The 144,179-nt window shown below is 31.9% G+C and overlaps 1 protein-coding gene and 1 long non-coding RNA gene across 4 annotated transcripts; one reads left to right on the plus strand and one right to left on the minus strand.

The window, feature by feature from the left end:
• Positions 1–5,600: 5,600 nt before the first annotated feature.
• Positions 5,601–16,751, plus strand: LOC143046599 (uncharacterized). Its single transcript, XR_012969175.1, has 3 exons — positions 5,601–5,898; positions 8,905–9,008; positions 15,904–16,751. It is a non-coding gene; the product is annotated as an uncharacterized LOC143046599 (long non-coding RNA).
• Positions 16,752–19,470: 2,719 nt separating this feature from the next.
• On the minus strand, positions 19,471–92,287 carry LOC143044290 (QRFP-like peptide receptor). 3 transcript variants are annotated; one of them, XM_076216230.1, is made up of 3 exons: positions 91,781–92,287; positions 26,868–27,089; positions 19,471–20,918 (listed from the first exon to the last, which is right to left on the minus strand). In XM_076216230.1, exons 1-3 carry the CDS (start codon positions 92,273–92,275, stop codon positions 20,535–20,537), a joined length of 1,101 nt encoding a protein of 366 aa, XP_076072345.1. In that variant the 5' UTR covers positions 92,276–92,287; the 3' UTR covers positions 19,471–20,534. The 3 variants fall into 3 exon arrangements, with proteins under 3 accessions (XP_076072345.1, XP_076072343.1, XP_076072344.1); XM_076216228.1 differs by lacking the exon at positions 91,781–92,287 and adding an exon at positions 81,344–83,265; XM_076216229.1 differs by lacking the exon at positions 91,781–92,287 and adding an exon at positions 39,775–41,432.
• Positions 92,288–144,179: the final 51,892 nt, after the last annotated feature.

A 144,179-nucleotide genomic window follows, 5' to 3' on the forward strand; every position in this document is an offset into this window, starting at 1 on the left:
TTTAGCATAACCCATACATGCCTTAGATGGTTGCTTCTTACTCTTGTTGCCAAATTCTAACTATAAAAAGAAACGTATATATAGTTACTGAAGATTAAATGAATTTATATGATCAACTTGAAATACTGTGAGCACTGATCAAAAGCCAACCCATACAACCACCCCGACACCCCAATCACAAATAAAAAGAAGACATGCACACACAATGGAACACATTGACATAACACATGTAGGCAGCCAATATTGTAGTGGTGGTGTGACGCATATACTACACGGAAGTTCTTCAAAACGAAATGATCAATTCCTCTGACGTTACGCGCGATGTTCGTACATGTAAGCGTAACACAACGTCGCAAAATCGACGTTGCTTTTTAACTACTTATTGAAAATTGATGTATTTTAGATTTTTAAAAAATTAAGAAAAATAACATTTTAAAAAATCATAAAATTCTACCATTATAAGACCACTGATAAGCAAACAATTGACGTTAATTTGAGTTGAATTCGTTTTTACGTCAAAAAATGGCGATGCGACAACCTTGTAAGCCTTTGAAAAATTGCTCATAAATTACCATATATAATTTATCAGGATATTTGTCTTTAAATTCATAAAATTAAGCAAATTAACATTGATGTAGTAAATACAAATACTAAACTTTTTCCATTTTAGATAAATGTTTTTGGATTCTCAAATCTAGAATCCCAATTTTTTTCACGGTGGGACAGATTTGCCCTTGTAGTATGGAACGCTTTTTTCCCTATGACGTCATCATAATGTCATAAAAAATGCATAAAAGACTGAAGGAACCTTTCGGTTGAATAATGGAAAAAAAAGTTTTTCAAAATATTAAATAGTTTAGACGAAAATCATAGTTTAGTGGTTACAATAAATGAAATATGTTACGCGGGACAGCCAAAAAATAGCCGTTTTTTTAAGATGAAGCTTGTCGCCTGCAGCATAAAAACATAGTTTCAACAATTATTTATTTCGTTTTTATTTAAAAAAAAAACATTATTTTTTAAAATACGTACAATAGCAATGAATATGATATCACACAATTATATATTTTGGACTTGCATCTTGCCAACTACACCGATTTTCTAATGAGGTACGAACATCGCGCGTAACGTCTCTACATTCAGGTCTTTGCGCGCCACAGAGAGTTAAATCGTTAACAAGCATACCACTGCCACTACCAAGCCGAACATTTGAAAGTCCCTGCCATGTACTGGTTACCGAAATTACACAAAAAAAAACCTTTAAATTCCGTTTCATTTCCGCATCGAGTAAGTGTTCTACTACTTATATATCAGTGTTTCTAACTGCCTCCATTACTACTATCAAAGAACTAGTTATTATCTTTTGTAATAAAGCTTATGAAAATAATGATGTTAATTGTTTTTGGAGTGTTAAAAACTCTTTAGAGGTTTTATATAAAATACATGCTTTTGATGGTCCTTATAATTCTGTTGACAGTTATGATTTTTCTACTCTGTACACTACACTTCCACACAATCTTATAAAGAAAAAGTTTTTGTATTTGATAAAATGGTCGTTCGAAAAATCTCATTGTAATTTCATTTGCTGTAACTCGTTTAAAGCTTTTTCTGTAACGAAAAAAGGAAATTATGATAGTTACACTTACTGGAAATGTGAGGATATGATTGAAGCTGATAATATTTATGTACTTTTCGGTGATAAAGTGTATCATCAGGTAGAAGGTATATTCCTATGGGCACTAACTGCCCCTTTAATAGCAGATTTATTTCTATAAATGCTATAAATCTCAGTTTATGACCAAACTCAGTAATGACCCGTCATTGTTATATTTGGTTGATACATTCAAAAATACCTACCGTTACCAGGATATTTTTTCGTTGAATAATTCTGAGTTCTTTAAATATACTTCCGAAATTTACCCCAAAGAACTTACTTTAACTAAATCTAACACAAACAGCAGCAGTTGTCCTTTTCTAGATTTAGACCTTTCAATGTCTTACGAGTAAATACATGTGTACATACAAAAGAGACGATTTTTCATTTCCTATCATTAATTTTCCTTTTTTAAACGGCGATGTGCCTTTGGCTCCATCATACGGTGTTTATATATCCCAACTCGTTCGGTATGCCCTTGTGTTCTGATGTCATAGATTTTTACGAACGTAATCAATGCATCACTGGGAAATTATTGTGTCAGGGATTTCGATACCATTAATTACTTAAAACTTTTACTAAATTCTTTCATAGATACAAAAATTTTATTAGTAAATTTGACTGTACCTGTATAAAACTTATTAAAAATGGTATTTCACATTCTAAATTTGACGGTAATATTGTACTTAAAGCGAGGAAATCACTATGTGATCCGTGTAAACTCATCGAACCTTTAAACAAACTTATAAGTAAGGGTTATCGTACCAATATTGTAATTAGATCTCTGAATATAGTTTACATTGACACTAATATCGATTTTGTCATTAGCAAATTAAAACTAAATTGTATCTTCTTTTGAGGCAGGATGTAGATAGACACACACGCGTCTAAAGAAGTCGCTCTTCACTACCCTACTACCTGCCGATACATTTATTTTTGGCATTGAACAAGTCATGTCTTCTCTGACTGTTCATGACGTTACATTGTAAAATACTAAATCCCTGGGATGTGTTTTAGTTGATTTTAGTCTCTGGTGCATGATTTTTTATTACTAATTCTTTTGGGCTAACTAGCTGTCAGTAACTGCGAGTACTCTCAAATCGTATTTTCTTGTTAATTCGACCTGTTGATACTGTTTATAATGTTTTTTTTTATTATTTTATATTAATATGGATCTATATACCAGCTTTGATTATTTGGAATATCTACTAATTTTCACTTCTTTGTACTACATTTGTACGAACATCAAGATTATTCTCCTTTTATCTGTACGGGGAAGTTTAGCTAGCTCTAATTTGTATAGTTTTATTGTTGATATTCACCCCATTTGTATCTAGTGTTAAATTATGTATTTATATGACAGCACTTTTTTGGTATTCCTAATTATTGAAAGAATTTTATACACATACGTAGTATACTTAAAAAGATTTAGTTATTTTTCATTTACCTGTAGAATCTGATGTACATTAGTTGTCGTTTGTTTATGTAATTTATACGCGTTTCTCGTTTTATATAGATTAGACCGTTGGTTTTCCCGTTTAAATGGTTTTACACTTGTAATTTTGGGACCCTTTATAGCTTTTTGTTCGGTGTGACATAAGGCTCTGTGGTGAAGGCTGTACATTGACCTATAATGGTTTACTTTTATAAATTGTTATTTGGATGGAGAGTTGTCTCATTGACGCTCACACCACATCTTCCTATATCTATATAAGTCGGCACTATGAAGCACAGGCACTCGTCTAAGAAAAAAAATCCGATATACCTTTATATAACATGTTATATAAAGGTATATAGGAATTTCTTAATTACATGTTATATAAAGGTATATAGGATTTTTTTTCTGAGACGAGTGCCTGTGCTATGAAGGCTTCCTCAAATTTAAATATGGTTGCGGTTCCCATTTTAACTAATAAAATTCTATAACCGTCCAAATAACTCTGCAATGTGATATCAGAAAGGAGTAGGTCCGGTAAGGGCCAATTTTTGCCTCAAATTTCAGGTTCATCGAACGAAATATTTTTGACCCTCTTTAAACACTTTAGTGTCTATTTCAATTGATTTAATTCGTTTATGTGAAACTTTTTAACTGATTAAGTCATTAAAAACGCTCCGATTCAAGCTTGAATATGAAAAATCTATCAAATATGCAAAAAAAATAGTTACTTTTCAGAAGGCTTTTGTCAAAAATGAAAGTGGCCGCATCCGTATTCATATTAAAGTATGTCGATATACATAAATAATTCAACAAAGTTTCACGAAATTGGGAAAGTATTTTTGAGTATTAGTCCGAAAAGTTTAAACTACAAAATCCCCTATTCATTTATCAATAAAATCCCATAACTTGGAAACAAAAATCAAAAATGTACATATAGCAACCGAAAGGTAGCTAACGTCATTAGATATTTAAAACAATTCACCAAAGTTTCATGAAAATTGTTAAAAGCATTTACGATGTGTTGACGACAGACGGACGGACAAAGATTTGCCATAATACATATGTAAATGGGAGTGCAAAGGACGAGTTGGAGTTAGTTCTTACCGACTTAAGTTCTTTTTTTCTAGTGATTGTTGATTTAATATCATAATATTTAATACCGTATTTTCGAATAATAATAATTGACTCAAAACTTTGAAATAAATTCAAAATTTTGTTTTATAACGAATTTTGAATGAAAGTAATTAAAATACCGAAATTGACCGTTATAGAAAATTAACTCCGTATCTTGAAAGATTTTAATTAATTAAAATTTAATCTGTAATTTAGATTTCAAAAATGTGTATACGAGATATGCGTGTATTGTTGAAAACAAATGCTAACTTGGAAAATTTTCTTGATTCTTTTGTGGTAAGTCTGACTGTGTTAATATTATAACCTTCGAAATAATTTGAAATTAATAGCTTAACAAGTTCAACATGTTTGTAAGGAATAGTTTGCGCTAAAAAATTTGAAACAGTATATATAACGGTCATGTCAGGTTAGATTACTTTATGGGAGGTCAGAGTATTCACTTGATAAGAGCTGTAACAGATAAACCAAAATTTATGATCTCTGTTTTAGCAATACACCAATGTCACAGACTGTAGTGTTTATGCACAGTACATGGTTGCACTTTTCACCTCTACAAACTTTAATTGAAAACCAATTTTTGTTCAGATTAAACAAATGTTGCTTTCGAATAAACAATTGTTACAGGGATCATCATAAATAGTTCTTACATCGAAACTGAAAACTGACATTCTAATTTGTCTTTCTAGAATAAGAAACCCTAAGGAATATAAAATATATTCCAAAATACTAGACTAAAGTAGTAAAAATGTTATACAAGTTTACAATTTCATCCATTTAGAAAAAAAAGAATGATTCTGATTGTGGCTTAAGGATAATGCATCATTTCCTTATAGACTTGTAATATTGTATTCAAATATCTATCATGAAATAAGTTGTTAAAAATTTCGTTTAAAAAAAAACCCGCCTTTTGGAAAAAAAAGTTCTGATTTTCACAAGCATGTCAGATTTAGCAAGTATAACTGTTCAATCATTCTTGTAAATACTTTCGGTAATTGTAATTTTGAGCTATATTCTAAAACAATTATTTTCAGATATTATCACATTCATCTGACCAAATGACAATTGACATGTATGAAACAAGGGCACATTAATTAGCAGTTCGGGTTATTTATGATTAAAGGTGTATACACTCCCCTCAAAGTTCAGAAAATTGTAGTTTAATGAGAAAACGTGACAGTAATAATCAATGATTGTTTGTTGATTGCTTAATGTTTAGTGGCAAATATTTCATGCAACAACACATGTACATGTTTGTGTAAACACTGAATGTATCCATACCTATTTATTCCTTGTCTTTGTCTTTTCTTCTTCATTTTCCTTTAAATGTATTCAAGTGATGACCTTCTTTTGCAACACGAAGTTTTAAACAGAAGACAAAAACAATACATGAATATCTGAGTAGCATTTATCATGCTGTACGTTGAAAGTGGCATCAGTGACAAAATAAATGTGTGGGCGTCAAATTCAGCAGAAAAAGTTACGACTCTGACAAACATAAGTAGTACATTTTAAATATTGTGTTGACCTACAAATATCAACATCTGTTATCATGTAATTGAACGACACGGATACGTAGGATGTATTTATTGAAGAAAATCAACATTTTCAAGATTCAGATAGAGAAAAATCTGTAGATAGTTTATAAAGATGGTATAGCCTTGGAAAATTGGAGGTAAATATTTTACTTTTTTATCATATAGAAGAAGAAAAAAAAAGAAATGATTCCGTGTCATGCTTGTGCAGTTTATCTAACAAATCATATAAAATTGAGAAAGGAAATGGAGAATGTGTCAAAGCGACAACAACCCGACCATAGAGCAGACAACAGCCGAAGGCCACCAGTAGGTCTTCAATGTAGCGAGAATTCCCGCACCCGTATAGGTGTCCTTCAGCTGGCCCCTAAACAAATATATATACTAGTACAGTGATAATGGACGTCATACTAAACTCCGAATTATACACACGAAACTAAAAACTAAAGGCCAGAGTCTCCTGACTTGGGACAGGCGCAAAATTGCGGCGAGGACATGTTTATGAGATCTCAACCCTCCCCCTATACCTCTAGCCAATGTAGAAAAGTAAACGCATAACAATACGCACATTAAAATTCAGTTCAAGAGAAGTCCGAGTCCGATGTCAAAAGATGTAACAAAAGAAAATAAATAAAATGACAATAATATACATGTATACAATAGACCTTTATTATACTGGAGTGCATTCAGGTACTAATCCAGCTTTGATTCCTAATAAATTATCATGTATTATTATGGTGCATGTAACATTTTGAAATTTAATCACATTTCTGAATTTACTTCTTTATCAAGTCTATTTTCAATCTACACGTACGCATATTAATAAAACATAATACAGTCTATGATTTAAGCCCAAGAATTTGCATCAAAATGATGTTGAATAAAAAGGGAACTTATTTCCTGTACCACTTAGAAAACACCATATTTTCAAATTAAACTGTCACATCAATCATGTCAATTATAATATTATGTTATTTCACAGACATCAAATGGTTTCTCTCTAAATTTATAGGTGACAATTTTCATGATTGTTGCAAGAAGGGATAAAAATGAAATACACAATACCAATCAAGAAAAGTATATTTTTTTCTCATTAAATATGAGATTTCGATTTTTTTACAATTTTTTTTCTTCAATAAATTTTAAGATTAAAATAATTGAAAAACCATATATAAAAATAATTAGTTTTCAAATAAATCTTGAAAGTCATGATACATCAAAGAATATTTCCATTTTTTTTTAATTAAAAAAGGGGAGGGTCAACCCCAAATGTGTCTGTGCATTTTCTTAAAACTTTAAAAGTTTTACAATTTTGTGTTTAAAATACTGTTAGTTAAGTAATATTATCGGTCCCATATCAGTATGAAATGACAGATTTATAGCACTACTTTAACATTTTATAATTGAGAGAAGATGGATCTAGGACTGAATATGAAATATCGATTACATGTAACATGTTCGTTCCGTCAATACTTTTGTTATCTACTGCGCCAAAGGCGAGACCGACTATAAAATGTTTGAAGGTTTGAAAATGCGTTACCATCCTCGCAGATATGAGTTATTTCTTCCATAACGCTATTAATTCTTTTAAGTCCCCTACCGACGAAGTCGACTGGGGCTTTAGGTTTGCACTCCGTCCGTCTGTCCATCCGTCAGTCCGGAAAATCAGTTTTTCACACTTTTTTTGTCATGCTTGAAGATATTTATTTGATCTTTGGTGTATTGTTTTAGCATGATAAGTTACAGATAAAGTTCGAGCTTTGTTTCAGTCTGGTGTCCTTCGACTTTGGAAATTCACTTAAATAATCAGTTTTCTGTACTTTTTTCTCATTCTTGAAGAAATTGATTTGATAATTGGTACTTTGTTATCCTGACAAGTTACTACAGAGTTCAAATTTGAATTTTGTTCCGGTCTGATGAATTTGTGCAGAGTTATGGTCCTTGGACTTAGAAAATTCACTCAAATAATCAGTTTTCGGCACTTTTTTACGTCATGCTTGAAGATATTAATTTGAAAATTAATTTATAGTTTCTCCATGACAGGTTACAGATCAAATTCGAATTCTGTTCCGGTCTGATAATATTGTGCAGAGTTATGGTCCTTGGACTTAGAAAATTCACTTAAAAATCAGTTTGCAACATTTTTGTCGTTATTTTTGTAGATATTGACTTGATATTTGTTATATAGTTTACACCATGACAAGTTATTATAGATTAAGTCAGAATTTTGTTCCAATACAATGAATTTCTAACCGGTAGGGGACTGTGTATTGCCATGCAATACTAACAGAATGCTTGTTTAATTCTTCATACATGTAACTTATAATTTTTATTTGTTGATTGTTTATCTTTAATTTCAAACCATAAGTAAATAACCTTTTTCTCTGCTGAAAGATCACCTACATGTTAATCTGCACCTTATTGAACAAATTGCTATTCTCATCCATGTGATTAGTAAACTGACACTTTTTATTATATTAGCCAAATTAAAAAAAAAAGCTTACAAAATTTACATTGATAACGCAAATCAATCATATTAGTCATAGTTACGCATACAACGACTGCATTATGAGTATTAAAATATGTATTTCACGTTTGTAATTAAGAGTGTCTTTTTTTTGGGGGGGGGGGGTAATTTTTTTAAACATATTTATGCCCCCGCCGTAGCTATTACCACTTTGCAAATGGAAAAATTGATGACTTTTTCGTTTCCATTCTCTAACTTAATTTAACTTCAACCAATTGTAATGAATGTATACACAATGCTAATTACCACAAAATACAGATCAAGTTTGAATTTTGGGGGTGTCACTTTTACTGTTCTAGACTTAATATGCTCCTTTACAAATGGAAAAAAAATGCTGAATTTGTCGTTTCCGTTCTCTAAATTAAGTAGCTTCGAGAGTAGCCGCAACCAATTGTTATGAAATTATACACAATGCTTATTACCAAAAGATACAGATCAAGTTTGAGTGTTTGGGATGTTACTTATTCTGTCCCTTTATAACTTTATATGATATGCAATTGGGGCATCATCTGTTTTCCATGGACTCATTCTCCATTTTCTTTCAATACTGTTTTATTTTAGTTGTCATTTATCAGGTTAGATTTGTTAATCTCTAAACAAGCATCTTTGAACACTACAGATTTTTGGAGAAAATGAAAGACGCAAAACTATCTTCCTATAGAGGAGTTTAGAGCAATGCTGTTTTCCAGGACAACATTTCAATAGCTTTGAAGACAATTAAGGGTAAATAAATTATTTTGATATAACGAATTAAGAGTGCGTATGGTGGGTTTTTACTGCTGACACACCTAGGATTTCTGTTTTTCAGAAATACTGACCCAAAAATAAGTTTCCCCATGTAGCATTTAATAGAAGGGATAACATTGAAAAAAATAGAAGTTGAACTTGAATATTTTGTCTGTCTAAAAACAGTTATGTGTATGGTTTCTGTATATAGACAAATGCCTGATAGGTTGATTGATTGTTGGTTGTTTTACGCCGCATTAACACAAAAAGGCTATATCTAGCGGCGACAAATGCCTGATAGGTGAGCCTGTATTACACAGTAATAATTTAGAGTAAAAGTGACAGTAAAAGTTAATAATTCATTGCCAAGAATTAGTCCGGTTTAAGGGAGGTAATCCAATCTTGTCAATAAATTTATTGCAAGGACTGATAACTCTAGCATACATTGTTATCAATCCATCCCAGCGTGTGTGGTTAATATCGAGGTCTGGCAATTAGCACCTTGTACATTTTGTCTCATATCTTAAATTCATGTTATAAACATACACAATAAATTTTCTGATTTTATCATGGAAGTTGATAATATATCAAGAACCGACTCAGTTAACATTTCAAGTTGGATATCATTTTCCAAAATTGTTCGGAAAACCCGTTCTTAGGAACGTATCTATAACAAGCTGCTATCCCTTTGACACATCATTTGTTTCCATTCTCTATTTTGTTTCAGTTTTGATACGTTAACTGGCTGTTACAATTAACAACGTGTCTTTTGTTTTAAATTTTATTTTATTTCTTTTTTAAATTAGATTTTTATTATCATTTTTTTTTCGAGGAATGATGGGGATTTGTTTTACATGTATGTGTGTTTGTTATACCACTTTACATTTTGCTCGTTAAATTTGTAGGTCAGTTTTTGTCCTTTTTTCTTTTCATAATTTGAATCTTTGATATAAAATTTTTCCAGTTAAATAATTATAGCTCTCCATTCTTTTGGTCATTCAATAATCGTCTACGCGAGCAACATTCATCAAAGTAGTCACGACACAAGCATAACATAAATGTGTTTTGAGTTATGATAAAAGATGATGTTGGGTTGTGGGATACAAGGGAATTTGGAACAATGCATTGTACGTTTTCATAGATCGTGACATATAAAGAAGTCTGGTGTTGGTCATGAGAATAGCACTGATTCTTCGTTGATTGATATAAAATGATAAATCATATTTTATATTCTTATTTTTTTATGGCGTAGTCTGTTGGGTCTGTCTTTCAAAAAAGAGGCTACAGACACATGCAAGAAACACTCATGAAGCACAAGTCGAAAAAAAACTTAAAAACACTGACAACGCCATGCATGGCAAATAAGGCGTGAATAAGTTAACATATGGAATCAAATTAAAATTAAATTTAGAAATTGTTTTCATCGAGAAAAAAGGGGGTCTTTGCCAAAAGCACCAATATGAGCATTGTTATCTGAAATTTTCTATTCAAAAATACTGGCATAATAAACAACTCTTAATGACACAAACTCGCTATGTTTCGACACCAAGCAGTCATAATTATGCATAGTAGAGAACAGAATAAACCAAACCAAACTCAGACCATTAATCATTGAACAAATATGAAATCAGTGAGGTGCTTAGAAAAACAGTATCAATATTGTATCGATCGACTACCAGTTGTTTATCTCCTTATCATACATTTACTCCGGGGGAGGTTATCAAACATCTTGCTTTACAATATTACAAGCAGGCAATGAAACTACCGTATACTGTGAACAGATCATGGAAGTATTATATTGACATTTTACTTCCATGTTCAGATAAAGGGTATTTTAAACTGGTCAACCATTTCATTTAAAGCACCACCAAAAGTGATCTCTTGAGGAGTAATGCTGTATATTTTTCTCTTTCAAGAAATCATTTGTAATTAAAACTTAAAACTGTCATGGGTGGATACCCGATATCCTTTAGTTTTCTATCATGACAACATTTATGGAAATATTTGTTTTAAACTCTCATATCTTTGAAGGAACGTTATATATTGTATAACCGGTACAAATGGCGCTACGTTATTATAACAATTTACAGTACTATTTAGCCATCATGTCAAACATTTTTTTTGAAAAATATAAATTGTCATTCATGTTTAATGTGATTATTTTCCTTGTTTCGTACACTGAATCTCTTGACCATATATAAATATAAGATGATGTATGATTGTCAATGATATAACCTTATACCAGAGTTGACCACCTACTCTTGTTTAGTATGTCCTCATGTACCTGCAGTTCTCTTTTACATCTTTTTAATTAAACAATCTTAACTTTATTGGTTTTATATGTGTGATCTTATCATAGAAATTATACTATTGTCTAATTTTGAATAAGACAAATCAAGGATTTGTAAAGTAAGCTGTTGATACTAATGAAATGTTCATGTAAAGAAATTTAAACACAATTGACTACTGTTTTTTTAATTTGAATATTATAGTGCACGATTAATTTTAAACTAATATTTTTTAACAATTTTAAATCATTTGACTTTTAAAATCGACCTTTTCATTTTATTTATACATGTGTATATAATAATAGTTTAAGTTGTAACGCAGATAACGTTTATAGTAAAATTTATAAAAAATATACCAATTAAATTAAACATTTAGAAATTACTAATCTTAAATACGACAACTCTATTTTGTGATGATGATATATACAGCGCCGCATGACATCTTAGTTCTCGTGTGTATCATTTTACACTTATCGCTACGCTCTTCATTCAATATTGGTAAAAATTTCATTTTTGCATTAAAGATGGTATCAAGAGTAATATTTTTTTAAATGTCGAAACTTATATCAAAAGATTCTGCAATCTTTCTACTTTCAAATGATAACAAGGTCAAATAAATGTACTTTGATTTAGTATTTTAAAATATTTTTTAAAGATGTGCCCTTATTGGTTATCAATTACATTTTACCATGTAAGTATTTATAACAATGACTGTTACTAAGAAAGAAAAATCCGAAAAAATAAATAAAATTATTGCCTGTTTGCTAAAATATTGAAGAACATAATGCAAACAAGGTCAAACCATTTTTTTTACAAGAAAATATTTAAATCGTAACTTGAAATATATTTCCCGTTGACTTCTATATACCGAATTCATAGATAAAACCTATGGCCAGTGACGCATGCGCATTACGGACCGGACTGATTCTTGACAATGTTCTCAGTCAGTAAAATGTAGAATTTTGTTTAATCAAACGAAGCCTAGTCCCAGTAATTAGACAAAGCAAGAGGATTGCTTGATCAATTGTTGTTTGCTTTACGTCCAGTGGCAAATATTTAGGCATGTTCAGGTGAAACAAATAAGAATTAATATATGAACAGTTTGGTACTCTAAAAGGGTTCGTCCTGGTATAAAGATCGGAATATCTCACAGGAAATAAGGATATATTTCAAAGGGATAGACCCCTGAACATTGCTGAACAGAGATGATGCAATAGTTATTGAACTGATCATTCCCACCGGACGTTGGTGCGTATTTATACACTGTCCCGCACGGCAAAACGGGTTCCCAACTTTAGAAAGGCTTTAACTGTCGGAACGGGAGAATTTCCAAGGGGTGTTTTGCTCTTAAATTTCACTCTGACAAAAGTATATTTGATAACACGGACAACTTTTTGAAACTCCATCACGGCAAAGATCTATCATTTAAAATTAATTCACAAATTTCGAACGTTTGTCCATATTACAAGGACTTCAAGAAAGTTCAGGACTAACTATTATCTTTACCGTTTGGTTATTATGTTATAGTTATTGACTTTAAGCAATAGTTAGTTCATTAATTTAGTAATCATATCATTTCTTATTCTGATTACGTTTAATTTGCTCAATATATATATCTGATCTGATATCAAAAAAAAAACCGGCAATAAGTACAAACAAATAAAAGGGGGAGAGCAATGTGTTTTAAGCCAAGAAAAGTATCCAGCATTTTTAAATACGAAAGGCATGTATGATTGATAAGATTAGTTTCTTGTAGTTTTAATACATTGTAATACAGAGTTATTTCTACTTTTCATTTCTGGACAGTAAAGCATTTTGTAAAACTCCAGATGTCATTGTTGTATAAACACTAGATTGTTGACATGTTGAGATGGGAGTGAGTGACCTTAAACCTATTAACCAAATTCCAGTGTACTGTCGGCTGTTGGGATATTATATTACATTACAAATAAATTGTTATTTTTGTGTTAGGCTGGGAAATTTTATAACATGCAGACTTATTTAACACTTCAAGGAAAATCACATCCTTACAGTATCACAGCTGATACACAATCTGTCAGTCTTTTGACCAACTGACCTCTAACAGAAAGTTTAATTACTTTTTCTCTACACAAAACTAATAGGCATTACTAATGTAATTACCCTACAAACCAAGGCATCGTTACTTGTCTATTAAAAGTACATCTGACAGTTCAACTTTAACTGCAGAAAACAAGCATTAGCCTTTCAAAAAGGGCTACTCGACTCTTAGCTGATGAAAATGGAAAGTGCTCTAGCTTTGTAGATTTATTCATTTACTAGAATAGCCATGTGCATCAATCAACAAATTTTACCACACACGTGAGGTCACACGTTATGAAGTAGTATATATCGTTTAACGTTGTTGTTTACGAAACTCCAGAAGATTCGACTATTTATAGATAAAAGTTACATGTGTACCAATACCATGAATATGCGTGATTAATGACCTGGCAAAATATAATTGCTAAAATAGAGAGGACAAATCCGATACTCTATGGGATTGAAGGACATTTACTAGGTTTGGATTGTCCTAACCAATCAATAAACTTTGATTATTCACGTCTCGTAATATCTTCCAATCAGGTAGCAAGAAAAATTGCACTGACTGTCTATCGTTCAATTCTTAATATCGACTCTAGGAGTCTAAACTAGCCATTTGTCAAATAGAGGATATATGAATAAAACATGTCATAGACAGTCTGCAGGGGCGGATCCAGGATTTTCGGTTAGGGGGGGCGCAAACTTAAATTTCCGCCGAGCAGATTGAGGCGAGTTTTTTTTTAAGGTATTATTATCGAAAATTATTGAAATATTCTTCTAGAGAGGGTGCAATGTAGATATCTTGCCAAGCGTGGCGAGAAATAAATATTTTGTGGTAAAATTAGCGAGAAATTTAAGTTTCAAGCTAAACCCGCATAAATCCACCCCTGACAATTTGTAATCACTCTAATTAACAAGAAATCTGCGAGCTTCTATTATTGACTCAATAATAGCTCACCGACCAATATAAGATTTTGAAAACAAGAATTTCTACTTTTGCCAGCGATTTTTAATTGTCTTTTCTTAATTTTTTTTTCTTTTATTTCCGGAGGTCGTGTCAAACTTTTTATATACATTTCTACCGCAAACCTGTAAAATCAGAATGAGGTCCTTGCGAAGATATGTTTATTTTCGTGGGATCCTATGTAATACGGTAGTACGGGTTGGGGGCCTTCACCGTTTATGCATGCTTCGACAAACTTTACAGGTTGAAAGTGAGAAACATATATTGATATCATACAGAGATGTTAAACAATGATACAAATTAATAAACGAACCTTTCGCTTGAACCAGTATTCCTATCTTTCATTAAGAAAGAATTTAAACAGGACTGTTTTCTTGGCCCTGCCATAATGAAATAACCAACCCAATCGCGGGTAGGGCACTTACTTCGTGGGAAAGTGAGGTAGGGTTGTTTTTGAACTTATCAAAGCAATTGTTTATAAAATCCGCAACTACCATGTCACATTGTTTTACTTGAACTGCTAAAAGCCTATGATATTTTTTCACCAAACGCAGTACCGCGATGAAGTATAATATATTTATAGAACTTATAAATAAACCGTAGGTCAGTTTATTAGTAATCACGTTGATTCTGTTAAACTTACTGTTTTATATACTTCTTTGAATGTTAAAACAGATGCAATGCGACGAGATTAATATTCGTCGTCTGTTCAGATACTTTATTGAGCTGAGGACAACCCATGCTTTGCAAATTTTAGGGGGGCGCATGCCCGCCACGCCCCCGCCTAAATCCGCCCCTGGTCTGGCAATATAATAATAGCATGTTGCGTAAAAGTATTCGTTCAGAATTTCCTCATGCAAGTATTTTATACTTGAATATACATGTAAATATATGCCGGTACTTTCTTTTTCTGAAAGAATTTATTAAAACATCAAAAGATATCGGTAAATATACATTTCACAGAACTAGCAAAATAAACTACGAGAGAGATGTCTCATTGGAAATCATACCACTTTTTCTTTTTTCTTTTTATGGGTTCGTATAATGCTATAGGGAAAACGGCAAAAACAAGCATTGGTGTCGTTTCCGTACAATAACTTGTGTTTAAGTGTAAAGATCTCTTTAAAATTGCACTACAAGGTTCCATACTACAACAGGAAGGCTGGGATTGAGTTTGGGTGTAATTGCTCAAAAAAAGGGGGGGAATAATTTTTTTCAAATTTTTTGAAGGAGTTCATATTTTTTTCTTCTTTTGAAATTTTACAAATTTGACCACATTTATTTTGTGTCAGAAACCTATATTTTGTCAAAAATGTTATCACAATCCAAATTCAGATCGTATCAAGCGTGAATATTGTTTCCAAATTTGCCCTTACTGTTCAAGGTCCGACCTCTGCGGTCGTATCAGGCTGTGCTCAGGGAAGCATTTTATTCAATTCAGTATTTAACATTTAAATTTAATATGCTAAATATAATAAATCAGCAATGAGTATGTCGCTATTTTATCGATATCTCTTGTTGGCCATTATTTTTTTTATGTTTTAAAGTAAGATATCATATGTTTATTTATTTGTTTCAGACGTAATGTATGTTCAGAAGAAAAGAAGGATTGATGGCTGTTTAACGTCCAGCAACGAATAAAATACACATTCAGGACGAGAACATGATAATGTGACATGAATATAATCACTGTTTTGTACTGGACCTACACACTGAGCGCTAGTTCACTAGATACACTGAGGGCTAGTTCACAAGATACTAGTCTACATGAAGACCCGTGCACATTCTCCAACTACTAAACACTGTGTGTTAAGCGGTAACACACCAAATTCACGTTTTCAAGTCTTGTAGTTTGACTCTGACGGATATTGAGCCAAAAACCTCCTGAACTCGAGCCGAATATGGGACAACTGAGGCTATTATGTGAAAAAGAAGTGTAGCATAGAATATTGTTTGGAATACCATTAAAATATATTATCAAACACTTTTGTACAGATATGTACTTGTAGGCATTACAAAGCAGTAACTGACACATTTAGGCCTAATGTTACATGCACCATTTATTGTCATGCATTCTATGTTTAAACTGATTGACTGATTGGAACAATGTGTGAAAGGAAGTGCATACGGAGATAAAGTATGATTGCCAATGAGACAACTACTAGTATCTAACATAGTCTGTATGAATCGGGTGTAATCATTTACACGTTAGGTAAATGTACAGCCTTCAATAATGAACAAAATCCATACCGCATAGTCAGTCAGCTTTACAAGGCCACGACATAAAAAAAAATTGTGAATCAATACAAACGAAAACAAAAACACCAACTGTTTGATTTATAACAAAACGGCATTGTGACTGAAGGAAGAATGTTGTTACTAATTAAAGATAATAGAAAACGTTTATTTTACGATATTTTCCGTTTTGACTTGATATTCAAGCAAACTGATATTTTCTTTGTTCTTGCTCTTATCGGAAAGTATGCTCTAATTTGATCTTTTCTTTAAATATTTTTTTTTACAAGATCTTCATTATACGCTTACAAAACTATATATCGTTTGAATCGGCAACACGATCATATAATACAGACAAGATTATATGTTGTAATTTCATTTTGGGGACTTTGCCCCAAATTGAAAATTATGGAGATAGCTTGCTTCCTCATTGAACGCTGTTTTTCAAAAATATGTTATTTTATCATTTTGGGGCTTTTGCCCCAAAATATACAAGCCTGCCAATATCAAATCTATATCGTTTGAATCAGCAACATAATCATATAATACAGACATATTAAATTATATGTTGTAATTTCATTTTGGGGACTTTGCCCCAAACTGAAAATGATGGAGATAGCTTGCTTCCTCATTGAATGCTGTTATTCTATCATTTTGGGGCTTGTGCCCCAAAATATACAAGCTTGCCAATATCGAATCTATACACATTTCATAGAAATAAAGTGGGAAAAAGAGAATAAAATAGATTTTCTCTTTTTCAAATAGAAATCGTTAATATGACCTGTATGATGACATGTGATCTGGGAGAATTGTCTACGCCTTTTCATAAATATCTTGTTTCACCCTATACCAACCCCAACAGTTGGCCAGTCGATAAGACAAAAGAGTTCTCCTAGTTGGGATAACCACAGTGTATACATATTTTTATGTAATTGATTGCCTTTTCATCCGTCAGAAGAATTATAGCTCGTGTGTTTTACAGGAAATAACATCACTTCGTCCATTTTATTTATTTCTTATACTGTCATGTTCAGCTGAGAAAAATGGGTTTATTGCATGATTCGAAGTCTTTGATAAACATGACCTATTTAAAGACTAGAAATAAACATGACTTACTTAAAGACTAGAAATATAAAGTAAGAAAAAATAAATATGTGTACATAATATATAAAGAAATATTTTCTAGTATCAAGATTTCCATTCTTTAATCACTAGAAGTTGTTTTATGCTATTTGGGCACTACATTCTTAGTAGTCAGTAATGTTTGGAGCTGGCATGATTTTTTAAACATTCAAAACATATAAAATTACTAAATTCTAGGTCACTTCTGGTCAATAAGCTTTTAATATTTAGCTTTAAAATGTATGTTTGAGCGTTCCTGATGAAGGAATGCACTTCACTACTATTTCATTTTTTATCTATTAACAAGTTGTTACACATGGAATGGCTTAATTAGTACCTTTTGATTGATGCCTGGTCATAGATAGAATGTTACTCTAAACATGCAAAATGCAAAAATAAATTCAGCAGATTGTGCAGCTGTCTCCGTTTACCGCAGCATCAGCATATATAGTATATATCTATCTCTCACTTAATACGATATTCCTGAGCTTGTATTGCCTATAATGTGGTCCATGGTAGATGATTGCTGCTATACAGGGAAGTATTTGAACAAAGAGTTCCAACGTGGTGAAGTTTGAAATCGTCCGTTCGAAAATTTTGGAGGAATCGACATTTACGATTGACTGTTTTGCAGAAGACAAAAGACATTTTCTTATTGTTATAACCATCAATACATGCGTTGTTTAGATATTGCTATAAAGAAATGAAATGTTGCTTTATAGAAATGAAATGTTCACAATTGGGAAGCTAAACTCATCTATTTTGTTGTAAAGTTCTGTTCACAGCCGACCTCTAGATGTAAGTCAAGATATTAGGCAAATCTAATGTTACCGTATTTGGTGTATATTTTTTTCGTTTAAGTTCGATGGGATATATGCGTTTAAACTTTATATAGAATTACCTTTTTCCTGTTATAAGTTCTCTTGGTGATGTCTTCGAGATGGTTATTGTTTGGTCTGTAAAATGTGTTTTTAAATAGATGCATGTGTTGCTTCAATCGGGATGTTTGCTGTATTCGTTGATATAAAAAAAAATGTTTGTGTTTTCGTCTAAATTCATATATGTGTAAGGTACATGTACAAATGTACAATGTATCAAAACGATGTTTAAGAAAGAAAACGGCTGATGCTGAGACAATAGACATCCACCATTTAATTTAATAGGGATACAAAACAATATTGCCTTCTTTCAGATTATGAGTTATAATATGATTTAAACTAATTTTAAAAGTTATGCGGCGGGTTCCGCCAGTGAAGCAGACATCGCGGTTCCTTTAGATCGCCGGACCACGTTCCCTGGATTGAAAAGATGATTTTGTTTTCTAGATATCCAGGGTTTCTAAACTGTTGGATTTCTTCAAATTTTCCTTGTTTTGCTGTTCTACTAATTGTTGTACATTTGTAGGTTCATGACATTGACGCAATGGTATCGTACAATAAACACATCTTGATACCAGGACTAAGTCTCTACTCTAGACCCATGTTTCGTCTAAAATGTCTCATCAGTGACTCTAGATTCTAGATTTAAAGGTTAAAAAAAGTACGAAATTGAAGTGCAATTAAGGCCCAAAATTCCAAAAGGTTTTACTGAATATAGCTGAGGTTATCTATGTGCTATGTAATAGACCTGAGTGTACCATTAAACTTCATACTGTCTTTCATAAAATTTATGCCCGACGTCTTATTACAAAAAGTATATTGTGATATTTTTTGGGCGTTGTCATTTACGTCGACAGGGAATACTAGATAGTATAGAATCTTCTGCCATCTTTGATCGTAATTTAGCAGAAACAGTTTTTTCTTTTTTATTAGAATAAGCATAGTTGTTAAGCTCGGTAATCTCTAGCTTTCATGTTTTTTTGACACATTTGTAATATATGAACTGTCAAGTTATAAACAAATCCATCAGTTTTGTTTAGAAAACATGTACCGCCATATAAAGTAAGTCTGCCTTGATAGAATAATATACAATTTTGTAAAATAATACAGAGTTCAAACGAAAAAATTACCAGTAACTGTTTGTACAACTCACATATTGCAATTCAACCAGCATAACAAGCTTTCAAATAAAAATTATAATCACAATAAAGTCACAATCAAGCATACTTTGTTATTTAGTAGCCAGGTGTATACGGAGCCGTGTTTGGAAAAAAGATACTAGCATTTTAGTTCATTGAGGGTAACATGCACTGGTAGTCACCGTTTATCTTTTTCCAAAGTTTCATAATATTTTCAGGCATTATTTATATAAATGGGAATAAACGATTATAGTCCAACAAGACCAATCCATCTCGTCATTGACTGGACAGATGAAAATGAATAATTCTACGAGACTACTCTTGCTTTTGACTTTTTTGTTTGATATTGGGAATCCTCTAGTTTTACCATTGTTCTCAATTTAATGACATAATTATATAATAGTTTAAAAGTCATCTTTGAAATTTCATGAAATCCTTGGGTTTTTTTTATATATAGTTTTTGAAAGAAAAAGGTGCCAATGTTAAAAGTTAAATGTGTGAAACTTCTACAGAGAACCATTTCCCGCCAAATTTTAAATCGATATTACTCAAAATCAAAGACACAGACCGGTAATTATTCTTTTCTACTTTTTCTAATATCAATTTATGGCAGTCTTTTTAAAAGCTTGTTATTTTGAAACAGTGGAGAGAAAATTCTTTATGGATATCTTAATATATACATTCAAGATTATAAACATCTTATAATTGGCAACCATAGATAACAAAATCGTTTTTATTTTCATAATATTAAATAGTAAATCTGTTGTGGTTTTTTTTTACTGTGCATGACTTTGTATAATTAATTAAATTGAAATATTTCTAGTACATTGAAGATTTTATAACATATCTTTACAACTTGATTGTCTTACAATACGTGTTTCAGTATTTCGTGATTTCTGATCACAACAAATTTGTATTCCATGTGTAATTTCTTTTTCTAAAATTTCCTCTAATTGCAATAATTGTCTTTCATTCTCTTCTTGTTTTTCACGAGAATCTTCTCTAATTGTTCCATTTTGAAACGACCCAAAGTTTCGTCGGTTATGATCAAATAAAATTTGGCGCCGTGACCCGCCGAAACTTCCCATGCTTCGGCGTAACGTACTCTGTCGCCGAAAAATAAAACTGTCCTTAGTAGATGAGCTATTTGTACGGCGTATCATTGTCTTCAAACAAGTGCAACATGGAAACCAGATGTAAAACAATGTAAATAAATCAGCCTGAAATAAACAAAACAAATGAATTATTGCAAGTCAAAGACTAACACGTATGGTAAATATTCAATGCATATATTTGATGATTTCAATAATCGTCTTTAAACTCTAAATGAAGTGTTTTCTGTTATACATGTAACCCATGGTACCAGTTCATCACATAAACTGTAGCATACTGTATGTCAGGCACGCATTCGTTATCATGTATTGTTTGTGTGCTTTTTCAAAGGCTAAAGTTAATGTTTTTTAACACTGACATTGAGTTTATTTTGAAACCAATTTCTCAATCTTGTGATTGAATCGATCAAACATCAGGCTTGGAACATAAATAACACATTTAAAAACACCTGTTAGTAGTTGATAGAACCATGTTTTGCACTAAAGTATCCAACGCCTCGATCAAGGAAACTGCATGTACATATAAAAAAAAGAGATATTAAACATCTTGCTATCTCTATTTTGTGCTCTATTTCGTGGTATTTGCCAAAAACTAGTATAATCATGCACTTTTATTCTTTATTTGTTCGCTTTTGATATGATGTTTTTTTGGTGTTTATTTTGCGAAAAATACTACTCAAGAGAAGATACAATTTCCTTTAGTTGCTTCTCAAGACTGACACATATCGTTTGATATAAATGTTGTTTGTTTCCTGGCCGAGTCAAATCAACAATGTTATATGTAGGTTTCGATATCTCTATAAGCAAGTACAGGCCTCCAAAGACCCGGCCAAAAATGTATAAGATAATGCACATTAAATGTCCTGCTCAGCGTGGCGATCTATTCAGTAAATAACAAGATTTATACCCCCATGGAGACAGCTGCATAATCTACAGACCATTTCTTTAAGGTGTTTGCATCCGAAATGTGCTTTGCATTTGCCTTTTGAAGTTAAGTGCCAGTCTGCCTAAGAATCAGGCAGTGGTGAAAACATGACAAAAAAAACCCACCCAATTTGACATTGATTTCAGTTCATAATATGTAGTTATGCACAAAAATAACATTCATTTTCGTTTTCTGTTCTGGTAATAGAAGATACAATTTGGTTGAAATGCACTAGAAATTATCGAATAAGGGGAGATAACTCTGTAATTTGCTATCATTCTAATTCTAACGAGTTATTTGATATTACCAGACACACACAAACGAAAGACTAATAATTTTTAACTCAGGATGATGGTTAGTATTAAATAACATGATTAGATAAGTGGGTTTTTTCTGATCATATTTTGATTTTTACCTAAATTGCCTGCTTCTTACAAAGACTAGCACTTAAACAATCATTCATCATCATATATTGGTGTTGTCTTTGGACAATTATTAGGAATAAATATTTCCGCTCAATCTATTGTATCCCAACTAGTAAGCAATTCCTTGTTATTACATAATGTCTTGCACACGTGTTCCGATATTGCAGAGTATCATGTGTTCTCCTATTGTGGAGCACTTTTTACATACTAACCAAGGGGTTCAAGAATGAAAGCACATGCAGATGGAGCTGTTTCGTACACTTAAACGGTAATTTGATGACAGTCATGTTAATGAAAGTTGCGTTGTCCAATGTGACAATGTTGTAATATTCGATGATGGAATTTCTAAGTCCAGTGAAAATATGCCATGTTATTAAGGACGAGAACAATTTAACAATTCATAAAATAAGAAGATCTGCAATGAATAAGCTTTCGGCGGGAAATTTATGATAGGGTTACAATTGTTAACCTGCAACAGGCCATCAACAACTAATTGCAAGTATGCTTTGATTATCGTAAAGACAGCCGGGGACCCTACAAACACGAGGTATAAAAGAAAAGTCACATTTGCGATTCCAGTGATAGTTGTATATCATGTAATAAAATAAATAAATTGTTTTTTCTTCTGTCATCTTTAATCTATTGACCAATGGACACGTAGATAATTTTGAGTCCGTAGTCAAAGCTAAAAGATATTTACAGAGTCCGTATAGTCACTGCTAAAGGATATTTACAGAGTCCGTATAGTCAATGCTAAAGGATATTTACAGAGTCCGTAGTCAATGCTAAAGAATGTTTACAGAGTCCGTATAGCCAATGCTAAAGGATATTTACAGGGTCCGTAGTCAATGCTAACGGATATTTACAGAGTCCGTAGCCAATGCTAAAGGATATTTACAGGGTCCGTAGCAAATGCTAAAGGATATTTACAGAGTCCGTATAGTCAATGCTAACGGATATTTACAGAGTCCGTAGTCAATGCTAAAGAAGATTTACAGGGTCCGTAGTCAATGCTAAAGGATATTTACAGAGTCTGTAGTCAATGCTAAAGGATATTTACAGAGTCCGTATAGTCAATGATAAAGGATATTTACAGAGTCCGTAGTCAATGCTAAAGGATATTTACAGAGTCCGTAGTCAATGCTAAAGGATATTTACAGAGTCCGTAGTCAATGCTAAAGGATATTTACAGAGTCCGTAGTCAATGATGAAGGATATTTACAGAGTCCGTAGTCAAGGCTAAAGGATATTTACAGAGTCCGTAGTCAATGCTTAAGGATATTTACAGGGTCCGTAGCCAATGCTAAAGGATATTTACAGGGTCCGTAATCAATGCTAAAGGATATTTACAGGGTCCGTAGTCAATGCTAAAGGATATTTACAGGGTCCGTAGTCAATGCTAAAGGATATATACAGAGTCCGTAGTCAATGCTAAAGGATATTTACAGAGTCCGTAGTCAATGCTAAAGGATATTTACAGAGTCCGTAGCCAATGCTAAAGGATATAAACAGAGTCCGTAGTCAATGCTAAAGGATATTTACAGCGTCCGTAGTCAATGCTAAAGGATATTTTCAGAGTCCGTAGCCAATGCTTAAGGATATTTACAGAGTTCGTAGCCAATACTAAAGGATATTTACAGGGTCCGTAGCAAATGCTAAAGGATATTTACAGAGTCCGTAGTCAATGCTAAAGGATATTTACAGAGTCCATAGTCAATGCTAAAGGATATTTTCAGAGTCCGTAGTGAATGCTAAAGGATATTTACAGAGTCTGTAGTCAATGCTGAAGGATATTTACAGAGTCTGTAGTCAATGCTTAAGGATATTTACAGGGTCCGTAGTCAATGCTAAAGGATATTTACAGAGTCCGTAGTCAATGCTAATGGATATTTACAGAGTCCGTAGTCAATGATCAAGGATATTTACAGAGTTCGTAGCCAATACTAAAGGATATTTACAGGGTCCGTAGCAAATGCTAAAGGATATTTACAGAGTCCGTAGTCAATGTTAAAGGATATTTACAGAGTCCGTAGTCAATGCTAAAGGATATTTACAGAGTCCGTAGTCAATGCTAAAGGATATTTACAGAGCCCGTAGCCAATGCTAAAGGATATAAACAGAGTCCGTAGTCAATGCTAAAGGATATTTACAGCGTCCGTAGTCAATGCTAAAGGATATTTTCAGAGTCCGTAGCCAATGCTTAAGGATATTTACAGAGTTCGTAGCCAATACTAAAGGATATTTACAGGGTCCGTAGCAAATGCTAAAGGATATTTACAGAGTCTGTAGTCAATGCTAAAGGATATTTACAGAGTCCGTAGTCAATGCTAAAGGATATTTACAGAGTCCGTAGTCAATGATAATGGATATTTACAGAATCCGTAGTCAATGCTCAAGGATATTTACAGAGTCCGTAGTCAATGTTAAAGGATATTTACAGAGTCCATAGCCAATGCTAAAGGGTATTTACGGAGTCCGTAGTCAATGCTAAAGGATATTTACAGAGTCCGTATAGCCAATGCTAACGGATATTTACAGAGTCCGTAGTCAATGTTAAAGGATATTTAAAGAGTCCGTAGTCAATGCTAAAGGATATTTACAGAGTCCGTAGTCAATGCTCAAGGATATTTACAGAGTCCGTAGTCAATGCTCAAGGATATTTACAGGGTCCGTAATCAATGCTAAAGGATATTTACAGAGTCCGTAGTCAATGCTAAAGGATATTTACAGAGTCCGTAGTCAATGCTCAAGGATATTTACAGAGTCCGTAGTCAATGCTCAAGGATATTTACAGGGTCCGTAGTCAATGCTAAAGGATATTTACAGAGTCCGTAGTCAATGCTAAAGGATATTTACAGAGTCCGTAGTCAATGCTCAAGGATATTTACAGAGTCCGTAGTCAATGCTAAGGGATATTTACAGGGTCCGTAGTCAATGCTAAAGGATATTTACAGAGTCCGTAGTCAATGCTAAAGGATATTTATGGAGTCCGTATAGTCAATGCTAAAGGATATTTACAGAGTCCGTATAGTCAATGCTAAGGGATATTTACAGAGTCCGTAGTCAATGTTAAAGGATATTTAAAGAGTCCGTAGTCAATGCTAAAGGATATTTACAGAGTCCGTAGTCAATGCTCAAGGATATTTACAGAGTCCGTAGTCAATGCTCAAGGATATTTACAGGGTCCGTAGTCAATGCTAAAGGATATTTACAGAGTCCGTAGTCAATGCTAAAGGATATTTACAGAGTCCGTATAGCCAATGCTAAGGGATATTTACAGAGTCTGTAGTCAATGCTAAGGGATATTTACAGAGTCCGTAGTCAATGCTAAAGGATATTTACAGAGTCCGTAGTCAATGCTAAAGGATATTTACAGAGTCCGTATAGCCAATGCTAAGGGATATTTACAGAGTCTGTAGTCAATGCTAAGGGATATTTACAGAGTCCGTAGTCAATGCTAAAGGATATTTACAGAGTCCGTAGTCAATGCTAAAGGATATTTACAGAGTCCGTATAGCCAATGCTAAGGGATATTTACAGAGTCTGTAGCCAATGCTAAAGGATATTTACAGAGTCTGTAGTCAATGTTAAGGGATATTTACAGAGAGCAATTAAAGCATTATGATGAAATACTTGTATGTTTAACGTTTCAGTGACATTTAAACTGACAGTAAAAATCAATTGTGTAAGATATAATCACTTATGTAACTCGTCTGTCTAATGAAGAACTGATAGAAATGACTGTTTAATGTCAAATTATACTATCTGCAATATCTTGTGTAATCATTCTGCAGTTAAATGAAAATCTCTGAAGGATCTAGATTTTACAATCTATAATTAGTTACATGCATGCTTGTGATATTGAACTAGCTATACTTAAATTGTAACAAGAGCTGAATAGAATTGTGATGAAGTACCTACGGAGCAATTTTGTTTTCTAGTGTGTCCTGCATAATGATGATCACGAAGACGCTTGATGAACTTAAAAGAGCAGTGATACAACCGGTCCCCTCTGTCTGTTAAATAACGTCAGTAAGGCGTGCATAATGGACAAACTTTTTTGGTGAAAGGCATAACTCAAAGTGGTCTACTCCGATAAGTTCGGACGCAAGACATGTATAGTGTTGTTTCCATTTTTGTGTATAGTCAGTTGACACGCTTATTTTTGTCATTTGATGTGCACAAAAACTAATTGGTAAAGTCATGTTTTTTTATTAGTATTCGCTACCTTCAGGAGAAATGAAAAAAGAGCACTGCAAAATCCTGTTAAGATTTTATTTTCCTAAAACATAAAACATATTTGAAATTTATTTATCTAGGGCATGCTATGCCTCGAAACTTTTCCAGATGCACAGGTTTGTCTGCACTCAGAGTAAATTTTGAGGTGAAAATACGGTCTTTTTAGCCAAAGGGTCCACATGAACCTTAATATTCTATAATTGTATATCAATCGTTGCAGGTGCGTTCGATTGAGGCGTTCGATTTCTGTCGCAGATCAGTGACTCGGGTCACACACATATAACCTTATAGCAAACACAAATAATCGTTATTTCAGTATAATTTACATTCAATTTTAGTCATATACGATTTTCAGTGAAATGAGCCTCCGGTGGTCTTATCGGGAATTAGCATTACCAAATTGAATGGGAATTGTTTCTACATTTGTTCTACATTTACAAGTTGCTAAATGAGAATTACTATACCTACCCTAAAATTATCATTTGTAAAACTATAAATTATTGGATTTGCAAAACTGTTAGACATCGCTAACCAATGTACCCCGAGGTAGATGCCTAACAAAAGTTTTTCGTCTGCCTCTGTGTCATAATCTAGAACTTCCGGGTGAAAATCTATAACTAATGTGAAGACGTGTAATGGAAGCCAACAAAGTCCAAATATAGTAACAACTATAACTAGCATCTTCACGACCTGAAAATACAGAAAAAGAAAAATTTATATCCTTAATTATAAAAATAAAATTAGGAGACTTTTAGGAATACAAATTACTGTCGATTGAGATGATGAATAGCATCTGGTGTCTGCGACTTCCCAATATATAAGGGTGTGGATGGTGTTTATAGAATAGAGAATAATGGGCAAAAACTGCAAAACAAAGGGTAAAAACATTATGAATTGAAAAAAATAGCCCCAAAAAGTAAAGATTAGAATTAGTGGGGTGTTAATATATAAAGAATATACAATAACTGGCATAATTTATAAACGTTATAAAGAATGAGAAAGATCTAAAAATGGAAGAAAACGAAACGAAGAAACACCCATCCTGACCCTTATATTACATGCCATTTTAAATGTGTTCCCAATAGAGAAATACGTTTGTTTTACATGTGATAGTGTTTTGTTTCAAGTCAATTTTAACAATTTAGTGACAATCAATCATTGTAATACAGACGAATTAAAAATGTATCACCCACGACTACTAGTTGCACAACTTACATAACAATTATCAATTTGACAAGTAATACAGTAAAAGAAGCATGATCGGACCATGAGGATAGGACAAATGCACAAGTGCTGTGGGAATGGACCCACTTTTTCTCTTTTTTACGCCCTTAATTTAAAACATGAAATATGGAAACAATTCAAACAAGAAAACTGACTTATAACAAATACAATCGACAAAAAAATCAAGCATGGCTATGACAGATATATACCAGCTGAATTTCAGGTCTAATATGCGAAAGGCACATTTAGAATATTGCGGTATTAGAAATGTTTGTTGGCGCTCAACTGACAGAAAGGTATACATGTATGAATAGCCTTGAGCCTGTTAATCAATGGTTGTTATTTGATGGTGTGTTCTTCGATTCTCTTTTTTATGTAGATCAGACTGTTGGGTTTCCTGTTTGAATTGTTTTACATTAGTCATGTTAGGGCCCTTTATAAATGCTTAATTGTTCGGTGTTAGTCAAGGCTCTGTGTTGAAGGCCGTACTTTGACCTTTTTATACACTGTGACTTGAATGAAGAGTTGACTCATTGGCACTCTTACCACATCTTCTTATCTATATTAAATGAAATGAAAATAGATTAACGTCTTACTGATGTTGTCATTAATTGGTAATTCATCAAGTTATTATTAATTTGACCATGATCTCCATGTTATTAATAATCCTCCATGTTCTATCATTGGAATATTTATAATTCATGCTGTTTGACGTATCTTTTTACGTTTTGCAAGAAACAATTCCATTTCTTATAACTAACGCTTATTGTTTGCTTTTAATTAGTATCAAAGAGAAGAGGAGAAAGATCCTCATAAATAGCACGACAAATAAAATACATATGTTCCGCGCAGACGTTGTCAACTAATACTATGCAAACGACAACGGTGGAAGCTTTTTTCTAAGATATGGGTCTCGACAGTTTGTAAAAACTACGTCATATATAAAGCGTTGTCGTTATACACTCTTTCGTAGACTGTCACGATTAACAGATGTGTGTGCATTAAATAAATAATTATAACAGATTTATAGTAAACAGACGTATAGTGGAGTGACAAATCAGAAAGGTCGCTTATTTAAAGAGTTTAATGGACCGAAATACCTCACTGCTGAAATTTCACATGAAGATAGAGTAAACACCATACTTTCATTTTAGCCCTGTCGTAGAGTTTTCCCACGGTGCATTTTTTTTTTTTTTTATAAAATCACGTTAAAGTGTGACTTTCGGATTTTTTTCTTTTTCATTTTCAAACACAGGAAAGCTTATAATAAATTTCCAAATAAAGATATCATCAAAAAATTGGTATCAGATGAAAGAGTAATGTATCAGCTTTTATTTGACATCAAACTTTGATATCATGAGAACATATAAATTGAATGAATTGGACGATTTTTAAATGTATGCAACATTTTTTTCAATCTTACATTTCTTAACAACTAATACTTAAGAAGTTTTTGATATATACAAGTTTGATAGAACATACAAATCAACTTTTACAAGTCTTTTTATAATACTCATCACATACAACATGTAACAGAAGTATTACTAAATTTTTCACCTTAATAAGTCATGTCACGCTCCCTTTTCCTATTTTCCCCTGTCATATGAAATGCTGTGTTTTTCCACTGAATTATTTAAGTTATATTTACATGTATATATATATATATAAATATAGATTTGTATCAATAGCTGTGTCTGTGTGTTTGAATAAGTACAGATGCTAAGGTTTAATAACTTTTGAGGTGCTTTTATTCTTGTTTTTTGGAAAAGACTAATTTTAAACCACATTGGAACACATCCGAAAAAATTCCGGAAAATTATTGGTAGTGCTAATTTTATTAAATAAGAACGAGTAAAGTAGCTTAAGTCGTGTTGTTAAGCCTTTACATATACAAGAAGAAAATATTTTGATGCATTTGACTTAGGGGAAAAACGTGCGTGTACATGTTATATAGAATCAACTTTCGTTACAACACGCTCAATGGCATTACCATGACTGATAAAAATATCTATTCTGCAGACAAAAGTCATACAATAAGCTAAGCAATTAAGGCATGTCGAGTCATTTGAGCGTTCCGATATTGTTTTGTATGACGCAAATTAAAAGGCAGGCCATCCAGTGGTTGAGTTTACTCTTCATAAATAACTTCAAGGACAAGCCGCTTCAACATCCAGCATGCATTGTTAACTACTTGATGAAATTAAAAATAATTCGCTTCTGATGCTTCAAATTAGTCGGGGCCCATGATGATGTTGCTTTTCAAAAACTAATTGAAAGTCTACATGATGATCTGTTTGCGAAAGATAGACAAAACCGTATTCGCTGTCGTATAGTTTGCCAGTTACATTTGTTAACAAATCTTTCATGTTGCGAAAAAAAAAATGTGAAAACTGTTTACAATGATCGTTCAAAATTTCAAATTATTTCTATCTTTACAATGTATTCCAACATGTCCAAACTCTCTGATACATATTTTGCCTTGTTAGTTGATGACAATTATTGTCACATGGATAATAATTACAATGCACTCTCATGGGATACTGAACGGAAATGTATACTGCAGCTGAGTGTACATGTGTGATATCCCTTTATGAAAAAACAGTACACCCCTGATCAGATAGATGGTATTGGTATTGTCCAAAGTCTTAATGTAAAAAGGTACAACAGTTATTGAGATTTGGCCAATGACTGCTTTAAAACCATATAATCTAAAAAAAAATATGTGGCATGATTGCCAATAAGACAAAATTTCTACAAGAGACCAAAAATTACACATACATTTACTACTATATGTCACCATACGGCCTTCAACAATAAGCAAAGCCCTCAAGGCATAGTCAGAAATAAAAGGCCCCGAATTGACAAATGTAAAACAATTCAAACGAGTAAAACAACGACCAAATAAATGTACAAAATAATAAACGAACAATAAAAATGTAACACGGCAACAAAGACAATCACTCAGTGAATAACAGTCTCCTAACTTTGGACATGCACATAATTACATAATGTGGCGAGGTTAAACATGTCAGCGGGCGCCCAACCCTCCTTTATCATGGGACAGTGATGTATATAAAAAGAAGATGTGGTATGATTGCCAATGGGACAACCCTTCACAAGAAACCAAACGACACAGAAATTAAAAACTATTGGTTACCGTACGACCTTCAACAATGAGCAAATCGCATACAGCATAATCAGCTGTATAAGGCGTCAAAAGGACAACAAGGTTTATTTCAAATGGTTGTAGATCTAAATTGTTCGTCCAAGTCATTGAATGCAGATCAATTAGAGATTGTAAGAAATTTCTTGGTGCACCTGAAAAAAAACATGGGTTGATAAGATTTGTAGGTACTAGTAACTATTCACTTCCACACTACAATGATTTTGATTTGCAATAACATGACATGATCTTTACAAAATCTATATACTGAGTGTGAAGCAATTTTGTGCAGGATCTGTTAGCGACTGAAAAGGCAGATATAAGGATTATTATGGTGCCTCTGTTTGCCAATGAACAGATATTGAAAAGTTATTCCAGAGGTTGCATCAAATTAAAATTTAGAGTGTTATGTTTTATTTCTAATAAGGTCTTATATCCTCAGATGTCAAACATGTAGATGAATTGTGATTTAAGACGAGGCGTTTCTTCAACCAAAGCCACAACACAGTGTTTACGTATTCACGACTTTGTTAAGTAAGTGGACGCTTGATGTCTGGCACACCAACAGCAGCTCGCGCTTTTACAGATGCGACACGTCTTCTCTAATCGAAATTTGCAAAAGAGGACAAGGGGTCGGAAAAAACATGCATGTATCAAGATTTGTCATTCTAGCTGGTTCTTATATTGACACATCTGTTGCAGTGAAAACCGATTCTCCACGGATCAAAATGATCCAAGAAGCAATGGTCAATCGGTACATGGTGATTTGAATAAATACATCTACTTTTTCCCAGTATTCTGTTACCTTTTCAAATTTGATGTGCATATTGGTGTCTAGTGTAAGTGTATTATAATAATACATAAGGCGTAGTACAATGTATCTCTGTGAATCGTGTTTGTGTGTAGTCCACATATATATCGGGCTTTCAAGTCTGCTGTATATACATTCCATTGTTTATAGATGTAAGAAGATGTGGTATGAGGTCCAATGAGACAACACTCCATCCAGGTCATAATTTGTAAAAGTTAACCATTATAGGCCAAAGTACGGTCTTCAACACGGAGCCTTGCGCACACCTAACAGTAAGTTATAAAGGGCCCCCAAAATGACTAGTGTAAAACCATTCAAACAGGAAAACCATTACAACGGTCTTATCTATATAAAAAAAAACTAGAAACGAAAATCTTTTATGAACCACACCAACAAACGACAACCATGTCTGTCGTTGTTCAATAAAAAAAAGGGGGGACACATCTTCTCAATGTGCTTTTGCTCTAGTACTGATTTATCAATTAACATTAAAAAAAACTTCGTGTACTTTAGTGTCACGAAGACTATTTTTTTATAGTTCTATACCGAGAAATGTCTAAAATTTGTGATTTTTCAAAATCCCCCCTTTTGACCTTTGACCGCAGTTTTCAAAAATATGCACCAGTTTGGCACTCTACGACATGCCTTAATCATAGGATATTATATTTATCTATAAAATAAGACCAAAATTAGCCTAGGTATTTTCAAATTTACCTTATTTGTCATCGTACTAATACTAATAAGGAGGCAACCATTTTACTTGAAATCCTAATATTTATTGAATCATAATATCTATTAAGGGGGAAACTTAAACCGTAACCCCCTCCCCTGGAAGTCAAATGATCGTCCTCATAAATGGTACCTACAAACAATGTATTATAAAATGGAATCATTTATAATGATATGTAAAGTAAAAGTGAACAGATTTTGTTTTATTGGTGTAGGTTTCTGTGTGAAGAATGGTATGCTAATAAACAAAATTATTATCTATTTTTTTAGGTTCGAGACTCCGATTCCAACTTTTATCTTTTCGATTGAGCAACGTAACCTTCACTTTGTTTATTATGCTAAATTTTATAATTCGTTCATTGTAGAAAGATAACAATAGGAAATAATTACACAAAGTACTATTTGACTTTAAATTAAAGAATATCTAAAAAAAAGATTACAAAAATGTTAATGTATCAAGTATTGCATCTTGATATTCTTATTAACAGACACCTGCATCTAAAGTAAGCAATATGAGAATAATGAAAGCCAATACACAAACCAATTATCATGTCTAATAATCGGTCAATCAAAGGTTATAATGATGACGTTTACATTACAAGAGATTCACATCCAGGAAGCTCTCATCTTATCCAAATGGACCTATATTTACATTAGTTTCAGCATTTTCTTTGTTTCAACATCATTAAGATAAGATCCATATTTGATTAGGACCTGGTCAAGGAGACAACGAAATTAAGATTAGCATGAAAATAGCTCAGGCAGCATCGTCATCAAACTTAGTAATCTAGATTCTGTCGTTCTATTGATATGTAGTTGAACTCTTTTTTGTGTTCATAAATAGCAAATGACAAGTGTCCAATATATATAGATATACGAAGATGTGGTGTGAGTGCCAATGTATGGCAAGCCGTTCTCGTCAAAACTATGTTTAAACCATTTTTCGAAAAAATTACACACTGAGAATTACAACAAAGCACACTGAGATTTAAAAACTTCAAAACACACACTGAGAATTAAAAATTACACACTGAGAATTAAAAATTACACACTGAGATTTCAAGCATAAAGACGCACTGAGATTACAAAAATGAAAAACACACACTGAGAATTGAAAATTACACACTGAGAATTGGAAATTACACACTGATATTTCAAAAAGACACACTGGGAATAAATAAACTGAAAATACACACTGAGAATTTGAAATTACACACTGAGAATTTAAAATTACACACTGAGATTTGTGCGCACTTTTTATGCGCACATATCTAATTAGCATACTTAATCTGAATCTATTACAAGCTTAAAACAACTAGGGGACAGAACTCGTTAGTCTTTCGATTTGGTTCCAAATTATTTATAAAAAAACTTTAGAAATACAAGAACAAGAGAAATACCCACTTAAATTACTCTTATTACAAAATATAACCAAATGGTGAAAAACTTTATTAAAATTATAAGAAAACATTGGAACAATCAAAAACAAAGAATGCAGTGAAATTTTTACTCAAGTGTCTATTATAGCATATAAACGCAACAAAAATTTTAAAAGATTACCTTGCGAAATCAGGGTAATAGTTGGAAGACTTTTGAAAGGGGACCCATGCTTAAACGGTTTTAAGTAAAAAAAAAAATCCCGATACACTGGTAGTAATAATCTGAATTATAGGCAACAAACTTATGAATATGAGCGATGTTTTATTAGTCTTGAAATTTATTACGAAGGTTGGTTGAAGGAATCGCATTTCATTATAATGACAAGAGTTCCTGAGATCAAGATATTAATCTGTTGAAATATTCATCTCATAAATATTCATTTGTAATTTGCATATTAATCTCAGTGTGTATTTTTGAAATCTCAGTGTGTAATTAACAATTCTCAGTGTGTGTTTTTCAATTTATTTCATCTCAGTGTGTCTTTTTAAAATCTCAGTGTGTAAATTTGAATTCTCAGTGTGTGTTTTTTTATTTTTTTTAAATCTCAGTGTGTAATTTCGATTTCTCAGTGTGTTATTTTAGGTTTTTAAATCTCAGTGTATATTTTATTCGAAAAAAAGGGTTTAAACATAGTTTTGACGAGAACGGCTTGCCATACCAATGCATGCAATGAGACAACTCACCATCCAAATAACAATTTCAAAAAAAGTAAACCATTATAGGTCAATGTACGGCCTTCAACGCGGAGCTTTGGCTCACACCGAACAACAAGCTATAAAGGGCCTCAAAATTACTAGAATGAGTGTAACACCATTCAAACGGGAAAAACAACGGTCTAATCTATATAAAATTTAAAAAAAACGACAAACGACAAACACGTATAAATTACATAAACAAACGACAACTACTGTACATCAGATTCCTGACTTAGGACAGGTGCAAACATTTGCAGCGGGATTAAACGTTTTAATGGATCCAAACCTTCTCCCTTTTTCTGAAACAATAGCATAACATCACAACATAGAAAAACACACGGTAAAAAATATCAATTGGCATTGCATTATACTTTTGATAGATGTTTCTTGCATTTTTAATGTGTTATCCAACCAGTATACATCAAAAGTTCAATGTAGAATAAAAAATCATAACACTTCAAATAGAATAACCTCTTATATCAAAACTTTCGATTTACTCTTTGACTACTGCTTTATATTCTGCTGGTCGAGCAGTTTACAAAACAATGTGCCAGGAATCCATTAGTCGTCTGACAATTACATACTATGAAGTGATTTATCATTACGTCTGTCTCTAGCAGATTACATATAAATCCTACCTTTTTGTATATTAACAACATTTCTATAGTGTTAGTACACGATTTTAATTTGCTTTAATTGATAATTAACACCGCAGAACACACATTAAAATAACAAAATTGCATAACAGGTATAAGAGATTCTGAACTAAACTGTAACTAATCAAATTAAAATATACTTGTAATGTTAATCAAAATTATAGCGTGCATTTATATTGTTACAGTGTTTGAAGAGCGAGGTGAATACTCCATTTCTAAATAATCTGCATAACCGAGATAAGTATCGGATGACATTATGCGAATTCTTATTACTTCGAACAATGCGACTGGGCGATATTTGCATTCAATTTGATAAGAACTCGCATACAAACCTTGCAATACGTTCTGATTTATACTGTATACCATACGAACACAGACCACACATAGGCATACAACAGCATGGGAGCAGTACCATTGTCGCAATAAAAAAGTTGATTAAATAAACAACCCTATGGTCATATGAAAAAGACTAAAACTGCCAACAAAACACTGCAATTAATTCAAGAAAGTTGGAACATGAATCCCACCACCTGCCGGTGGTTAAATCAAGTGACCCGGTAAGGAAAACAGTTTCTTCTCCACTAGAGTTACCAATCGTGTTGCTCATTTGTAAGTCATACACCTATTATGGTCGACAAACGCATGATGGCGTCGATTCAAAATATCAATAACCATACGGCAAATAAATCATCAAAAACCTATTTGGCACTAAATATATGACTGAAGGAATCGCACATCCTAGTATTAGAATGTGACAAAAGAGTGCAGATATTTCTTGTTGCTGAAATAAATTGTTTAAAATCAAATGATTCTACAGCTTCTGATTGATACTCGTCTTTAAATAGTTATTAAATCAAATTGTAAAAATAAGCGTTGCTACAATAATAACCAAAGTGTTTTTCTAATTATTTAGAAAATCTTCGGTAACAGTACCAACATAATCATATGGTTGCTCTTCGCTTTTGTTAACATAATTTTGCTAATATGGACAACCTACAATGGCATTTTCTAATTTTGCAAATCAACGAATTAAAATGACTTTTGTAGAACATTATCGCTGGTTAACTTTAATGAAATACATTATATTTCCTATAACGTGCGTTTTTTTGGTTTGTTTTATGTTTAGGTTTCCCTTTATACTTTGCGTTATCTACAAGAACGTATAAAATAAGCTATGATTACACGCTTTTCTACTTTCTCTGCTCGAAAAATAATTAATCCGTACAACAAATATAGTTGACCTATGACTTATAGTTTAAGAAAAACAAACAAAAACACAACAAATTAACACTGAGTAATGAACCATGAAAATGAGGCCAAGTCAAATAAAACCTGCGAGACTGACATCTACATCATAATATATTTCCATACGACAAATATAGTTGACCTATTGCATATATTATTAGAAAAAAGACCAAAAACTTAACTTTGACCAGTGAACCATAAAAATTAGGTCAAAGTCAGTTGGTTATGTAAACCTTACAGTACTTCCATACACAGAATTTACTAAACCTATATATTACTTTTAGTATCTGAGATATGACTTAGTCGACCACCAAAACTTAACCTTGTTTATTACCGATACATGAAATGAGGTCGAGGTCAAGTGAAAAATGTCTAACAGGCATGTGGACCTTGCAAGGTACGCACATACTAAATATATAGTTGCCTTATTAGTCATAATAAGAGAGAAATTAACGTGACACAAATCTTAAATTTTTTCTTTAAGTTGTACTGAACTATTATATATACAATTTAGATCAAGGACAATGGACAAGTGACAGACGAAAACTTTGTAAAATAAGGCATCTATAGTATACAAAGTATGAAGCATCCAGGTCTTCCACCTTCTAAAACATAAAGATTGTAAGAAGTTAGGTATATACAAAGTATGAAGCATCCAGGTCTTCCACCTTCTAAAACATAAAGATTGTAAGAAGTTAGGTATCACCATTCCTATGTAGAGCTTTCTGCAACAAAAATCGCAGGCTCAATAAAAATGAAATACATGTAGACTGAAGATTGCCAAAGGTGCTTTTTCTCCGTTCTTAGTATAAACAATATTTTAGAATCAACGTACACAATACATGTATGCGAAAACAAGTAGTTAACAGGTCACTTATACCAATTCCTCTTTCTTCTTTTAAGCTCCTTTTCTGAAATCTATATACTATACCTATCATTTCAAAACGGAATTTTTCGGTATCTTCAATATAGTCTAAGTATACACAAGGGGTTAAGCGGTTCAGTACAACAGACTAATTTATAATTAAATGCCTACTTTTAGAGAAATGAAAACACAGATGTTCTCGAGAAGTCAATTATCAATAAGAAAGTGGTAATCTTCTTATTATAAATATTAATTACTATTGTTAAGTATCAATCCCATGTTTTATGACAATTTCTGTCATTTGTTTTCATGACATCTAACTGTATACTAGTACTTCTTTTTAAGAGGGCGTTTTGCTGGTGGTGATAATCCTGCTGTCAATATTAGTGAGAGTTGTCTGAAAATTTAAATATTGACATCAAGCGTTTTCAAAAGAGAGCCTTTTCTGGCCAGCAGGTGCAAGCTGATGCCTTGACAAAAACTAGATTAACTGTTCTCTTCAAAGGAGATAGTTACACTATCATTCCAATTCCGTACATTGATATTGGCTTTGTCAATGAGAAAATTGCTTCGCTGAGCACAGCCTGATACAACCATAGAGGTTAAACCCTGAACAGCTGGGGTAGATTTGGATTCAATATTTAAGCTTGATACTGTCTGAATTTGGATTGTGATTCCTTTGTAGTATGGAACCTATTAGTACAATTTCAAAGAGATCCATACACTTAAACACAAGTAATTGTCTGGAAACTAAAAAAAAGCTCTGTTGGCCCTTTTTGGGACCCTATTGCAGCATGAATTGGACAATTTCCCCAAACTCAATCCCAGTTTTCCTGTTGTGATATTGAACCTTGTGGTACCATATCAGAAAGATCTTTACACATTCACATAAAATATTAACCAGAAACTACTGTACAAAATCGCTGTTTTTGGACCCTTCTTGGCCCCTAATTCCTAAACGGTTGGCAACATTACCCCTTAAATGAATCCAAACATTCTATTTGTGGCTTTAAACATTGTTGTATATTTTCAGATCAATTGAAATTCTTATAAAAAGTAAGTATCCTGAAAGTAGTAAAATGAAATTGAAGTATTTTATGCATGCTATAAATAATGCACCTTCTTTTGCCTTTGATTATAATTTTTTATTATTTAATTAATTTCAATCGTGTATTTTTATTTTGCTTTATTATTATTTTTTAAATTTTGTACAGGTTAAAACCATTTTTATGGAATATTTTGTACATGCTATAATATGTACAGGGTACTTTTGTACATGTTATAATTTGTATTTTGGCATTGTACAAATTATAACATGTACAATATTTTTGTACGTGTTATAACTTGTACAAAATTGCAACTTGTACACGACATATATATAATGCAAATGTGGAATGGTAGCCAAGGAAAAGCAACTACTTCATTATTATAGGAATGCTGCCTTTGTCATTGTCCAAAATGACTATATGAGGAATAATATAAATGAAGTTTAGTTGTTACCGGGATTCAAGCAATATTTCATACAAACATATTTCTTAAGTTTGTGCTGTCTGTCACGTAGATACTAGGGAATGATGCACCAAAGCTCTGCAGGTTACTGACACGTGTAAGCACGTGCTCATCAATGAATGTTATTTTATTTGTTACATTATATAAATTCAATTTTGTAAGACTAGAAATGCTCCCAAATTCACATGGTAACTTTTATATTGACTAACACATGACATTGTTTCATCTCTTATTTTACACAGATCAATACTGAATGATTATAAATCAGACGAAAATACGCAAAATAATTATAACTTAATTTTATCTATTTGATGTAATTAATCTAACATCAATTTGTGGTTAAGATTTTTCATCTCTTAATAATCATGATTCATATAATGGTTTAAAATACAACAAACAAAATATGTATCAAATAGATCTGCTTTTAAGAGGGTGGTAAAGGGTTATTTTCGTCAACGTGTTTTGCCATTTTTATTTCAGGTGCAGACGTGAAAAAAGGTTCGTTATTCACCGAGTTTCGTGAAATCGGTGAAAAGATCAACCTGCAAGAAATGTTTAATTGTTCGTTCACAGTGAAATGCAAATTTGATTTCGCGTTCTCCGTGCAGATAGCCCCTTTTATGCCCTCTTTTAAGACTGCAGTGACAGAACAATTAAAAATAGAAGCAAGAAATATAAGAACTGGAGATGTTCTATAAGTATTTTAAGAAATAATCTATCTTCCTTTTGAAATATTATTATTAATATACATTTTCAGAGACCCCATTGGAAACAAGCTATACTATGTAATCATTTGTTGGATATTCCAGGCTTTTTCTAAGCACTGTTTTAAATACTATTATAAAAGTATATATCTACATACATATAATATACATTGATTTAATTGTCTTGTCTTGTCTTGTCGTGTCTTGTCTTGTGGATTTTGTTTATGTGCTTAAATCTGCCTGAATAAAACTTTACTATGATATTCATATACAACACCAATGTGTTCATGTTGGATTCAAATTTACAAAGAAAGCTCTTAATCAAAGAACATACCTTTATTTTTGAACGCCATTGTAGAAAGTCGCGAAAATGATCCCTGTTTCCGGGTGACGTTCGTTTCCATAGTAAAAAGGAAACAATTGAATAAGTGATCGACAAAATTAGCAATGGAATGATATAAGTCAACACAAGAACAAAAATAGTATAGATTCTCCTTGAGTTAGTATTTGGCCAAATCTCATTGCAAACGAGAACACCGGATTCAAAATGCATCGCACGTGCTACAAATAACTGAACAGAAGCTAGAAGTATAGAGCACGTCCATATAGCAACAATCACATATTTGTATCTCTGTATTGTAAATCGATGTTTTAGAGGATATGCAACAACTAAAAATCGGTCCATTCCTATGGCAACATTTGTAAAAACACTAGCCGCCACGGATAACATTTGAACAAACAAAACAATCGGACAAAACGGTTCAGAAAATATCCAGGTACGAAAAATTGCATCCGCAAATGTAAATGGCATACAAAACAATGCCATCAAAAGGTCAGCAATAGCAAGGTTAATAAGAAAAGGTCGCAAATCTGTCCTTGACCTTTTACCCTTCCTGAAAACGATCACAACTATAATGTTACCAACAATTGAAAGGAATGTTGTTAATGAATATAAGATAATTAATCCAATTAATGGCTGATTGTCTACCCTTGATGAAGAAATTATGACTTCATTTGTTGAATTTCGACTAAGGTTGACATCCACAGCCATGCTTATAAATACTTTCGGAACTTTATTATTATCTGTTAACACCTGCTAAAAATACTTTCGGAACTTTATTATTATTATCTGTTAACACTTGCTAAAACTACTTTCGGAACTTTATTATTATCTGTTAACACTTGCAACAAATACTTTCGGAACTTTATAATTATATAGTACTAAATCCTGCTTAAAGCTACTTTCGGAACTTGTAATACCAACTGTTAAAACATATACTTTCGGAACTTTAGACTTTATCACAGCTCTTTGTATATTGTTGTTGTAACTAATTCTCTAATATGACAGTCTGTTATCGACCAATTTTTAGTATTGTATCTTGTCATGAATGACTGACTGAACGAGCCACAAATCTATGTTAAAGTCGCACGAACCGCTTCAAGATTCTATTCAATATTGATCATTCGTCATATAGTTTGGAAACAAAACGACATCTATTTCTGTAAGGCAAAAGAACAGCATCAACATTGTTGAAACATTGCCGACAAGTATAATTCCATGTTTCTAGACAATAATATTTTCTGTTTGAATCTGATGTTGTATAATATATTTCATACTGAATCAGTGTGATTCCATCTCAATTAAATATCACAGAATCTTTTTGAAAAATTAATAACGCAGATATTTTGCACTGAATGCATTTGAACCGTGTTTAAATTAGTAATCACATTTATCTCCAGTGGTTTGCTATGTACTACATGGTTCAATTTGCAGAATTGATTTATATACGAGTACTTTGATAAACTGCCCCCTCAACTTATCGAGTTCTTTATTTACACGATGTGAAATAGAGCCAATTTTAAATATCAATTAGTTGATAATCCTCTCAATCTGGTCAGCATTATTTTTCTCGTTTTATGTAAGTTGAGACAATTACACTATCATATGTATAATTCATATATAAGTTTTAACTTTTCATCTTGCAAACATCATTATCAACGCTTCAATCATTGAATATTCTACTTAAAAGAACCAGCGATTCTCTAATCAAAACGAATGCAGAAATGACATAAAGCTCGCTTCTGCATACACTTAACAGAAATCACAATTTTATGAAAGCCATACAGCATAACGTAGGTAAATAAGAGAAATCAATGAAAACGCATGTATCTACAGACCGAAGAAAGAGACGCTATCGTTACTATTGTGGCTCCTATGGAGCAAGGCATTTTACAGACATAAGAACGATACGCTATCGTTACAATTGTGGCTCCTATGGAGCAAGGTATTTACAGACAGAAGAAAGAGACAATATAGTTACGATTGTGGCTCCTATATGAACCAAGGAGAACGCAATTACAACAACTGAGATGAACATGAAAGCATAACTCTCAAGCAGCATAAATGAATTGCTGAATTTGATTTTATACTTCTTTGTGTTAGCTTGGCACCATTTCAAATCGATCATTGTCTTAAATGAACCTGTTCAAATCATGAAGTTGATTGTTACAATTTTCTTGTATGGACTTCCCCTTTTCAAATTTTGAATGGAGTTTCGTATTTTTTTAATTTTTGTTTGTTCTTAATCGTGTTTGAGTTCGTTTTCGTATTGGAAATCCTTATGATTTTTATCGCAATTGATTGTTGGTGTCTTTATCTTTTATTGCGGGAGATCATGTTTTTTTTATTGATGAGTACAGCTTATACATGCAGGTACTCATATATACTTATATTTAAGGTCACTTTTTGAATATTTTGTATAGCACACGTATATGTAAACGAAGTATGAATTTAGGGGGTTAGGAGTGTTTTTTAATTTCTACATTGTATGTTCTTTACATTTTGATGATTCATTAAAACAATGGAAATTGGGAATGTGTCAAAGACCAAAACCTGACCAAAGAGAAAACAACAACCGAAGTCCACTCGGCTACCGTGGTCCTCCACAACATGTATTAAACTGAACAACACGAATCCCAATAAAACCAGAAGTGATCTCGGATGCTTAACGTACCAGTACATAACAATTGACAGAAAACAATAGTAACTGTTCAGGTTGAATTTACCCTAAGGAAATGTTTTGATATCACATTTCAGATAAAAGTACATGTATAGAAACATGATTCGAATGTCTAATGAACATTCGTATGAATTTTGATTATACAACGTGATGTGATATATGTATATAGGTATTATTATACATTTTTTGTATATCATATAAATATGAGAACATCCGCAATGACAGTATTGTTTTCAATTTATATCCGATAAGAGGTAATTAACGTCAAATCAAAAAAGCAAGATCAGGTTCATCAACAATAGGTGGAAAGTATTTACGTAAAACGTACGCCTTGACGGCCAAAAACGCCATTGATCGTTCAACACGAAAGAATTGAGGGGGAATTCGTCTTATTCGTTAAGCAAAACTCCGATTCATCAGAGTACGGATAAAAAAAATGTCATTGCAGAACTTATTTTCAAATATACATTTGCTTTTATATTGTCACTTGGATATCGAACTTATTGTGTAACAATAATAGATAATCGATATATACATGTACCTTTCAAACCATAGCTCATATGTTTTTGTTTGCAGAAATATTTCCTGGAAAAATATGAAAGCAGTTTTATTCAACTTCTGATAAACGTTATTCTAATTTGTTTTTGACTGCAGTAGTTATAGTCATAAATATGTGCCGTCATCTGTTTGCTTTCATTTGAAAACTATTCATCAATATATCTTTTAGAGTGCATACGTTCATAAATTTTCTTTTATCGCAAATACATTTCTGATTATTAAAACTGCAATTACTGTTTAATTGACAGCAATAACCACAGACACTCATAAAGTTATGATAAACACTCTAATAACAAAATTAAGCGGCGCAATTAATCTATGATATAAAGAAAATATGCTTTTTAATTTTTTTTTCTGTCTTATAGATATTTTTCGATAAAAGAAAAAATCGACTTGCTTTGAAAAGAACGGCATTTTAATTATTTTTTTTTAAAACCATATGAAGGCTAAAGCAAAAATAAAATTGTTTCAAATAGGCACAACTCAATTTGACAAACACATTTAATAGTACTGTATGCATTCCTTATAATAACAGTTTGGGATATATGTTTACAGTAAACACAATTGATATTAAAAATAAATATACAATATACAACGGCTATTGATTTGGAACGTTTTGAATACCTTATTTATTGTGTCGGACATTGAGCTGTTTAAAATGACGACATTTTGGGAGACCAATCTAGCAAAACAAGTGGCATGTAAACAGCAACTGAATCACAAAATTTACACTAAAGGCCAAACATATGAAATCAAAACAATAAGTTGCAAATGATCCTTGCGAACTGTCCGTCAATGATTGGTCTAACTGTTCATCAATGTAAGATGTGTATTGTCCGCCAATGACTGGTCTGACTTTTCATCAATGTAAGATGTGTACTATCCGCCAATGGTTGGTCTGACTTTTCATCAATGTAAGTTGTGTATTATCCGCCAATGACTGGTCTGACTTTTCATCAATGTAAGATGTGTACTATCCGCCAATGGTTGGTCTGACTTTTCATCAATGTAAGTTGTGTATTATCCGCCAATGATTGGTCTGACTTTTCATCAATGTAAGATGTGTACTGTCCACCAATGATTTGTCTGACTTTTCATCAATGTAAGATGTGTATTGTCCGCCAATGACTGGTCTGACTTTTCATCAATGTAAGATGTGTAAGTGTCCACCAATGGTTGGTCTGACTTTTCATCAATGTAAGATGTGTACTGTCCGCCAATGGTTGGTCTGACTTTTCATCAATGTAAGTTGTGTATTATCCGCCAATGGTTGGTCTGACTTTTCATCAATGTAAGATGTGTACTGTCCGCCAATGATTGGTCTGACTTTTCATCAATGTAAGATGTGTACTATCCGCCAATGGTTGGTCTGACTTTTCATCAATGTAAGATGTGTACTGTTCGCCAATGACTGGTCTGACTTTTCATCAATGTAAGATGTGTACTGTCCGCCAATGATTGGTCTGACTTTTCATCAATGTAAGATGCGAACTGTCCACCAATGGTTGGTCTGACTTTTCATCAATGTAAGATGTGTACTGTCCGCCAATGGTTGGTCTGACTTTTCATCAATGTAAGATGTGTATTATCCGCCAATGGTTGGTCTAACTGTTCATCAATGTAAGATGTGTACTGTCCGCCAATGACTGGTCTGACTTTTCATCAATGTAAGATGTGTACTATCCGCCAATGGTTGGTCTGACTTTTCATCAATGTAAGATGTGTACTGTCCACCAATGATTTGTCTGACTTTTCATCAATGTAAGATGTGTACTGTCCGCCAATGATTGGTCTGACTTTTCATCAATGTAAGATGTGTACTGTCCGCCAATGGTTGGTCTGACTTTTCATCAATGTAAGATGTGTACTGTCCGCCAATGACTGGTCTGACTTTTCATCAATGTAAGATGTGTACTGTCCGCCAATGACTGGTCTGACTTTTCATCAATGTAAGTTGTGTATTATCCGCCAATGGTTGGTCTGACTTTTCATCAATGTAAGATGTGTACTGTCCGCCAATGATTGGTCTGACTTTTCATCAATGTAAGTTGTGTACTGTCCGCCAATGATTGGTCTGACTTTTCATCAATGTAAGATGTGTACTGTCCGTCAATGATTGGTCTGACTTTTCATCAATGTAAGATGTGTACTGTCCGCCAATGGTTGGTCTGACTTTTCATCAATGTAAGATGTGTACTGTCCGTCAATGATTGGTCTGACTTTTCATCAATGTAAGATGTGTACTGTCCGCCAATGGTTGGTCTGACTTTTCATCAATGTAAGATGTGTACTGTCCGCCAATGACTGGTCTGACTTTTCATCAATGTAAGATGTGTACTGTCCGCCAATGACTGGTCTGACTTTTCATCAATGTAAGATGTGTACTGTCCGTCAATGACTGACTTTTCATCAATGTAAGTTGTGTACTGTCCGCCAATGATTGGTCTGACTTTTCATCAATGTAAGTTGTGTACTGTCCGCCAATGATTGGTCTGACTTTTCATCAATGTAAGTTGTGTATTATCCGCCAATGGTTGGTCTGACTTTTCATCAATGTAAGATGTGTACTGTCCGCCAATGGTTGGTCTGACTTTTCATCAATGTAAGATGTGTACTGTCCGCCAATGGTTGGTCTGACTTTTCATCAATGTAAGTTGTGTATTATCCGCCAATGGTTGGTCTGACTTTTCATCAATGTAAGATGTGTACTGTCCGCCAATGATTGGTCTGACTTTTCATCAATGTAAGATGTGTACTGTCCGCCAATGGTTGGTCTGACTTTTCATCAATGTAAGATGTGTACTGTCCGCCAATAATTGGTCTGACTTTTCATCAATGTAAGTTGTGTATTATCCGGCAATGATTGGTCTGACTTTTCATCAATGTAAGTTGTGTATTATCCGCCAATGATTGGTCTGACTTTTCATCAATGTAAGATGTGTACTGACGTTACGCACGTTATTGCGTCAATACTGTGTATTCAACAATATAAACAGCTTTTCTATAAAATCAGAACAGTTAAGATATATAAAACTTATATCCATAGACTAGACAGGTAAATACTATTTCGAAAAAAAGTGCAAATTGTTTTTTCATACTTTACTGTAGTCTAAAATAAGGACAACATATTGACAAAACGTCAAAAATATGCGTGTCAGACGTAACAGACTATACGCATAATAACTTTTGCAGGGGTGTTTGTGTTCTTCCAAACAGTGTTATATCCACGAAAATTCGAATGAATGATATGCTTTATATATAAAGTATTACAATATTACTGAATATGCGTTCCTGTAACGATCAACGCTATTTTTTGGTAAAAACAAATAGTGGTCATTATGGTCAGATTTTGGAAAATTTTAAGTTATCAAAATTTATAGGTTTTAAAATATAAGATTATATGATATTTCGTTTGTGTAAATTATGCTCACAAAAGTACATACATAGACCATATCAGAATCGATTTTTTGCAGCACTCACACTTCATATAAAAATGCAACGGCTTCTGGCAAAAGTTATGCAAGATGTTCAATGTCGGATTTTGCCGCTTTTTACAAATAAATTGGCATTTGCGACGCTATTCATTGAAAAATTAGATAAGTTGCATGCTACATAGTGCTTTTCCGTAATTGTGCTTTAACTTTGCAAAACAGCAACATCGTTTTCACTTATTTGCGTAGTAAAAACGACTTCGTTTTCAAAGAAACGAAACGTCTTTCAAGTTTGTCCACTGGACGATTTTCATACGTTTTCAACGTTGTCTATTCGGGGTACGCTATTTATGGTGGATCATCTGTATATTTCCTCAGACAGAATTTTCTTGATGGTCAGATACTATCAATAAGACCACAAAGTATTAAAAATAATCCGATGACTGGGGTTGCTCGTTTAGATGAGGTTCTTAAGTTGAGAAAAGTTAGTATCCTGAGAGGATAAAGAATCCTCTTTTTCAAATTTTCAAATTTGGGAAGCGTAAAACTTTTATTTCTCTGCAATCAGATTCATATGTATAGAACTTGAAAGTAAAAATGAAATTGGGCATAAAGCGTGCCATTGGCTATATACACTTCTGCACATCATACAAAGCTTGTAAATATATGAGATGAATTATAATTAACCTTTTATTTCGGACAATCGTTTCATTTCTTAATCTAATTGTACCGCTATCAGTAAATTGGATTTTATAAGCAAGACCCGTTTAACTTGTAATTCCCGACAAACTTTTTATAGTTAAGTAAAATATATATCTTCCTCCTTTTCGGATCTAAATGGGGAAACATTGCATTTTATTACGTTTTATTTCAATTGGTCTCTGGTAGAGAGTTGTCTCATTGGCACTCATCATACCGTATATATCTTCTCATTTGATATAGATTTATGCATTACTCAAAATACGATATATTTTGTTGTTTGTTGCTTACGTTACTTTCAGTGGGAAATATTTCATGCATATTCAATACAACTAATCATTAAGAAGTATCCATATCGATATGCAAAACAAAAATTACAAGCGAAATAAAAAAAACTTATCCCAAATAATCATTAATCGCCGTAAAACGTAAAAATTTGACGTTACCATTTGAGACGCAATATCGTGCTTAACGTCACTGTCCGCCAATGATTTGTCTGACTTTTCATCAATGTAGATGTGTACTCGGACAGGATATAATATGCTTATTAAATACATGTAGACTGAGTTTTATTATTGATTTCTGGTTTAAAATTATGTATTTGTACTGAAACTTTTAAATTAAAAGTTTACAACTAACAACCAGATGATTTCTGTATCTCTTATCAACTTGGTACGTCTACCCTAAGATAAGATCGTTTCTAATATTAGTAATAAAACTTTAAATTATTTTGCATATCAAATTTAAACGTTTTCATCCAAGTACTTAATAAATTTGAAAGAAACTTAAATTAAAGCTTGACACGTGTCTATGTACATTGATACCAAATCACGTTTATGCATTAAGCCTCCATATTTTCATGATAACAGGTAAATAAATCGACTATAATTGACAATGAATTTCATGTAGTTTTCGTATTTAGCATGCACTGAACATAATAAACATCGGCTACGAGTACTGCAGGTGTAACTGGTACCATAGATCCAACTCTGCTGTCCATCATCGGCTACGAGTACTGAAGGTGTAACTGGTACCATAGATCCAACTCTGCTGTCCATCATCGGCTACGAGTACTGAAGGTGTAACTGGTACCATAGATCCAACTCTGCTGTCCATCATCGGCTACGAGTACTGAAGGTGTAACTGGTACCATAGATCCAACTCTGCTGTCCATCATCGGCTACGAGTACTGAAGGTGTAACTGGTACCATAGATCCAACTCTGCTGTCCACAATTGTAAAATATATTGTTTTACAATGATAATACGAACGGAGGAACACGATAGCCAAACCAATTGTTTCGAATCAATCGGGAACTCAGATCCTAGATAATCTGCCGTTATAGTAGCTATTAATGATGTTTGTCCAAATCATGCTTCTTTCTCCGAACATTCCTAAATACATTAGCATTGGGAAAGGAAAACTTAACACAAACATTCATCAAGGAAAACTAACATTATATGTATTTTGCTCATGCAAATTTATTCATTACCTAGATTAAATTCCACACTTAAATGTATTTTTACGGGTCTTATTCAATGTGATGGGTTTACTTCTGACCTACAAAAAAATGTATTTCAACTTTTTGTGGTCTTGTAGATAATTTTAATTTCTTCAGAGCTGGTACAGCAATACTTGGAATTGTAGATATATACAACTGTCGTACAAGAGGGATGTTTAGGTAGCTATGCTCCAGTTTTAACTCACCATTTTCTGTGACAAATGCCGGTACTACAGTTGTGTTCTAGTCGTTTAATATGAGCTATTCTGGACTTTTTTAATTTCACCTTTACCATCTGTTATTCTGACTTGAAATATTTTTATTACGACTCAAGATAACTGGTGAAATCAAAATTTAAAGCATTTATAAACCACGGTAAACAAATCCGACATGAAACATGGTTACAATAAGGGCGGGAATAACTTTTAGCTTTTCAATTGTTGGAAAGCGGTTTACATGTAAGAACTATTTGTATCACCAAGTTGTATCAAATTCTATCAGATTGAATATACGAACAGACTTGCAATTCAATGAGGAAAAACGGCTATCATATAGTTTACAATTGGCCTACTGGTAAAAGTTTATATAATTCAGGGAACAGACAAATGAAATGTCGCGTTGTAAAGAATGATTTGTTTTGTGTTTTTTTTCTTTCAAAATTATCAAAAAATAGAACAAATTACCGCAACATTTCTGAAAGAAAAACTATCCCTGTTGTATACATTTTCCAGAATTAAACTTTTTTGGGTCAATTTAAACCAGAGTCAAACTAACATAGCGATGAAAAGACGTGATCTATTGTCATTAATTTGTTCATAGTGAGTGACTGAAGCATTTGATGTCCTGTAATCTAATGCTGATATCTGCAATGGTTCTTGATGTCTGATATAAATTATTATTTCTCTCATGAGGGTCTTGCTGGCGGTAACAGAATTGACATTACTGGACAAAAGTGAAGAATAAAGGGCAAAAACAGTACAGAATAGAGAAAACAGGCAAAAGTAATGAAGTATAGAGAATAATGCGGTGCTAAAAGAAGGGGAGGGGGTCAAAGATGAATAAAAAATTAGAGAAAGATGAATAATAAAGAAATGAGCGACACCTAATCCAGACCCTCATATAAATAGTTCATTCGCTCATCCCCTTTATATCAATGTTATTGACTTTTGATATGTAAATTGAGTTCTGATATCAATTTTATTAGTGTTTTGAAATGTTAAAGAGGATACACTATCGTATATATAAACAAAGAAAGCAATTGAAAATAAAATAGAGTCAATTAATTCGTTTTACATATATCGCACACATGCGTCAACAAATATTATAAATAAGAAGATGTGGTATGAGTGCCAATGAGACAGCTCTCCATCTAAGCCACAATGTATAAAAAAGTGAACATAATAATTTCCTATATATAAAGGCAGGTTACAGAGTTCACTACGGAAGCGTATTAGCGCCACACATTTTTTTTTTATTTTTCTTCCTATGTTTGCGTTACAACGCAAACCTTTGCGTTACAACGCAAACTTTTGCGTTATAACGCAAAGCTTTGCGTCAAACGCAAACCTTTTGCGTTACAACGCAAACCTTTGCGTTTAACGCAAACCTTTTGCGTGATAAAACAAACATTTGTTTTATCTTATTTCTTATTTAAGATTCAAAGGAAACAGTAGTTATTAATGAAGGAGGCTGTATATAATAAAATTTATCACCTTTGTAGTAATTGCAAAGTAAACTGCTTGAATAATTAGATCATATCAATGACTAATAATGAGCAGAATAATATAAGAAGATGTGGTATGAGTGCCAATAAGAAAACTCTCCATCTAAGTCACTATTCGTAAAAGTAAACCATCATAGGCCGAATTACGGTCTTCAACACGGAGCATTGGCTCACACTGAACAACAAACTGTAAAGGTCCCCAAAAACGATATCCAAGTTACGACTAGTATATATATTACAAAGAAAATTGAGTAAATTGAAGTTATACCTAAGAAAAAAATCAACCCTGCCAATATAGCTATAACCGAATATAAATATACTTCCAAAGTAAGCTCTCGTTTGAGAACTGTGTAAAGTAGGTTAGATTCAAACAAGCTACCCTTTGGCAATAAATGTATAGAATGAAGATGTTTTATTAATAAAATTATGTTCTCTCTATTCAAATTGCTACCCAAGCATCTTAAAAATACTTCATTATATTGAAATGAAAATTCAATGACTTTCTATCAAAGAATCTTGATCATATTCTGAGATTTAAAAAAAAAATGTTATCTTATAAATAATTCATTTTAAAGCAGAAAGATCATTTTGTCTATTTGACTTGGAGGTTTCACAATTGTATGACATTATTTTTGATCTTTCAATTTTAATATGACTATATACTAAACTATATCCATTTTCTTGTTAAATTATATACTTTTCTGATGCACAAACCAGTCTTAATTTATGTATAATTGCACTTCAATTATTCCATTATTCCTATGCATATTCATTATAATGATTTGGCCTTGTATGTATGTTTCTTTTTTTATCTACTAGTTAATCACATCCGAAATGAATGACAGACGGACATATATACAAAACTAAATGAATAATTGAAATCAAGATATTTGCGTTACAACGCAAAGGTTTGCGTTATAACGCAAAAGGTTTGCGATAAACGCAAATGTTTGCGTTATAACGCAAAGGTTTGAGTTATATCGCAAACATAGGAAGAAAAATAAAAAAAATATGTGTGGTGCTAATACGCTTCCGTAGTTCACATTTATTTAATCAAATGATTAAAAAATAAAATCATAAATCTTAGATCATAAATTCTAAATTTTAAATAATTATACATGTACATTTGTAATGATTGTAATTTGTAACTGACTGAAGTTAAGACAGAAAGGGCAAATCTATTTTTTTAAACTTTAATTTTGTAGACATAACCCCAGTTGTTCACTATATTTTTTTACCTTAAAGTTTATATTACGAACTTAAAAGAATAACGTAACCTAAGTTTACCCATGGAAGTATTGTTTTGCCGATATAAGAATAGTAATATGTGTAGTTCCAATTAATTGGCAGCATGAAATCCATACACTCAAAAGAATACACCATATCATGATGTACTTCAATAGTACTTCCATGGTCAAACCATTAGACTATACGATTTTGGAATAACGAATCTCCCATATTCACGCATTGTTTGATTAATAGCAAGATGATGATAATGATTTTTCTTAGTATGCTTCATATATGACAAAATGCCTCATGAAACAAAAGAGTAATAAAATCATAAATATATATAAAATCTCGTGAAAATTCATTTCCTTTGATCTTTTGTACGATAAACAATAGAATTGTCTCGCCATTTCACTTAGCCGACAGATAATATTAGTATTTTATTGCTAATTAGACATTTACTGTCTTTAGTTTCATCCATTTTCGTTCTATAATGGGAAACAGTTAAAATCTATTATTGAATCACAAAAATGACGTTTGAAACAAATAGTCCTTTTTTCGCTTGATTTTTAGTTTTTTTTAAAAAGATCAATAAATGATGAAATGAAAACTTAACAGCGTCAAGTGATAATGTCTTTGACGGAACAATTAGTTATATAGGAGGTGAACATAAAGCAAATAAGCATTACGGAAACAAAATAAAACTCCATCACATATTTAAAGTTAGCATGTTAACAAAGTATTGCAGAAAATAAACAACAATCGAAAAATTAGTTTCAGCAGACCCCCCCACCCCCCCTTTTACACACACACACACAACCCGTTTTTGATCACGAGCAGTTATATACGCAATAACTACGTATACGTCGAATTTACATGGAGTTTGGTACATGTTGAAACATAACAATTATTGATAGCGGATTCCTTGAGAAATGATACTTCTGTCAGGGGTATCATCAATAAAATTAACTAAAAGAAGAGAATTGGTTAATGTCAGTACGACAGTAACCCAAATAACGAATAATAATTGTTAATGACGTCTTTTGTTTTTGAAATCTCATCAGTCCTCATGTTTTATTTCCAACGTTAGCACAACGTACATTTCAGTGGCAAATCTAGGGAGGTTCCGAGGGTTGGACCCCCTTTTGTTTGAAAAAAAATGCTGTTAATGGGAACATACATGTATGGATATCCCCCTTTTTTTTAACTTAAATTGTTACATACCAAACCCATTTTAATGACTTGCATGTGTTGGAAATCCCTTTTATTATGACTTGAATGAATTGGACTCCACCCCTTGTTATATGACTCGAATCTGTCGAAATTCCCATCTTTTAGAAATGGCTGGATCCGAGCCTGTTTTTACTTTCAAAAAGGACATTAAGAAGTACTTTTTTCAAACCCAGGCTGATACATGTACTTCTTTGCGTGCTGTTATTAAGACATACCGTCCTTCACTGTAACATCGGCTGTTATTAAGACATACCGTCCTTCACTGTAACATCGGTTGTTATTAAGACATACCGTCCTTCACTGTAACATCGGTTGTTATTAAGACATACCGTCCTTCACTGTAACATCGGCTGTTATTAAGACATACCGTCCTTCACTGTAACATCGGTTGTTATTAAGACATACCGTCCTTCACTGTAACATCGGTTGTTATTAAGACATACCGTCCTTCACTGTAACATCGGCTGTTATTAAGACATACCGTCCTTCACTGTAACATCGGCTGTTATTAAGACATACCGTCCTTCACTGTAACATCGGCTGTTATTAAGACATACCGTCCTTCACTGTAACATCGGCTGTTATTAAGACATACCGTCCTTCACTGTAACATCGGCTGTTATTAAGACATACCGTCCTTCACTGTAACATCGGCTGTTATTAAGACATACCGTCCTTCACTGTAACATCGGATGCTAAATAGTTCACTACAAAGCAATGTCATGAAAAGCGATAATTACATGTTTTTATGAATCTTTTACTATATGCCAAGAAAATCTTAAATATATACAGAATTTCGGTACGTTAACACAAATGTCTAACTTTTGAATTTACAAAAAAAGAAAAGTTTAATGGACAATCCATCAACTCGCGTGCTTATACTGAAACAAATCCTACTGGTTGAATTTCGTCTTCTCCATACATACTATGCGTAAATAATTGGTGATAAATTGACAAAGATATATTACACAAGACTTAGTATGATATCTAAATATAATTTTTTTATAACTTGTTTATTTAATGAAAGTATTACATTCATGGTAATGTAATGCGCCATTGCAAACACTCTCAAGTTTTTGCAGGAACCACATAATAGCATGTCAAAATTACTAACAGTACATGACAGACGCCAGACACTATAACATAAACGTTTGCAATTGGTGTATCAAAAGCAACGGTAATAACAATCAAGTGTTTTCTTTAATAATGCATTTGATGGGAATTAAGTGGAATTAAGTAATTCTGCTTTATCATATATTGTATTTACGTTGGGTTTTAAACTGTATTGGTTAGAAATTGCTAGATGTCAGATGCCTGATGGAAGTACACAAAACTGTACACTACTAATTCATGGTCCCATTGCTTTCTATGTTAAATTCCTCCGTTTCAAGCAGGCACACCTCTTTTGTTTTAAGTTCAAATAAAGTGGCAATCATTGCATTGCAAAGCAACACTTTATGGTGTCTTGTACTGACAAAATCAACATACCTTTAATTGCATATAAGAAAGAACTGGTCCCCAGAACTTCGGATGTACCCAAACAGGTACTTCAGATCTGACAAACAGACAAAATGTACCCTCTTTTTAAAATTGGATGCAGTTTTTTTAATATTCAAAATTAAAAGTCCAAAAGTGTTCTACAATGATCACCAGTCCTTCAGCTTTCATTTGATACCAAAAATACCTAAATATTCTACATATTTTGAAAGTTACACTCATGCGTAGGAACTATTTTGTGTTAAATATGTACTACTTTCTGGTAAGTGCTTCTAGCCGGGCTCGAAATTAGTGGTGTTACACCTGATAATGATGACCGAATCGAGATTTCATAAAATCACTTGCGGTTCTTTTGTTGGCAATACTGAATCGTTTGGATAAAAATCTTATTTTTAAAATGCTATATTAGACATTCTTTAAAAAGTGATAATCATTTTAAAAGACATACATTGTACAGGGACCAATATTTGTAAAATTACAACTATTTGATATAGTATCTAGTGGAGAGTTGTCTCATTGGCAATCGTACTACACTTTTTATTTGTATAAGCTCGTTTCTGAACAATGCAATAGTCGTTTATACAAAATCTTATTAATATGAATTTTTTTGATTTGTTATCTTTTATCAACTCTATAAACATTACGTACTAAAATCAACCGACGTTCTCTCAGCTTTCAACAGTTATGTACATATCTCTGAGGCTTGGAATCTTATATGATTGTATCATAAAGTAAGTCGGAAGATACATTAATTTGACTGACGCATGTCTCTCTTCCTCTCCTTGACTTAACACATTACATTGAATATAAAACGTTAATTACAAATGTTTGTCTTGTTATAACTAGCAGTTTCTATCATCAAATAGTCTAAAGATATTTATAGAATGTCTTATGTTTGGTAAACACCCTTTTCAGCGTGAGATATATCCTCTGGAAATGTGTACTGACGTCTGTCACGTAAAACATACTGGTAATTGAAATTTTTTTTTTTTTTTTTTATCTGTTATAAGATATAAGATTTTATTGTTTCTTAATACTGTACGAATATGCCAAACTACAACAAAACATATTACAAATTTCGAAGTCTGCGGTATAATAACAATAAATTTAAATTCAGATAATTAGAAATTTTTTATTAATCAAATAGCTTTAAATTTTACGGAAGCGTATTAGCGCCACACATTTTTTTTTTTTATTTTTCTTCCTATGTTACCTTTGCGTTATAACGCAAACATTTGCGTTATAACGCAAACCTTTGCAAACCTTTGCGTTATAACGCAAACATTTGTTTTATCTTATTTCTTATTTAAGATTCAAAGGAAACAGTAGTTATTAATGGAGGAGGCTGTATATAATAAAATTTATCACCTTTGTAGTAATTGCAAAGTAAACTGCTTGAATAATTAGATCATATCAATGACTAATAATGAGCAGAATAATATAAGAAGATGTGGTATGAGTGCCAATAAGAAAACTCTCCATCTAAGTCACTATTCGTAAAAGTAAACCATCTTAGGCCGAATTACGGTCTTCAACACGGAGCATTGGCTCACACTAAACAACAAACTATAAAGGTCCCCAAAAACGATATCCAAGTTACTACTAGTATATATATTACAAAGAAAATTAAGTAAATTGAGGTTATACCTAAGAAAAAAAAATCAACCCTGCTAATATAGCTATAACCGAATATAAATATACTTCCAAAGTAAGCTCTCGTTTGAGAACTGTGTAAAGTAGGTTACATTCAAACAAGCTACCCTTTGGCAATAAGTGTATAGAATGAAGATGTTTTATTAATAAAATTATGTTCTCTCTATTCAAATTGCTACCCAAGCATCTTAAAAATACTTCATTATATTGAAATGAAAATTCAATGACTTTCTATCAAAGAATCTTGATCATATTCTGAGATTTTAAAAAAATGTTTCCTTATTAATAATTCATTTTAAAGCAGAAAGATCATTTTGTCTATTTGACTTGGAGGTTTCACAATTGTGTGACATTATTTTTGATCTTTCAATTTTAATATGACTATATACTAAACTATATCTATTTTCTTGTTAAATTATATACTTTTCTGATGCACAAACCAGTCTTAATTTATGTATAATTGCACTTCAATTATTCCATTATTCCTATGCATATTTATTGTAATGATTTGGCCTTGTATGTATGTTTCTTTTTTTTATCTACTATTAAATCACATCCGAAATGAATGACAGACGGACATATATACAAAACTTAATGAATAATTGAAATAAAGATATTTGCGTTATAACGCAAAGGTTTGCGTTATAACGCAAAGGTTTGCGTTATATCACAAAAGTTTGCGTTGTAACGCAAAGGTTTGCGTTAAACGCAAACATAGGAAGAAAAATAAAAAAAAAAAATGTGTGGCGCTAATACGCTTCCGTAAAATACAATTTAAATGCAAGATATTTAACTCTTTTTTATTATTAAATTAAGATCTTTAGATGTTTGGTTTTTTTTTATGTTTTTTTCTTTCGCAGGGACACTCCGTTCATGTTTCATCAGAATCATTGGAAATATCGCGTACATAGTACTTACATGTAGCACTGAAATCAAATCGACCACATTAGTATTGTGGTTGGCGGTTATATGTATTACAATTCAGTGCCTTGTGTATGCAATCCAATGACTCATCTATAATTAAATGATTAATTAACCCCCCCCCCCAAAAAAAAAAAAAAAAATGGCAGCAGTCTTTTTGCGCCAATTACTGTTTTTCAGGGGTATCTTTTGCGCCAAATTTTGTTTTCCAAATATATCAATGGCGCCAATATCAGGAACTGATTTGCGCCAATTTACCTGGACACATATCTATTATATACTGTATATTAATGATTAATATTTATTCTTATTTTTTACATAAAAAGTATCATATGTTTTCGGAGATATTTCACCATGAAGATGAGCATCTGGAGATAAATGACTTTAAATACATGCGACAGTCCATGTACAGAGAGGGAATAAAACTTATTGCTTTGCTGAATATTAAATACAAGATATGCCAAAAGCGAAGAAAATAGAATCTGTTGCTGATTATGTTTTAGCCACATATAATGTTGACACATTGCTTTGTTGGATAATAAAGTGAAGTTACAAGCTACTACATACATTAAATTGGGAATTTCCTATGCAGCAGTAGTAAGAAGAAGATATGTTTCAGAAAAGGAAACATCTGCCGTGTAAACTGCTTTGTTCCAAATCCGAGTATAGGAGGTAGGAAGTAATTTTTCTTCTAATTGGCCCAATCGTATGTTTTATTTTTGGCGCAAATGATACCATGTAATTTTAAAACATGTGGCGCAAACGTAGCATTGGAGCAAAAAGTTGTGGCGCAAAAGGACGCATTTTTTGGCGCAAACGGATCTCTCACCAAAAGTTATTATCGAAACATGATAAACTGATGTTTTGTTGACGTGTTAAACAAAGGAATCTGATTTTGAATACACATTTAATAATTTATGTGTTGAATATGTACTAAATAATCTCATTGCATCATATTCTGTCAAGCTGACTTAAACATAATCATTTCTTCAGGAGAATATGATATGCTTTCATTTACCCAATTCCATTAATCGGTCTCCCATTGCTTAATAGTCATAAAATTTACACGGAAATTGATTTCCACAGTAAATTCTTCATAATGACACGTTTCTAGTCTGAGCATTGTTTTCCTACCACTACAATACTATTAAAACTTTTATTTTATCATGTTATCGTGTACAATACAATGTTCAAGATCACATTTGTGCTATTTCTATGTATTAATATAACATTATGGTATCGCGATAGATATTACGTAATTCACTACCAGACTTGTTTTATCAAAAAAGCAAAATCGTTCATTTCAGAACGTATGCTAATGTGTTCATCCTATAGAAATAAAATACTGTAAATTCAGAAACTATTGCGTGCATTTATTATGGTCCATTTTAGACTTAAATGCGATTTTAATTATTACGATTTTAAGAAAAATCGTGTTTAATTCATATAAAACATTTCAAAATGCGAGTTTAAATTATTGCGTTTACAACTCTGTCGTATTTTTCGCAATAACAAAAACCAAAAAATTATCAGTAGGTAGAATAAGTTGCACTAAATTCGATGTTGTTTAAACTGTTACGAATAAGTACGCCCTCCTTCTCTAAACCCTGGACCCGCCCCTGGAACCACATTGCTTTAACTGGTCGTGTAAAACTTGATGACTTGAAGCATTCAGAGATAATATTGTATGTGGAGATATAGAAGTCTCTTTTGCAATCATTTATATCATGTTTTTTTTTCTTCTGTAAAACCCTTAATTTTACCATCATATATCAATAACATATATCTAAAAGAACGCATGAAAATCAATATTGCGTTTTTAACGATACATGTATACATATTACACTAGTACTATGAATTAGAATATGCGCTTGTCTTGATAAACATGTAATATTTTCCACCTGACATCAAACTCAAAATTATCATTAATTTAAATAATCGTGGTAATATAGTTTAAGTGCATTTGTTATTTTTTCTAATCATCAGTACTATATCAACCCGAAATATTTCAAGTATGGCGATCGATATTCAAATTTAATGTTTATTCAATCACATATTAATCTAATGGGACAACGTATTTAGTAAGCATCCCACCACGATATTGGCAATCAGTTGATATCACGATAATCATTGCATGAACAATTCGCTGTTGTTGATCTGTTGTTGATCTCTTACGATGTGTGGTTAAAAGATCAACCGAGGGAAATTGCACTCTATAAAGTTCATTCCTTTTTTCTTCGAACAAACGAAGTTTACTGCTGGAATTTAGTACGGCATATTTTGGATTACAAGAAAAGCAGCTTAGTTTTCTACATAGCAATGTTCTTTCATTATGTTCTCATCACATAACTTGATCAAAGAGTATCCCTTTTATGTTTCGCATTGAATGCCAAACAAGTAATGTAAAATTATTTAAAATTCTTCTATTAAAAACAATTCCACCTCCTGTGAACGCCAGTGAAAATGTCATTTGATTTCAAGTTTTAGCAAGGAACTCAATACACGCAATATTGTGTATTGGTATTGATTTACAAAATGATATTATAATCAAAGACTATAGGGGCCAGCTGAAGGACGCCCCCGGGTGCGGGATTTTCTCGCTACATTGAAGACCTGTTGGTGACCTTCTGCTGTTGTTTTTTTCTATGGTCGGGTTGTTGTCTCTTTGGCACATTCCCCATTTCCATTCTCAATTTTATTATTTCAGTACTACTAGTACTAAAGATAAAAATATATGTAATGCATCAACGAAAGTTTAAAAAGGAAAGGTGACCACTAAAAGATACCATTTTGTTTAAGCTGTTTACTAAATACTTGCAGGTTCGTTTGGGTTTTGTAAAGTCAATCGTTTATAGGTTCTGTAATTTTATCAGTTATTCTAAAGGTTATTCTAGAAACATTTGTTGGTCGCATGAATTTGTTTTGTTCACATTAAAGTGCCGAGTCGGTACTTCTGCTTGCTTACTATATAACGAACAGGTACCATACACCCAGAAATAAGTGCCTCTGCGGTAAAAGATAAATAATACATTTTGTTCCAAATTTTTTCTAAAACTAAGGTATTAACGACATAGGGCAACTTTGCACAACGACGGATTTGTCATCTGTTTAAATCTTTTTGGAATTGTACTAAAAATTAGATTTTTACCTTCCTAACTGTATATTTTTAAAATATAAAACAGCAATTATCGACGAATACTTGGACATTTAGAACTCCGGACACTGAGAAAAGAAGAAAAGAGCCAAAAACTGACGTTCCTCTACAAAATAGCTAGGTGCGGGGAAGGGGGAGGGGGTCCTGCGTTTATCCAACACACTATCTCACCGAAATCAAAAACAAAAGACGAATTAGATCAACAATTAAATTACAAGGCATAGTGATCGACCCTTACAATTCTACATGTTCTGTCATTTCCGTGTTTTTATTTACCAAGTATTTTGATCTACAAAGTATTTAACAGATACAGATACATGTGTACTATTAATATAAAGGTACTTTTCGTCTACGGTATTTATTTGCCATATGATTGTCAGTTCACGTTGGCTTATAAGAATTGACTTGTCCCTTGGTATCTTCCGTCTGTTTTGTTTCTTCTCAATATTAAAAACACCAGAATAACATAGAGAATTAGACAATATTGGTTTTAATTGAACATACTTAAATGTTCTTAACAGAACATATATAATAAATTGGACACTTTATTATCTAAACAGAATATATATCACTATACCATGAAACATATGTCAGTCTGCCTTTTAAAAGTTTTACTTTGAACGGAAACACGATGATATATTGCAGTATCCCTGTTCGGTTGTGATGTAACAGATTGTTGACTAAAAGTACCTATTTCTAGTAATGATTGACGAGAAAGTAATTACAACAACTTAAGCATAACATAAATCGTATCGAACATTCAATTGTACTTTCATTGTCAGAGTTCTTGTCTTAGATGCGTTTGTAACAAATGGGATATTGAAAGTGTGGACCTGTTGAATAGCTTAGAAACAGAAAATTGATGTATCTGTTCATTATAATGTAGCTTTAACAATTAACTGTTTTTTAAAAAGCAATACAGCTTACGGAAATTAACTATATAAATAAATGTATATTTAAGAAGATTAATCCATTATTGAGCTTTATTGTTTGGTAATTAATAGCGTACAAAAAAAACAGAATGCAGTTGACGATAAACCGAATAAAAGGGAAACCGTACCAAATTTTCAAATTAAGCTCTTGAAAGTTAAGTTATACTATAAATAAAACACTTTCGATTCAATTGGCTATTATCTTTTCTAAAAGAACAAATTCCACTGAAGTGTGTTAATCACCATCGATTATGTTCGTATTGTCAATCTTTCTTCAGCGTTATAAGATATTTTTACAGGATTTATTTGTAAAACATTGAGTTTTCATACACATTACCACAATGCGATACCGTTAATTAGCAGGTTAAGAAAAGAATAAAGTTGACAATGTATCAACAGTGCATTAATAATCAGTTAGCATTTAAAATACCAACATCTCGACTTGTTTGGGATGCCATATATGAAAAAAAAGTAAAATCACAAATATACTGAACTTAGAGGAAAATCAAATTGGAAAGTTCTTAATCATGGCAAAATTATATGTAATATATACTTTGTATAGATTAATTATGTGATATGTCAAACATATGTATCGTTTTATTAAACATTTTTGATTTGATATCCATCTGTTGCAATACAAAAAAAAATATGTCAATATGCGATATCTGCTTTTATCATGACAAGGCAATATCAAATAACAATGACTAACTAGTGCGATGACGTATCAAATTAGCAACATCCGGCACACTCTAATCAACGCCGTAGTGCATTAGCTACATACATGTGAATGTTTCAAACATTGAACAATATTCAGTCATAAAAATATCTGTTTGCGCCCCCCGGTCTCATCTCCCCCACAATTGGTTTCTTATGCTTCTTTGTTCGTTCATATTATGAGCCTATTTAGACGTCTGATTCAATACAGATGTTGTGAGTTTGAAAATTATTTGGTTTGAATTTAATTTAAAATTAATGCTAAGAAAGTATGTTCAGTCGAAGCATTATATACATTAAGAATTTAAGAAGGTTTTCGATTCTAACCAATCACACAAAAAAAAAAACCCAAATAAATAATATGCTACATGTAGTTTGAATAATGCCATGTCCAATATGGCCTTTACAATTTTATACTACAGTATGGCCTGTAGTACTGATTTTATAGTGTGCACCACATTGTTTATGTCATTTCGAAAAGACAAAAAAAAATAAATATTACAGTCATCCTTTATGATTTAATTCTTTATTCCATTTTAAGACGGAGTAAATCAAGAAAAGACGTTGATGCTGTCACGGTCACACATATGCAAATTAATGATGCCTTTCAGCGGTTGTGTTTATTATCTACACGTTCAGTATTTACAAATCTACGTAGCCCTATGTAGATCTATGTAGCTGCTACAATATTGAACGCAACCCCGATAGACAAAACACAGTCAGCAATCAGAAGACGCAGTTTATCCATACTTAAATTATTTCAATTTAACCTCCAATAGCTAGCACGTGCTATTTACAAAACTCATTTACACGTTTCTAACAGTTATTTAAACGATGCTTCTTTGTCAGAACTGTTGTGATTCTTTCTGGTTTGTTTAATTCATTGTTAATTACAATCAAATGTCTTTTGTTAAGTTCAGTTTAGCTTTACAAGATCAATGTATTCATTATGTAACGTATTGTAGACACCAATACATAGCCTTATGATACGGTTACAAATATAGAACTATCGCCATAATCATTAGTAAAACAGTGCAGAGTCAACTTTTAGCTCTATAACTGAAAAAGAAAAACAATAATGTAATGAGCATAAAAGAACGTTTTTCTCCTTCATGGACAGTTATAAAGTGCATTAGGAATTGGTTTTACGTAGTTTGTATGAATTCGCGTCGTATGTTGAAACACATATACACATTATTCATGTGCTATCCTTTGAATGAAGCAATGAAGCATTTTATTTCTCACGAAAGTAACACGTATTTAATAGCGTTACAGTGTAACAAGTAACTAAATGGAGCGTTTTATTACTGTTTATCAATAATTAAAATCCAATTAGAAGTCATAGATATGGAAGTGGCCACAGAATAACAAAAGTATAGTAGGCTTCAGAAGTAATGTCAAAACAGTGAAATCATCGTTTATCTCTTTTACACATCCTTCCTTTGAAATTCGTACACATACATAACAATCAAACCAATAAGACCGTGAACATTTTTACACAAGAAAATGCCTGTACCAAATCAGGAATATAACAGTTGTTATCCATGCGTTTGAGGTGTTTGAGCTTTTGATTTTGATATTTGGTTATAGACCTGTCGTTTTGGATTGCCTCATTCTCATTAGCCAAGGGGACGATCCACTCCCGTTCTCTCCACCCTTGGCATATTAAGCCAACATTTGTGATATCAATGTTGCGACATCTATCGGAAAATTAAATTCACGCCCCTTCCGAATACATTATTGTTGATCAATGGTAGCACTTGAACTCTTCCATTTGGAGGTAAAATACAGTAGCGTCAAGATTCTACACACTTGGTAAAGCCGGAAACGGAAATATACGTCAACATTCATGCATTTGTGCATGAAACATACACAGGAACTTCTATTAGTTGATTTAACATTCAAGTTGTCACTAAATATAGTCGTATGTTTAGTAATGTAAAGACCTGTTGCACAATAAACACGTGACAATTGTTTACAAACACTTTCTACATTTACATGTGATCATGTTATATGCGCTTTTTTATTGGATGCAGCGAGTTTCTACTGCAACCAATAAAAATCCTTACCTTGTATATCCGAAATTTTATCTCAATCCGCCAAGGGTTGAGAGAACGGGAGTAGATCGTAACCCTTGACTAACGAAGATGGGAGGGCCTCAGAGTTTGACAGTTTTTTTTTAAGTTACGTATATATAGCCAAACCTGCATGTTACTATCACTTTGTGATTTAATATTCAAAAGCAAAATTGGTAAAATGGTATTGATCGACCTTTACAAGAAAGGAAATTATTTATACAACCGTATTGAATCACGGGTAAAACATATTAGGTTTGAAAGTTTTACTGTAACTGTAGCCTAAACAAAAAATAGTCCAAACTAATAATACATCCTTATGTAGAGGGTGTTGCTTTTTATAGAGGCCGTATATTTAGCTAGGATCCATATACACGTATTGATCCATCAAATACACTTAATGTAAAAGGTCATAGTTAACAAATTGTTGTAAGATCTGTATTGTCCTCATCAGTTTTATTTCTAATAATTAAAGCGATAATAGACTTTATTTGCATTGGCTTTGTATTTCGATTAATTAAAATCGATACTAAAAAGGTAGTGGTACTAGTAGACAGATTATATGAAAATACTGTCGATATTATCGGTTGCAATTCACAAGGTCATGATTTACTCCGACTGTTTTATACGTCTTTTGATTGAACATATTATCGTCCTTCCATGCGCCTATATCAGTCGCCCCGTAATTCTCGTATCACGGATTTGAGACGTGAGGAGACATTATCGGTGACGTCACAATGTATGAGAAAAATCAAAAGTGACATGAGACGTTATCAATCTTACTTTGATCAAGCACACAACTGTCAATTAAAGTAAAAGATCTAGAATAGTAATAGAGTGATAAACACAATATATATATTTTCAGTCCTTTTTTGGCGCATTTATAACAAAAGGAAGGAGTCTTTTTTAGCTAAATCGTCGTGTTAAAAAGGTTCATTGCGTAAAGGTCGGGTCGATACCATTGCCGTTTTTCGACTGTTTGAAAAGGGGTTTTGTGTCAATGAAAAGAATAACAATTATATCAATGAAACTAAAAGAAAGTTTTTATCGACCTGCACAAACCGATTCGAATTCACAAGTTGGTATTTTGTTAATATAAAAAAATTGAAGCATTTAATAACAAATTCAATACTATTACAAGGTACAAGTAAGTATATAGCGTACTTAATACAAATAAATTATTGTGATGAAATCCATTAAGAGTTCAATGCAGTAAAATTTTCGATATTGATATGCTATTAGTAAAGTAACCTTTCATATGCAACACACAATGTCACGTTATCAAGTTTTTGTTATGTACTTTTGTAGGAAATAAATCACAATTCAAATGATAGAAAATTGAGTTTTTATTTTTATGTTTCGTATTTAATGATCAACTGTATTTATCATATAATAGTAATCACAAATGAACTAGCAGCTAAGTAGGATACATTGAAGGTCCATTTCCTGTGCACTAACATTCAATGTTCCATGAACGAATTTGCTGCTGATTACCTTATCTTTTTTTGCCCTAAAGAGCATATGTATGCACAAGAATTGTTTTCCTTTGTTAGATAATTTTCTATTGTTTATATTTTGATTTAGAAACATTTTATTTTTAGCAAAATGTGAATGATTCAATACAGTCCTTCAAAACTTTAGATGTTGTAGGTCATTATAATTTATAACTATATAAGGAAGAATAACCGATAAGATTTATATCGATAGTATTGGTAAAGTTAAGGTTTTATAATTCAGTACATTTTCAAGTGTAAATTATGCGGAGAAGTTAGACAGCGGTTTGCATTCATCAAACACCTATCACAGAAATTAATACGCTAAACGATCGACGAAACACAGTATATAGACACAATGAAGTATTAAAATTCAAGCACACTAGGAACAGACCTTAAATACAGATATTCATACCAATATTGTCAGAACAAATATGAGCAGAGGCCTGGTTTTCGAAAGTATATTATGACTAAAACATCATAGTAGTAAGATATGTTTTCGAAAGTGTCCCAAGTTACGATTTGTCATAAACTTAAGAACCCTCACGACATGACTTATGATGGTCGAAAGCTTTTCAACTAAAATATTAATTACTTTTCATGTATAATTTCATTATATTGCAAAAACAAACATTTGTTGTGTTTCTCAGTTAGGTAAAATAGTAAAGATTTTATTTTCATCAACTACATGAATTAAGATTTGAATCTCCTGCGAAATACAATTTGGAAGTCTTTTCTAACTCATTGTTTTGTTTAATAAATAAACATATTATTTCGTTCCTAGTATAGTTAATAGTACTATCACATTTCAATTCTTTTTTTTTTGTATAAAATTTCATGTAATGCAAAAAAATATTTATTTTTTAAATATATAGAATGGTATTAATCAATATGTTCATACCTTTCATTTTTGTATTCATATTTATCACTTTTTAATCAATACTTAAAATAATAGAAAAACATGTTCGCTTATGACAGTTTTTAAGAGCATCATAGCTATGACTCATAAGACAGCCTTGATTTACATCCTATAACATATCATATGATAGTCACAAGATGATCATTAAATATATATGTCCTAAGATATAATATATGTTATGAAATATCTTATGATATTTTAGAAAACCAGGCCCCAGGTTGATAAGAAAGTTATTGCATACCCATGAAACTGAAAAGTTACATACTTTCAAAATTGTTCATTTTTTTCTACCAGATTAGCTGTCAAATATACATATAAATGAAATCTTATTGAAACTGTACTGTTTCATATTATAGCATTTAATAGTATACAAAGAAATTATTCGTAACGCATTGATTTAGTGATTAATCAATTAAAACTACAAAAATCCAAACTTGAGTAAAGTAAAATCCTATAATTAGTACAGTGATGGATTTATAATTTGATTTAAACGAAATCTTTGTTACGATATCTATACTATTAAACGAGAAGACCTCATTTTTGGTGTCGCTTCTCTTCTTTCCACAATAAATTAATCAACACGCCTCTGTGTCCTATAGGTACAGTGCATAGTCGCATTTGTCATCCATTCATATGATTTTTCAGATTGCGTTATTTTGGGAGAAAAACGAGAAAAAAGGCATCCGGATATTGTCCCGTCATTGGACGAAATTTTAAGTCTGATTAGACTTCCGGTTTGCGTTTTTCTGTATACTGTATTTTAAGAATTCTATCTGCTATCTTTTCAACTTTACTATCCACGGCGGTCACATAGTTTATTTAATAGAGAGGGTCTGTATACTATATCAATGACCACCATGGATCGATTAGTAAACTTAAAATTGAAAGTAAATACACTATATTTATATAGTAATGAATGTTCATAATATACAGATTTATATAAGCGCTAAAATTATTCATGTGAACTTTTGATACCTTTTCTGAAATTCTCCAGTTATTAAATCTTTTACAAAACTCATTGATTACAAAAAAAGAAGATGTGGTATGATAGCCATGTCTAGACAACTCTCCACAAGAGACCAAAATGATACAGAAATTAACAACTATAATTCACCGTACGACATTCAACAATGAGCAAAGCCCATACCGCATAATCAGCTTTAAAAGGCCCTGAACTGACAAGGTAACACAATCCAAACCAGAAAACTAGCCACCGTATTGATGTACAAAAAATGAACGAAATACAAATATGTAACACATAAAAAAACGACAACCACTGAATTACAGGCTCCTTACTTAAATGTTCATAACATACTCAATGTATTATGTTCATATTGAAATTGATAGAAAACCAAAAATTGGGAATTTTGGAAATAAAGGAGGAGGGATATAAAAAAAACATTTTCCTGTCCCCAATAACCTATGACTTATGATACTTTTGCTGAAATTCCCCACTTAATGTATTATGTTCATATTGAAATTGATAGAAAACCAAAATTGGGAATTTTGGAAATAAAGGAGGAGGGATAAAAAAAAAACACATTTTCCTGTCCCCAATAACCTTTGACTTATGATACTTTTGCTGAAATTCTCCATTCATTCAATATTTTACATAATTCTTCCAACAACACTTTACATACTATAAACTACGCTCTGAATGCCCGCGATTTCGCGGGTGTGTTCTAATATGGTTGAAATAAGTAAAATGCTATCATCTACAGCTGACTTGGTATGCATTTATGAGTTTCTCTATCATTTATTTGTTTTTATTAAAAAATGATTGATATCCAGAATTTTTTACCAATATTTATTTTACAGTATGTCTTACCTATTTATACTAGTTGACCCGAACTATAAACATTCCACAGATACTATCTAGTTTTTATTGAACGATTTTTCCTTATTTTTCTTACTAAGTTTTGGAATTTTAGGCCTATGCAAAAGTGGTAATAAGACAATCCTTAATAACTCAGGTTTATTGTAAGGTTGATATTCGTAGCCAAAAGTTTTTTTTTATTAAGGAATGACTGTGATATTTTTTCTGTCTATGAAGAAATAACATAAAAAATTTGGTGCACACTGAATAACGCGCGTAGCGGGTTATTTAACAGTGTGCACAACATTTTTTTATTTTATTTCGAATAGACAGAAAAAATATTACAGTCATTTCTTATAATTTAATTCTAAATTCCATTTTAAACCGTAGAAAACCATGAAAAAACGTTGATGACGTCATTGTCACATGACTAAATTATGTCTATGGGCTCATAACAAATTTTGCAGTATATGATTGGTTTCTAATTCAATTATTTGATTCTGGAGAAGCTGATTAGTGGAAACATAACAGGAAGAAGACATGTCATGGACTCTCCGTGAATATTTATGCTGTCAGGAAAAGTTACTAAGTACTTGACTTTGTTACATAAGGGTTGACTGTTACAACTTACGTTATAACAAGTTGTATAATGAGCAATTACATTTTTTTATAATGCACGCAGATGCTGCTTTGTTTGTATTGGACCTTTTTTAATAAGGTAATTTCATTTGTATGGTCTTTTAAGTAGAACACTCTCATTTTTGATAAACACTTGGGACGTGCAATATATTGACAATTCTCTAAACTTATTTAATTAATCATTCATATGCAAAAAGATTATGCCCACTTTATTGCGGAAGTAAAATTTGCATTTACACACTCTCTAAGCATTGCATTAACGATCGCATATGTAACTATATGGGTTGTTAAGTTCGTATTGACACTAATATTCATTTAATATCCAATCCAAATTAATTGCTTTCAATACAAATACATTTATTGCCAGACAATAATAAAATGTATGTTTTGTACTGTTTACTCGTTAAACCTGCTTTATTAGATAGATCCCATCGTAAGTTAATTGCAATTATGTACATGTAAACAATGTTTCACTGAACTACTTTTAACTTAATTGTTTTTTTTATTTGAACTACCAGGTAAGAACTATCAAATGAGATTGAAGGACGAATAAATTATTTATTCAATTTAGAAAAAGCATAAGGCTTTTGTTCGTTTATACGTTTCCAGGTATTTTCATAGTCACAATGATGGTAGTTGTAATAGTGATGACTTGTAACTCTTAAAACATCCGTCAAATTTATACATTTTTGTTACACCACTGTCTAAATAGTAAACGTACTGTATTTAAAAATCTCATTATAAATGTGTTCCCTTAGTTTACTTGGCTCTTCAGTTATGTGGGATATCATGCATTTGTTACTATCGAGTTCTTATTTTTTAAACAAATTCCGATTAGTCTTAGGTATATGATAATAATGTACACATGTTTAATGCAAGTAATCAATTTTTGTCAATGTAATTTTATTGTTAGCACTAAAAAAAAAAAAAAAAAATAACCGAACAAAGTTCCAGGGGTCAATTTCTCACCATGTCTTTGCAGTGAAATATACAGATGAACATGGCAATTTCGATTATAAATGAAACACAAATGACTAATCTTCAATAGAAAAATCAAATAATACACTTTGTACAAATTGTATTAACTTCATTCCATAAAGAATACATGTTTCTACTCTGTAGCCTATCGAGGATCTGCGAGCATATCAACTTGTAACAAACATTCAGCTTTTTCATGAATGCATTTCAATTTTTCAAAGATATATTTTTAAGAAAAATGAACATCTGAAATTCCTTGCTTCTTATTACAATACTATGTGTTATCATATCACAGAAATGTAGTTGCACATATATGTCATGAATTATAAAAAGTAAGATAACGACAAAAAATACCAAACTCCAATGAAAATTCAAATCAGAAAATCCCTCATCAAATGGCAAAACCAAAAGCACACAAACGAATGGAGGCCGGCCACGTACGTTACCCGCGGTCGAGACCCGCGGTAGCCCGCTAGAGGCCGGCCACGTACGTTACCCGCGGTTGAGACCCGCGGTAGCCCGCAAGAGCCCGCTGTAGGTTGACCACGTAAACAATGCCATATCACAGATTTGGTACAGGCATTTTCTAATGTAGAAATGCTGAACTAAACATAGTTTTATAACCCTGACTTGTAAGACAGTCAAAAAAAAAAATTCCCACTATATTGACAAAAATGAGTGAACAAAACAAAAAGACAATTTTAAATAATAGAGGTACAAGTCAACAGTTTGTTATAATCTGCATCACTATACAACAGACAACTATGACAACAAAGAAAATCAAAATGGTATAATGATAGCCTTTTTTTTAAATTACCATAACACAACAATCTGCTCGTATAACCTGACTCACGATTCGTGGCTATGAGGAGATATATTTGTTATTTCATCAAGAAAATCTTTATTATCGCTCGTTCAAACGTACATTGTATAACAAAGCCGACTATTTTTCATGCATTTTAAGTGCATCATCGTACACCAAAAACAATTATTCTTTTTCAAAATTTCACACACGACTAGAGCTCTTATAGGCACTTATAATAGTTTGTTGTTGTCTTAATTGATTTGTAGTTTCAAAATCAAATGTTTTATATTAATGTAAAACGAATAGTCGATTAAATGAGTTGAGTTGCAGAAAGGAATAATTTGTTTTTATAAGTTACTTTGAATATGATTCTCGATGAATTATCATTTGTAGGTATCCATAGAGAATTAATGCATCAAATTTGGTACAAAGCTGTCAAGAAGTTATCGTACTGTTTAATTACCAAAACGTCAAATCTTTAATTATTTCCTCTAATGATTTGACTAGCGTTCTTAACTTTAACCAAACAAAACCAATCAAATTTGTTTAAACAATACAATTATCAAATACCACTCATGAAAAACAACAACATAATCGTTAGTACCGGCCAAAACCATTTTCGGGGAACTGATTTATGAGAGCGGGACATATATATCTAAACTACTCTGACCTCTTATTAAATGTATTTGATGGCAAAACGAAAATGTAAAAATCGCTACATTCAATCTTCATCAAAATTCGGGAAAATATCTAGCAAATAAACTCATCATAGATACCAGGATTAAAATTTTATAATTACGCCAAACGCACGTTTCGTCTCAAAAACACTCATAAGGGAAGCTCGAATCGAATAATGTTTAAAGGGCCAAATAAAGTACGAAACTGAAAAGCATTGAGGACCAAAAATTCCCAAAAGTGTTGCCAATTACAGCTAAGGTAATCTATTCCTGAGATAGAAAAGCCTTAGTTTTTAAAAATTTCAAAGTTTTGTTAACAGTTAATTTATATTTATGAACATATCAATGATACCTCAAGTCAACACAGCAGTGCTGACTACTGGGCCTGTGATACCCTCGGGGAAATGAATCTTCACCAGCCGTGGCATCGACCCAGTGGTTGCAAATAAACTCATCATAGATACCAGGATTAAAATTTTATAATTACGCCAGACGCGCGTTTCGTCTCAAAAAGACTCATCAGTGACGCAAGCAATGTATTATGATTGCATCATCTCTTACAAAATGTGTCTATTTGAAAGTGCAGTAATGTCACAGAAGTGATGATTTCCCAAATTTAGAAAAATCAGAGACACCGCCTACCCTACTGAGATATGTATGAGTCTAGGTGGATATTTTTAGTTACATAGTGTGTTAGTGACCTTATACGATCTATACGGGGTCAGTAAATTCCATATGGAGTGGCGACGCTCGAACTCCATATGGAATTTACTTATCCCGTATATATCGTATTAGGTCACTTGCACACTATGTGACGAATTTATCCTACCAACTATCCTAATTTGTTGAATTTAGACTATAGTTGTCTTATTTGCAAGCATACCACATCCATTGTTGTTTTAAAGTGTTCCAGTGTTCAGTTCTAAGAAACTTCTTTCATTCGTCTGAATAAATAAACTAATGTCAACAATGACATGCTGGATACTAAGTTAAAAGCTGTAAACTTAGTTAATTGTTACAGCAAATATGCAATAAAGATATTTTTACGTTAAAAAAAAACAACAACAAAAAAAAAAGAAAACAATTCCATATCAACAACTTTGATATAACAATATTGAACAGAACTGTCAATACGTTTAAGTAATCAAATAGTGTAGAAGTTGTTGTCTGTTCTATGGTAGGGTTGTTGTCGCTTTGACACATTCTCCATTTCCATTTTCAATTTTATCAACCGTGCCTCCCTACTAACCTAATATGGAATATACACGGTCCACGCGGACGCGAACGCTTTTAACCAATCTTGAAATGTGTAGGAGGTAAGATAAAATTAGATATAAAGACGCTCAAGAAAGAATGCCAGTATATTTAAAACAAAAACAATGATTGACACTTTAATACCGGTATATATGTTTGGAATAGAAAATAAACCTGCCCATTTTATCAGAGAATTTTGTTTTATAATTGCTACTTGCTTTTGTAAGTGGAATGCACTGATACAAATCATGTTTTATCAATCTACTTAAATCTTAATTGACTTTTGTTTGAAATAATCAGTACTAACCACAAACTGTCATTTCCTCATTCAAAAGGAAGAAAGCTTGAAATGAATTAAATGTTGCAGAGGCTTACTGCTTGTTTACACTAGTCTCAAAATTGTTTCGTTATGAGTTATGAGAATGTTCATGACATATGTGGTTAGTGATGAATTATAACTCATTAAACATCCGTGGAAAATTAATACATCAAACTTGATATGCCGCTGTCCAAATGTAAACTTGGTGTTATTTTAATCAGAAAACTTCAAATCATTTCTAAATATGTTTGCCTTGCTTACAAGCCTCTGATTTAAAGAAAAAATCAATTCAATACTGTTTACAATCAAATCTCCATTTACCACTTTAGGAAAACAACTATAATCTTCGGTATCTGTGAAACAATTGATATATAGTGGCAATTGGAGACAACAAATACAAATATTTTCATGTTTCCATAATCCTCTAGATTATACACATTCAAATGCATGATGTTGTTTAACAGAAATATAAGTTTAGATATCAGATAACAGCCCCGATTGTACAAAGTACAAATAATTGCAATTCCGATCGATATTAACGTCAAATTGGTAGCTGGAAACAATTTCTGTTAAAATAATTTAGAAAATAGAATGAAGAAATAATATAGTTGTAAAATATTTCATTTTGGAAAGATTCAACCAATCATTACAGTAACTGTAAAGATTCTATTTGATCCAATACACCATTTTGAAATTACCGACTTTTGATTCCAGAACTCATGTTTTTGACAGTTTACATTCTCTTGGGTTGGGCATTCTGGTACTCGGTCAAGCAAGAGTAATGTAAAGGTAAGGTTTTCTATACATACCCTAAATCATCAGACAGCAGTTAACTTTTTCCGAACTGTCGACAAAATATAGAACCCAGAGTCAAAAGTTGCTAATATGAAAACAGATTATTACATTACAGAAATCAAAGTATAAAGTCAGACGTTTAAATCCTGTATTAAAAAAAAAATAAAAATTTTTATTCACGGTTCACTGATCCTGCGTTTATCAGTGGTTGTTTCTCCAGACCGTTATTGATATTGTTTGACCGAAAGAATAAGTTCAGCGAGTTCTAAAGTCATTCAAATTTTAATAATTCATATCGCCCAATCAGTTAAATTCTATATAGGAATTTTCTCGATTCTTCAAGACTCTGTATTATTGTATAGCAATATAATATTTCCCACAGAAAGTAACCAAAAGTTAGCGTGCAATAAATTCTAATATTGCACTAGTGCAATAAATCTTCAAAATTCATGACGTCATCAACGATCAAATCTTAGTTTAAACCAGTTTTTACTTGTAAATATTATATTGCTATACAATAAAAGGGTTATTGCATGAATATTGGGGAATATTGTCCCTCGTAGAACATATATTGCACTCGCAAGCTCGTGCAATATAAAATTCTACTCGGGACAATATTCCCCAATATTCATGCAATAACCCTATAATATTTAGGGAAATAAAGTTGTATGGTCTATCATATAAATCTGTTTGTTGATCTCTTTTGTGAGGTTAGGCTGCTGACTCCTTTCCTTTCATTCGTGGTTATAGCTTATAATATATATGTTCTGGACACTTTGAAAGAAAAGTCCAATGAAATAAAGAGCTAAACTTTATATTCGCAGCACGTGACTGTTCACCATTACAAACTGTGTAATTGTAGCTTTATAAACCTGTAAGTGAGAGTATATTCTGATAACCATCGGATGCAACAAGTGTCCCAAGGAAAAAAACCTTTAAGATTCATAACTCTTTGGGCTAAAAAAACCAAACGTAATCTTGTCTTATAAGTACGATATTCTCAATTGTATTCAAAGTTATATACTTTTGATTGTTTTGAACATGTTGAATTCATTGCCAATACATTGTATTAGTCGTTTATATTTGTCAAAACCAATTTAATTAATTGGAAAACTGCGTGCAAACTATAATTTGTTCTATGCCTGTTTCTATAATTAGGCTTGTTGGAATAATAAAGTCAAGGTTTGATGGTAGTTTTGTCCGATACAAGGACACGGAACATATATAGCAGACACTGGCGAGTCATGTCTTGAATATTTTTCATGAATATCCCTAATTATACCAAGTAATGTTAAAATACAGAAGTAAAATAACTCTTATAAAAAGCCTGTACTACTTTGTTGTAGTAGTACGTATTAGCATAAGTGCAAAATCATATTATACAATGTACATGTATAATGAAATAATTATTAGCTGAAGAATATTCCCCTGACCTGAGAATTAACACTGACATAGCATTAGGACGTTAGATTTAACTGTTTTACTTTTTCAGTCAGCCGTTGTGTTTGTAAACAAGGACGTGGGGGAATGGAAATTATCATCTACAACGCTGTTTTTCTTTGAAAGTAAACCATACAAATTTGTGATTTTATGCTATTGTTTCAGAAAAAGGGAGAAGGTTTAGATCCATTAAAACGTTTAATCCCGCTGCAAATGTTTGCACCTGTCCTAAGTCAGGAATCTGATGTACAGTAGTTGTCGTTTGTTTATGTAATTTATACGTGTTTCTCGTTTCTCTTTTTTTAATTTTATATAGATTAGACCGTTGGTTTTCCCGTTTGAATGTTTTTACACTAGTCATTTTGGGGCCCTTTATAGCTTGTTATCCGGTGTGAGCCAGAGATCTATGTTGACGGCCGTAAATTGACCTATAATGGTTTACTTTTTTTAAATGGTTATTTGGATGGAGAGTTGTCTCATTGGCACTCACACCACATCTTCCTATATTTAAATCTCAATTAAATCGCTACACATTTTTAGTGATTTTTTAAATAAGTTCGTTCGAGACTTTTGAGATGAAAACTGTTGGTATCAAAGTATTTAAATTCGTTGATTTCATCTGTTTTTGCTCAATTGTAAAATGTAATACAATTAATTCTTATTTGTGCCACTTAGGAGTCCTTATATGTAAATATATAAAAATACCTATATGTAAATTTGCCGAAAGGAGTTTGAACTTTTTTTTCTTATATAAATTTGAAAGTAAACAACGAACTAGTATTATGATTCCTGTCGATACAGACGACAATTGTTGACTGTTTAATTATGCATTGATTTGTGGCGAGAATTTTGTTCTACTGTGATATTATATGGAAATTCGGCATTTGTTTACTGATTCAAAATACTGATATATTTAGCAAGTAAACCACTTATTGTCTAATAAATTACTATTTGATCTGATAGTTATATAGACAAAAGACAAGACAATAAGTAAGTAATTTGCATCACGGTCGTTATATTAGAAACAATTAAAACTAAGTCTGATTTCTTTTTAACAAACTACAGTTGTTCATCGCAAATATGTTCATACAAATATAGCTTCGCTAAAGTTCTACGACACGCACTAGGCCTGCTTATGGGCCTATTCACTACATTTTACAGCATATATAGCGACAGTATAAAAAAACAAAATGATCTGATATTTTTGATTAAGAAAATACAGTTAATAGCGAACCCTTCAAAATAAATTTGCTTTTGAAATAAACAAAAAAAAAAAACGATTGTTATTTCTTGTGAATGCAAATAGATCGAAATACGTTAACGATAATTAATTTCAATCTTGACTGTGAATTCTACTTGATATGGTTATCGTATTACACAAACTGTGTTGGTTCCGTTGGTACACACAAATCCGTTTCATAGAGACAATTAAACAAGCAATTTAATTAAATATAACACAAATAGATCTGTACAAAGCTTATACTGCGTCCACTGAGAATCAATTTCAGAAAGCAGTGAATTTCAAGATCTTATCTTACCACAAAACATCTTTGTTTATCAACGCCTACAAATTAATGACTACAGAGACAATTTGTTAAGTATGTTATGTAATAAGAGATGCAATTAGAGTTTGATTGAAAAGCCATTATCAAAGGTGTCGATTCATTTGAATTCCGAAAAACGATTTCAGTTTAAGTTTAAGCTTTCTTTGGGAATTGAAAACTCTATAATTCAAAAGGTCACCTTTGGGACATTTTGAAGAGTACATAATGTTCACATTTCATGCTTTATACAGAATTATCTAACAAAAATATGAAGATTCTTTTTACAATATGAAACGAATTGTTGAACACAGTGATATTTATTTAAATGATAGTACAAACAAACGTGAATGTCATGGCATTTGAATAGAGTGAGATCACATGAGTTGTGTATGTGGTTATTGTTGGTTTAAGTACAATTGTGTTACACGGTCAGTGATTGTTTTCATATATTTTATAATGAAACGATTTCATAATATTTTACTAATGCATCTAAAAACGATTTGATTTCGTCCTTTTAGATCTGTGTGTATTTCAAAACCTTTTTGTTCTTTCAATTTTAATTATTTCACACACGATTGAAACGCATTGGTTTTGAAAGAATTTTCCAATTTCTTTATTGTATACGTTTTATAAATATATATTTTTAAGGAGACAGAGTCTACTAAATTGAATCTGACCATAGCAAAGTTCAAATGTTCCTCTGTATTATTTTGCCTCTCTTTCACTTGATACATAAGTCCAATATAAAACAAATTAAATGCATTGTATACTGATGCACGTGCAACTTATGCCACCTGCTAAAGTGTTTCATAGACTGTTGAACGCAATTTCTGCCTTACAATTAGATTGAAAACATAGTACATGATTATGAAATATACCAACGAAGAAACTCAATTCGATTTGTTTTAACTCGTATGTACTCGCTCACAAAACGCATTAAACAATAAATAAGATATAAGTGTATGCTCAGAAACGGGTCCTTAAAATGGATTCAAAATCTTATTCTTATATAAGCATAAAATGGTACAAATTCAAACAATATAACGTCAACAGCTTGATATGTTATTTGTATAACATGACTTTTACATATATAATGTACGAAGAGTGTAGCTTTCAGTGGTTAGAACATGCTAGTGAGTAAGGAGTTGCTTTGGATATGATTTGTAGTTTTGATTGGCAATGACATACATTTGTATGTCAAAGGTTGAAAATGAATGTTGTCCAATAACATTTTAATGTGCGATTTTTGATAAGCAAATATCTGCGGAATTCAATAGTGCTCTTATTCAATAATCGATTATGTTAATGCACCTTTCTAAAAATAACAGAAGTTTATTCATTTGTGAACTAAAGGTTAACTTCCATTTCTGTTACAATATATTATATAACGTTATCAGTACGTTTCCTGTACTTTTTTTCAGTCAAGCTTAAACCTAGCTGATGCACAGATCTATCATCTGACCAGTCGTCAAATGTGTATCGAAATCATATTGATAATCAAACAATTATTAACTGTTGGAATTTTACCACCCACCTTTATTTATCAATAAACATTAACGTATAAATATGAGACATTTGATGTTTAGAACAAATAACAGAGAATGTCGAATGGTGTTTTATCAATTTCATTTCATCCTTGTGTTTTGAAAATAATATAGAAAAGTCTCGATTTGATGTGATGTGGTTGGAACTATGAAAAATTAGATAACCTCATCAAATCGGTTCAGAGCAAAAACACATTTAACAAAAACACTGTCCGGACGTGGCTGGGTATTTATACATCCCAAACAATATAAGATACAAAGTGCAGATCTAAGAGTACTCTCAGTTACTGACAGCTAGGCCAAAGCCGATATCAATTTTTAAAATCAATTATCTTAAGACTAACATATCAATTAATACATCCCTAAATTCTAATAAAAAAAAAATTATCATATCAATTAGTATATTCCCGATGGATTTAGTGTAAAGACATCATTGACAGGCAGGGAAAGACATGATCATGTACAATGCCAATATAAAGGTATCATATTATAGTAACGTGACACTATATGTGTGTATAACAAGAGTATTTATTCTGGTCTCAATTTACTGAAAATAAAAAATTAATATTTATACAAATAAACACATTATTCAAAGATCTAATTACAGTGTATAATTGGTAAGCTTTCAGAAAAAAACTTATTTTAAAGATTGATCGATTTACCCGGATACTCACTAAATTCACGAGATCGTTAAACAACTTGACCGTGAAATAAAGGATGTGCTATTCGTTTGAAACAAATTTTCTTCAGGTCCATCCTAACTTTAAAACAAAATCTTAAGAAGAATGTAGTAAAAGTGTTAGGTAATTTGTAGTATTGAGATCTGTGACTTGATAGTTCCCAAATATACATAGATTGCGCCCCTTGAAATCTACAACATTATTACAGGCATCAGCACAGCGAACGAGTTAAGCCAATGCCAAAGAAACATGATCGTCCAAAAAGGGAAAATTAACAATAGGGAAAGAAAAATCATTCCTTGTATCGTAAATATTTGTGTAAAGTTTCTGTGAAAATCCAACTAGAATATCAGGAAATAATCGGAAAAGGACAGTTATTATTGTTAATCTTTGAAATTAAAGATAGTTCCTTTGGGTAAATGTCGGCAGTTTATTTAGAGAACTCTGGCTTATTTAACGGAAACCTATCATCAGAATAACGGCAACTGCTGTTGAATGTAACAAATAATTGAATTTAGGTGGGTCTTTCTTATTTGAAAATTTCAAATGAAATCTCGAGCAAGATGCTCGAAACGTATACTAGTACTAAACTTTAACAAAAAATTCAAAGGACTTAATGTTTTACAATTCATTTAAATCTAATCTTCGTTTAAAAATATCAACACACAAATAATGAGCGAATATCTTAAATTGACTATGTCATGACATTTATAATATGATGGTAATGGCTTTTTTGAAATGATTGTCATACAGATGTTTAAAGAGATAATTGTTATATGAATTGTATAGTTTCGTTAGATATTTGATGAATATTTGATTGTACAGTACAATAAACTCATCATAGGATGAGTTTATTGTACTGTACATATAAGGATTAAATTGATGTATTTGCGCCACACGCGAGTTTCGTATACAAAAGACTCATCGTTTTACGCTCGATTCCAATTAAAGTTTAAAAAGCTAAATAATGTACGTAGTTGAATAGCATTGAGGACCATATATACCTACAACGTTTGCCAAATACAGCTAAGGTTATCTATTCATGAGGTAGAGACCGTACAACTGTCAATATATATAATGATGTTTTAACCCCAGTTGTAGCTACAAAACCAGGTTTAATTCAACATTTTCTTAATAAGGAAAAAGAATATGCTAAGTAAAGAATATGACAGTTGTTACCATCTGTTTGGTGTGTTGAGCTTTTGATTTTGCCTACGATCAAGGACTTTCCATTTTGAATTTTACTCGGAGTTCGGTATTTTTGTTATCTTACTTTTTTAAAGTTGTAATGCAGAGTTACATATCATGGTTTTAAAGCTAAAATTAATGTATGACTATGAACTAAAGTGGGGACATATTAACAAATAAAATTTGTGTTAAATTAAAATATAAAATATTTTTATACAATATATATAGCTTTTTTTATATAATTATTGTTGCTTTGCAAAACTGCTCTTTCCCACAAGGGCAAATTTGCGTCAATGTTTTCTGAAAGTCAATAAAATGTTGCTTACATATTTATGCCGCAACTCTTTAGTTATCAATTAGGTTTAACTTTCAGATTTCAGATATAGAACACCTGACTTCTTTCTTTGTTCTTTCTTCATTCCTTTTACTGTGGATTCATTATTATTTGTTGGATACCAATTTTCTTTGGTTTCGTGGGTACAGATGAACCGCGAATTCAAATGTTAAACGAATATTTTTAATAGGATGTGTATACGGAGATTGGCAAAACCACGACATCAAATATCCACGAATATGCAAGTTTTCAGCAATCCAAGAAATTGATACCGACGGAAAAAAAATTAATCCATAGTATATCACATGATTCTAAACGCATTAAGGAATTCCAATTAAAAGAATTAGGGCAATTATGTTTTTTTGTTATATTTCAGCATAAATGACACATCTTTGGAAACAATAACGATTTCTTCAAAGTATAAATTGGTAATGGATTTCTTTTTAACACAAGGAGCAAATTTGATGTTTTAGATGTACTTTGATTCTTAAATTCGTTTGATATATAGGTAACTGTTATTGCAGATGCGTGTAAATTACTGTAAACTAACTTATTTCTGACTTTACTAATTTCGCGTTGTGTACTTTCTCTTACTGGAAAATTAGCATCACTTAATTTTTGCGATTTTTCCATATTTTTCATACATTTATATTATGAAAAGATCCGTAATTCACATATTCGCGACAATTTAAGTACGAATTGTACTTGCACATGCGAGAGTGATGACAATTAGTGGGTTCAAAGTTTATACTTTAACATTATTTGAAAGCAAGTGAAGATTCGAGAAGTTAATCGTTAACTTCTTTGGAGCTTTTATAGTAGAAATATAGTTTTGAGTTGTGGGATGATTTTACAATTAAGAAAATGATACAGTGATAGACCAATTTTGATAATGAATAATCTGAGTATATGTTATATTGCGCGCGAAACATTTGAGAAACAATAATAGCGAAACATGCTTCCCCCCTCCGGTATATTACCAACAAGCAAAAGAATGAATAATTGGGCCCTGAAATATCAGGATTAGAGAATAATCTTACGAATAGAATAGAAAAATAAATATTTAAATTACAAAACATGATGTACTTTCCACCCAGACCCCAATAAGGTCCAAAAAGGGGACAATTTATGACAATCTTACCTTTATTTTTGACTTCCATTGCAAGAAATCACGATAATGATCCCTGTTTCCTGGTGTTGTTCTTTTCCAAAGTAAAAATCCAACTACAGAATACGTTATTGTCAAAATGAATAAAGGAATAATGTAGGTAAACAAAAGAAGTATAACGGTGTATACGCGCCTAGAATATGTATTTGGCCAGACCTCTTGGCAAACAAGATAGCCCGGTTCATAAGTGATTGCTCGTGCTACGAAAAATTGTACCGAAGCTAATGACGTAGAACATATCCAAATTGATATAATAACATATTTGTATCGTTTTTGAGTAAACCGATGTTTTAATGGGAACATGACGACAAGAAATCTATCTATTCCTATCGCCATATTTGTGAAAACACTTGCCGCTACCGACAACATTTGGATAAAAAGAACTAATGGACAAAACACTTCAGAAAATATCCATGTACGAAATATAGCGTCCGCGAAGGTGAAAGGCATGCAAAATGCAGCCATCAAAAGATCTGCAAGTGCAAGGTTAATAAGGAAAGGTCTCAAATCAGTCCTTGACCTTTTACCTTTTTTAAAAACAATCACAACAAATATGTTGCCAACCAGAGAAAGTAGAGTAGTTAAGGAATATAGAACTATTAATCCAACTAAAGGTCCTTGATCTAGTTTAGGTGTTGTGATCTGTGTATAAATAATTGTTGAATTTTTTGTCAAATTTGTATCCATCTTTAAGAAAGGAAAGTGCATTTATTTCTTTCGCTTGACTTTAAGTTCTGCACTACTTATTCAAAGCTTTCCAAAGACTTCATAAGTTTCCAATATTTTCTTTCGACAAAGTCTGTCCTTATTTGCATACATGTATCAATTCTATGTCGTCAGAGGGATCAGTATGATTATTAAATATTGATATATATTTATAAAATGTCATTGATTAAGTCATTGAAGACGTTAACTAGCTCACGTGCTTCCATGGAAATTGATCGGAGTAGAATCTTGTCTGATAACAATTAATTCTTACTTCACTCCTATTGGATAATTTCAACAATCTTTCAGCCATCAGAATAGTAAAACTCTTATCTGATAAATCGTTGATTAATATAAAGTACCAGTTGATTGTCTGAAGTCCTGAATTAAATCACAATCCTAGAATCTAATATTAAACTCGTATTACAATGTCATAGTAATTTGAATTTAAGTCGACGATTGTTGTAAAGTTGAATTTCCTCGTTGAGTGTCGTATCTTATAATGTTTTACAAATTGAATCAACAGCCAGCTATTACGAATGCAAATGTATGTTGCGAAGTTTAAACGAGAAGTCTTTTTTGTTACTTTGAACAGTTTCCATTATATTTTACAAACTATGTATTAAACTGTAAACCTTTACACCTTTTTTGCTACGTTTCCATTACTCTCGTTATTTCCAATTATTTCAAGAGCAGGTTATACTAACGAATATAGCAATAAAACGTTAATCTAAAACTACATAGTAATTAACACTAAAGATGATAAAATTATCTTGGTATAACTAATATGATAATGATTATCTCACTTATGAATTCAATGCATAAAGCATATGCTGTAGAATTGTCTCTCATCCAATCTTCTTGTTTGATCCGAATCTTAAAAGCGTTTTGTATATCTTTGTGCCAGTTTTGTATTGTTGCTCCCCATTCCTGTCACAAACGATGTAGCTCCGTGTAAATAAATTGTTGAAGTAATATGTTTAGTGTCGTATGCAATATTAAGAATAAAGTAAATGTAGTTTTCCAATTAATTAGTCATTTTATTATACGTTTAACAGACATTTGTGTTATAATTTAAATCACTTTCTCCGTTGTTGTAAAGTCGATTTATTTCAATTTAAGAAACTTTTATTTCAAGAATATCAATCATTCTTGCTAAGCTTTAATTCAAAAAGATTTTCGTTAGCAAATCTTTTTTAAACACTTACACTTTTGTAACACGACTCAATGAATAAATGAATGAATGAATGAATTATAAATAAGTGAACAAAAGGTCATATTTATTTAGAGAGTAGGTGACCATTGAGCTATTGGTTACATTTTTAATACAGTATCGTTTAAATGATCAATAGTAATTTAACCTCATAAGTAAATTAACGTCCCTTGAGATGTTATGGTAGAGTAATTAAATATAAGGTAATTGTAAACAATGAAACTATATTTCGTACATCGTATTCTGTAATATATTTGAGTACATGTACACCTTTATATTTTTATATTTTATATATTGTGTAATTGAGGATTTTTTTGTAAAAATTCTTATTATTGGTGCTTATGAAATAATTATCATTATGTATCCTATAAAAGAGGGACGAAAGATACCAGAGGGATAGTCAAACTCATCAATCGAAAATAAACTGACAACGCCTTGGCTAAAAATGAAAAAGACAAACAGACAAACAAAAGTACACCTTACATCACATATAAGCTGTTTTGCTTTTAGAATAAAGTATAAAAAAGGATATGCATAGTAATAACTAATTTAAAAGTTAGGAACGTTCCTACTGCAATGTTTGAGAAATGTTATAATATTATTAAAGTCATATTATTTGAGTTATTACAATAGCGTCGATTGATTATAAAAACTGTCAAAAAAGGTTAAATCAACTGTTAGTACGATTTAAGGTATTATATATAAATGTATCATTCAATTTATACTGAAGATAAAGCATATGTTGTATTCAACTACTAAATTAATGTTTAATAATTTAATTTTGGGTGCAACGCGTTGTTTGATTGGCTGACGTTATTTTGTTATTAGCCCATAGACATAATTTAGTCATGTGACCGTGACGTCATCAACGTTTTTTCTTGGTTAAAATGGATTTTAGAATTAAATTATAAGAAATGACTGTAATATTTTTTCTGTCTATTCGAAATAACATAAAAAAATCGGTGCACACTGTTAAATAACCCGCTACGCGCGTTATTCAGTGTGCACGAAATTTTTTATGTTATTTCTTCATAGACAGAAAAAATATTACAGTCATTTCTTAATCAAATAGTGTAATACATCTTTACGTATATAAAACATACATTATTGAATATAAATGTCAAGAATTTATTTGTTTTGCTATTGCATTTCACAATTCGTTATAACAAAGAATAGACATATTAGTGACGCCATTATTTTAAATATTAGTTTCATTAATGACTGTTTGTCGACGTCATGCATCTGAATTTACTCAGATATCAACATCATGTTGTAAATACATATGAAATGTTCATTTGTTTTAAATTTCTTTCATACAAATTTGTAGATTATTGATTATTATTTTTTTTTTATAATAATACAATTTATTTTAACATGACAAACATGTATTTATGTTTTTTATGTATTTGGTAGATTGCTTGAAGAAGGGTGATTGCTGAATATCCACTTGCACATATGTGACCTGTGCTCTGGAGATATTCTCGATTATTGATATTTGAACTGCAGAGCACGCCAGGCGATTGTGAAATTTACGTATTCAATTTCAATTCACTTGCAATATTATGATGTCGTTTTCATGGTAGTAAATGTTCGGTATCAGCTATCCATGATGATATCGATATCAGTCGCAGTTGCTCAAGTTATGTTGATCTCCATTAGGATAAAAACATATTTTTCAAGTACATGATTTAGTGTACTAGTATATGATACGGATTTTTCAATATAACCATCGTATCAACCCCAAACCAATGTTATATATCGAGAAACGCTGTCGGGATTATATCGGGGTCTCGAGTTAGTACAGGGAGTGATATAGCAAATTTAAAGCTATATAACATTTTCTACGTATTGAATGTTCTTCATTTTGCCTTGTGTAATGAATTGAGATCAGTAAGTTATAACATGCAAAATGTTGCAAACTATTTTTTTTAAATTTAAAATACAGAATAAGAAGAGATGATATGATTTCAATAAGACAACCAGAACTTGGGACAAAATGAGGGTCAATGAAGCAAATATAGGTCACTTTATGGCCTTTTACAATAAGTAAAAACCATACCAATTAGGAGAAACAAACAATAAAGATTATTTTTTAATCGATCATAATTCTTTTAATCGATCATAACTCTTTTAATCAGGAACTAAACTATTTATTTGTCTGCACATAAAGCAAGTTCAGAGGTTATCTGAAAGTTCATGCTCTTCTTAACATTGATAAGTATTCTCAAGTGGTCTGCTGTTTTATCACAAAAATTGTTAACCATTGAGAAAAATAATTATGTTTGATGGTTCTTCAACTGAATAACTGTTTAGTTTCTTAGTGTTTATTGTTATATGATGGGAAATTAATTAAATTTAAAACAATGCTCGTCCTTGCAATAAACTTTAATCCTTAATTGATAGTTATATACCACTAGATGTTAGTTTAACGATCTTGACTACCAATGAGGGTCTCGCAAGGTCAGTATAGTCACTACGTTATTGCAACTCAAAAACGCACTGACAAGACATTTACTAAAGACACTTTATATTTTTGTTTGTTTATTTTGCGCATTTGGAATTGGAAAGCTGTAAACAGTTGTTCTTTTTCGGGGGAAATGTTATCGACCAAGCACTAATAAAAAAAAAACAAATGCAGTTGTTTGCAATTCATATTTACATATAATTACATAGGAGGAAAAGTCTCTTTACCAATCAGGGCAACGAACATATTACAAACAGGTAGAAGGAATCACTTCTGTTTTTAATATCATATCTTTCATTAGAAATTCTACATTACATAACAGGACAACATTTACAGAAAAGACAAATCAAACCATTTGACAATATGGACGGTCAACAATACATTAAGATTTCATAAAACTAAATATAAGTAGGCGATCCACACTCTAAAATCAAAATAATAGGAAGTGATTCCCAGGACAGAGGGATGCTGCTTCTCGTGTTAAAATTCGATAAGTTTGGTAATATCTTGATTTTTCTAACTCGTTATAATGTCCCGAAGAATACTTAATATATGTATTTCAAAAGATACAAAGGAATTCTAGATTATAGAAAGGCATAATTAAAAATTGTCCAATAAAAACAAGAGCAGTTCTGTAGAAAACTATTCAAAATGGAAATAATTAACTACTATTTTTTCTGTTGTTCTTTTTTGTCAGTAAATTTGATAGAATCACACCCTTAAATGCTATGCATATCAATAGAGTAGACAGTTACAACATTCCTTTCATATCTCGTTTGTCATTTTTTAAATTAAGGAATTACTGTAATATTTTTTATGTCTATAAAGAAATAACATAAAATATGTGGTGGACACTAAATAAACTGCGAAGCGTGTTATTTCAAAATAAGCACCACATTATTTATGTTATTCCGAATAGACAGAAAAATTATTACAGTCATTCCTTATAATTCAATTCTAAATTTCATTTTAAGACGGGGTAAATCATTAAAAAAACTTGGTGACGTCACGTTCACATGACATAATTATGTCTATGAGCTGACAGACAAAACACTGTCAGCTAATCAAAAGACGCGTCACATTCAAAATTAAATTATTCATGAACACTGTTTTAATCGAAATGCAAATGTTGCTTAACTTATATATCAAATAAACATTTATCAGTCATTTTTGCTGACGTTTTTGTAATACATGTTTTTTTAATTATTTTCCGGCCATCATACTGTGTCGGAAGACAGAAGAATTGAGAATACATTCACATGAGGACATTTTTAAATTAAACTGCTCTAACACTTATTCACAAAAGAGATTATTTCAGCTTTCCAATTGTGAACTTTCCATTTCTAAGTAGTAACATTCCAGCAGCACCTGCATACGGGGTATATATCTCCCAATTGATACGAAATTCCCGTTCTTGCATTTCCTATTATGATTTTCTTGATAGAGGGTTGCTGCTCACAAGGAAGCTATTAAACCAAGAGTTCAACATGGTGAAGTTGAAATCATCCCTTCGTAAATTTTACGGACGCCATCACGAGTTGGTTGAGCGTTATGGAATAACCGTTTCAAAAACGATATCGAATATGTTCCTTACGTCGTAACTACAATCCCCTTCCCTTTCATGAATGTTATCTACCCAATTAGACTATTTACCGGATTTGTTATCCCATAAGCAACCCGACGGGTGCCACATGTGAAGCAGGATCTGCTTACCCTTCCGGAGCACCTGAGATCACCCCTAGTTTTTGGTGGGGTTCCTGTTGTTTATTATTTAGTGTTCTATGTTGTGTCATGTGTACTACTGTTTGTCTGTTTGTCTTTTTCATTTTTAGCCATGGCGTTGTCAGTTTATTTTAGATCAGTTGTATCTTTCGTCCCTCTTTTAGCAATAATGTCAAAACTAATTTCAATTTCTTTGTAATATAACAAACCCCTTTCCCGACCTCCTTAAAAAAAATCAACAATAAACAATCATATATATTTATCATCAGCACGATATTTATATCCCACCCTAACACGCCTATTGAGATAATATAAGTTAAGCTTTAACATAACCCTGATTGAGCTGGAAAGATAATTCATGTCCCATTTAGATGTACATGTACCTTTTGTCTTGTGTTATTCTAACATCTTTGGTGTTGTCTCTGTAGTGGACATACACTCTTGAGAAGTGACATCTATATTTATAAACGTACATTGAAATCCAAAACTTTAAAACACAAAACCATGATACCCAAAACATTGATACTCAAAACATTTAAAAATCCGAAAACATTGAAACCCAAAACATTGATATCCAAAACAAAAAAGGCTCCGTGTTGAAGGCCATACATTGACCTATAATGGTTTACCTTTTTAAAATTGCTATTTGGATGGAGAGTTGTCTCATTGGCACTCACACCACATCTTCATATATCTTTTGAAACCCAAACTTTGAAACCCAACACATCAATACCCAAAAAATTGATACCCAAACCATTATCACAAAAAAACATTGATACCCAAAATATTACAGCCCAAAACTTACATTTTGTATTAAGGGAAGGATTTTCGACGCGTGAAAACTGAAATCATGAAGTTTCTAATTTGTCGTAAAGTTTTTTAATTGTATTTCCTCTAGTGTCTGTTGATAGATGCATGTGAAGTTATTATAGTTTAAGTTCATTTGGATTGATGATATGAACACACTATTGTGATACATGTAACGTGAGAAAAAACGTATCCATGTATTGAAGTTGGATATCTACATTACTAGACTAGCAATAGTTTTCGGTGATTAATTATGCACTGACAATTATACCACTTCAGCATAGTTATACACCTTGCAAATTAGTATATTTGGCCAGGGATGAATATTTGAACAATCAGTCCTACACATTAAAGCTTTATAGATAATACAACCGATTTAAAGCTTGATACAAAATTCTACTTTTATTCAGACCATAAAAACATTTCTTATATATATTCACCCTTCGTCAATTATCTATATTTGTGATAAAACGATTGGCTAATGCTATGCCACTTTATGAAATGCTTCTCAGTCGGTTTCATTTGATAAGACAATTCATACCTGAATTAGTAAATTCTTCAAAGGATCTGAACAGGTAGTAAAATATATAGTAATTAGATATGCAACGAATTATATAGTGAGACCATCTCATTTTAAACATAAAAGACTTTTAAATCAAGGATGCTTTATATTGTACCATGTATGGATTATCCCTCTTCCATCGACTTGAAAATGTCCAATAATATATAATTATTAAATTGCAATTATCCTTCCGTTATCATTTGATACCTTTAGTCTGTGTATTTGAAAAGGCATACATGTATGCGATTCAGTTAAATTGCTTTGAAAAGTCGAACAAAATTGTGACACAGGGTTGATGTGTACAAACTGTATGCATAGTGTACGTACATTAAATGGACTTCAAAATATATATATTTTAGTATAAAATTTTAATTTATTATCGAATTTTTAATGTAACATTGGCAACATGATTGGTGCTACTATTTTAAAATGAAATATGTAAGACTCCTTAAGAACAGCTGAGCCTCCTGTCTTCAAGTTGGTGGGTTATTATAGCTAAATGTTAAGTTTCCTGACGCAAAAGTGTTTTGTTGACCGTTGTGTGTGTGTCTCTTCGTGTTTATCTATTTTTTGCCATTGAGTTAATTGTCTTACTCTGCATCCTCGATTTAATTTTACCTTGGTGTCTTTTTCTGACTTTGTATATACCGTTGGGATTATGTTTGTGAAGCATACATATTTCGAATACATGATACAAATGTAATAAAAAAACATTTATAGATCAGATCATCTTGGGTTCAATTAAATACCGCCTATATGACCGCTGCTGCTTTAAAGGCGAAATACTTTAACGTTTCTTCTTTTTAAAAATTCATTGATTACACTCCTTTTGTTATTTATCCAATTTGCTGGACCTATTTTATTGATTACTTGTTATGTTCTTTTTTAAAGTCTTCTTTAAATAGAACGAAATGAATATTTCCATGTAGGGATTTTGTTAAAACAGTAAATTGTCAAAAAAATGTAAGTGTTGTTATGCAAATACAGTTCCCGGTTAATTTAAACAATTCTTAAATAAACCTCCAAAATGCTCTATCTGTATACATAAGATTGTTGATGTTTCATTTTTTTCTTATATTTTAGGGTGTTCCCAATATATATTCATGAGATTGTGTTGACATATTTACAAGGTTATGAAACAAACTGTGTTGTCCAAATCGGTAAATACCGGTAAATACTGGCTAATACTCGACACTTTGAATTTGTATAGGCCATTACTTTGTTGTTTTACAGTCTTCAAACATAATTTGTATGATTTTTTCTCCTGTTATATCAAACTTTATTATTTATTAGTAATTTACACATGATTATTACATTTGTAATTTGCTGTCAATTGCCAATTTGAATGTATGCCAATATGGTCAACGACTTCAATACCTAATTATTCTTAGAACAGGGTGCGATTTATTTTCTTGACATCTATTCTTCAGTAGTTATTATAATCAATAAGGACAGAGTAAAATCACAAAAATACTGAACTCAAAGGAAAAGATAATCGGAAAGTCCATAATCACATGCCAAAATCAAATGACAAAATACATAAAAAACGAATGGACAAGAACTGTCATATTTCTGACTTGGTACAGGCATTTTCAAATGCAGAAACAGGTTGATTAAACCTGGTTTTATAGCGCTAAACCTCTCACCTTGTTGACAGACTCATCAAATTTCGTTATATATATAATGATGTGTGAACTAAACAAACGTCATAAATAAAATAGTCAAAATATCGGTACATCAGTCATCTTCATAAATATATTTGAGAAATGACTGTTATATTGTTTTTCTGTCGATGGAGATATAACATAAAATGTGGTGCCCACTGAATGACCCGCGTAGTGGGTAAAAGTATGCATTATTAAGAGGGCAGATAGAAACACAATATTATTCATTCCTTATAATTTAATTCGAAGTAGTGTCGCTCCTTGTGTCGTCCATAAATATAATATAAACATTTAGATTATAAGTTTGCAGGAGAACTGAAATGTGGCTACGACAAATGGAACACAGTCATCTATGTTCACATATGCAGGTTACACATATACATGTATACGATGATTGTCAATTAAATCATGAATTCCTCATTCAAAACTTACCAAAAATTTACTTTTTGAGTACTATCTTAAAAGAATGAAACACATTTCACCATGCTACGAATGACAAAACATTGGAAAACAAGGAACATGTTATTCCTTCATTATTTTAACTTTGAAGATATTTTATGAGGATTGCGCATGTCTTCATATATAGGATTCATTCTGAGTAAAATTACACGTTGGACCTAATTTTGTGTTGAAGTACATCTCTATGGACATAGTTCTTAAATCATAACTAGCTCTATGGTAGTACATGTACTAATAGTAAATCGTATGGTTAAAAGAAAGCTATTCAATAAAGGCTGAGTTATAAACAGATGCCGGTTCAGGGCATATTCAAGAAACAATATGCTTGAATTTCGACAAACTTTTTTTTTATCGATATTATCGATATGGCCATAACCGTCTTCCGCAGTTGTGAGTAAATGACATGCATTTAAAATTTATGTGTTCAACTCTTAAGTAAAATATGTTACGGGAAAATGTTGTACTATTATCAGCGTTGTAACAGAGACAAATCATGTCATTTTACCGTGACATCTGAAAATCTGCCTTGAATTTGCTTCAAATATACTTCTATGACATGAAACATTTGACCAAACTAATTACCTGTATATGATTAAAGGGTATGTTTATACCCACTAAGATGTCATTACAACGGAATAAATGGAAATCAAAAGGAATGACATTTTGTTTTCCTTTATACAAAATGCCTAAATTATAAGATACATGATATACTTTATAAGCTGGTCTGGCCGTCTTTTGTCTGTTTTGCATAACTGGGTCAAAGTTGCCATAATGTTAATAATGGAGATAATCTGACAAATGTAATTTGTTTTACCTTAATCTTTGAACGGCACTGCAGATAATCCCTGTAACGATCTTTATTTCCCGGAGATGTTCTTTTCCATAGGAGAAATGCAACAATTGTGTAAGTCACAGCTAAAATCACCAGTGGTATAATATAAGTAAATAACAGAATGAAAATGGTATACACTTTTCTCGAATACGGTGAAGACCAGACCTCGTCACATTTCAGTAATCCGGAATTCATTGTAGTAGTCCTTGCAACAATAAGTTGAACAGACCCGAAACTAACGGAACTTACCCAAATGGCAATCATCACATACTTGTATCGTTGAAGCGTAAAACGGTGATGAAGAGGGTACATAACAACCAAGAATCGGTCGATTCCGATCGCCATATTTGTAAAAACACTTGCCGCCACAGACATCATCTGAACAAAAAGAACAACCGGACATAATTCCTTCAAAAATATCCATGTACCGAAAACAGCATCGGCAAATGTAAAGGGCATGCAAAACAGAGCCATCATAAGATCAGCTATAGCTAAGTTAATCAGAAAAGGCCGCAAATCCGTCCGGGACCGGTTTCCATTTTTAAACACTATAATGACGAATATATTCCCTATTATGGACAACAGAGTTGTTAGCGAATATAAAAGTATCAGTCCAGTCAAAGCTTCGATGTCAAGTTTTGGATTTGATACCCGAGCAAAAAAACTGGTTGAATTTCTAGTTGAGTTTTCTTCCATTTTGGTTTAGATACTTAATAATTAACTTAGTATATATATGTACTTAATACGTTACATTTTGCGTGTATCTGGACTATCAAAGTGATCTATTGCGGTAGTTAGCGAACTTTCAAACGCATTATTGGCTTCAAGCATTATTTACTTTGTTCTCCGAAGTGCTGAAACTACACGTATTATTAAACAAAATACAAAGTATTCCCATGACACTTACAATTGCGACAGATATAAAGACTAAAATCCCACTCAGAACTTCAAAACATTTTTAGAAATCAGCATTTATAGGACTAGATTCCTCACTTTGTTACCAGAAACCATTTAATTTACATATATAAACGCAATTGTATTTGAGATACTTAACTGATTGATATGATAGCTTGTTTCATCATGTTCATGTATATTTAAATAGACTATTATAGACAATGTCACCATACATGATGACGAATACGTATGGGAATTTATTGGATAAAATCTCGGTACTTTATTACGGAATCCATTGAAAAAGTACAAAAACCAATTAAATAAACTCAGTATTATCATAAAACGTTCGACGCAGGATAATTATTAGCAGTAGCAACCACAGAGTGGTCAATTAAACGATAAAAACTTCCTGACATCGGATGCCACCTGACATGGCTATAATAGTTACATTATAGCCCTTTTCTTTTACCGGAATTGTCTCTTTTTATGCCAATTGCATTTGTTGTCGTGCAAAAGGATTTGTTCTTCTGTAGAGGTTTATAATTATCAGAACACATAAAGTGAAAGTACTGTTTAGTTTGCTTAATTTCCAGTAGCAAATGTTTCATAAATATTTAGGGGAGGGGATAGAACATTGAGCAATAATATTGAAATAATAATTAATATCTTGAAGTCAAAGAAAAGCCAGTGACGCTCTATATCATGATCAGATACACATGTTATTTTGTTTTGTTTTGTTTTGTTTGTTTGTCTGTTGGTTGCTGATTTTTTTGGGGCGGTGGGAGTGTCGGAGGTGGACAAAAAGAACATCTGACCGTCCGAGTTTAGTTTTTTCTTAATTAGATGAATACAAACTGAGTTAAACCAAGATATCATTCGTAGAACAACTATATAAATTATTAACCAGTTTCTGTCTTAAATTATTGATTATAGAAATATCTCAATTAAGATTTATAATTGGAAATATTTATCACAGAATCAATCGAAATTGTATTTGGTTGGATTTGTAAGCAAATGAAACACAACATGTAAATACCTATCGTATCTCATAGATGCATAGTAATGCCTTTTGTGTGGTATATTAGAAACATCACACTGCATAACACATATTTTTATTACGCCCTAATAAATCGATGCATACAAAAATTAGTTCGATTAAATTTTGTAGGTTTGAAAGAAATAAAGATTTAAAAAAAATGGCAATGTCATTTTGGGTCATACTGATATTCGTATAAGGTAAAGGTCAATGTTATGGAAGTTAAGTGGTTCTTTTACATAGTGATTTTTGCAAATATCGTAATTACATTGCAATTCAAACAAATAATTATTAAATACATGCAGGTTCCGCAAAATAATAAAGACGCTGTATTATCATATGCGGGGTGTATACAAATCTGCCAGACGAGAAGAGTGAGATACATACAGAATGCATCGTCTTGGAATTAGGACTGCACATGATTTATTTTACTCTGTGTGATATCCGTTATCCGTTTTAAAATTGTTTTGCTGCATTCTTGTTTAATCTATAGATGATCAAAATTATTGCTGTCAAAGTATGATTCCCGATAGTTTGAATAGTTCTACGGCACGATATTAATTTTTAACAAGGACAAACATATTTCTCTAGGGAATATTAAATTAATTCATTTAAAATGAATACGTAGGAAGTGAATGTGAGTACATATCAACTTATTTTACATAAACCCTTGACTTGTGTACATTAATGTAACAAATATCATGACGTACGGCGTTTATCCTACTGATATTAAGCATCAGTGTCACCACTGTCATCCTTATTGTTCTATTTCGAAACGAGACATTTTTCATAAGGGGGGGATTTCAAGATTGACCATCAAACTTCGGTAGGAAAACTGACAATCCTGCCCTTTAAACCAAACGACCCACCTTGTAGAACCTACATATATTCAATAAATATTTGGTTGAAATGCAGGGTAATTAAGATAATTGAACGATGCATATTGTTAAAGAACCACTGAACTTCCAAACCAAATGTTTAGAGTGAGAGGTGTTATTGTTCTATTCTATGAAACACAGATTTGATTTTTATACATCTGTACTATTAACTGAGAAAACCTCATTTTGTGTGTCATTTCTCTTCCTTCCACAATAAATTAATCATCATGTATCTGTGTCCTTTGGGTACCATGCATAGTCGCATGTGTCATCCGTGCTTGTGAGTATTCAGTTTTTGGTTATTTCTGGAGAAAAAGGAAAATAAAGACGTCCGAATATTGTTTCCGTCATCGGACGGACTTTTAAGTTATCGACTAGAGTTGTGTTTATGACTGTTTTAAATAACTGATATTTTTTTCATAAATACTTGGGGGACAGGACAATTATTTCGCGTTTTTCTGTACACTATGATCAAACACGAGACTCAGTATGTATATTATACTATACTCTTATGATCATGCATACGCATCCTGAAAATAAAGTACATATGCTATTTACTATTGATTTAAATTTTGATATACACGGCGGTCACTGATATATTATATAGAGTCTCTAGCAAATACACTTTATTTATAGAGGGTTGCTGCTCACATGGAAGCTATTAAATTAATAGTTCCAAATTGTGAAGTTGAAATCGTCACTTTGTAAATTTTACGGACGCCATCACGAGTTGGTTGACTGTTAAGGAATAACCGTTTCACAAATGCTATCGGATATGCTCTTTACGTCGTAACTACAATCCCTCTTCTTGTATAATAGTATAATATGTATGTTCATAGTGTACAGAAAAACGCAAAATAATTATCAGAAACAGAAACGGAATTAGGAAAAAGGGGAGGGCTTTAAAAGTGTCCTGTCCCCAAGTACATATGAAAAAAACGTGGAAAATAATTGAAATTAACAGAAAACTTTGAAAAAAGGGGAATGGCTTAAAATTTGTTTTGTCCCTGAAATTCTCCAGTAATAAAATTTTTTACAAAAATTCATCCTTCAACAATTTACATATTTTGGTCTACGCTCTAAAAGCCCGGGATTTCGCGGATTTGTTCTAGTTTGCTTTAAATAGAGATTATTTTTTCGTAAATAATAAATACTATGTAATGCTTGAGACATTAAATAATTAAACAAACACAGACAGATATACAAGAAAATCCTGTATATCGCATAAAATGTTTAATAATATAAAGCGACATGATGTTTCTGAGCTCTAGTATTTAAAGTCTAGACAGAATTGTCATTCCTTGTTTTGTGTTGAGAAACGCACAAAAAGTTTATAAACTTCACCCATATTCATTGAGCCGAAGCACAATCAACTTTACATCCAATATTACGTCTTCATGTCTAGCTGAGATTACATGACAAAAGAAAACAAAAGATTTCGACACAATTTGTTTGTACATTTTTTTGTGTTTAAGTATTAACGTAATGACGTTTTAATAGGTTGACGTGTTGATTGTTTTCTGTTTTATTAATGCATACATTCACACAGTCATGCTAATGGTTCTGGTCTGGCTGTTTTATTTTGTTTATCTTTATAGCAAAAGGTGATCATATCTATATCTTATATATATGAGTGTCAGAATTATTTTTGTCTCTCAATTGTACCAAAAAAAAAAGAATCACTTGAAAATGTTTTTTTTTAATTCAACATGGGCCCTTCTGTTGCAATAAAAAGCTTTATCTCAAATAAAATATCTGTTATTAAATTGGCGTAGAATTATAAACAATTGAGAAATATTGATTGATCGATTGATTGATTGGTTTTTAACGCAACAATCATTATTATTGTGGTATTTAGTGGCTGGTCAGAATTTTATTTATGGAGGAATCCAGATTACCCAAACCATCGAACATCGGTAGATAACTTTGGTAGGAAAGCTAACAATCCTAGTCACTTAAGATTTAAGTCGACCAGACCACCCACGTGATGGATTTGAACTTACAAGTTTTGACAGGCTAGTGATACACATGATACACTAGGTGCACTACTTAGACGACTCGGCAGACGGGACCTCCTATTTATTATTTTGATAACGAAAATGGTTGATTATTTTTTGACTTGATTTTTCTTATTTTTATTTTGTGTTACTTATATTGGTATATTATCCAACGTGTACCAGATGTGCAATTAAAAAACATAAACATCTCTTCAGTTATGTTCGAGATCTATGGCTGGTCAGATAAAAAACGTGACTCAATTTTTAGAGCAAAAAGTTATAAAAGTTTTTGAATCGATCGGAGTAGGTTGATACCCTAAAAATCTAAAGAGGATCAAATTCAAATTGAGGGGAGCAAATGGTCAAGCCAATTGGAATTGAGAGGAAGTATATGTTAAACTTACACGACTCAACTAAACATGACTACAAATTTTAAATTACATGTGTATGGTTAAGAAAATGTTTTCGTTGTATGAAACTAGATACCAGTATTATAAAACGGTTTTTAAAAACTTCTTCTTCTATGCATTCCTACAAAAATATCTCCTATTGTTTGTGTTTTAAAACATACAATGTCTGAATGTTTGGTGTTTATATAATATGAAGATGTTGTATGATTGTCAATGAGACAACTCTCCACAAGAGACCAAATTACATAGACATTAGTTACTATAGGTCTTCATTCCACTTTGGCAAAATCAGATTGATTCAAATGATTTTGAAGGAAGTGCATTTGAGTACAAATCAAAATATTTCAATACATAAACACTTGACTTGTGTACTTAAATGTGATTTAAAATGGACATAGTGACGAACAGCGTGTATAATTATTTGACAAGAGATCGGGGCGGGCTGTTTTTACACTTACACACTTTTAACTTTTTGCTTTAAAAATTGAGTCATGTTTTTTGTAATATTAAACACATTTACATTTTAATACATGTAGGTGTCTTGAATATGTTATATTTTAGACATTAAATGATAAGACAAAAAAGATAGAAACCTAGTGAATTCCACATATGATAGGAAATGTATATAAATGTATAATGTGATTCAAACGAAAAGTATATATACAAAATTCATCTATCTACATTGAGCCAAAACAAATTCAAACTTTTAATACCAATATTACGGTGTCATATGTTTCATGTCTAGCTTCGATAACATGACAAAGGCAATCAGCTCAACATAATAGACTCACATAATTTGTTTCTTTCCTTCGTTTGTTTAAGTATGTGTTAAAGTAGTTGACGTTCTTATGAGTTGAGGTGTTAATTGTTCTATGTTTTATTATGCTTTCTTACACATATCCCTATGGTCAAATCTAGATGTGACTTAAGATAATAAATGAAGGTGAGTATTCCAATATGTATATATGATTGTCAAAATTATCTGTGTCTCTCAATAACAAATTAATTTATTATTACATTGTAATGCATTCCTATGTTCATTATGGCTTTTAATTGGAATATAATATGTTTATCTTAAAACAAAGTATCTGTTAATGATTTCACGTGTTAATGGTTTGATGTCATCGACATTTTACTGTTACAAAATGTTCATATTTATGATGATTCTCACATGACATTTTTGTAGTATTTTTTTTAAATCGATAAATTATCCATTGACACAAAAGAACGATCATCAAAAAGGAATAACAATCTGAAAACTATTAGTTATCAAAGGTACCAGGATTACTATTTAGTATACCAGACGCGCGTTTCATCTACATAAGACACATCAGTGACTTTATCATTTGTTCATTTTTCTGCACCTTATTAAAAATCGGATACGGGTAGATGTTTCAAAATGTCATAATCTAACTACCTTCTATTTATATCAAACTGTAAATAATGACGAATCTTGAGTGTCCCTCTGGTATCTTTCATCCCTCTTTTATAAATACAGCTTGCATACCTTCTTGACAATTATAATCAATAGACAGAAACTATATATTGCATTAATAATCAACAAGACAATATATACAAATACGTCAAACCTTATCAAAATCGTCAGTCGACATCTTAAGAAGGTTATTGCTCGTTTATGATGATGCTACCTGTTAATTGTGCATTCCCTTATATATTGAAAACTACAAAATTCAGTTTTGGGATGGACAAAGAATGTGTATACAATAATTCAATGGACCAGGGTCTTGACATATTGAGACGTTGACTTTTAGATAAGCCAGTTTGCATCCAATGACACATTATTATCACAGGATAAAATGAAAGGATATTCATCATTTATAAATCTATATTTTTTCAATAAATGTGTAATGCAATTCAGATTGTTTCCATGGTGAGTTTATCATGCGTTTAAATTTAAATTCACGTTATTTTACAGTTATGTTTCGCTTTCAACTTTTATGAACAAGTATTAAACCATACATTTTTCATTACTACCAACGTTACATATTGTAGATCAAAAATATCAAAATTAATATTTAACAACTCAGATAGATGAAAACGCCGTTTCATTAAATCAGACATGTGTGTAAACTAATAATGGTTTAGCTATGTAGAAAATGTTTCTATCAATAAATTAATAAATAAGCAATAGGGTGGATAATATCATTTAAACTGATATTAAAGGTAACTGTTATATTTGTGATAGGCTTGCGTTAATGCTTCCTGTCTGACAGTGAAATAGGCTTTAATTTACACATTCAAGAGAGTTCGATATTTAAGAATCCTACACAACAAAGAAGTTACTTTTATAGACAAGTTCCATCATAGACCGTGTATATTTACGCCAAACATTTTTCATTTTAAGCTGAACAAATAGATTTTGCAAAATACTCTACAAATTTTAAAATTAATTGGTTTGATAAATGTATCAAACATCTGTTGAAGTCACTTCTGAAAAATCATTTTCGTTATGAGAATTGAAATTTGTAATTTTTTATGACATTACATTATTTGATTTCACGAGGATAATATTAAAAGTAATGATAAGTTTGTCTTTAAAAGATTTCATCTGATCAACAGTTTGAATTAATTAAAACATTTGAATTTGATTGTTTTTGAGACGAAACAAACTTCAATCTCCTTCTGAAGGACAAAATATTGAAATTGCTAACTTTAAGCATTTTTCAATTTGCCATAAAATATTGAAAAATGAAAAATGCTAAAACGTGGAGCATTTTTCAATTTGATTTTAAATATTGAAAAATGAAAATATTAAATTTTCATCTTTAATTTTTTTTTCTCAAAAAGGAAAATGTTTTTGTGTTGAACATTTTTCAATTTTTTTAATCAAAGTTTTGTTTTTATGCTGTAAATATAATACACATGTGTGTATGTGTGAACCCGTGTAAGGTGTATACACATTTATTACTTTTCCCCGAAAAGATAGAACAACAACGCACCAGCAAAATTTTGTGATGTGGCACAGAATTATTATGCAAAAAATTATTGTTATTTCCCTTGCTTAAAACCCTTAACTTTATATATCCCTATTTCAGGCAAAAGATTTTTCAAATAAATAAATAAAGAGCTCTGCTGTAAGCGTATGATAGTCCTCTTGTCTTTTGCTTTAAATGATTTTTTTCAACGACTTAATTTTCTTGGCCGTTTCCGACATTTTGTTAGAAGAAAAATAAAAAAAACTGTACAACATCAAATCAGAAATTATATAAAAATCAAAAGGGTACTTAGTTTAATAGATATTAACTAGTCACCATAGTTTCATCACTAAATGCTAAAATCATTTTTGATTTATTATCCGAAAAACTGGAAAAAAACCTCATTTTTTATGAATAAGACTGCATTACTTCAAAAATGTAAATGTTTCATAAAAATTAGTAAAAGTGTTTTCGAGTTATTGTCCAAAAACTGAAAAAAAATCCCTTTTTTTTCAATATAAAAATTCATAACTAAAAAACATAAAATCTGAAATTTATAAAGATTGAAAGGTAGTTTAAGTCAACAGATATAAACAGTTCACTAAAGTTTCATAAAACTTTGTGAAAGTGTTTATGAGTGATTGTCCGAAAACTGGAAAATTCCCCCTTTTTTAAGCATAAAAATTCATGACACGGAAACGTAAAATCTGAAATTTATAAAAATCGAAAGGGAGCATCCGTCAATAGATTTAAATAATTCACCGAAGTTTCATTAAGTTGATGGAAGCATTTTTGAATTATTGTCCGAAAAATGGGAAAGTCCTCCCTTTTTAAGGATAAAATTTCATAACATGGTCTAACATGGAAACGAAAAATTTGAATTTTATAAAAATCGAAAGGGAGCTTACGTCAATAGATATAAACAATTCAACACAGTTTCATAAAAGTTGGTGGAAGCGTTTTTATTAATTGTCCGAGGTGTGGACGACGGACGGACAATGGTATAACATAATACGTCCCGCTTTAGACGGGCGTATAAGAACAGAGAAACAAGTTATAAAAAAGGTAGTACAGATAAAAGAGTGCTCGATGTTTGTGATAGGGTGTGAAATTGCTGCGAGTTTTGTTTATCCAAAATCGATTTTACATATGTCCATTTTTTACAATCAATATTTAACAAATTAAGTTAAAAATAAGGAGGGGGTATCAGTGAAAAAACTATGTGAATTTAGTAAAAACAAAATTTATCCTACATTGAACTTTTGATGTCGTCCCTTACTTCTAGCTTTGTGGAAGCGTCGACCATGTGCATTATACGCTGTCATCATTGCAGAAGTTGAAATACTATGTATTTCCGTTGGTGCCCCACACTTTTGTTGGGAAAATTTGGTTGATTATATAGGGAATCATCGAAGCATGACTGGACCCCCCTTATGGTCATTTAGTGCTACCCCTTATGAAAAGTTCTGGATCTACCACTGCTGCTGTCATAAATGATGGTAACGAGGGTTAACTGTCGCTAATGCTTTACCAACTCTAGCCTCACACACGTTGATTCATTTGCTTGATAAATGGCCTGTAATCATTTTCCGACCGCATGTGGGTCCAACCTAAAAATAAGACACATTATGCGCGCATCATATTTTAAATGTAACTATTAGTATTTGTTCCATGTACATAATGCATACGGTTTGGAATTCGTTTATGTCGAACTGTGTCGATCTGGGTTTTTTTTTTACTTTTTTTATTTCAAAGAAGATTGTCACTGACTGAGACCCCTTTTTTGTGTCGACTTATTTGTCCTATAATACTCGTTTTGCTTTCACATGTTACAGATGTAAAATCATATTAAAGAAATGATAATAGGATGTACATAAAACAGAACATCATGGAAACTGTTTTATGTTTGTTGAAATACTATTCACATAATTATATATTCTTTGCCATATTTGTTTTTGGTAAAAGCAAATATAAGGAGTCTTTCATTCTTCGAAATATACATTTACCACACATACATGCATGCAAGTTAATTTCATATTTTCTTTTATAAGATGATGCTTTTTTGAAATTATTCGAAAGAAATTGTGAATAACAAGTTTGTATTAAACAGATTTATTAAACAAATACTAGCGCAGTGATCAGAATAATATAACATCTACACCCATCCCTTCCTATCCCACCCAACTCGCGAACCCTGCTCATTGAGCATGTACAGAAACTGACATGGACAATATGTATTATTCTAACTAGAACACACCCGTATATCGCGGGTCCGTGACTGAATTAAAGTATATAACTATGCGCAAGCCTTATTTTAGTATTAGCATTGTCATCTGATAAAGTCATGCTGATTATAAGATACACAGTTTGCTCTGCTTTCAAATCTTTCTGTTTGAACCCGTCGAACTGGAACTTATCAATTATTGATAATATTAATTATTTGGAAAACAAAAGGTCCTGGAATGGAGTATTTTTTAATCAACAGCATTGTCCTATATTAGTTATAAATATTGAATTCTTTGATTCGCTGTTTTACGTCATGCCCGCTAACAAATTGAAAACTGTACCTATACGACTTATTTTAGTCCAGATTTTTAGTATTCGTATTGTTATCTTAGAAAGTCTAACTGATTAAAATACTACAATGGGTAACAATTTGACAATTAAGTAGTGTCAATTCTGTGATTATGACCCGTGTAATACTATATAGCATATTAATCCTGAATACACCGTTCGGTGGTTCGCCTGTCAGATGCGGAACGTACAGATAAGGTAATCGGTAACAGGTGAATATACTATTGGTATCGGTATCGGACTCGACCCGGAACTTCTTAATTATTGGCAATATTAATTACGTGGAAAACAAAAGGGCCTGGAGTGGTGTAATTTTTAATCTACACCTTTGTACTATATTAGTTATATATAAAGTTGAATTCTTTGATTCGTCGTTTTTAGGTGATGACGGCTGACAAATTGGACCTCGTAATTTTAGTATTATAGATATTTTCCTTTCTTTTCTAGCATGTTTGACACATTCAGCCACGATATTGTTTAATGCTACTTCGTCCACTCCGCATCGCCTAGTAATTCCATTTTCAGAACAAAAACGGTTTACGGAAAGGAAAGACAAAGAAAAACAAAAGTCAGATAGATAGACAGATAGTTAGATATATACAATGAATGACAGATTGATAGATCGAAAGATAGATATAAACATGTAGCTACAAAGACAGCTATATATATAGATAAAAAGAAAGAATGATTCTTTGTGGTCATTATCGTACTTGTCAGTGTACCATTTTTGTTCGGAATTTGTTGATACCACACATAGTTCACACACACACACACACACACCTTAAACAGATCTTCAAAACATATTGCGCTTAAAACAAGACAATAGTAAACGGAAATAGTAAAACATTTAATAAAAAGGGAAAACAATTTAAACATTTAAAACGCCTATATTGAAACAAATTACACTTCGTTCTCATTATTAGACATTTAAATAATGAACATTTTTCAAATTTGAATATTGCACAGTAAAATGGAAATTGAAAAATTGGAGCATTTTTCATTTTTCAATAATACACGTCAAATTGAAAAATGCTCCACGTTGGAGCATTTTTTATTTTTCAATATTTGAAAACGAATTGAAAAATGTTCAAGGCTTGAGCATTTTTCATTTTTCAATATTGTAAGTCAAATTGAAAAATGCTCCACGTTAGATCATTTTCCATTTTTCAATATTGTAAACTAAATTGAAAAATGCTAAAAGTCAGTATTTTCAATATTTGCTTTTAAGAATGAGATTGAAATATGTTTTGTTTTCTGAAGCAAGCAAATACAGATGTTTTAATATTTCTAAACTTTTGACAAAATAAAATCATTTTTAACACAAACTTATTGATATTTGTTTCAATATCTTCGTAAAATCAAAAATATAATTTCATGAAAATAACAAATTTCAAATCTCATAGAGAAAATGGTTTTTCGAAAGTGATTTCAATAGATTTTGGTTACATTTTTCAAACTAACTAACTTAAAGTTAAAATTTGCAGAGCAATTTGAAAAATTATTTTTGATTTTAAAATGAAAAATGTTTGGTGTAAATATACACGGACACATCATTGTGAGATATGTAGTAATCGATTAGGCTTATTCTTTAAGCCTTAAAAAAATAATACAAAATAAAAAAAAAAAATTAAATATGTTAAGCCTACGAAATTTAAACAACAATGTCACCAAAGTTTTCAGGTTCATCTACAAAATGAATTCATAACATAAAACGAAAATTAAATTTCGACTTGATTTATACATTTACAGAATAATGTTGACCTTTACTTAATATTGTAATCTAAAGTCTTATGTGAGTATAAATCAGTATATAATATTATATTTAGACTTGCATCTTGCATATGAATTTCAACATGAGAAGAAGAAAATATAAGATCCATTTTAAACGCCTTGGTGACAACAAAAGTAGTATGATCCAATTGTTTTAACCACATTGTAACCACACAATTTGCATTGAATGGATCAGCTTAACGTTCGCCACATGTGTCGCAGATCTGCCTACACATGAGATAACCGCAAGCTTGTATTTGGGTTTGTGTTGCTCAGTCGATAGTTTTCCGATGTTGCGTTTTTGTGGAATCTTGGTTTTCTCTTAGTGGTTTGTGTTTGCCATGGTGATGTCAGTATGTCCTTTTTATTATTTATTATACGTTTAGTATTTTCCGTCTTTCTGTTTATCTGTAATAAGTTACATTTGGTAATACAAGTTGCCCAAAAACGTTATTGAAACGCACCATGTTGCATTTTCATAAGTTCATTGCTGTCTTTGAATCGTATATATATGATTTTATTATGATATTTGATTGACCAAACAAAAAAGCTCTCTTTTTCTCTCTCGTTTACTGTTCGTTGTCCAGTAATAATTTTCCCCGTGTGGCAATCACAAGGAAGTGAACAGTGAGTATACCCTTGGCTATGCCAGTTTAGGATATGTATTCCGTCAGAGTTGTGAATAACATCGTTTATCGAAGAGGGTGTCGATTCATGGAGAAAATTAGTATCCTTTCCGTCAGTATCCTCAAACGGTCAGAGAAATCGTTCAAGAAGAATAACCATGTTTTGCATAATGAAATACAATGAACGTTTTTCGTGTTTATTTTACATTTTTTTTTGCCAATTCTGTAATAGAGAACTTATTGCATTATCAATTGTTAAATATTCTTTAATTTTTTCTAAGGCAAAACATCTACTAATAAACTGATTTGCCTCCTCTTTATTTCTAGTTTAATATTCAAAAAGATTAGATAAAAGATGCTGAGTGCAAGTCATACGAATACATTTTAGATGATTATGATGTTTTGGAAAATATTGAACCACAGCATGCATATGTGCTTAACTAAGTTATCTGTGCACGTTTTTGTTTCATTATGATATATATAATCAAAAAGAATTAAAATACTCAAATTGATTATCAAAAACTTTGGCTGCTATTTTTGCTTCCAAAGTTTTTTATATCGTGACTTCGATTAACAATGAATAGAATCATAGAGAGAACTTTACATACATGATCACAAATACAACAAGAACCTTCAACTTACAGGGATCTAAAAACCTTAGTTCAAAAGACCTAATTTATTAACTGTGGCAATTACTATGTATGTATTTGATAGATTAATCTACATCTTGAAATGGTGTCACGTTGTCTAATAGATAAGTTAAGTTTATTAGCATCACTACAATTCTTACATAATAGTGGTATGTAATTCGAATTATTTTCTCGAGCAGTGTAACTTGATTTTTAAATTACAATTCATATCGCAAAAATAATAATTATCACAAAACAACAAAACTGCAGCTTTTAAGAACTTGTATTACCCAAAATATTTTAAACCAATACCAATGTTATAAAAGAAAAACAACATTAAACATTTCTGATTCACATTTACGCCGTTTCAAAAATCACTCCTTTGTGTAAATTGCTTACATATTTATTTTAAACAGGATTTTACTCAACAAGTTTCTATCAATAGATTAATAAGTAAGTAAAACCAGGCAACAATATAATACCACTATTCAATTGTCGTAAGTCCATTCAGCGAAAAAAATCAAGGTTACAAACATAATCATTTTATCTGCTATTAGACATGTGATTATTAGGAGTTAAGTTACCAATCTGACAGGGACATAATTGTTGTTTTCTCTGGATTGATCAAATAATGACATTTATATCACAATTGTAGGAAGAGTACTTTGTACCACAACTAGAATTGAGAATGGAAATGGGGAATGTGCCAAAGAGACAACAACCCGACCATAGAGCAGACAACAGCAGGAGGTCACCAACAGGTCTTCAATGCAACGAGAAGTTCTTGCACCCGGAGGCGTCTTTCAGCTGGCCCCTAAACAAATATATACTGGGCCAGTGATAATGAACACCATACTAAACTCCAAATTGTACACAAGAAACTAAAAGTTAAATAATAAAAGACTAACAAAGTCCAGAGGCTTCTGACTTGGGACAGACGCAAAAATGCGGCGGGGTTAAACATGTTTGTGAGATCTCAACCCTCCCCCTATACCTCTTGCCAATGCAAAAAAGTAAACGCATAACAATATCCACATTAAAATTCAGTTCAAGAGAAGTCCGAGTCTGATGTCAGAAGATGTAACCAAGGAAAATAAACAAAATGACAATAATACATGAATAACATCATACTACTAGCAGTTAACTGACATGACAGCTCCGAACTTCAATTAAACTGATTGAAAATGATGTCTTAAATATATGAATATCAGGTACAATCCTCCCCGTGAGGGGTTTAGTATCATACCATCATAACATTCCGAGAAGAACAGAACCCGTGTCATGCCAACAACTTGTTTATTAATAATAAATGTGTTTAGTTCCGATGCAAAGACCCTATAAGTGAATCAATATCAACGCCAAAATATGCAATCTTTAATGACCTGAAAACAGTATCGTAACTATATCCCTTCTTAATAAGTCTATTTAAAGGTTTTGTTAGCTTCTGAGGTGAATACTGACATTTTTGTGCTTTATAAAATATTGGATGTGAAATACCTGAACGTATAAGAAGTCTGCATGTTGAACTATATTTACGAATGATGTCCTTATACCGATGATAAAATTTAGTAAATGTTTTAACTAGTTTGTGATATCGAAAACCCCTGTGTAATAATTTTTCAGTAATACATAAATTTCTCTCGTTAAAATCTAAAACATTGTTACATACACGAGCGAATCGTACAAGTTGAGATATATAAACACCGTAAGATGGTGACAAGAGAACGTCACCATCTAAAATGCTAAAAATGGATAATTAACGATAGGAAATGAGAAATCATCTCTTTTATCATAAATTTTAGTATTAAGCTTTCCGTTAATGATATATATATCAAGATCGAGGAAAGGGCAGTGGTCATTTTTAGTATTAGCTTTATTTAAAGTAAGTTCAACAGGATAAATTTCTTTAGTATACATACTGAAGTCGTTATTATTGAGAGCTAAAATATCATCAAAATATCTAAAAGTATTATTGAATTTGTGTATCAGATGTTGTTTCGATGGGTCTTTGCTAATTTTTTGTCCTAAATTGTAACGCATAGCAATACAAAAACAGGTCCGCAATAAGTGGTTCACTAAAATTCAAATAAATTATCTGTAATTCAGGGAAAAAATACACACCAGACATTTAGGTGTAATAAAGTCATGGTTTCCAGGAACTAAAGACGTTAATTCACGCATTAAACGGATAATTATACATTCGCTTTTAACATAATATAAAGTATATACAGACGATGCATTAATTCGAGATTTTTGTTGTATATTATTCATTAGACATTTACAAAGTCTTTTCATATAATGAAACTTGAAAATTTATAAAACGACTTACTATTTACTTTTATATAAGTGTTTTAACTCATCCTTTGTTAGTTACTCTACTGATCGAGATCAAAAACAGCATCATGCCGCCCTAACTGAACGTGTATATGCTTTCTAATCGCATCTCGATCGTGAGAGTCATACTCCTAACAGGGTTTTATAAAGGAAAATATTCATTATAAAACAACATAAAACACAAGATTCCAGACGCAAAATCCTTGTCAATATCATGGAATTTGGTGCGACTATCATACAAGTGAGAGGTTGAGCTAGCTATAAAATTATATCAAGCCGCCATTTTCTACATGAAAATACCTGTATGAAGTCATGAATATGACAGCTGTTAGCCATTCGTTTTATGTGTTTCAGCCTTTGATTTTAATTTTTGACTAGGGACTTTCCTTTTTTGAACTTTCCTCGGAGTTCAGTGTTTGTGTGATTCCTCTTTTTACTTTGTATTGCCAAATTTACCAAACGAATATTAAAAGCTTTAAAAACAAAACTTATAGACTTCTTGTTATACGCAGGTTTCATTGAATCTGTACATCTGTACAAGTATAGGATTTTATGTGCTGTTTGGTTGTTACCATATCGGTATTGATTATGGAATCTTAACCATAAAGAAAACAATAGGTTAATTACGAGATCTACTTTATAAATGACTTACACATGTACGCTTGTTGACGTCATTGAGCAATCAGCTCTTACTGTGATATAAAACCAGAAGCATAATTACATTGTAAACGAACAATAATATATACGAATGCAAAAGTCGTATATTATAATCGAGAACCACAGCATTAACAAAGTGTTTGTTGTTTTGTAAATTCGACACTTGAGGTATACCCGATATAAGTGTCTAATATCAACACATTGTAAGATGCAGTCAACTTTAGATCAGATTAGTATACCTGAAATTTAATATAGATAAGAAGATGTGATTAAGATTGCCAATGAGACAACTGTCCACTAGAGACCAAAATGATATAGACATTAACAACTATAGGTCACCGTACAGCCTTTAAAAATGAGCAAAGCACCGATATGACAAGTCTGCTTTATGTCGAATCTCATTCTTCAATCATTTGAAAAATGCTTAATTCTAATTGAAACCAAATGCACAAGTTTGTTTGTGTTAAGACGAATTAAGTCCTCAGATTACCTCAACGTGGTTTTGAGATTGGTAATTTTCCCACCTCGAAGGTAGTGATTACATCTTTGAAGGACGGGTTTTAAAAGCGGTAACTGTCAAAACAATTAATTTGGTATTTATATTGTATCATATACCAAATTTATTCTTTCAGTGTATGTTCACTTGTATTTATATGTCTTTTGATTGAGATTACTTAGTCTTTGCTATGACTTATGATACATAGGGCAAGGACAAGTTTCCTCCACTGTTCTCTATTGTTTGCTTTTCTTTCCACTGAGCTCCAGATATATCCTCTTTCCTTTAGCTCATTTTCTACGGTGCGTCTCCATGTTGTTTTAGGTCTGCCTCTCTTTCTCTTTCCCTCTGGTGTCCATCTAAGGACTACCTTGGTCATGTCATCAGATGGTTTGCGTATAACATGACCAAGCCACCTCCATCTTTTTTGTATCAGCAAAGTCTCCATGTCTTTGCTGTTAGTCATCTCATGTAGGTCTTTTGATTGAGATAACCCATTTAAATTGATAATTTATAGAGTGATTTTCTAGGTTGTGATGTTACACGTTTTTCAGGTAAGGGCGTTTCTCGTTTTTAAATTGATTTGACCGTTTGTTTTCCCGTTTGAATGATTTTACAATTTAGTAATTTTTTTACCCTTTACAGCTTGCTGTCCGGAGTAAGCCAAGGCTCCGTGTTGAAAACCGTACTTTGATCTATAATGATATTTTCTTTACAAATTTTTACGTAGGTGGAGAGTTATTTCATTAGCACTAATTCCACATCTTCTCGTATTTATTCAACCCAATCGATGAACACAAAAACATATTTTTTAAACTTTTAATTTTACAAAAAAAAACCAACTATTTCAAGTTTATCCAAAATGTATTTGCTGACATTTGCTAATTATTTTGACTAATCTTTCTTCTTTCAACACTAGAAAAACATCTATGATTACAAAAACATTTTGTATATGAGTTTAAACACAAGAAACATTGTATCAGTAACTTTCATAATGTTGACTTTTTCCGATAGCATTGTTGGTTTAATTTTGGCATTACAACTGATGACATTATATTAGAACCAGGAATGCACCTCGTTAGTTTACAAGTGGTGTGATACTCAATCAATTGTTTCTGTTTAGTGCTTTTGGAACTTTCGTGTGTCAGTAATTTATTTTACTTTTACGATTCTGTTATTTGCTTGTGAATTTTATCTTTGAATTGGCTTTTCTGTTCTTTGTAGCTTCGTCTCTGTTTAACACATATTTCAACATGACAAAATGCTCGTACAAAGTCTGAAATATGACACACTTTCAGATTCGATTTTTCTCGGAGTTCGGTATATTTTTGTGATTTCACTTTTTTGCACTCTTTATAATTATATACTTACATAATGTAAGTTAAATCCTTCAAGTCAAATACAAAGTTACTTATCAAATTATATCTATACAAACTACAAGATTATAATGTTATATTTCTTTTCAACAAAAACGGTTAATTTAAATCAAAGATAAATAATAAAGAACACTTTCCATTGTTAACAGTTTATGTTGTACTGCACCATATGTGCATTTCGACAAACGATTATATAATCGGGCCCATGCATTATTGTATGCAATTGTATACACTCAATTTTCATTTAAAAACGGAAGCAAAATGTAGCATACAAATATACTGACGGACTGAAACCTAACACACTTGGGTGATTTTTTTTATTAATAATATATATAATAATGATTGATCCTCATAGAACTACTAATTATGCTTAACATATTTCTTTAGGGTTAATAAATATTCAATATCTGACTTACCTGAGGTCATTGAACATACAGGATTATAAAAGTCGCATGGAATTCTAACGGCGAAAATGTTAACGCATTAAATATTTTTTTAAGGTTATTTTTTCGTAAAAATAATTATCTCAATCGATACCCACAATTGAATCATTTAAACAGTTTTGCACCTCCCTATTAGTGAGACTAAGCAGTTAAAATCTGCTTTAAGACATATATAAAAGACAGGTTTTGATAAAATAATATATTGTGCGCACAAAATAATATATTGTGCGCACAACTTAAATATGTTGTGCGCATAACTTAAATATATTGTGCGCACGACTTAAATATGTTGTGCGCACAACTTAAATATATTGTGAGCACAACTTAAACATATTGCGCACTAAAATGAAATGATGTGCTCCCAAAATTAGGAAAACACTTTTCACTTGACCATGACCTCATTTTACGTGTTCGTGTTATGTGTTCGTGGTTTAAACAAAATCTTAGATGCCAAATGCAATAGTTCTTCTATATTTGGTTGTATGGAACGTTTTTAATGTCTAAATGTCCACTTCACAGGTGTCATCTGACCTTGACATCATTTTCAGGGTTAAGTGGTCTGACAAAGTAAAATGTTTGTGTTTTGGAGTATTTCTCGGATACTATAAGCATTTAGTTAGATATATATTTGGGGTATGGAATGTTTGTATGGTGAAATTTTCTATCTTGCAATTATATTAATCTGACCTTGATTTTATATTCATGGTTCATTGGTCCATGTTATTTGATTCTTGTTTGGTATGTTTTTCAGATACTATAAGGAATAAATTAACTATATTTGTTTCATGGAATGATTGTAATGTATATATATTTGGCTGGTCGGTATCATCTGACCTTGACTTTGTTTTCATGGTTTATTGGTTAATGTTAAATATCTCAGAATTGGTCTATTTTCAGATACGATCGTAAAGGTATAGTTAAACTGTATAATATTTATGTACGTTTCGGCAACAAAGTGTATAGACAGGTTGTAGGTATCCCCATGGGCACTAATTGTGCCCCTTTAATAGCAGACTTGTTTTTGTACTGTTACGAATCACAGTTTATGACTAAACTCAGTAAAGTATCTTGATGATATTTTTTCGTTAAATAATCAAGAATTTTCTCAATCTACTGCTGAAATTTACCCCAAGGAACTTAATTTAAATAAATCAAATTTATTCGGTAATAACTGTTCTTTCCTGGATTTAGATATTTCGGTTTTAAACGGGAAACTCCACACTAAAATTTACGACAAAAGAGACGATTTTTCGTTCCCTATTGTTAATTATCCATTTTTAGATGGTGATGTTCCTTTGGCACCATCTTACGGTGTTTATATTTCAATACTTGTTCGCTATGCCCGTGTCTGTTGTGACGTTTTTGATTTTAACGAACGCAACCTATGTATTACTGGTAAATTATTAAACCAGGGATATCGTTACCATAAATTACTTAAAACCTTTACTAAATTTTTCTATAGATATAAAGATTTGGTTTTGAAGTTTGGTTGTACCTGTAGAAAACTTATTTCAAACGGGATAGCACATCCTCATTTTTACGGAAATGTTGTTAGCTCCTTGCCTCTTGTATAGTCAGACGAAAAACAAGATATAAACTGACTTAGCTTGGTATATACATGTTTATTTAATATACTCATATAAATATAAAAAAGAAGACGTGGTATGATTGTCAATGAGACAACTCTCCACAAGAGACCAAAATAACACAGAAATTATCAACTATAGGTCATTGTATGGCCTTCAACAATGAGCAAAGCCCATACCGCATAGTCAGTTATAAAAGGCCCCGAAATGACAATGTAAAACAATTCAAACAAGAAAACAAACGGCCTAATTTATGCACAAAAATTGAACGAAAAACAAAAATGAAACACATAAACAAACGACAACCACTGAATAACAGGCTCCTGACTTAGGACAGGCACATACATTTTGAATGTGGCGGTGTTAAACATGTTAGTGGGATCCAAAATTCAAGTCAAATTGATATTTTAAAACAACATAAAAATAAAAAAGTGTAAAAAAAAAAATATTTTGATAAATGTTGAAAATATTATTGTGTTTGTGAGTGGAAAACTACTTAAAATTGTAGAAATATTCAAAAGTAGCTCTCGATCGCGTTTTTGTTCTGCGGCTACGTAAACGGAACACCAATCGATCTTCATGACTATGGCTTCAATATTCAATGGTATAAAATATCATGTTCTGCTTGTCGTAGACTCAAAAAGACTTCAAGTTGGAATAGATCTACGAAGACTAAAGAACGTTCATGTATGGTTTGGCAATTGTACATGCCCACGACACCGATGTCCAGATATTGTTCGGAAGATGTTTTGAGAAGTTACGATACTACCGGACATGGAAAATTAAACTGTTACAGTATATTACAGAACACAAAACTGGATATCTTTGCTGTAAATATAAGTTAAAAACCGGACATGGTTTACATTAAAGCTAAAAATCCCAATACTACGGCATCAAATAATTTAAAAAAAAAAAGATATGACCTTTAACATTGGAGGGCTAAGCTAGCATTGAGCCGTGTCCAGGTCCTAAATAGAAAATAAAGAGATGTGGAGTAAATGTACACGGGACAAAATCGCACACAATATATAGAAAAAATACAAATTATTAATGAACAGGGCTTTTATTCCTGTTCTTCATCTTGAAAGGAGCTGGAGGGTCTTCAACGAGACCATTGATCCTCATTATACAAAAGTAACATAGGTTAGTGCATCGGACTACAAAAACATAAGTTCCTGGTTGGATCCCCGTTCCGGGGAGAAAATTTTTAATCCACTATTAATAAATATGTTTAAACTGACAATAGCCACACACTTGACTTTGTGGATTACGTTATTTTTTTCTTCATCCTACATATGTCTTTTGATATTGTTCATACATGTAAATACTAGAAGTCGTACACTGTATCTATATGTTTTGCTCCGAGACCAGAACATAATAAAATAGATAAAACAAAACTTGCGCTTTAGATAAAGAAAGGGTCTGAAGGATTTTGTATCATTTTTTTCCAGTTCTTCTCGGGTCCTTGAGCCCTTCCCTCGCCAACAATATATAGTTTGCTTAATTTGTAAAAGAGGCTAGTTGCGTTTCTGTATTATCATCTTAGATTAACCTCTCCAAACTTAAAAGTAAAGATCACGCACCCTTATTGTTTAGATTGATAAAGACTTTTGCATCCGTCGACATTTTCTTCGATTAAAATAATATTGATCTGACAACCGCTGTGCATGTATACTTTAACGACCTTTAAATGAATGACAAATGACAACATTGTCATTTTTTGAATGACAATTAAACAGTGTGGGGAAAGATAAATTGAATACACTTTCGTTTTTAGTTTTATCTTTTTGTGAAATCAAAAATGAAAAATGAAAACACTTTCATTTTTCGATTTTAGTTTTTGAGAAATCAAAATTGAAAATGAAAATACTTTTGTTTTTCGTTTTTTTGTTTTGTGAAATCAAAAACGAAAAACGAAAACACTTTTGTTTTTCATTTTGGTTTTTAAGAAATCAAAAACGAAAAATGAAAACACTTTCGTTTTTTGTTTTTTGTTTATGATATTTCAAAACGAAAAACGAATGGACGCAGATATACACGGACCACGGACCGTGTTGTTAGTAAAAATGTTATTCTTAATTTGCATTTTCTTGTCATTGTTGAATGAAATTTTGCAAGGACAACATGGAAAATTTTATATTAGACCAATTTGATTTACCACCTGACACTGATTGAACATTTAAGGCAAAATGCAGACATTGTCCAGCCTTGATATCTGGAAGTTTGAAAATTGCATCAAACATTAAAACACACCTTAAGGTAAGAAATATTAAACTTCTTTAATTGGCCAAAGTGGGTGGGGTTGTGAAAAATATCAAGTCTTGATCTTGGTTTCTGATATTTGTATAAAATGATATCGGGAATATTTTAAAATTTTAAAATTATTAAACAAATCTATAAAGATGAATGGAAAAAATATGAAGATGAATTTTTCATAATTCTATACACACCTTACATGTATATCAATGAAAGATTGAATATGTCCATCAACACTTTTACACCAAACTGTGGTTTGAGTCTTGTCTGTTAATTAACCTAACTAATATCAAACTGTTTTTATTGCAATTCTCAACTAATGTTTGTCCTCACAGAGCCCTCAGGCATTTAACTAGATAATCCTTTAATGACACATTTATTACATTCCTTTTGAAATCAGTGTATGATGTCTAAATGATTAAGTCTTTAGTGATCAATGTTAGAAACAAAATTATATGATAGTTTATTTATTTTTCAGAGAAAACACAGAGAAGTGCTAGAAATAGAGGTCGGTCATTTAAAGACGTATCAACCGTATCATATACATTGACGTATCCGCATCTGCAGATATACCAACAAACAGTATATGATCCCGAGCTTTAATTTTATGTACTTTCAATAATGCAAATGGGCGACTGATTAATTTCTTATGCAGAAATTTACAAAACAATTAGGAAATATCGAGTTTTGTGGAATATGTAACCCGACTTTTAAAGATGTTCCGGATAGTTGGAACAGTTTACAGGCATGATAGGAGTGAATACGGTAAAATCGTTCGTTTGTGTATGAACTTGTTCTCACGAAGAACAAAACTGTTAATTGACAAATAGAGTGATACTCAGTACTTTTCTATTACCTTTTATGTTAAATCGCAAATGAACACTATACAAAGTTCCTTACATGTATATAAGTAGTACATTTGATTTTTTTGGTGTTTATTCATCATAAGATCTTGTAATATTTTTTAACTAGATTATTAAAGGATAGAGTACGATATTCGTGTACCTGCCCTACATTGGCTCCTTTTTAAGGGCATGAAAAAGTAGTTGATAGAACCCCTTATTTTACAAAACACCACTATCACAAATATTGAAAGTGTATGTTTGATTGTTTCGAAGAGATTCCAATTATTTTTTATTGTTTTTTTAAATGAAGCATGGTCTTATTACTAAGCTCGGGATCACATAATATTTTTTGACAGATCTGCAGATGCGGATACGTTAACGTATACGATACGGTTGATACGTTTGTAAATGACCGACCTCTAATTAATGAAACCCAACAGAAAACATTATCAGCTAAAGTAACAAAAATTTACCAACCCACATCCAACAAGAAATACCATAGTAATGGTTTGAAGCAGAAAATGTCAAGTGATGCGCTAATAATGTTTATTGCCAGTGATATTTTACCATTGTTAATTATGGACAGTCCAAACTTTTAAATTAGGCATTTTGTTGAGAAATTAGACCCGAAATACCAATTGCCAAGCAGAAAACATCCGTCAACAAAAGTCTTAAATGAAAAGGCCAGTGAAGTCCAGAGTAATTTGAAGTAAAAAATGTCATCAGCTGAAAGTGTAAATTTGACAATTGACCTTTGGTCTAACAGGCAAATGAGAGCATTTATGGGGATAACAGGACATTTCATTCAAGACTGGACTATGGAACGCCGGAACTGTCTCATAGTGTAAATATTTAATGTGTTTTGTCGTTTTGCCTTAACGTCCTGTCATTTCTTCTTTATGTTATGTGCAAATGCCTTTATTTCTTGACACTGCATCTGTGTGTTATGTCAAATGAATTAATTGTTTGGTCAAAAAATTGTATGATATGTCATTATTAAACTTTGTTGTGTGCAATAGGCATTACATTATGCTGTTACTAATATATATTCTGTTAATACCTTCAAACTTTATGATCAGCCACCTTTACATACTTTCATATTTTCTCTATGTTGTGTCTATTCTTCCTATAAGTAAGTCGGGTAATAATTTCGTCCTGTCACAAATGTGATTGTAATGCTGAATGTTCTTAGCTTATGTTTTGATACATCTTTGTTCTATGAAAACCTCATGATGTTATAGTCTAACGGCTTTATGTTGTGTTTATAGATATGTATCTCCAGTGAAAAACATAATACATGATGGTATAGTTCATATGCGTTTTGCCGAACAATTGATACTCTCTATTAGCATTCATTACGTCATGTGCAAATGCCTTTTACATTATGTTTAAGCACCTAATACATTGCAAACACATACAACGTTATGTGCAAACAACTTATCTGTTTTGTGCAAACATCGTTTACGTTATGTGCAAACACCTATTACGTTATGTGCCAATGCCTATTACATGTTATGCAAACACCTATTACGTTATGTATAAAATATATTTCATTATGTGCAAACACCTATTACGTTATGTGCGAATACCTATTACATTATGTGCAAACACATATTACGTTATGTGCAAACACCTATTACATTATGTCCAAACATCTATTTCGTTACGTGCAAACATCAATTACGTTATGTGCAAACACCTATTACGTTCTGGTAAACGTTTTTTTGACACAGATTAAAACAAAACGCATCAATGATATGCATTTTGAAAATAAAGAAAATTACAAGTTTCAGCTCTAAAGCTGAAGACTGCTTCGCTGTATCTGAATTGAAAGTAATATGTGTTCATCGGGTTGTTGAATAGTACTGGAAATGTGGAATTATTATATATGATTGATGTAAAAATGCTTTATAAATGTTTCGTTTTTAGGGGAAATTATGTTGTTCTACTTTCATACTTTAAGAGTGTGCGTTATACACCCATGCTTTTAATTATTTTTCACTTTACTTGTTGTAAATTACCGCACAGTAAGCTATCAAAAGGCCCCAAAATGACAAATGTTTAACAATTCAAACTAAAAAACTAGCAGTCTTATTTATGTACCAATATTAAAATTAAACAAATAAGTAAACCAACAACAAACGACAACCACTGAATTACGGGCTCCTGACTTGGGACAGGTACTCACAGCATGTCGCGGGGTGTAACATTTTAATGGCAGCCGAACCCTCTACTTAACATGGGACAGTGGTGTAACAGTACAATATAAGAACAAAATATCAAAAATTAGTCGAAAAAGGCTTAAATCATGAGTTGGATACATATAGAAATACATCTTACAAAAACATAGAGCGGACGTGATCGTGAACTTGTACGTCCCGACATAAAAAAAAAAAAACAAAACACACACACAAAGTACAGATCTAGAGTACTCGCAATTACTAAAAGCTAGTTCAAAATTCCGATTGTTTCTCCCGACTTCAACCTCGAACTAGAAATAACGGGTGTCAAAATGATTTGTTATTATCCCCCCATTAGGCTATTCTAGCGTGAAACGTGTACCAGTTTAAGGCTATAAATGCAATGACGTTTCCCACGATTCATGTAGCAGGTAAGGAATCACGCAAAATGTTTTAGATTTTATTTTCGTTCATTTTCCATTACAGTCGTGTATATTGTTCTGAATAACCTTCCTAAGACTTACTATTTCCTCCGTCCCTGACAAGTCCTGTTGAGACGGGTATCTGTCCTGAGGAGGTGGGGGTGTCAGGTGGCCCGCCCCTTTCATCTGAATATTTTGTTTAAACTAACAAGGATTTTGGAAAAAGAGGTAGGGCCATTTTCCCGTGATTTTTTTCTTTGATTAGCTAAGTAAATCATGTTTTAAATTGCCCGATAGATCTTAATTATAGTACATGAAAATACGTCACATGATCATCTATTTTCAAACCTCGAACAGGTATTGCTATAATAATCAAGGCCAAGACTATTGTTTGTTTTCTGTTTATCAAAACCAATATTTATTGTTTGTTAACGCCCCTGAGGAGCATTGAAATATGAAATATCAACTAGTCATAGATATACAAAATTAAATTTGTATTAAAAAAGCGTGTAAATGTTAATAGATGATTTGTAGCGTACAGGTGTTTAAGTTAAAACTAACAAAGAATTAACAAGAATGTGTCCATAGTACACCGATGCCCCACTAGCACTATCATTTTCTATGTTCAATGAACCGTGAAATTGAAGTAAAATCTGTAATTTGGCATTAACATTAGAAAGATCATATCATAGGAATCATGTAAACTAAGTTTAAAGTTGGTTGGACTTCAACTTCATCAAAAACTACCATGACCAAACACTTTAAGCTGAAACATGACAGACGGACGGACGGACGAACGAACGGATGCAATGTAGAAAACATAATGCCCATAAGTGGTGCATAAAAAGGGGCTAAATATAAATGTCACATTCAATAATCTAATTATGTGATATAAATCAGCTAATCTGATTCAAGATCGGTCTCTGTTTTAATGCCAAGAAGCCATAACTATAGGACGCTTTTAACTGGGATGTTGTTTTGCTCAATCTGGATGTATCTTTATCTAAACATTCTTCCGGCTTTTACCGTTTATATGCACCGAACAACACTAGAACGGCTTGTGTAACAGGTATTTTCTACCAAATTGACGTTTTATTGTGATACAGATTCGACACTTTCTTGATGTTTTACCTACAGTCACGACACGATTGGTAGTGTAATTGAGTTGTTCTGTGGTGTTCTTTTATTTTTTGATGACTTAGGTACCGGTGTAGGGACGGTGGATCAATGTAAAAATATCAGAACTAGTATCTAAACAGTTGGTGGATTGGAAATACAATTACTGTCTGCGATTGTTACAATTGTTAGATATCATAAAACATTCTTGTTCAAGATTACGAAAAAATGTTGGTTTGAATTTTTTCCGCTTTGGCATTTTTTCGTTATGTGTAAAACACATTCTGGGCTTCATTGCTTTACAATCAATTTTCGTGTTATTAGTTATGTACAAGCACCTTCTTCCGTGTGACTCTTTGAATTAAACAAACATCCGAAAAAAATGTGATAGAAACATAACAATTAAATATTTCAACATAAAAAAAAATGAGAACAATTGCCGTGAAATTTGAACCCCATTTTAAAAACAATCCAGATCTAACAGTTTAATGCGCTGCCGATGGAGCCACGGCGACAATTGAAGATAAAATATGTATTAAGCAGTTATAAAGGTAAAATTTAGTGAAGTTTTTTTTATTAAAAAATTGTTTTGTTTATGTATTAAGGACACACTAAACCAATTTCATTTTTGATGGGAAAAGTTGTTTAAATTGTATAAACATAAAGCATAACTTTGTTTTGGTTTGATGTGTCCTTCTCGGGGGATTCCTTGTTTTTCCAACCTAAAACACAGTAAATTCCTCATATTTGACTTTCATCCTTTTTTGAGGGTTAAATTAACTATTTTCCAGACATATCATAATATATAAAAATCGAGATTACTTACAACTTACAACTCCCGTTAGCGCCATGTGTCGCATAAGGCGTGAATGGAAGTCTTCCATGTGAGTCTGTCTGCTGCTGCTTGTTGTGCTTCTCCCCATGTTCTCCATCCAAATTATTTTTTCCTTATCTATCATTCGTTTCCAAGTTTGCTTTTGGTCTTCCTACATTTCTCTTTCCTGGTGGTGTCCATGTCAAGGCGATTCCACAATCATTCCATGGGTCCATCCGCAGGATGTGACCTATCTAACTCCATCTCTTGTTCTTAATGGTGTTGGTTATGCTGCACATTTTGGCTTTTTGTAGCAGTTCTGCGTTGGATATCATAGTTGGCCAAAATATCTTAAAGATTCTACGCAAGTTCCTTGTGTTGAAGGTGTTAAGTCTATCTCCTTCTCTCTTGCATATCTTCCAACATTCTGCCTTATATAGCAACACTGATATTACATTGCTTTTATAAATATTCATTTTGGTGTTTCTTCTGTATTGGTTTGATGTCCATATTTTTCTAAGCTTATAGTATGCTGCTCTTTTTTTTTTTAATTCTATTCCATATGTCGACATTGTCGTTGGTATCTATGACCGATCCAAGGTACTAGTATGTAAAGCTGTCTAACATCTCTATTTCTTCGTTGTCCAATGTAATAGGCTGGATGTTTTTTGCCTTTACACACATTATTTTAATTTTTCTCTTCTTTATTTCTATGCCAGTTGCTTTAGCTATCTGTTGTATATCATCTGTTTAGCTTGCAGTTGTGTTCTTGTTGCAGATAGGAGAGCAATATCATCTGCAAAATCAAGATATTCTAATACCTGTAGTCTTCCCCAGTTGATACCACGCTTTTTCTGTGTTGTTTGCTTCGTTGTCCAATCTATAACCAATAAGAAAAGGAATCCAGACATTATACACCCTTGTCTGACTCCTGATTTAATGTGGAACCATTCCGAATGTTTACCCTCATGTTCGACTACACAACTGAAGTGATCATGAAATGCTTGTACCATCCTGATTATTTTACCTGGGATTCCATAGTTTGCCATGATCTTTTTTAAGGTTTCTCGATGGAGAGTGTCAAATGCCCTTCTGAAGTCGATGAAGTTGATAAATAGGGGGCTGTTCCATTCAATGCATTGTTCTATAATGTTTCTAAGGATGAATATTTAGTTGATACAGCCTCGACCTCTTCGAAATCCAGCTTGTTATTTACGTAGTATGTTGTCAATAGCATCTCTAATATTCTGTTGATGATGATTCTGCAGAGGACCTTCCCAGGTACAGATAGTAAGGTTATTCCTCTCCAGTTTTTACACTCTTCTAAATTTCCTTTTTTTGAGAGTTTAATTATAATTCCCTTTTGCCAGTCTGTTTGTATTTCTTCCCTGTTTCAAATCTTTGTAAAAAAAAGGTAAAAGACTTTTGCTATTATGCCTACATCAGTTTTCAATAGTTCAGCTTGTATGTTGTCAATACCTGGAGCCTTACCATTACTGAGTGCCCTTATACTCTTTATTATCTCTTCTATGGTTGGTGGTTCAATATTTATATCGACAACATCTGAAGGCTGAATATCGGCTAGTACTGGTGGATCTTTTGCATTTAAAATCTATTCGAAGTGTTCTTTCCATCTCCCTAACTGTTCCTTCTCGTTGCAATTGGTTATTACATATCCCTCTTTTGACTTTACAGGTCTGTTCCCTCTCATGCCGCTGTTGGAAATTTTCTTACGCAGCATATATAGCGTCGTTCTGCTGTCCCTTACTTGCTGCCTCTTCTGCACGTTTTGCAATATAATCAATATATTTTCTTTTATCATCTCTTGTACTAAACTGTACCTCCTTGTTCTTATCTTTATAATCTTTCTCAAGCTTTTCTTTCTGTCTTTGTGATCTTGCAGCATTGATTTTTTGTTTTATCTGTTTACGTTGTTGTATTTTGTGGATACTGTTGGTAGTAATCCACTATGGTTGTTTCCTGTCTTTAAATCCCAGTGTCTGTTCACCAACCTCACATATTGCTTGTTTAATATCTATCCACTGTTCTTCTATGCCTTTTGTTTCTCCCAATACCTAAAATCTGTTCCTTAACCCAAGTTTGAACTCTTGTGCAACTTTTGGTATCTTTAGCTTATCTGTGTCATATCTTTTCTTCTGTTCCTGCTTTACTCTCTGTCTACAAAGTTTAAGCTTAACTCTGGAAATAAGTAGTTCATGATCACTACCAACATCAGCACCTCTATATGACCGTACATCTTCCATAGATCTTCTAAACTTGTTGTCAATCGTGATGTGATCAATCTGATTCTTGATGTTTTCGTCTGATGACGTCCATGTATATCTATGAATATCTTTATGTTGGAATATGCTGGAGCAAATTACAATGTTGTTAGTCTGACAATAATCCCGAAATAGTTCTCCGTTCTCATTAATAACAGTATACCCGTTCTTCCCCATTACATCTTCATAATCAACAGTATCTGATCCTATCTTTGCATTCATGTCACCCATTACTATTATCATATCATGTTTATGAACTTTTGCTGTTACATCGTTCAAGGTTTGGCAGAATTCCTCTTTCACTTCATCAGAAGCTTCATTCGTTGGTGCATACCAATGTATTATGGTCAACTTTATATGTCTAGAAACAAATCGAGCTGTTATTATCCTTTCGTTAATAGGTTGCCATTCCATGAGTGTTTTTCTGTTTGCTTTAGATATAATTAGTGCTACTCCATACTCATGTCTTTCTGTTTGTCCTGAGTATAGCATAGTCTCACCACCTCTTATGTTGATCTTTCCTGTTCCGGTCCAACGACATTCACTAATACCCAATACATAAATTCCATAGTTGTTCATTTCATTTACTACCTGGTATGTCTTCCCAGGTGCATACATAGTTCTAATATTCAAGCATCCGACCTTGATCTGTTTTCTAGGGTTAACCAGGTTCTCTCCTGATGTTTGCTTCCATTTGATTCTGGGTTTGGCCAACATCGTTCATTAAACCTTCCAACTGATTTCTGTTTTCTGGTCTCACCTCGGTATTTCCCGTCAGAAAAGTCGTTCTTCCATTTCGCGTTTCTGTAATTTTAAAGTTTTTTACAAGGATAGGTTGCTGGCCTATCGCTCAATCCCCAACCTGGAGAACCAGAGAATCTTTACTCAAGGTTTCTTTCCTGCGTGTGTTACATTGTGTGTTACATTATATTGTGTGTCGTTGTTCTCCTCTTATATTGAATGCGTTTCCTGCAGTTTTAGTTTGTTACCCCGATTTTGTTTTTTGTCCATGAGTTTGAACAGCGGTATACTACTGTTGCCTTTATTTACCGTGTGCTGTCGCGGGGAGGCACTGTAGAAGTCTTGTTAGTGTAGAGGCTATGTACTGGTAGGAAAGACTTACGCACTCGGCTTTCTTTTTACCTATGAATATAAGCTATCAAGCGGCAGTGTAAGAGTATATGACTCCCTACTGCACTAGACGAATACACAAACCTGTGGCAACACCTCCGGCACACAAAAAATCGAGATATTGACCAAAAAATATTTTTATTTCTTGTTTTTATCATAAATTCTATTATTTCAGCACTTTTTGGAAATCGGCCCTTCTGTGAAAAATATCAGGGAAAGTTGGCCTTACCTCAAATTTGGTCCTATTTTTTATTCTTGATTAAACGTGTACAAGACAGGTAAAAGGGTATTTCAAATAGCTGCATTTTCTCTAAATACTTTTTTTTTCATATTAAAAAATGCCTTATCCTGTAATCCACAAAAGTGACGCATACACATATTTTCTCTGAATAAAAGATATATCAGCCTTCTGTCACCTTCACTGGCCATACTCGCAATGCAATCCTGCAAACTGAAATTCCAGATAATGACTTCGATTTTGTCCAGTAACTGTCCGAAACGTGTGCCATCAAGAATGATACAAAAATACATATTCGAGTTAATTGTTGTTGTATTCTACGTTTTTTTTTATACAAGTGATATGCATATTGTTTTTTTGTTCCTGTCTATAAGAATAAGAAGATGTGGTATGAATACCAATGATACAACTCTCCACAAGATACCAAATGACACAGATATTAATAACTATAGGTACCGTATGACCTTCAACAAAAAACCCTCTGTGGCACACCGCATAGTAAGCAAATATATTTATCTTTTTACCCCATTTTATTTGTTCACCAGTTTTTTTTAAAAAAAGGTAACAGTTAAATAAATCGCCTGTATCCTGCAATCAGCTAGTTTTTGTATAAAAATAACAAGAACACAAGTCTCCTGTTATCCGCTTCCATGTTGAACAATCGGTAAAATGGATATTTCTTTCTGGGTAACAGTTTTTTTGGGGGTCCTCTTCGCGGTCTGCGTTTTAATTATTGAAAAAATCAGAGTCATTAATTTAGATTTCAACAACTAATGCTCAAATACCAGGTGTAAATTGCAGGATAAAAACAATACATATACATTGTCGGAAATATAAAATATATTTTTGCTCGCTGCGAAACAGTAGAAAATTCGGCTAGCCTCTCTTTTCGTTCTGTTTCTAAAGCCTGTATAAATAAATTTTATGTTTTCCGACAAAGTACATATACAATATGTATATATATTCAATACATAATTCCACAGATTTTACTTTATCTGTTTGTTCAACATTTCAATGAATATCGTCGTATAAATGAGAAACGTCTACTGATTTTCCGAACGGAGAGTAAAGATTCAATGAATTTTATTGCAGGACACGGTATAAACGATTAACTTCGATGCGTTTAGTTATCAACACGATAGGTTTGATAAATTTAGCTCAATACACAATTAAGCCGAATGTTCTTAAAAGGGATTTGCTGCACATCTGAGAAATCTTATTTTAAAAAACATTAAATTTCATACAAATATATTCTATTGGATCTATATTGCCATTTTTGAAAACATCGGTCTCAGCTGCTGTTAATGCGTGAAGAAATGTACTAATAGCTAGCGAGGCATATAATTCGTATGATTCAATCCAAAGTATCTTCAAAATGCGGAATCTGTCTTAAATTGAGGCAATCTGGTTCGCCTTGAAATCGACGTAACATTTTTTAACAAAATTCTTTTAAAATCTCACCTATATAACGAAAAGAAAACTTTGACAGACTTTAACACGAAAGATAGAATGAAATTCAAAACAGTGTAGCTGTGGCCATTGATTGACACATTAAAATCATCCATTGACTGGGACAATTTAGGTGAACGTTTGTATGTAACGACCAACGCTCACTATGTACTTTTTAAAGACACTTAAACTATGGGGTCACCAAAGGTTCTCAACACCTAAATAAAGTAATTCGAAAAATTAATCAGAAATAACACGATATTTTGACTTATATCAATTATATAAATCAAAACACAAAGGTTATTCCTGATTAATTTTTCGAATTATTTTATAATTAAAGGCGTTAAGAAACCTTTGGTGACCCCACAGTTTAAATGTCTATCGTAGGTACGTCGTGAACAGTGGTCGTTACAGACAAACGTTCACGTAAATTGTCCCAGTCAATGGATGATTTTAATGTGTCAATCAATGGCCACAGCTACACTGTTTTGAATTTCATTCTAAGGGTCAAATTTTTTTGTCATTTTCCTGCTACTGATTATAAATTAAAAATGTTGACTTGTCATGTTTTTGAAATTTTATTAGAATTTCGGAATCCTCTTATTCACCGGTTTCAGCATCATAAAAGCATTTGCCAGCTAACTCTTAGTTTAAAAAGACTTTGATACGGTTTTAGTTTTCAAAATGAATTAAAATAAAGTAAGGATTATAAAGACTTTTGTAAAAAAAAATATAAAACCCTTGTTATGTTTTATTACTTTATGAGAACATCTTATGTTAAAGATTTGAAAAATGAATAGATAAATTGTTCCCGCTAAAATATCATTAGATAAAGTGTTGAAAAAAAACATACTGACCTATTTTAATGTTTTGCTCTTTTTGATTTCTCAGTCAATGACCAGTGGCGGAACCAGAATTTTTTTAAAAGGGTGAAGCTACATTTGCTGGTTCTATAAGCAGTTTGATGAGAAGGGGGGCTCAGGGCTTAATTTTGCCAAAACTCCTAGTTAATTTAAAAACAAAGTACAAGATAAGAGGTGGCGGGAAATATCTTCGTCCTCGGTCAATATAATCTGAACAGGTCCATATATAACGTATTGACCTCGTCAAAAGTCTATAATTCATAAAGGTAATTAGCCGCCTTCACAACCGTATGTAATGACTGTGTATTCAAGATATGGCGACCTATAAAATGACCCGGTTGATGGAGATGAATCAATTTATTTTCCGTTCACATTCTCCGTAAAGAAATGCAGTTGCATTTTGTTTTTAACATGTAGCATTCTTTTTGCTTCTAATAACGGCACAGAGCTATTAGTTTCTCAGTCGATATACACGCTATCTTGAAATAATTACTTGTCACATATAAATTCTGATTGGTTGCATACCTACAGAGAAACCCTTCTCAAGGAATCGTGTCTGTATATTTGTAAATGTTTAAATTTTCAACAAGTAAAGTGAATAAAATTTTAAAAGCATGGGTGTATAACGCACAGTCTTAAAGTAGAACAACATAATTAATTTCCCCTACAAACTATATATTTATATAGCATTTTTATATCTATCAATATATAAAAATACCCACTTCCAATACTAAATCAACAACCTGATGCAGACATATTACCTTCAATTAGGGACCGTTCAATATTTATCAGATGGATGGGCCGGTGCAAAATGGGGCGGGGCAAGCACATTTTTTGTGGAAATATTTGGATGGGCGAGAACTTTTTTTAGTATGTACAGTGGATTGGCCAGAACTTATTTAATAGTTTTATGGATTGAATAAATAGGTAAAAAAAAAGCAAAAATTTTCAGTTACGGCTGAATTCAGATAGTCATCTTTAAAATTTGTTATAACTTTTTTCAAATCAACTTGATTTTTCATATAACTCTACAGCTCTCTCATTTTTATATTGATATTACTAAATGCAAGGTTGTTTGGTACTTTGGGGGTATTGCTGTTATTTTTATGGATTTAGTTAATGGGTAAAAAACAGCTACTATTTTCAGTGATGTCAGTTTAGGCTAAATTCAGGTAGTTACCTTTAATTAGTTATCAAAGGTACCATACTTATAATTTAATACGCCAGACGCGCGTTTCGTCTACATTAGACTCATCAGTGGCGCTCAAATCAAAAAAGTTATAAAGCCAAACATGTATAAAGTTGTAGAGCATTGAGGACCCATAATTCGAAAAAGGTTGTGCCAAATACGGCTAGGTACTAGTAATCTATGTCTGGGATAAGAAAATCCTTAGTATTTCGAAAAATTCATACTTATGTTAAAATTGTTTATAACTTTTTTAAATCAACTTAGATTATCATATAAATCTACAGCTATCTCATTTATATATTGATCTTACAGAATGCCATGTTGTGTGGTTTTTTTTTGTGTATTGCTGTCATTTTTATGGATTTAGTTTATAGGTAAAAAAAAGCTAAAATTTTAAGTTAAGGTTAAAATCAGATAGACAGCTTTAAAAATTGGTATAACGTTTCCAAATCAGCTTGGATTTTCATATAAATCTTTAGCAATATCATTTATATGTTGATCTTAAATAATGCCAGGTTGTTTGGTTGTTTGGTGTACTGCTGTCAAATTTTGGGATTAAATTGATATGTAAAAAAACTGCATCAAAGTCCAAAACATGTCCTTCTAAATTGCTTTAAAAAGACCATAATTTCTTACTTGAAAAGTAGAATTGATATATAAGGACATTGTTTATTTGAAATATAAACATGATCTGTTATTAAGACATAATTGGTTATTCAGCATAAGATAATATGTTTACTAATCTCAGCGTTATTGTCCCTTAATTTAAATTATTCCCTTTAAATCAATAGGGTATTTTGAAAATTGTATACAAATTGGATATTTAGCTAATATTTGTTTTTAATGTTAACAACAGTTTGAAAAAATCTTTATGTCCTATGGTCACAAAAGTGGTGACCCTAAATTATTTAATAGAACAAAGACGTAAAACGAAATACATTAAATTGTTTCAAATTCAAAATAACCTTAGATTTTAGAAAAATATCAACTAAGTACATTTAATAGTATGGTTAATATTTCATCATATGGTTTATGACTTGCATAAATATTGTTAGCACTTCTTATTAAGCCTCTAGGAAAGGCTGGCTGTTGTAGTATGCTATTACTTATGTCTTGAGATTTAATTGTGATATTGTATCTGAAGCTGCACATGTAAAATCTAATCTATACATGTATATTCGTAGTTTTTTCATACTGGTTTTATTTAAAAACAATAAAATGTATGTTTCTGGTACACACACAAAATATATTTACATGGAATTAACAAGCACAGTTTTGAATTTTGTATTTATACACCAAAGTCTATTCTTTGATTTCCAGACATAAACATGCAAACATTAAAATATAAAAAGAACCTAAATCATTTTTGATTGTCTTTAAAGTTTAAGAGGGGCAAGTACTTTTTTATATATAATTTTTTAGATGGTCAAGGACTTTTGCACAATTTAAAAGGATGGACATTTACTTCTTTAATGAAACAATATTAAGAATGCACCGGCCCATCCATCTGGTAAATATTGAACGGTCCCTTAGGATACAGCGAAGCAGTCCACAGCTTTTTAGAAAGCTGAAACTTGTAAAAAACTTCTTAATTTTCAAAATTCATATCATTGATGCGTTTTGTTTTAATCTGTGTCAAAAAAGCGTTTACCAGAACGTAATAGGTGTTTGCACATAACGTATTTGATGTTTGCACATAACGAAATAGATGTTTGGACATAATGTAATAGGCATTTGCACATAACGTAAAAGGTGTTTGCATATAATGACATAGGTTTTATACATAACGTAATAGGTGTTTGCACATAACGTTACAGCTGTTTGCACAAAATGTAATAGGCATTGGCACATAATGTATTAAATATGTTTTTACACATAACGTTAACGATGTTTGCACAAAACTTATAAGTTGTTTGCACATAACGTTATATGTGTTTGCACTAGCCGTAATGAATGCTAACAGAGAGTATCAATTGTTCGGCAAAACGCATATGAAGAAGACTATGATGTATTATGTTTTTCACGGGAGATACATATGTATAAACACAACAGAAAGCCTTAAGACTATAACATCATGAGGATTTTTTTTAGAACAAAGATGTATCGAAACAAAACGTTTAGAACATTCAACAATCACATTTGTGACAGGACGCAATTATTACCTGACTTACTTATAGGCTGAATAGACACAACATAGAGAAAATATGAAAGAATGTAAAGGTGGTTGGTAATCAAGTTTGGAGGTATTGACAGAATATATAGTAGTTACAGCATAATGTAATGCCTATTGCACACAACAAAGATTAGCAATGACATATCATACGATTGTTTGACCAAACAATTTATTCATTTGGCATAACACAGAGATGCAGTGGCAGGACGTAAAGGCAAAGCGACAAAACGCATTAAATATTTTTACTATATGACAGTTCCGGCGTTCCATACTGGACAGCTCATTCTGTTATTCTTTCATGTAAGCGCTTTAAAGGGAAGCATACGGCAGGAAATATTCGTTACAAGTATAAAGAAACTCTAGCGGTATTCAAAATTGCAGACAAGATATGCACAATTGTTACAGATAATGCTTCAAACATGGTGAAGGCGTTTAAAACATATTCGAGGACACAACAGATGACGGTGATAGTGGTAATGATAAACCAGAAGATATAGATTGTGATGATGAAAACAAAGATCAATTTGTACATTTACCAAAAACACTCCAGGTGTTATGCCCATTCACTACAACAGGTTATAAAGGATGACTTAAAAGACTGTACATCGCATATATGTAATGTCATTGCAAAGTTGTCAACTTTGTTAGAAGATCAATTCATGCAAGTGAAATGTTAGAAAGTGAAAACAAGTTACAAGCTGCAAACGTTACGAGATATACTTCCCAACTAACAATAATCAACATTTCAGAAGAGAAATTGAACAAAGTTGACAGTCCAGTTAAATTGTCAAGTTACGAAAGGAAAATTCTTCATGAATTAAGCTTAATTCTTGATCCATTCGAATATTTGACACTGTTGGTACTAAACAATGTAAGTGCTAGTCTTACAATTCCTGTAACTCTAGATCTGAAAAACAAAATGAATCAGCTGTCAAATGTGTACAACAATAATATGATGACAACATTAATGAGCTCAATAGAAACCAGACTGACTCGGTTTGAGGGGGACAATGACTTTATTTTGGCTGCCATACTGGATCCCAGATTTAAACTTAGATGGAATGAGCCGAAAAGGTTGCCCCATATACATTATTATTGAAAAACACGACAAATGATCTTGATTCACATCTAGGTGATACTTTTGATCAAGAAGATGGATGTTAAAAGTGTCTCTTTTCAGTTTCATGCCTCCTTCTACCCCATCAAAGAGTAGACACAGGTCTGGTGCAGTACATGATGTCGACATTTACTTGTCTGAGCTATGTGAAGAAATGTCAATCAATCCACTGAAATACTGGAAGTCAAATTCCGTGCACCTTTCTTCTTTGGCTAATACAACTATCAAGTATTTAGCCATTCCTTCCACAACAGCTCCTGTAGAAAGGCTTTTTAGTATTGCCGGAAAGGTGTACAGACCTGATCGCTGTTCTCTTAATGACAGCACGTCTGAAACAATTATGATGATAAAGTGCAATGGACATGTTGATTAACCGGTATTTGAAATCTTTGTCACTAACACTGTATTTATATGTACATATACTCCGGTAATATTTATCAATTTCTTATAAAAATCTGTTTTTGAAATGTTTTTAGTTTTTTTATTGAAAAAGTAATGTGTAATGTTATGCATTACACAGTCAAAGTAATTGTAATGTAATGCATTACAGGTGAGAAAAAATGTAATTGTAATTGTAATGGAAGAATCACAAAGTAATTGCAATGTAATGTATCACATTGGAATGTAATAGCCCCAGGCCTGTCTCATATAAGCATAGTAGACGACGGGGACATGTTCCAACTGTAACAACAATCACGTCCTCTTGGCCTTGTATGTGAAATCACCGAATTTATACATGTAGGAGCAACACAATAGGTACCACATGTTGAGCAGGATCTGCTTACCCCTCCGGTTTTTGAGTTTTGCTTAATCTGTAGTTTCCTATGTTGTGCTTTGTGGACTGTTATTTGTCTTCTGATCGTTTTTCGTGTTTTATTTTTTCATTGAGTTGTCAGTCCTTTTTTGTTGTCTTCCGCTTCACTCTCTTATATGTTACAGTTTGTACTATAAGTTGCTAAACAAACCAGAATGAAACAAAACCATCTGCAGATTTCTTCAGTCAAATTAGGTTTCTTTAGTCGTACGCATATGGTTTCTCTCACTTTTTTGCATTAATTAGATGACGAAGACAACAGTATATAATTGTCAATGGTTGCTGTCTGCCATATTTGTGTATTGTTTTATGTTTTAAGGATAAATCCGGAATAAGTTTTTTTTAGAATTGAAACAAAAATCATTTTTTTCTCTTTTTTGATTTGTTTCACAATTTGTCATGCTGGGGTATTTTATAGCTTACTTCACAATACAGATGTTGCTCATTGTTGAAGGCCGTACTGTAAGCTATATAAACGTACATCCTCCACATATCCTTATTCTTATATCATATAATTGATTGCTATACGTCATCCAATCTTAAAATTTTGAATTGTCATGATCTTGACTTAACAATATGTATTTACTAGTATCTTTAATTTAAAGTCTTTTGTTAATGTAGTGGTCGGTGAAATTAATTGTTAGGTTGAAAAATATATAAATTTGATGTATAAGAGTTAAGGTATACCGTCTAAGTTTTTCTATATAACAATGTATCTATTGACGTATGTCAGTATAGATTATACAAAGAATATAATTAATGTCCATAGGTCACCATACCTCTCTCGCACTATCGCATTTCTATTTTCAGTGAACCGTGAAATCTTCGTCAATATTAGGCGTTAGGTAAACAGTTCACTAAATGATACACATGTGTAACAAATTTCAAGTTGATTTGCCAGATGTGCTAACGGACGGGCGGACGGACGCACAGACCAGAACACTTAATGTTGCTCTACTATCATATGGAAGGTATACAAATTGGGTGCCGACTTTTAAAGTGAGATAAAAATGTATCCTGTTGGATCCGGAATTTTGAACTTTTCAGGTTTTTTCTTATTGTTTTGTTTTAAAACATATGGTTCAGAAAGGAAAAACAAAGGGGTCGCATTTACATTAAACAACTGGTTTAAATGAACCACGTTTTGTGCTTGTAGCTATATATATATATATATATATATATATATATATATATATATATATATATATATATATATATATATATATATATATATATATAAATAGGTTGGAAGAATGCCAGAGAGACATCTTATCACCAGAGACCCATACATATTTCTCTATAGAATATTAAATTGTTTCATTTAAATAACTCGTTAAGGAAGTATACATAATTTTATGAATACCTACATGGAACAGACGTCCAGTCCGACTAGTTGTAGATTTTGTACGTGTTTTAAAATCGTCATGTTCACAGGAAACACAGCTTTTATACATTTGCTTAAACAAATAACAAGGATGGTTTTTACGTAGAATTATATAATGTCGTTTTCGTATATTGTAATGCCTGAGACATTAACTGCTTAGACCTAAACAGAAAGAAACCAACTAAATCTGAATATGAAAGCAAATAAAAAAAAAAACATCAAGCGACATGATTTTTCTAAGCACTAGTAAACAGTCTAGACAGAATTTTCATCCCGTTTCTTGTGTTGAGATACGAACGAAAAGTTTACAAAATTCACCAATCTACATTGAGCCGAAATAAAATCTGCTTTTCATATCAATATAGTTCCGGTTTCATGTCCAGCTTAAATGGGTTGACGTGTTAATTGTTTTCTGTTTTATTAATGCTTTTTTCTACACATATCCTTATGGTTATATCTGGCTGTGGCTTAAGATAATAAGTTAAGTTGATTATACCAATATTTATATATGATTGTCAAAGTTATGTGTCTCTCAATTATAAATAAATCATTGTAATGCATTCATATGCTCATTATGGACATTTTAATTGGAATAAAATATGTTTCTCTTAAAACAAAGTATCTGTTAATGATATGATTTGACGTGTTAATGGATTGATATGTTCGACATTATCAAGTTACAAAATGTTGATATTGATGAAGATTCTCACTTGACTTTTTTCTTTCTGTCTTTTTTTAATCGACAAATTATCCAGTGAGACAACAGCACGTTCTTCAAAAAGTGGTAACAATCTGAATATAGAATAACGATTTTATTATTTGTTCATTTGTCTTCACCTCTTTAAAAATCTGAAAGAGGTAGATATGTTCAAAATGTTACAAAATAACTACCTTCTACTAACGTCATACTATCAGAAATCTTCGTATTTTTGCCCTTAAATGATCATTTTACAAATAAGTGGTAGAGAATTTATAAGTAGTAGTGGATTTTTAAATCAATGGAATTTCATGAATATAATTTCCTATTTTGTTCTGTTTATTCTACAATAGTTGGGAATGATTATATCCACCCCATTCTCATCTATATGTAGGTATGCAACAAGTTAACAAAAGTTAAATATAACATAAATGGAGTGTTAGCTCCATTTTTGAACTCCAAATTTCGTATTGGTTAATAAATATTTCATTTAAAAATTAATCATTACAAATTCTTTAAATTGAATATATTTTGGTATTTATAATTTATCTAATAAGACAAATATTAATATACAGAATGTATTTATCTTGTTTTAAAAAAGTTTCAAAAGTTTAATTACCCAATTTAGAACCTCTGAAATTTATACCTATTTAGCACACTATGTGCAAGACCCTCATCGGTAGCCAAGGTCGTTAAAACCCGTCGTGCAAGACCCTCATGGGTAGTCAAATGACATGTCTGACTGCGGACTGTTATCCTTGTGAACTAGCACGTTAAAAATCCGGCTTAGTGTGTCGGTCTAGTACAAAGCAGGGTTAATATTCATATTACATTAACATGTTCTCGTCCTGAATATGCATATTAATTTGCCGTTTGGCATCAAGCAGCCATTCATCATCACCATCGTCAATGAGTCGATAAAGTAGTTTTATCTGTAGTACGCATTCCCGAAATTGCTTCTGGTACGGATGTATAACTATGTTGATTTACTATAATTCTAATCGAGCTGTCAATAGCCGTGATCGTTTAGTCATTGGTAACGAAATTCTCAACTGTGAACTATTAACATTACGGAGTTCAAATCTTGTACCCCGAAAAAAAAATTTCATTGTACTTTTTTCTTGACTAACATATTGTTTAAATTTTGGAAGTATTAAATATTTCATTTTCATACTATTGCGATGATTTTGTTTGTGTTTTTTTTTTCTGTCGAAGAAGTAGTTTTACGGTCGTGGCTTTTATGTCACACCTTATTCAAATAAGAGTCCATTCAATGCTGACGTGGTGTATATTTGGACCATTTATAATCGAACCAAGAATAGTTGATTGATAGCATGATAATATTATCAAACTAAAACCACAAGTAAGTATTCGCTATGATAAAAAAAAAAACTTGAAAGTCCTTGCTAATTCTAAGTGAAAATTATAATGGAGATACGGATGTTTATTTTATTAAGGAATTGTACTGATATACACCATTCCTTGATTTTATGCATAGTGGCTACAACTATTGTGTAATAGCCACAATCGTATAAATGTTCAGTTCATTATAACAATGCTAAAAATTGACCAATGTTCAAACCTGACATTCGGAATAAACTCTTATTAACGATTGGAAAGAAAACGTTTATTTATTTTTTTCTTGTATCGGTAACGTTCTATATTTTGATATTGCTATATAATTGTACATAAGAACGTTCATATGTCGAGCACTATCTTCCTTTAAAAAGTAACACCCAAAATAAAACAAATTAAAATAATTTGAAAAGAACATAAACAAAACCAAGACATAATATATTGTTCATACATTACAGAAGATGACATTCGGAATAAACTCTTATTAACGATTGGAAAGAAAACGTTTATTTATTTTTTTCTTGTATCGGTAACGTTCTATATTTTGATATTGCTATATAATTGTACATAAAAACGTTCAAATGTCGAACACTATCTTCCTTTAAAAAGTAACACCCAAAATAAAACAAATTAAAATAATTTGAAAAGAACATAAACAAAACCAAGACATAATGTATTGTTCATAATTATAATTATGAAGCTAATTATCAACGAGTCTATTGTCATGAATTGACAAATAAGCGCTTTCAGAGTATATGCATATATATTTATGTCGTGGTTTAGTGGTATCATGCATAAAATACTGAAGAATGCAATGATTAAGATGAAAATACGCGTGAGTTCGAACCCTGCATATGAAACTCGATTTTGAGAGAATAAATGATCCTTAGTTTAAAGTCAAAATTTATAATATAAGTTATCTTATATTAAAACAGTTGTCAGTTGAATTTTAGAAAACAGTCTACAGATAGAACATTAGACTGACGTCAGAGAAATGAGTGACGTTTTGCATAATATCTTGAAAACTATAATTGATAGTCAGAAACTACATATAACAACAAAACGCAGCAAAACAATTTCTACAAATAAGTCGAACATGACCGGATTGGTCAGTCGACTTCTTAATGAGGTTATTGCACTTTAATAAAGATGTTACTAATTATTTGCGTTTTTTAAATATATTAAAAACTACAAAATACAACTCCGAGATGTTCAAAGAATGTGTATAAATTTATTGAATGCATCAGGCTCTCAAAATGATGAGACATTGTCTCTTACATAAGCTATTTTGAAAGTAATGATACATTAATACCGCAATAAAAGAGAAATGATATTTATCATCTAGGACTCTACATTTCTTAAATTAAAGTGTTATGTTATCTGGTTTGTTTCCTTGGTGAGTCTTTTGTACATTTAATTTTAATTTCCCCTCGTTAGAAATAATATTTCTCTAACAGCTTTTATGAACTGTCATGACTGTATTAAACAATAAATATTTACACTACGACCAATGTTACATATCAAAAACAATATTTTACTCGAACAGATGTAAATGCCGTTTCATTAAATCACTCGTGTGTGTAAATTGTTTTAGTTATACAAAAGTTTCTATAAATGAGTTAATAAACAAGTAATATAATAATGGTTAATATCATATTATCTGCTATTATAGTTAACTGTTATACATGTGATATTTTTGCGTTTATCTTTCAACCTAACAGGGAAATAGTTATTCATATCTGGATGAATCAAATTATTACATTAGAACCACACATGTAGGAAGTGCAGTTTTGTAACGAGTGCATGTAATTTATATACTATCACAGTTATTCAGTAAAAATGCTCACTAGACATCTAGGTTTTTATCATGGTCTCCCAGCATCAAAGGCATTAATTCACACTTAAAAAGTAAAATAAACAGAAGTACCAAACTACAAGGAAAATTCAAAACAGAAAGACCCTTATCAAATTGCAAATTAAATTGATAGGACAAACACATCAAACAAATGGAAAACATCTGTCATATTCCTGACTTGGGACAAGAACTCCTTATGTAAAAAATGGTGGATTAAACATGGTTTTATAGCTAGCTGCTAAACCTCTCAACTGTATGACAGTCGCATAACATTCCTTTATATTGACAAAAATGTGTGAACAAAACAAACAGTCATAGTAGGTAAAAATGTCATAAATAGGGATACAGCAGTCAACATTGTGTTCTAATCTTAACCACTATAATAAAAAAAAAACAATTATGTCAACAAAGAAAAACAAAATGGCATATAGACAAAGTCTTATAAAATAGATTTTACACAAAATTATTATAGAGAAGTTTGCATGATGCATTTATTCGCGATTCATCTACAAAATGAAGTCATTGCATCAAGTGAAATTTAAATTTCAGATAGTGACTTCATTAATCAGTGTATTTATAGTATAATGTAGGCCTAGACTTAATACTGTTATCTACTGTCTTATATGATAATAAAACAGTATATCAAATTGTATATAATCATGTATAATCCATATGAAATTCGGCATGGGAAGAGGAAAACTAAAAATATATATCTATTATATACGCCGTGATGAGGGCAGATATTAGTATATTCAAATTGTCTTCACCACAATGTGACCACGTAATGTGTACTTAAATGATCAGCTTTACGGGTGCCACATGTGAAGCAGGTTCCGCCTATACGTTCGGAGCACATGAGATAACCGCTGTGTTTAATAGGATTTGTATTGATCAGTCTAAAGTTTTGCTATGATGTGTTTTGTGGACTGTTGTTTGTCTTTTAGCAGTTGTTTTCATTTTACCATTGGTACTGTTAGCCTGTCTTCTTTGGTCATGGGCTTGGTATTTTCCTCCTCGCTGCCTAACCTTTATAAGTTACATTTTGGTAATATAAGTTGCCCAAAAAACTTGAATGAAACACATCCAGTTGCATTTTTCATCAGCCCATTGCTGTTGCTGTCCTCAAATCGTATATAAAATTGAGAATGGAAATGGGGAATGTCTCAAAGAGACAACAGCCCGACAAAAGAGCAGAAAACAGCCGAAGGCCACCAATGGGTCTTCAACACAGCGAGAAAATCCCGCACCCGGAGGCGGGTTCAACTGGCCCCTAAAAAAATGTGTACTAGTTCAGTAAAAATGGACGTCATACTAAACTCCAAAACATATAAATGAACTAAAATTAAAAAAAAAAACATACAAGACAAACAAAGGCCAGAGGCCCTGACCTGAAACAGGCGCAAAAATGCTGCGGGATTAAACATGTTAAACACAGTAAAACTCAGTTTAAAAGAAGTCCGAGTCCGATGTCAAAATCGATAACAAAAGAAACTAAGCAAAATGACATAGATACATAAATAAATACAGTACTACTTGTAATTACTGACATGCCAGTTCCAGACCTCAATTAAACTGATTAAAAAATTATGTCTTCATAATATGAATGCTTACTTTTATTATCATATTGCATTAGTTTCATTGGCAAAAAAAAAGATGGTTGTCTTTAAATGCTGTATCTCGCTCTCACCCACTAACGGTCACTGTTATATTTTCCAGTGAATATTTTCCCTTGTGGCCCTTACGAGATTCCACTCTTGGCTATGACAGTTTCGGACGTGTATTCCGTCAGGGCTGTGAATACCACAGTCGATTGAGGAGGGTGTCGATATAAAGGAAAGATTGGTATTCTTTCATTCGGTTCCCTCTAACTGTAATAAAAATTATTTTAGAAAGACAATAGACCAAATTCTGCATAATGAATTAAAATGTACGTATTTCATGTTTTGATATTCATCTTCTTTTTAAAATTCTATTTGTATTAATAGAAAACTAACTGAATTCTTTTTCAATTGTTTAATTTTTTTTAACTTTTCTAAGTCAGTATATAATTAGTTCTAATGCAATGGTTATTAGATGCAAGAAGATGTGGTATGAGTGCCAATGAGACAACTTTCCATCCAAGTCACAATAAACGTAAACCATTATAAATCAAAGTACGGTCTTCAACACAGAGCCTAGGCTCACACCGAACAGCAAGCTATAAAGGGCCTAAAAAATTACTAGTGTAAAACCATTCAAACGGGAAGACCAACGGTCTAATCTATATAAAAAACGAGAAATGAGAAACACACCAACAAACGACAACTACTGAACATCAGATTCCTGACTTAGGACAGGTGCAAACAATTGCAGCAGGTTTACACGTTTTAAAGGTACCAAATAAATGGATGACAATAAAGGCAAAATTCTACATCTCCCTGCAGTCTGTAACTACTACTTAGTATCAGGGAAGCCGACATTTTGAATACCGGTATGTCTTGACATGTAACTTCTCACACAATAAGAAAAACAACTCACATTTTTGCAAGTTTTAATACATTTTGAAGCGGACAAGAAGGCAGAAAACGCCCGGTGTTTACGCTTGAAGCTGAAAGCATACATATAACGTCACCTATTTTAGGCGCCGAAGAAGACAACATTATAAAGCGGAATTATCGTTAATTAATATTTTACACTTCAATTATGACTCCAATTGAATGATTTGTTTATTTTGTATTAAAATAGAGATAACTGTATTTATTTGAAGCTTTGTGGACGTCGCACGGTAAACTAAATTTGCGACAGTAAAAATGCCGATGGACGTTCAGTAGGCTTCAAATACAATCCAGTTATCTGTGAAATGTTTGGCGTGTTCTTTTTTTTTTTTTAATTAACGAGATTAGATAAAGGATGCCTCACAGCAAAATCTTTTCTTATATGATTATGATGTTTTGAAAAACGTTGAACCAAGAAATGTATATATATATTAAACTTCTTTGTTCGCATTTTTATTACGATATGTATAATTAACCAAAATTACTCCATTTGATTATCGAAAACTTTAACTACTAGTTTTGGTGCCGACCTTTTCATCTTGTGACTTTGATAACAATCAGCACAGAATCATAGAGAGAACTACATACATGTACACAAATACAAAGAATAAATATTTAACTAAATACACAAATGTAAGATAATCTTTACTACATTGAACTAGTATGAGTACCATCTGAGACATAATTTACTGTCAGTATACCCTCCCAGGTATCATGCACCTGTCTTAGGGTGTCTGACGACCTCAGCTCTAAAGAGGTCTGCAATTCTGGATTAATCTAAAGACTGAATTAAGAACACTGTGGTAAATAATGTGTATAAATTAACTAGATTAATCCAGAATTGCAATGAAGGCATGTTGTCTACTAGATAAGTTAAACACATTAACATCACTATAAAAAAAGAAATGAAATTCATCATATGGGACTCTACATTTCTTACATAATAGTGTTATGTAATTCGAATGATTTCCTCGGTGAATGTTACATGCTTATAATTTAAAACTAATGTCGCAAAATAACAAGATATCACAAAAGAGGTAAATTACAGCTTTTATGAACAAGTATTAGACAAAATATTTGAATTTAATATCGATGTTAGATAACAGAACCAATGTTTATCATTCAAGATTCACGTAAATGTCGTTTCACAAATCACTCCTTTGTGTAAATTCATCAAATTTAAAATGAATAAATAAGCAATATCATGGTTAATAACATTTTATCTGCTGTTAGAGTAAACTGTTATGCATATGAGTGTTGTGCGTTAAGTTACCAATCTGACAACGAAATAATTATTTCTCACTGGATTGATCAAATTACAACATATACATCACACTTGTAGGAAATGCAGTTCTACCACAACGGCATGCAACTGAAATACATATAAATTATCTGTTATTCAAAGCAAAAAATACCCACCAGACATCTAGGCGTAATAAAATCATGGTTTCCTAGCATTAAAGGCGTTAATTCACAAATTTAACGGAGATTTATAAAATTGCTTTTTACACATTATAAAGTATATATAGACGATTTTGCATGGTGCTTTATTTCGAGGTGTCTGTTAAATATTATTCATGAGTATCATCTGATTAAAAAAATGTATACGGATATTGGTGATTTATTAAAAAAGTCATTGCATAAAACGAATCCTGAAAATTCAGATAGCGACCTACTAGTTATTTTTATGAAAGTGCTTTTAAGGGCATATCCAACAGTTTATTTCTGACGATGAGAAATATTTTCCCTTAAGATATTTCATTCTTCAGTTGACAGAGAATCGAATTTTGCCAAAAAAAATATATGTTGTCGATTTCGTTTTTGCAAAAATTACTGCTGAAAATTGAACATTTTTTGCAATTTTTGAGTAAATAAAGTTTTTTATTGAAATAAATAAATATGATATTTTAATCAACATATACTTATATAATTGGGCTCAACTTGAAGCAAAATAATTCAAGATGGTTAGAAAAATCTAACTTTACCATTTAAAGAATTAATTCTTACTCAAATAAAAGCCAAAACGTTATGGTGGACCCAAACAACGGCAAGAAATGAACATTTGAAATGCACATTTTTGATTTTTTGAAATATTTCTAACGGTGTCGATTTGGCCAAAGTGAGATATGTTATTCTTTTTAAAAAATGGAACTTCGTAACGTTTTGAAAAATATTTATCACCATGCTCGTTTTTGAGAAAAATTGAGTAATATAATACTGTTTACTCAATCCCTCCCGTAAGCCTCACAAATTGCGCCAAAAATTAAGACTTTTCGGAAAATAACGTTATATTTTCCCGCTAATTTTTCAAAGGCAGTGCGACGGTGTGGCTGACAAATGTATTTATACAATTTGACTTTGTTGGATAGTTGTCTCGATAGCAATCGTATCGCATTTTCTTATTTATAATGAACCAGTATCTGGACGAGATAACAATTCAGATAGTTTTACTATTGTGTTTGTCAAAATTGGGAAACCTGATAGTGAAAAACTCAATGACTCCGTATTAATTCATTTTGCAATTTCGGGCTTTTTATTCTTTATAGGCTTCTAGCTATAACAAAAATCTGTATGCTGACTCTTAGTGTTTTGAAATATATTGGTCGTTGGGTTGCTGTCGTATTAATGTATACCTTTAAAATCTTTTTCAAAACAAAAGGATTGATTGGGTATAGAAATATTCACATCTCTGGACGTCTCCCATCCGACAGTATATCTTTGCTAAAATTTGGTGCGGCCTTTGAGCTGCTTGGATGTATAAATTTGCAGCTTCGTTTAGTCGAAATAAAAATGTATATCCGATGCATAGTGCAGTGAGTTTCGCGCAATATATACGTTAAAAAAAACATCTAAATAAATGGTTGAAGGGATTTACGAACTTCGAATAAAATCTCTAAACAAAAACAAAGACCACATGAATCTTCAAATAAGTCACATGGCTGATTTTAACACATTTGTTGTGCATATAGCAGTTGACGGTAAAAAAAACCCAGCTTTATTTAAAAAAAAAAACAAGATCAGTAAGACAAAAGCTTGAGAATAAACGAAAGGGCCGAAAAACGACCGTGACTGCCGTTGTTTTACTCTTCAATATATGAGTTACTGCATATACACAAAGGAGATTGTTTTCTGTTCTACTGCCCTCCACCTAGTTTGACTGCATACAATGTAACCACTGATGTAGACTACTATATTGTTTTTGATTATGCAAACAAATGAATTTAAAGAGAAAGATGTGGAAAGAAATTCTAAAATTTTTGTTTAAAAACAAAATGTAAATAAAAATAAAATACCAAAACTAGAACCCTGTTTCAGACAACTATCCGTTGAAAACTGATGATTATGCATCACTATATGAAACTGATAAATTGATTGCTCCCGTTCTCCCGTGGCAAATATATCACACATATAAATTAGGACAGGGCGAAAGTGGATCTGAAGTAAATCATTGATACATTATTAAGATAAAGAGTTTGCTAGCGGTAAAACGTATGCCGTACTAGAATAAAGTTGAATAAAATCAAAATCGTGAGTAAAGCTATTAGCCCCCCCTTTTTTTTCCTCAATTTTAAATTATGGTATTTCGATGGCTGTTTTTTTTTTTCTATCCTATTATGGACCCGCTGATTTTATGAGAGCGTGTCTTATTAGTCAAGACCTACATCAAGACCTACACCGTTTTTTTTTTTTACTAAATTATATTTGTTTTCTTATACATAAGTAAACATCAAAATCGTCAGATCTTTTCTACGTGTATTTCAGTGTATATTTATATACTACAATGTTTTCCTATTTCAATTTTGTTTTTATTACAGTGTCATTTTTTGTTTTACATTGTTTACCAGTTAAAGGTCGTCAATGTTAGTTTACGCTGTATCTTATTTTTCTCAAGAAACCAGTTTTTTTTTTTCATCTTTCTTAAGTTAAACCAAACTTTGAGTTTTCTATCCTGAATGACAAAATCTTGGAAAAGTTTGGTAAAGAATTAATTACAATTTGCATTCTAATGCAATAATAAATCATTACGCATTTGTTCTCGTTGTTCTCTACTGTATTGAAGATAATTTCAATAAAACGGAAACTTAAGTGAATATAGTCTATAATGATCAAGATAATTGCGGTTCTTTTATAATAGACTAAGACGACAAAGATATCTTTAAAGATTTGAGTTCTATTTCTGTTAATATTCTGTATGAGTTTTTTGCCCATTCCCGCCGTGCCCTTTCTTTTGATTAAAGAACCCGCCCTTTCCAGACGGCCATAGCAATTCCGATGGTGATTCCGTTATGACGTCGTTGAAACAACGTTAAATTACGGGAAACAATAGACGACGTTTACGTCTGTTATTACCTCCCCTGAAACTGTTGGATATGCCCTTAAATATCCTTTTTCACTCTACTGATCGAGATTTAAAGAAGCATCCTGTCCACCATAACCTATGGTTTTAGTGCTTTCTAAGCATAATTTGATCCTGTCAGTCATATCCTTAGCAGGGCTATATTAAGAAAAATAATAATTTCACAGCAAACCAAATACACCAGATTCCTGAAGCAAAGTTAGAATGTACTGCCCAATTTAGCAAACAAACATTAAAAGCGGTAAAACAATCATTGCAAAACTAGAGATTTCTTGTAATGCGTAAGCTTCATTGAATTCGTCTATGTATTTGAAGAATAATTTTGGTATTATAATATAATGTCTTATGTGAGGATAAAACAGTATAGTTAAGTGTGTAGTAATTACATAATTCATCTACATACGATCAGTGACAATATATTATTTCCAAGAACCAGTCGTAACGATAAGTCGAAATGTTTTCACTACTTGTTCCAAAAGAGGTAATTTAGACCTTTGGTATATGTACTAACAATTGACTATTGCTGAAGGCTTATGTTTACATCGGTAGAAGTATAGGATTTTGTGTGCTGTTTGGTTGTTGTCATATTGACATTGCATGTCCCTTTTGTATCTTTGTCTTTTTTAATAAGGATTACCAACATTTATTGGACAAGTAAAAGTTCTCA

Source organism: Mytilus galloprovincialis, chromosome 9 (assembly GCF_965363235.1).
Source record: "Mytilus galloprovincialis chromosome 9, xbMytGall1.hap1.1, whole genome shotgun sequence".
Classification (NCBI taxonomy): domain Eukaryota; kingdom Metazoa; phylum Mollusca; class Bivalvia; order Mytilida; family Mytilidae; genus Mytilus; species Mytilus galloprovincialis.

Bases quoted from the DNA above. Each gene is read 5' to 3' on its own strand.
- LOC143044290 (XM_076216228.1), bottom strand. From the start codon at position 82,078: ATGCACTTTCCTTTCTTAAAGATGGATACAAATTTGACAAAAAATTCA. The intron at 27,090-81,343 runs GTAAGATTGTCA...CTGTATTTTCAG, and splicing joins AATGGAAGTCAAAAATAAAG to GTCGTGAAGATGCTAGTTAT. The intron at 20,919-26,867 runs GTAGGTATAGTA...TGTTTATTTCAG, and splicing joins TTACAAATGATAATTTTAGG to GCTGATTTATTTACATTGTT.